Source organism: Erpetoichthys calabaricus, chromosome 11 (genome assembly GCF_900747795.2).
Source record: "Erpetoichthys calabaricus chromosome 11, fErpCal1.3, whole genome shotgun sequence".
In the NCBI taxonomy this organism is placed as follows: domain Eukaryota; kingdom Metazoa; phylum Chordata; class Cladistia; order Polypteriformes; family Polypteridae; genus Erpetoichthys; species Erpetoichthys calabaricus.
The window spans coordinates 82,290,740-82,434,918 of NC_041404.2; the positions used below are offsets into that span (position 1 = coordinate 82,290,740).

At 38.9% G+C, this 144,179-nt stretch overlaps 2 protein-coding genes across 2 annotated transcripts; both read left to right on the forward strand.

Moving 5' to 3' along the window:
* Nucleotides 1-34,454: 34,454 nt before the first annotated feature.
* Nucleotides 34,455-106,341, forward strand: ube2d2 (ubiquitin-conjugating enzyme E2D 2 (UBC4/5 homolog, yeast)). Its single transcript, XM_028791169.2, has 7 exons — nucleotides 34,455-34,786; nucleotides 90,941-91,004; nucleotides 96,657-96,688; nucleotides 97,284-97,361; nucleotides 97,437-97,542; nucleotides 99,181-99,274; nucleotides 105,252-106,341. The coding sequence occupies exons 1-7, from the start codon at nucleotides 34,763-34,765 to the stop codon at nucleotides 105,295-105,297; spliced, it is 444 nt and encodes a 147-aa protein (XP_028647002.1). The 5' UTR covers nucleotides 34,455-34,762; the 3' UTR covers nucleotides 105,298-106,341.
* A 26,683-nt stretch (nucleotides 106,342-133,024) lies between these two features.
* On the forward strand, nucleotides 133,025-143,040 carry LOC114642193 (CDGSH iron-sulfur domain-containing protein 1-like). Its single transcript, XM_028791170.2, has 3 exons — nucleotides 133,025-133,179; nucleotides 142,082-142,281; nucleotides 142,754-143,040. Exons 1-3 carry the CDS (start codon nucleotides 133,143-133,145, stop codon nucleotides 142,841-142,843), a joined length of 327 nt encoding a protein of 108 aa, XP_028647003.1. The 5' UTR covers nucleotides 133,025-133,142; the 3' UTR covers nucleotides 142,844-143,040.
* The last annotated feature ends 1,139 nt before the right edge of the window (nucleotides 143,041-144,179 follow it).

The window sequence follows — 144,179 nt, forward strand, 5'->3', positions numbered from 1 at the left end:
ATAACTGGAAAGCAATCTTACTGTCTTAATTTTCTTTTTTAATGAGATTTCAGGGTTTAGTGATCAATGAGTATAAAGGTCATAAAGGCAGGGAACAGCGTCCTAATAATGGATAGATGCCAATGAGGTCTAAAATGCTTAGGTTGCTTGCACGTCTGCTTCTAAAGTGTGGGAGCCTCAGCAGGTGGTAAGAGGAAACTTGATCTTGGCAATAATATCTGGCATCCAGTGGCATGTGTACTAATAAAATGTTTCTACAAATAAAACAATCATCTTGTGCACACTCCTACGCTTTTCCACTTGTAAGTGAGCAGTGATCACTGGCTCATGACACATTTCTGGCCTTTGGCTAGTCAATTGAAAAATATGCAGTAAATTGCCAAAATAAAATAGCCCATGCTTTATTCCCATTATTTACAGGAAGAACCACAAAATGCTGTCTACCATACACAGACCAAAATGGAAGGGCTAGAAATGACCAAAACTGTTGTGTATGCATACATACAGCAAGGAAAGGATCCATACAGCACTGTGGAAGTGGACATGGAAGGATTAATGCCACAAACTAAACCTGAAACCTTCAAAGGCTACAGAAGGCAAAGCAATCATTTTTACAGTGTTTTCAGTCTACTATTGACTTTAATTAATTTCTGGTTTTAAAAACAACAGCTCTCATTATTTCTTGACTTATTTTTAGGATGCTGGAAAATAACAAGATAAAAGTAAAAATTGCATAAAAGCAATAGCCATCCTGTGTTTCATGTACTGTACATCCGTTGAAGGGTTCCAGCGTCCCTAACAAAAAAACACTACAACTGAAAAAGAATAAAAAAAAAATTTTTAGTGTGTTCTATTTTAAAACTAAAAACAGTATAATGAAAAACCTAAAACTCTGGAAAATTGATAGCAACTTTGACCAGGGTCCATGTCAAAACTAAAAAATAATAAAATATCAAAATAAAAATTAATTGTGTAAAAATGTATTCACATAGAAACAATATAGACATATTAAAAAAATATACAGGTGCTGGTCATAAAATTAGAATATCTTGACAAAGTTGATTTATTTCAGTAATTCCATTCAAAAAGTGAAACTTGTATATTAGATTCATTCATTACACACAGACTGATGTATTTCAAATGTTTATTTCTTTTAATGTTGATGATTATAATTGACAACTAATGAAAGTCCCAAATTCAGTATCTCGGAAATTTAGAATATCAATTAAGACCAATGCAAAAAAAAGGATTTTTAGAAATATTGGCCAACTGAAAGGTATGAACATGAAAAGTATGAGCATGTATAGCACTCAATATTTAGTTGGGGCTCCTTTGGCCTGGATTACTGCAGCAATGTGGCGTGGCATGGAGTCGATCAGTCTGTGGCACTGCTCAAGTGTTATGAGAACCCATGTTGCTCTGATAGTGGCCTTCAGCTCTTCTGAATTGTTGGGTCTGGCGTATTGCATCTTCCTCTTCACAATACCCCATAGATTTTCTATGGGGTTAAGGTCAGGCGAGTTTGCTGGCCAATCAAGAACAGGGATACCATGGTCCTTAAACCAGGTACTGGTAGCTTTGGCACTGCGTGCAGGTGCCAGGTCCTGTTGGAAAATGAAATCTGCATCTCCATAAAGTTTGTCAGCAGCAGGAAGCATGAAGTGCTCTAAAACTTCCTGGTAGACGGCTGCGTTGACCTTGGACCTCAGAAAACACAATGGACCAACACCAGCAGATGACATGGCACCCCAAACCATCACTGACTGTGGTAACTTTACACTGGACCTCACGCAACATGGATTCTGTGCCTCTCCTCTCTTCCTCTGGACTCTGGGACCTTGATTTCCAAAGGAAATGCAAAATTTACTTTCATCAGAAAGCAGCAGTCCAGTCCTTTTTGTCTTTAGCCCAGGCGAGACGCTTCTGATGCTGTCTCTTGTTCAAGAGTGGCTTGACACAAGGAATGTGACAGCTGAAACCCATGTCTTGCATACGTCTGTGCGTGGTGGTTCTTGAAGCACTGACTCCAGCTGCAGTCCACTCTTTGTGAATCTCCCCCACATTTTTGAATGGGTTTTGTTTCACAATCCTCTCCAGGGTGCGGTTATCCCTATTGCTTGTACACTTTTTTTTACCACATCTTGTCCTTCCCTTCGCCTCTGTATTAATGTGCTTGGACACAGAGCTCTGTGAACAGCCAGCCTCTTTAGCAATGACCTTTTGTGTCTTGCCCTCCTTGTGCAAGGTGTCAATGGTTGTCTTTTGGACAACTGTCAAGTCAGCAGTCTTCCCCATGATTGTGTAGCCTACAGAACTAGACTGAGAGACCATTTAAAGGCTTTTGCAGGTGTTTTGAGTTAATTAGCTGATTAGAGTGTGGCACCAGGTGTCTTCAATATTGAACCTTTTCACAATATTCTAATTTTCCGAGATACTGAATTTGGGACTTTCATTAGTTGTCAGTTATAATCATCAACATTAAAAGAAATAAACATTTGAAATACATCAATCTGTGTGTAATGAATGAATCTAATATACAAGTTTCACTTTTTGAATGGAATTACTGAAATAAATCAACTTTGTCATGATATTCTAATTTTATGACCAGCACCTGTATGTATTTTATTCTGTGGTGGGCTGGTGCCCTGCCCGGGGTTTGTTTCCTGCCTTGTGCCCTGTGTTGGCTGGGATTGGCTCCTGCAGACCCCCGTGACCCTGTAGTTAGGATATAGCAGGTTGAATAATGGATGGATGGATGGATGGATGGATGGATGGATTTTATTTCACACAAAGACATTCTTCAAAACATGTGTAATAGCAACTTTTAACAATCCACAACTAATTTCTTTAAACTGCTTTGTTGTATTTTCATATACATTATTTAAGGTCTATTTAAAGTTCTTGTAAAGTATAAAAACATAATCAAATTGTATGCAAATGCAGTGAGTAAATGTTTAGAAACAATTCAAAAAGTGTCATAATGTTTGTCGGGTGTTTCTTTTGACTGTAATCTCCTTATTATCATGTTGGCTGCTGCAATCCATGCCCTCCACCTGCTACCTGTTCTTGGCTGCTTGTTTATTGTTTGGTTGATTTGCAGACAGTGACATAACGTTGGATAAAAGAGTCTACTCCACTTTGTTAGTGATATAAACAGCACAGATCTTGGCTATAGCATTCACCCTATACTCTGTTGTGTCTTTTGTCTCAGAAACTATATTACAATTATTGCATCATGGATTTGGATTGTATACTGGGGGTTTGTCTGCAGTTCCCATTGGGACAATAGTGTCTTACTAGCCACATTATACTGTATATTTTTTAATGAGTATGGTTCCCCAAAGGACCATACACTTTGCTCGCTGAGTGCTTCTGTAATATACCTGCATTATGCATTTAATAATTTCCTCCTCCCTTTCCTCTTAAAGCAAAGGAGTGATTGAAACTTCAGAATCATTTTCTCATGTCTTTGGTAAGCTTGGACCCAGGCACAGATGATTCCCTATGTGCTGATGGACTGTTCAGGCTACCAATTTAAAAAGTATTCTACTTGACCTATATTTATAAGGCTAAACAAAGCAAAGAAAGACAGTTGCAAGCAGCAAACCTCAAATTTACACTTACAGTGCCCTGCATAATGTTTGAGGCAAAGACACATTTTACCTTGATTTACCCCACTGTTCCACAATTTAAAATTACAAATCAAACAATTCAGATGTGATTAAAGTGCACATTTCAGACTTTCATTTAATGGTATTTCCATACATTTCGGTCACATCATGTAGAACTTACAACACTTTTCATACATGGTCCCCCCGTTTCAGGAGCTATAATGTAGGAGACATAGAAATGATATGTATACTAAAGCAGCCATATTGAGTACTTTGTTGTGTAATCGTTGCATGCAATGACTGCTTGAAGTCGTTGATTCATAGACATCACCAAGTGCTGAGGATCTTGTTTGGTGATGCTCTGCCAAGCCTCGAATGTAGCCATCTTCAGTTCCTGCTTGTTTTGAGAGCTGATCCACTTAAGTTTTCTCTTCAGTATATGGAAGGCATGCTCAAAGGGATTTAAATCAGGTGAATGGCTTGGTCATTTAAGAATTTTCTTTTGTTTCTGTGTAGCCTTAGTGGTATGTTTGAAATCATTATCATGTTGTAGGATGAAGCGCCGTCCAATGACTTTGGAGGCATTTAATGGAACTTGAGCAGTTAAGATGTTTCTATACTCCTGTCAGCAATTACATCATCAAAGAAGATAGGTTTGCTAGTGTCTATGGCAGAAACATGCCCAAGCCATAACACCCACGCAACTATGTTTAACAGATGAGGTGTTATGCTTTCGATCTTGGGTAGTTCCTTTATGTCACCACACTGTACTCTTGGTATCACTCTGATACAGGCAGATCTTTGTCTCGTCTGTCCACAAGACATTTGTCCAGAATTTTGCAGACTGTTTTAAGTACTTTTTCGCAAATTGTATTCTGGCGAATCTATTTTTATGGCTTGCTAGTTGCTAGTGGCTTGCGTTTTGCAATGTGGACTCCGTACCTCTGTTCATGAAGTCTTCAGCGTAGTCTCGGACACAAACACGTTTGCCTCCTGAAGACTGTTTCTCATCTGTCATATAGGTGTTTTTGGCTTTTTCTTTACCATAGTGAGGATTCTTCTGTCATCAGCAATGGAGGTCTTCCTTGGCCTACTGGTTCCTTTGCGATTACTGAGCTCACCAGTGCGTTCTTTCTTTTAATAATTTTCCAGTCAGTTGATTAAGGCAATGCTAAGGTTTTACTGATGTTTCAAATGGTTTTATTCTTGTTTTGAGCTCGGTAATGGCTTCTTTGGCTTTCATTGGCATAGCCCTTGTCCTCAAGTTGAACAATGGCAACTACAGATTCTAAAGGGAGTCTGTAGGTAGAAGAAAGCTTAGGTGTCTTATATCTGCACTAATGAAGCAATGAAACACCCCTGAGTAATCACAAACACCTGTGACGCCAATTGTTCCAAACATTATGGTACTCTGAAATGGGGGAATCATGTATAAAAAGCGTTGCCATTTCTACATGGTGTGGCCAAAATGTATTCAAATTCCCTTAAAATAAAGTTTACAATGTGCACATTAATTAAGTCTGAATTGTTTGATTTTAATTTAAACTGTGGAGCAGATTGGTAAATCAAGGAAAAATGTGCCTTTGTCTCAAACATTATGGAGGGCACTGTAGTTACCACTCTCACACACTCAAGCAAAATCTACATTTCACATGACAATAAGCAGAACAGAACAAGCATTAGTACTGCTGCCTCACAACTTTTGAAGACTTGGGTTCAAATCCTGACCTGGTCACTGTCTGTGTATTGTTTGCATGTTCTTCCCAAATCTGAATTTTTTTTCACCTCCTTGTGCTTTCTTCAAAATACCAGAGAAATGCATCTTGGGTTGACTGGTGATTCTATATTGGTCTCTTGTGAGTAAGTGTGGGCTTGCATGTGACTATGCCAGGTAATGGGCTGACATCCCAGTCAAAGTTGGTTCCTGCCTTGCAAAAAATGCTACCATATAAAATACAGTATAAAAGGTAATAACTCAATCATCATAACCTCTGATGTTTATATTAGAAGTGCTGATGATGTGTGCAGTGTAGGCCAAGCGTTGATAGAGGAAAGGTTGTCATTGTTTGTGTGATGTGGAAGCCAAACTGATTTATCACAACACATGTAGGTATGCTTGGTATCTCTGCTCAGTTTTTTAAGAATATGGTACTTCTAGTGTTGGTCTTTTAGATAAGGAACAAAAATGAAATCTTATGTTTAGAACTTCACTTAGAAAATCATACACCCTGCCTTTTGCAGAGTACCAAGGAACATTCTATGACTGGTAGTCCTCCTCATGCAATATAATGAGACGGCACCATGTATTTAAAGGAAGAGTGATGCCTTCTCTTTCCTTTTTTATTTCCTAGTGTTTTCACATTTTTACTATTTATTCATTCATTGTATTTTTCTTTTTTATAGAAGCAGTGTAATAGAAATCTGTATATCTGGAAGCTTCTGGACACAAAGCAGAAACACAAATGTATGGCGTCTTATCAGAGCCGGATTAACCAATAGGCACATGTAGCATATGCTACGGGCCCCGCAATTTCGGGGGCCCCCAAATGGTGGACCCAATATTTAATGAAAAAGTGTAGCATTGAAAAACTGGTCTTTAAAAATATTATCTTTACGTTTTTAAACTGTAAATTTCTTACACAACAAAACTTTAGGGGCCCAACACATAAAATTCACATAAATATTATAAGATTCTTATTATAATCAAGAGTAAAATAATTATTTAGTCCGGTTTGAACTGTTCAGAATCTAAACTTCAGATGATGCAGACCAAAAGGGCCCCCAAATTTGACATGTGCTATGGGCCCCCAAAGTTCTTAATCCGGCCCTGCGTCTTATCATTGTCCCACTAAGAAGCCAAAGACACGGATTAATGTATGTGGGGATAGAAACTGGATTCCATAACTACTTGAATGTGAGGACAGCTTAATAAAGTACACTGATATACCCATGCAATAAACAGTACTGTTGCATGAGAAGCATATCCTGGCCCTGTGGAGGGAATTTTAAATTTTGTTGTTCCAAGGCTGACTACTCTTCAAATGGAAGTACCATTAATTTATATCCAAGACATTTTCAGGATAGTGTAATTAATTCCTTGTATGGTAGGATCTTTAAGAAATGTGGAGTAAAAATAACTGGTAAAAAAAAAAATTATTTTATTTGATAAAAATAATCTGAGAACAGACTAGGTTAGTAAACTGAGTGAACAGACAGAACCAAAATCATTGGCATTTTTAGCAGTCGCATGCATTGAAATTACTGGTGGGGCTACGCAGACCTGGGAGAGACACTGTCACCAGAGGCAGAGCCATCCTGAGAAGCCATACACAGGCTGTGTGTGTGTAAACATGTGAGTGAGTGAGTGAATGAGTGAGTGAGATAGAAATGATCAAGCACTTAAAGAGCAAAATGTAAGACAACAACTCCTCTCCTTAAATACATTGACCTGGGTATGTGACTACTGGCAGACTTGAGAAGGATCATGGCTTGTGTTAGTTGCTTTGGGTGGTGGCCAAGAAAGAAGATGGCCTTCAGTAATCCTTACATGAGGCTGCGCAGAAGAGACAATGTTTATCATAAGCTTCCAGCACCAGTGATGTTAAAATGTCAACCAAAAATAATGTAACAAAATCACTCAAAATAAAGATCATTTAACAAATTCACATACAGTACAACCATCAAAGGACATTATCAAATGATATCTCAAAATCAAAAATCAAATACTCACAATGGAAACCAAAAATACAAATGAGTATTCAAAATTTTCAATTTCTGTTCAAAGTGCAAAGTTGTATTGTAGATAAGTAATTAACATAATTCATAATAATAATGAAGACTAATCTGAAATAGTGACATGTACAAGTTTGTCATTGCTTAAATTGCATAACAGAAAAATCAACTAATGGGTCACTTAAAAGACCACTAGAAAAATAGTATAGAAAAATTATGGCTGCACCTGAACACACATGAGCAAAGACGTGGCTAAAAAACTGCAAAGTCAAAGGCTCTGCCTAAGCAGAGCAAAATCAGGCTAGTGGCACCAGACACAAAGAAAATTCAATATACTTTACAACAGAGCATTTTTCTAAATAAGATATTGCATCAAGCATATAAGAAGAACTTAGCAAAGTTTTAATATGATGATTAAGTTGAGTTTGCTATTAACACTTTAACATTATGTTAAGTTATTGAGTTTACTTTCTTAATTACTAGGGGGCTTCACCCCCTGCTCGCTTCGCTCGTCAACCCCCGTGTTTTATTTTCTGCATACACACTTTTAAGATTTTTTTTTTTTTGAATTGTTGCTATTTCATTAGTTTCAGTTTTATTTCAGAACTTATGTAAAAAGAATATTTGGAATCTTTCGAGTCCCAGTATGCTGAATCTTTTAAATGAGGTCAGTGAGACATGTGTTTAATGACTTTGTACCATAATTCAGGATAGGTTTCTCTGTTTGGAATTTCAGCACAGACAAAGCGATCTACATCATCAGCAGTTAATAATTTTTTTTGCAAAGTAACCAATAAATGCATGTGAGGTAAACCACGTTTTTGAAATCCTCTGACTTAAACTTCAAAGCCTTACAATATTTACATACTTCTCACATATCACCTGTGTCCATATATTCGATCTCTATTCACCTTTTAGTTATTTCTCAGAGTAATAATTTCTCTTTTTTTGACACTGTCGTTTTTTTCTGCTTTCATATTCTGTTTCTTGCTCTGCATGTGTTTCACGCCTGTTTTCTTTGAGTCTTTTGAATTCCAGTTTTCATTATCTCTAACCTGCTCTGCATGTGTTTGGCCCCCTTTTATAACCACTTTATGACATTTTACTTTGTTTTATACTGTCTTTTATTTCTGACCTTGCTTTGTCCTGGTTTTTTTCAATGACACCTGGTCCGCAGTGATTATTTTCCCTTTTTCGAGTAATAATTTCCATTTGTTTGGGCTACTGCGATATTTACTTTCTTTTTTTTATACTTTCTAATTTTCCTACTTTCATATTCTTTAACTTTCTCCACATTTGTATCACGCATAGATTTTTTTTTAACCCTTTCGAATTCCACTGCTTTCATAATCTGCTCTGCATGTGTATAGCGCCAGTGTTTCTGAACGTGTTTATGAAGTTGCGAAGGCGAAAAGACTGTTTTCTACTCTTTGCCTTTTATTTCTGACCTCGATTTGTCCTGCTATTTTTTCAATTACACCTGGTTCTGATGATTAATTACCTTCTGTTTGTGCTACTGCAATATACTGTCTTATTTTGTTTTTATACTGTAGCAACTGACATAATAAAGTGTCTCAAAAGTTCTACTTGAACAATCAGTAACTCCAAACACAACTTTCTAGCACCCTCTCCGACCCCTCCTCCCCCGGGTCTCGCCCCCCCTTACCACATCAATCAATACCCCGCTATCAGTGCCGGATTAACCAATAGGCACATGTAGCATATGCTACGGGCCCCGCAAATTCTGGGGCCCCCAAATGGTGGACCCAATATTTAATGAAAAAGTGTAGCATTGAAAAACTGGTCTTTAAAAATATTATCTTTACGTTTTTAAACTGTAAATTTCTTACACAACAAAACTTTAGGGGCCCAACACATAAAATTCACATAAATATTATAAGATTCTTATTATAATCGAGAGTAAAATAATTATTTAGTCCGGTTTGAACTGTTCAGAATCTAAACTTCAGATGATGCAGACCAAAAGGGCCCCCAAATTTGAAATGTGCTACGGGCCCCCAAAGCTCTTAATCCGGCCCTGCCCGCTATCAGTTTTCCATGCTGTACTCCGCCCTCCACTTAAAACAAAGAGGGCTTCAACTTGACTGGGATGCTACAGTACTTTCGAATTTTACTGCTTTCATATTCTGTACCTTTCTCTGCATGTGTATTGCACCATCGTTTGTTTGAGCCTTTCGAATTCCATTGCTTTCATAATCTCTTATCTCCCTTTTTTTCTCTCCAACGCTTTTGGGTCTCTTTTCTCCGTGCTGCTCTTTCTTCTTAGCTTTTAGTTGTTGACATTTCATCTAGAACGTATTGTCCTTATACGCTTTACATGTGCTGAGAGCACAGGATCTGTGTGTGCTACGTGCCTTTACATGACCTGAGTGTTTTGCTGGCCGTGCTCTTATTTGATAAGAAGGGTGTGCCTCACAAGAATCTTATGTTCCACGACCCCGCGTGACGACCCTGGGGCAATCTCTTGGCCCCAAGTCTCATGTTTACAGTCCCCGCGAGACGCTCCGTGGCCAGTCTTTTTTGTCTCGCGGGTCTTTTAAATGTCTTCCGAGGACTTCCGAGAAGATCACGTATTGTTGCCCTGCTTTTTATTTCCAGGATTTTTTTTTTGTAATAGAGAGATTTATTGCACAACAATGCCTTCTGCAAGGAGGTGGGGAATAGTATCCTCATTGCTCTTAACACTGACACATTTCTGGCCAAAACATAAAAACCAAAAGAACAAATTGAAAATTTAGCCAAAAGAACCAAAGATCCTTACTAAATTGTTATTTTTGCTCCTAACTAAAACCTAATTGTAAACATTGTACAGATCAAGCACATCCAAGCAAGGATACCAGAAACTATGTGTGCTATTTTATATAGGTGGGATGAACTGATGCAAGATATTATGTTACTGTAAATGGCACAGCAACCATAAACAATATGGCTATAGCCTTGCAAAGATCTAGAAAAAGGTGTCAACCAAACCAATAAGAAACATTTTGGTGATGCCAGAAAAACACTAAAATATTTGAGTAATGAGAATAAAAAAAAACCAAAGGAATTCAAAATGGACAAACTGCAACCCATATATATGTGGGCTCTATACTTGTACATCTGGTTTATCTGGGTGAAATCCATAAAAATGAATAGATGAAGTGCATCAAAAGCAGGTACCCAGGAATGGTTATTATATTGTCTATAATAATTTAAAAAACAAAAATGTACTTTATTTGTTTAATAGAAGTTGATGGTTTCCAATCTTAATCCAGAGAAAGATATTTTATAGCAAAGGAAAAAGACTAAATGTGCCTATAATTTATTTTTAGATAAATAAGAAAGATCTTCACAAATATGTTTTACAAGTTTTTATAAGATTAGAAATTAATATATTATTGATGTATACAAAAACTAAATCATCCCTGAATATCCTGAATATATCATTGACAAAGGATTAGAATCCTTTCTGAAGTATTGGCCAATCCATAGGGCATTACTGTGTGTGTATAATGCACATTGGAGTGTTAAGAGTTTTTCCACTAATCTTCTTCACAAATCTTCATTAAATTGTAAGTTCTTCATAGATTTAATGCAGTAAATACAGTGGATCTTGTAATTTGGATTAAATCAATGAACTGAATAATTGTTATTAATTGTTATTTTGTTGAACTCCAATTTTTTTACAGAAAAACCCACCACCTATTGGACAGGTGGATAAATCCTTTTGCAACATTCTCTCTTATGTAATCATCCATAGTTTAAATTTCCCATTTGCGTAAAGATGAAATTTCAGAACTGCTGTGAGATCAAGCATGCAAGGCCAGGTAATTTGCAAAAATGCTCACACACTTGGGGGGTTTACCATCAAACCCCAGCTAGTAATAAGGTTCTTGCAAAAATGCTCTGAACAAAAGCAAGCTCTGTGGTGTGCCAAAGGCAAAAAGAATTGCCTGAAACAATAAAGATAATCCAAGATAAACAAATCCAAAGAATAGCCAAAATGCAGAAGACTGGTGTCTAAAATCCAGTAATTTGACAATATGCACAGAAAAGTCACACACCAAGAAACTCACCACTTCCGAGCATATTTGAATGAACTTCGAGAAACTGTGGGTTGCTCCCGCCTTTATAGGGGTGAAGGCAGTCCCTTACGGTGATGACAGGTGCCCTGGATTCTTGGGAAAACACCCATAAAACACAATGCACATTACACAACCATAAGGAATAAAGCAAAAATAAACAAAAGTAACATTTACACAAATCAAAGAATCAACAATGAAAGAAAACAGGCATAAAACAAGAATATGAACCCCAGCCATGGGAGGAACCCTGGATGTAATGCCACAAGAACAAACTCAAATTTACTTATAGTTGAGGACTAGATGGAGTACTTAAAAAGAACTGTGCAACACATTTAATTTTCTTGGCTAAAATAATTTTGAAAAGGATAATTACTTAATCCAATCCATCGTGGCAGGGTCACAGGAGACTAGGCCGACCCAGCAGAATTTACTGTAAGGCAGAAAAGAACTCTTGCCGAAAAATGTGTTTTCTCCATATTAATATATACCATAAGCAGAGTTTAACACAAGAGTATAAGATAATTTAAAAGATATTTGGTACATTGCTATATCCCATAAATACTTAACATTTTTCCTTACAAAAAGTATGTCATTCCCACTCTACATCATAAAGCAACTTGAGAGGGTCATCATTCTCCATTGTATCAGCATGAAGCATGCTAGCCTGTGTACCTGCATATGGGGACCCTTAGGCTGAATAAGACTTAGCGCCAGTCAGTACCTCTTTAAAAGGATAGATAGATAGATAGATAGATAGATAGATAGATAGATAGATAGATAGATAGATAGATAGATAGATAGATAGATAGATAGATAGATAGATAGATAGATAGATAGATAGATAGATAGATAGATAGATAGATAGATAGATAGATAGAATGTTGAGCTGGTTTACAGAGACCAACGAAGAAACAACAAACATAAATAAACTGATAAGTCTCCCAATGCACTTTTCCTTAAGCAAATGTTCAGGTTATGCAGGGTGACAGAATCTGCTCACCCATTTATTTAAAGGATGATCAACTGACTGTCACATTCAGAGCATATCCAATTTGCAAAAGTGTCAAGTCAACACTTACTGAGCCTATTCTTCCAAATATGTCTGGGAATAGTGAACTCATTTACTGTATTTAAAAATAATAGTTATAACAGAGTTTGAAAGTTTTGAGCTCTGGTAATTTGACAGTGTTCACCAATTATAATTTCACACATCCAACAATCGAAACCTGCCTTCATCCAATACAAGCTCTCGGTATTATGCTTCTTGGATTTGTTTACATCCTATGATTGCAAGGCCTTTTTCCCCCTAATTTCTTGTGACTCCAGCCTCAATCTCCTGGTAGTAATTCTTTACTACTGATTTCAAAATTAGGTCCAACACTGGCCTAGACAACAGCTTGAGTTTTCTTGTAGCAGAATCCAATCTCCCTTTCTTCTTCTTCTTTTGGCTGCTCCCGTTAGGGGTTGCCACAGCAGATCATTTTCTTCCATATCTTTCTGTCCTCTGCATCTTGTTCTGTTACACCCATCACCTGAGTGTCCTTTCTCAGCACATCCATAAACTTTCTCTTAGGCCTTCTTCTTTTTCTCTTGCCTGGCAGCTCTATCCTTAGCATGCTTCTCCCAATATACATAGCCTCTCTCCTCTGCACATGTCCAAACCAACACAATCTCGCCTCTCTGACTTTGTCTCCCAACCGTTCAACCTGAGCTGACTCTCTAATGTACTCATTTCTAATCCTGTCCATCCTCGTCACACCAAATGGAAATCTTAGCATCTATAACTCTGCAACCTTCTCCACCGTCTCCAACCCATATAACATAGCTGGTCTCACTACCGCCCTGTAGACCTTCCCTTTCACTCTTGCTGATATCCGTCTTGTCACAAATCACTCCTGACACTCTTCTCCACCCATTCCACCCTGCCTGCACTCTCTTTTTCACCTCTCTTCCACAATCCCCATTACTCTGTACTGTTGATCCCAAGTATTTAAACTCATCCACCTTCGCCAACTCTACTCCTTGCATCCTCACCATTCCACTGACCTCCCTCTCATTTACACACATGTATTTTGTCTTGTTCCTACTGAGCTTAATTCCTCTCCTCTCTAGAGCATATCTCCACCTCTCCAGGGTCTCTTCAACCTGCTCCCTACTATTGCTACACATCACAATGTCATCAGCAAACATCATAGTCCACAGGGACTCCTGTCTAATCTCGTCTGTCAACCTGTCCATCACCATTGCAAATAAAAAAGGGCTCAGAGCCGATCCCTGATGTAATCCCACCTCAACCTTGAATGCATCCGTTACTCCTACCGCAAACCTCACCACAGTCACACTTCCCTCGTACATATCCTGTACACCTCTTACATACTTCTCTGCCACTCTCGACTTCCTCATACAATACCACAACTCCTCTTGAGGCACCCTGTCATATGCTTTCGCCAGATCCACAAAGACACAATGCAACTCCTGGCCTTCTCTAAACTTCTCCATCAACACCCTCAGAGCAAACATCACATCTGTGGTGCTCTTTCTTGGCATGAAACCATACTGCTGCTCACTAATCATCACCTCACTTCTTAACCTAGCTTCCACTACTCTTTCCCATAACTTCATGCTGTGGGTCATCAATTTTATCCCCCTGTAGTTACTACAGTCCTACACATCCCCCTTATTCTTAAATATCGGCACCAGTACACTTCATCTCCACTCCTCAGGCATCCTCTCACTTTCCAAGATTCCATTAAACAATCTGGTTAAAAATTCCATTGTCATCTATCCTAAACACCTCCATGCTTCCACAGGTACAGTATGTCATCTGGACCAACGGCTTTTTCATTCTTCATCCTCTTCATAGCTGTCCTTACTTCCTCCCTGCTAATCCGTTGCACTTCCTGAATCACTATCTCCACATCATCCAACCTCTTCTCTCTTTTATTCTCTTCATTCATCAGCCTCTCAAAGTACACTTTCCATCTGCTCAACACACTCTCCTCATTTGTAAGTATGTTTCCATCTTTATCCTTTATTACCCTAACCTGCTACACATCTTTCCCAGCTCGGTCCCTCTGTCTAGCCAATTGGTACAGGTCCTTTTTTCCCTCCTTAGTGTCCAACCTCTCATACAACTCATCATATGCTTTTTCTTTAGCCTCCGCCACCTCTCTCTTCACCTTGCGCCTTATCTCCTTGTACTCTCTTTTACTTTCTGCATCTCTCTGACTATCCCACTTCTTCTTTGCCATCCTCTTCCTCTGTATCCTATCCTGTACTTCCCCATTCCAGCACCAGGTTTCCTTTTCCTCCTTCCTCTGTCCAGATGTCACGCCAAGCACCCTTCTTGCTGTCACCCTTACTACATCTGCTGTAGTTTCCCAACTGTCTGGTAATTCTTCACTACCACCCAGTGTCTGTCTCACCTTCTCCCTAAACTCAACTTTGCAGTCTTCCTTTTTCAACTTTCACCATTTGATCTTTTGCTCTGCCCTCACTCTTTTCCTCTTTTTGATCTCCAACATCATCCTACAGACCACCATCTTATGATGCATAACTACACTTTCCACCTGCCACTACTTTGCAGTCTTCAATCTCTTTCAGATTGACTCTTCTGCATAGGATGTAATCTACCTGTGTGCATCTTCCTCCACTTTTGTATGTAATCCTATGTTCCTCCCTCTTCTTAAAATACGTATTCACCACAGCTATGTCCATCCTTTTGGCAAAATCCACTATCCTCTGACCTTCTTCATTCCTCTCCTTGACACCATACCTACCCATCACCTCCTTGTCTCCTCTGTTCTCTTCACCAACATGTCCATTGAAATCCGCTCCAATCACCACTTTCGGTCCCTTGGGTACACTGTCCATCACTTCATCCAACTCACTCCAAAAATCTCCTTTCTCATTCATTGCACACCCCACTTGCGGTGCATATGCACTAACAACATTCATCATCACACCTCCAATTTCCAGCTTCATAATCAGTACTCTGACACTCTTTTCACCTCCAAAACACTCTTGACATACTGTTCCTTCAGAATAACACTTACTCCATTTCTCCTCCTATCCACACCATGATAGAACAATTTGAATCCACCTCCGATCCACCTGGCCTTACTCCCCTTCCATTTAATCTCTTGCACGCACAATATATCAACCTTCCTTCTCTCCATCATATCGGCTAACTCTCTCCCCTTACCAGTCATACTACCAACATTCAAAGTTCCTACCCTCAGTTCCACTCTCTTTACCTTCCTCCTCTCCTTTTGCCTCTGGACACGTCTCCCCCCTCTTCTTCTCCTTCTTCTTCTTGTTTGGTCAACAGTAGCCCAATTTCTACCAGCACCCTGTTGCCTAACAGTACTGGTGGCGGTCGTTGTTAACTCGGGGCTCAACCGATCGAAACCGGCAAAACCGGCAAAATTTTACACCGGATGCCCTTCCTGATATAACTCTCCCCATTTATCCAGGCTTGGGACCAGCATGAAGAAACACACTGGTTTGTGCATCCCCTGTGGCTGGGTTAGCAGAACCCAATTTACCCTGAACTTCTAAATTTTGAGTAGTGGTTAAATGACATGCCCCCACCAAAGGCAGCTTCACATTTTAAAGTGGCCACACTGTCCCACATTCTTCAGTCAGGGTCTAGGTAGCTACATGGAAAAATACTGGGCTCCTTCCAGTCCTTCATGACGTAACACTTATAAGACTTACAGACCTTCTGAGCATAACTTATAGCTAGAAGTTCAGGTAACCTATCTCTCCCTTCATTGCCTTTCCCTCTACCTCTTTCTGTCTCAGCAGTAGAATAAGGTACCGCCAACTTGGAAATATTTTTTGCCATTATCACAGTTTTATTATTTATTGTATAAGGAGTAGAGTACAAACTTTTACTGATTAATCATTTCCGGCCCAACCCTTAATGACATCACTTTTCTGGCCAGCTATGATGACATCACTTCCAGTCCACCCTTGATGACGTCACTTCTTGTCAGCCATGATGACATTGCTTTCTTTCTACCCTCAACTTCATTCCTGCCACCATTATTTAAATAGCACCAATTGTCTTGACCAGATTGTCGAACGTTTTTTCAATTTTTGACTCTTTATCAGTTTTTTTTTTTACTACTCTGCCCACCGAACATTATACGGGGAAGCTTCCCCAACTCTTTTTCTGGGTTTTGGCCTGTTTATTATGTCACAGGCTATATAGTCTATTTGGAGTATAACTAAAATGTAGCTACGAAAAAGCCAAATTAAAATAATGTTTTTTTAGCAGTTTTTTAAAATGTTCTACAGTATTAGCCTGTATCGGTATCTATCTGTTGTTTACTCCAGATTTTTAGTGCATAACAGCAAAAGGCTGCATCACAACTTCCTTTAAGCTTGGCTCTTGGAATTATAGGCAGACCACCATTAGAAGATCTAAGGTAACAACTTGGAGTGTAGGGGGAGAGGCATTACAAAATATAGGAAGGGGCAAGATTAGTTAAGTTAATACACCATTAGTAGTATTTTAATTCTAAACAACATGGGTAACCAATGTAATAATGCAAACACAGGTAAGATCTGCTCAGATTTCCTTTTTCTAGTTAAGCTTCTTGCATTCTGCACTAATTGCAACCGATCAATGCATTTCTTAGGTAGTCCTGTTAGGAGTGCATTACAGTAATCCAGTTGACTAAAAACAAAAGTGAGAATTAATTTTTCAGCAACTTTTGCTGTATTCCTTAAGTGAAAAAATGCAGTCCTTGTAATATGGACTTAAAATATGCAATTTAAAGTTTAGGTCAGAGTCAATGATTACCTCTAAATTCCTTTTCCTTGACTGTTAAACCTAAGGGATCAATTTAATTTTTTAATACCATCACTATTTCCATATTTGCCAATCACTAAGATTTCTGCTTTTTGATTATTTACTTAAGAAAGTTATACTACTTATCCAATCGGAAATACAGCTAAGACTTTGGACCAGAGAGCTAAGAGCATCAGGATTATCAGGAGCTTTAGTTAAATACAGCTGTGTGCCATCTGCATAGCTGTGGTAGCTCACCCTGTGCTTTGAGACAATCTGATCTAATGGAAGCATGCAGATTGAAAAAAGCAGCGGACCCAGAATACCTTTCCTTTTGATACACCATATACAATATCACAGATCTCTGAAGTACAATCATTACAGTTAAAAAAAGAATTTTCTGCCTGTTAAATAAGACTGAAACACATTTAAGACACTACCAGAGAAGCCCACCCATTGTCTAAGGTGATTTATAAGAATATTGTAGTTTATGGTGTCAAATGCTGCAGTTAAGTCTAGGAGAACAAGAACAGATATATGGCCTCTGTCTGCATTAACCTGCAAATCATTTACTTTAACCAGTGTAGTTTCTGCACTATGATTTGTTCTAAAACTTGACTGAAACTTTTCAAGAATAGAGTGTTTATTCACGTAATCATGTAGTTGCTTAAAAGCTGCCTTTTCTAGAATTTTAGTTAACAAAGACAGGTTAGAAATTGAGCTAAAGTTGTCAAAGACAGAGGAGTCGAGATTATTGTTCTTGAGCAGGGGTTTAACATCTGCAGTCTTTAGACAGTCAGGGAAGACCCCTGTATCTAATGATGATTTCACTATGTCAAGTACACCATCAATTAGCACATCAGAGACTTCTTTGAGAAAGCCTGTTGATGTTCGGTCAAAGACACAGGTGGAAGGTTTCAGTTTAAAAATTTTTCTACGTAGTTTGAGCAGATCTATTCCAGCGAAATAATTTAACTTCGTTAAATGGGCATGCTAGGGTGCAATAGGATTAACTTTGGGGTTATATACTATATTATTTCTAATATCCATTTTGTGTTTGAAAAAATATAGCAAAAGCCTCACAAGTTTCCCTAGTAGTTTTTAGGAGGCATTCTATTGAATGAGCTGGGTTTAGAAGATGATCAATAGTTGAGGATAAAACTCTTGGATCAGTTATTTGTGCCTTCAAAATTTCATAGTGGACTATTAATTTAGTTTTTCTCCAATTAAATTTATCTCTCCGGCATGTTCTCTTTAAATCAGACAATCTTTTGGTCTTCCAAGGTATGATAGTGCTAGAGGATTTCTTAATAGTATTTTCAGGGGTCACTGTGCCAGCTGCAGCCCTTACCAGAGCATTCCAATTTTCCACCATATGATACTGGTTACACTGCCAGCTTTATTAAGGTAAGCACTGCAATTGGAGTGATTGTTTAGAATATTAGGAAACAATGAAGATGCAGATGTATAAAAATAATGTTTTTAACAATACGCTTCTCATTAGTTGTAGTTATCCATATTTCTACATCCAATAATATGCAGAAATGGTCCAGTATACCAATATCCACGCATCCTATCAACTTTTAATTCTTTTGAAATGAAGCAGAATAAACTCAGTATATTAACAAACATCCAATAGTCTAAACTGTATTAGGAAGAGGATATAAAAGGATAATGAGAAATGTAATAAAAGGAGATTACTGATATCCAACAAGTTAATTAATTCATAACACATAATAAACAATGATGTATGTGTTAATGCATTTGCATTCAGCGTACACATCTTAACAATGCTTAAAATATCTCCCCATTGATTTGAAGTGGAGTACTTATGTAAAACTGCATCTGGTAGACAGGCCATGATAGAGCTTGCATACAGTAAATACATTTCTCCAGTTCAGGAAGGATGAAAAAAAGGCATCTACTTCCCACAATGCTACATTCTCTTAAAGGTACAAACTAGCAAAACAGAAGGGGAAAAGAACATGCACTTTGCTCCCATTCTTTATGTCCTAAAATGCTCAGCTGATATGGAAATTCACTGATCTCATACCAAAATAAAAATCACCCCATTCCAATTACTGGTAAATAAACTTGTGTATCACTAGAAAAAAATACTAAAAACCTGTAAATATGTTCAGTTATGAGTTTTTAATGTAACAAAATAATGGTGGTGAAAGTACTATCATTCCGCAAATTACTCTGGAGAAGAGTATTTAGAAGTGCTAGAAGGGCTCCATTATACCTACAGCAAAACACCTTTGTACTTCCTCACTGTGACTTTGACTGCTCTATTAATCGCTTGCCAAGTGTGACGTTTTCTTTCTTTTTAGTAATTCTGGTGTGTACTGTATTTGAGAGCAGTTGTTGTTGCTTGTTATAATATATATTTATCTATTTATTATTCTTCTACAAAAAGTGAAATTTTCTTCTTGGGACAAATGAAGTTCGGTCTATCGAACACCTTGATAAAGAAATTGTTTATTGTTTATAGCACCTTTCACAGTAAGCAGTCTTGAAACGCACAGAAACATCAACTCCAAATTACACATAAGAATATACAAAATGAAATTTTAGAGGAAAGCATTTATCCCGTATGGACTTATATCAAAAGGATGTATTAGTTGTACAATATGCAAATTAAGTTTTTCTCTTCTGGCCTGACGTGCTTGTATGGAATGTTATTTGATTTTAATAAAATTAATAAAATGTTAAAAAAAAAGAAACATGAGTCTCTAATTTTCCTTTTAATTTTTAAATGTGGATATAACCTTTGCTTACTGCACCTTATCTTTTGCTTAGGCATGCTAACTTTTTTCATATCATTAGTTGATAACTGAAAATTAAAAAACAATGACTGCTGCTATTTGTTATGATGTTGATTGTCAGGCAGAATGGTCTAAAAGCAACTAAGGACATGTTTCAAGGTGGACACTGTTAAGTAAAAAATCTGAACATAAGTAAGTAATCACTGCTGAAACAGACTTATTAAATATCAACTATATCTCTAAAATGATTGTGAACAGAGAATACAGTAGGTGTTGGGACTGCTACCTCCTTCTTTCTTTGTTTCCTTTTTGTATATCTAATAGTTACTTTATTCTTAAACTTGATGTACATGTTGACCTCTCAGAATTTGCTTGACTGTCATTCTAATTTTAATATTTGTGTTGATGTAGAATCTCAAAAGACATTCTATGAGAAAATCATGAAGATAACCATGATGACCATCTGACTATTTTTTTCCCTTTCCCAGGAGTTTTCCCTATTTTCCACAGACTTCTATCTTCACTGTATCTTCTTAGCTTCTTTGCTTTGTGGCTTTCATTAGGACAGGTTGCCTTCTCCTCTGTGCTCTCACATGTTTCTTAATCTACCAAGTTTGTAGCAATAGATGTCATCAGCATTTGAATCTAATATTCCTCTACATATTTGGAACAACTCAACAGTTTTGAAAATATTTGTCATTATTAAAGTAGTACCTCAAACTTTCTCATCTTCTTAATGAACACTTTTGTAAGTAATATAAAATGTTCCCAGTTGTATCTAGAAATGATAATTTAGGCTTCGACAATATTAAAAGCTGATTTTTGGCCCAATATTCATATGACCCCTTTCAAGTGCTGGATTAGCATTGTAAAAACAAATACTGTATTAAATGACAAAAGTGGCAGAATCTCACGATTGTTTTTCTTGAAAACAACATGGATGCTCTGTTTTACAATATGCATGCACTCTCAAGCTGCAGATCAATAACTGAGAAGATTCTTACCTGGAGAAAAAAATATTTTTTTTCTGTAAGCTTTCAGGCTTTTTGTTCATGTTTGCATCAACCTCTTTAGAACCTAGTTCAAACCATGAGAACAGGCACTGTATTTTTTTAAAACGTCTAAAAATGCTTCACTTAAGAACAGTTTTCTGGTACAAATTAATGTATACCATGACTGTAGAAAAAAAATCCCCTTAACTTAAAAAATAAAGAACTTATCCTTTTACATTTTAATTTAGCAGATTTAGATTTTGGAATAACTGTAATTTAAAGGGCTACAACTCTAGTTTTGCTGAAACAGCCAAAATAAGTGTTACTTTTGACACGGTATAAACATTTACTTATCTAATTTTGCAGTCCCTAAAATCTGCTAATTCAATTCTTTCAAGCAGAATTGACTATTATGTTTATTGTCAGGCTGTTCAAATTGCTTACTACTTTGTAATTGATTTGAATATAACCAGAACCAACAAGTACAACGAAATAAATCCATTTCTTAAATCAATAGATTGGCTTCCAATTAACTTTAAAACTGAACTAAAATCCATCTTTTGTCATTATTGTATGTGGGAGAGCATAAAGGAACTGCTTTTGAGGGCCATGCACAGGAAGGAGATCACACAGCAGCTAATATGTCTGTCATTTCCCCCTCCAACTAGGAAGCTGATAACCCAGACTATTGCTCAGCCTGCAACTCATCTCTTCCGCTTCCCAGAGAATAAAACCATTTGACTAGAAAACATCCCTACATTACAAAATCTTTTGCAATAAACAGAGATTTCACCATTGAAAGCCTACTTGTTTTTATGTTTCAGTGCCTATTTGTCCTCACTGTATAAAGCTGTAAAGAGTCACCTTACAGAACTTAATAACAGAGCAAATGCTGTGATCAAAGATGAAAGCCTACTTAAAATGTCCAGACAAAGTAAAACTGAAGTAAGCTCACACATTAACCATTGAGCAACACAATCTCTGAAATGATCATTGTACAAATTTTGGTGCGACCCCATTAGTCTCATTATTTAAGAGACTCAGTATTTTAGTATAGGAAGCTCTCATTAGAGCTACAACTGAAGCAACTCATACAGTTTTCTAAAAATTGTGGAAATTATTTTAATTGGCAGTTATTATACTTTTCCCTTTCCCTTTGGTATGTTCAGTGTCCTGCAGTTGCACTTGATGTACTTTGACCTGGATGTTTAATTACCTATGATGGATTCATTTTCAGGCCTTCCTCATATTTTGGTAGAATTGTCATTGTTTGACTGAGTTGTGATGTTTGGCATCCACAGTTGATTTGGGTGGCCAGCACACCTATGAGAATCTTGATCTGGGACTAGACTTTTTAAAACTTTAAGCAATTTATTAGTATTTGGATTTTTGGGGAAGTACACAATCTCTGGAAAATAGATGATTTTTTTCATACCCAACTGCTACTAACAAAAACATGCCTATAAATATTTCAAAACATTTCAATGTTAGAAAAAATAGGACTTGACTTTCATTTCTCAACAAACTTCCTCAAACAAAGAGCTGTTGAGATACAGGAAAGATACGAGGAAGGACATACAAGAGCAGAATAATGGTATTTGGTTTGACAGTGAAAACATAAACATAGGTGATTTTTTGTCTACTCCTGATGTTTTGGCATTTAGTTCAGAAAAAAGTGTCAAGGGCTGATAACTTGGTAAATTCAAAGACTTCATTCAGACATTAAACTATTATGATAGAGAAAGAAAAAGCAGTACATCATTTCTTCGTTTTAATCACCATATTTAGATGCTCTGTGTAAAAGGAATCCAATAAATGATACTGTTGCTGCAAATACCCATGTTTGTCCATGGTCATTTCAGTAACTAGAAAAGATAAGCAAGTTCTTGTACTAATATATATTAATACACAAACAGAGTCGCTTGTTGCATGCAAATGCTCATTTAGACAAGCCAGATTCATTTTGGAACAAAGTGCTTTGGACTGATGAGACAAAAATTGAGTTATTTGGTCATAACAAAACGTGCTTTGCATGGCGGAAGAAGACACCGCATTCCAAGAAAAACACCTGCTACCTACTGTAAAATTTGGTGGAGGTTCCATCATGTTGTGGGGCAGTGTGGCTAGTTCAGGGACTGGGGCCCTTGTTAAAGTCGAGGGTCGGATGAATTCAACCCAATATCAACAAATTCCTCAGGAGAATGTTCAAGAATCAGTCACAAAGTTGAAGTTATGCAGGGGTTGGATATTCCAACAAGACAATGACCCATTTTTGTCCATGGTCATTTCAGTAACTAGAAAGGATGAGCAAGTTCTTGTACTTTTATCTATACATATTAATAAAAGGCAAAGCCCTCACTGACTCACTGACTCACTGACTGACTGACTGACTGACTGACTGATTCACTCATCACTAATTCTCCAACTTCCCGTGTAGGTAGAAGGCTGAAATTTGGCAGGCTCATTCCTTACAGCTTACTTACAAAAGTTAGGCAGGTTTCATTTCGAAATTCTACGCGTAATGGTCATAACTGGAACATATTTTTTGTCCATATACTCTAATGGAGGAGGCGGAGTCACGTATCGCGTCATCACGCCTCCTACGTAATCACGTGAACTAAAAACAAGGAAGAGATTTGCAGCACGAGTCAAACGCGGGAACGAAGGTAAATGACGTTAATTTTTGACTGTCCTTTAATACTGTGTAAGCATACATATTAACACATGTGCAATTAAACGTGTGCATTTACGGGGTGATTTCTCAGGCTTAAAAGCTCGCCTTTTATCAAATGCGGGAACAAAGGTAACTGACGTTGTTCACTGTCTTTTAATACTGTGTAACCATACATATTAACACATGTGCAATTAAACGTGTGCATTTACGGGGTGATTTCTCAGGCTTAAAAGCTCGCCTTTTACTAAAAAGGTAAATGCAAAACTATTTTCAATCATTCTATGATCTGCTTCTCACAACTGAAGGCACCGTGGCTGATGTTACGTCACTTGCTGTCCAACCATAAGCGTTACCTGGTAGGTAGCCGGACACTCACTTCACTCCCTTACGGGAATCGAACCTCTGAGGTTTTCTTTTGTTCTTAATTAAAATTTAAAAGCAATACTTCACCGCTGCTAAGCCCCTCTAGCGCTGACGTCCCAGGTTCGATTACCGTAAGCAAGTGCAGTAAGTGTGTAATTACATTCACGGCATTCGTAGTCTGATTCACAATCTGATTGTATGGGTGGTTACCTACCAGGTAACGCTTATACTTGGCCACCAAGTCAGGTCGAAGTGATCACTCCAGTAAAGGCAGCTTCACAAAAAAACAGATCCTTAACAAGCTGTTATTAGTATATTTTCCCTCAATTTAAAAACGTTTTATTTTCTTCTTAATAAAAATTTAAAAGCGGTACTTCGCCGGTGCGAAGCGCGTGGATTTGACCGACTGACACATACAGACATATTCATGAGTGCAGGTACTTCGGAAAGAAAGCACCGTGTAAACCTAAAGTTTAAATTAAGTTCATAGACCTACAAAAGGTTGCCATTCATTTGAGGCAAGATTGCTTTTCTTCTGTACAACTATGCGTTGCATTCTCAAGAGTGTGCTTGCACGGCTTCGGATATATGTATATATATATATATGTATGTCTATATATAAATATGTAAGCTTATAAGTACTGCCTTACTTCTCTTTAAGAAAGGAAGATGTAATGATACTTGATTTAAACGATTCCATGTCTTCCTGGGTTTGCGTAGCTTATTGTCAATATCTTTACACCTTTTTTTAAGACTTATTGACTGAAACGGGCTTTCACGAAAAAAGTTAGGGCTTTGCTACAGGATACACCCTCCACAAGTTAAGCAAGTAAAAATAAAATATATATTTCTGTTTTATTTAAACCTTTTAAGTTCGTATGCATAGCCCCATTTGGCTGTTTAATTTTTTTTTTCTTTCTTCAGTGATATTTAATCTCCTTAAAGAAAAAGAACATATCCATTTTACTTTTTTTGTATCTGCTTAGTAATATTTTAGTGTAAAAGGATAACCAGTATTTAAACCTTTTATGTTACTTTATACATTTATTTTACACAATGTTGAAAAATTAATAAGAAAGCTACATATTTTGGCAGCTGCTGCTTTCATTTTCAATAAAATGAAAAAAGCTCTCCAAGACAAAACGTCAATGAAGAAGAAACAGTTTGCACTATCTAAAAAGGAGAAACCCTCATTTATAAAACTTTCCTGCAGATGACTTAGCTTATTGTCAATATCTTTACACGTTTTTTTAAGACTTATTGACTGAAACGGGCTTTCACAAAAAAAGTTAGGGCTTTGCTACAGGATACACCCTCCACAAGTTAAGCAAGTAAAAATAAAATATATATTTCTGTTTTATTTAAACCTTTTAAGTTCGTATGCATAGCCCCATTTGGCTGTTTAATTTTTTTTTTCTTTCTTCAGTAATATTTAATCTCCTTAAAGAAAAAGAACATATCCATTTTACTTTTTTTGTATCTCTTTAGTAATATTTTAGTGTAAAAGAATAACCAGTATTTAAACCTTTTATGTTACTTTATACATTTATTTTTCACAATGTTGAAAAATTAATAAGAAAGCTACATATTTTGGCAGCTGCTGCTTTCATTTTCAATGAAATGAAAAAAGCTCTCCAAGAGAAAACGTCAATGAAGAAGAAACAGTTTGCACTATCTAAAAATCAGAAACCCTCATTTATAAAAGTTTGCTGCAGATGACTTAACTGAAAATAAATGAATAGTTCCTATGTGTATAATACATATTTATCTATTTTACTTATGCCTTTATTCCACCAACTTACAACATCTGAGGTACAATTTGTTACATTTACTTTTGTTTTTTGCAGCACAGGCAGGTGAAGTGACTTCCTCAGGGTCACACAGTGGTGTCAGTACCAGGATTTGAACTGACAAGCTCCGGGTTTACTGAAATATTACTGAACAAAGAAAAAAAACGAAAACGGGCAAATAGGGCTATGCATACAGATGTCCATCCGTCCATTATCCAACCTGCTATATCCTAAATACAGGAGCCAATAAGTACATATGTATATATACAGTATATATATATATATATATATATATATATATATATATATATATATATATATATATATGTATATATATATATATATATATATATGTGAATGTATGTATGTATATATGTATGTCTATATACTGTATATATATATGTAGATATGTAAATTTGTATATGTATATATATGTTTATGTGGATGTGTATATGTGTATATACGTATATATATGTAGATATGTGTATATGTAGATATGTATATATATATGTATATGTATATATATATGTTTATGTGTGTGTGTGTGTGTATATTATATATATAAAAGACAGCAACACTCATAACAATGACAACACAATTACATTGACAATCATGTTACGTTATTTTTAAAATGTTTCCTTTTTTTTTTTTCATAACCTCTTTAACACACTACTTCTCCGCTGTGAAGCGCGGGTATTTTACTAGTATATATATATAAGACAGCAACACTCATAACAATAACAACACAATTACATTGACAATCATGTTACGTTATTTTTAAAATGTTTCCTTTTCTTTTTCATAACCTCTTTAACACACTACTTCTCCGCAGCGAAGTGCTGGTATTTTGCTAGTATATATATATTGTGGCAAGTGACTGGGGGTGGCACCCAGCTGGGAAGCCCTGGAGGACTGGAGCAGGGCTTACGTCTCCTCCAGACCATGAGGGGGCGACCGCCCTGGTGGCTTTGGGGACCACGGGAACAGAGCTTAGAAGCTCAACCCTATAGGGACTCATGGTCACTGCCAGGGGGCGCCCCAATGCCTGTGGAGCCCTGGCCCTCAGTACTTCTGCCACACCCGAAAGTGCAGGGGAGAAGAAGACCAGGGACACCTGGAGTGCTTCCGGGTGCACAGCCGGTACTTCTGCCACACCAGGAATGGCTGGCGGAAGCTAATCGGGTGGCACCTGGGGCACATCCAGGAGAGCTTAAAAGGGGCCGCCTCCCTCCATTCGATGGCTGGAGTCAGGAGAGGAGAAAGACAGAGCTCAGAGGAGAGGAGTGGAGGCTGACCTGAGGAAAAGGCATTGAGGAAAGAGGCCAGGACTTTGGGTTGAAGTGGGTTGTACAGTTAGGTGCATAAATATTTGGACAGAGACGACTTTTTTCTAATTTTGGTTCTGTACATTACCACAATGAATTTTAAATGAAACAACTCAAATGCAGTTGAAGTGCAGACTTTCAGCTTTAATTCAGTGGGGTGAACAAGATGATTGCATAAAAATGTGAGGCAATTAAAACATTTTTTTAACACAATTTCTTCATTTCAGGGGCTCAAAAGTAATTGGACAATTGACTCAAAGGCTATTTCATGGGCAGGTGTGGGCAAGTCCGTCGTTATGTCATTATCAATTAAGCAGATAAAAGGCCTGGAGTTGATTTGAGGTGTGGTGCTTGCATGTGGAAGATTTTGCTGTGAACAGACAACATGCGGTCAAAGGAGCTCTTCATGCAGGTGAAAGAAGCTATCCTTAAGCTGCGAAAACAGAAAAAACCCATCCGAGAAATTGCTACAATATTACGAGTGGCAAAATCTACAGTTTAGTACATCCTGAGAAAAAAAGCAAGCACTCAGCAACGCAAAAAGACCTGGACATCCACGAAAGACAACAGAGGTGGATGATCGCAGAATCATTTCCATGGTGAAGAGAAACCCCTTCACAACAGCCAACCAAGTGAACAACACTCTCCAGGGGGTAGGCGTATCGATATCCAAGTCTTCCATAAAGAGAAGACTGCATGAAAGTAAATACAGAGGGTGTACTGCAAGGTGCAAGCTACTCATAAGCCTCAAGAATAGAAAGGCTAGATTGGACTTTGCTAAAGAACATCTAAAAAAGCCAGCACAGTTCTGGAAAAACATTCTTTGGACAGATGAAACCAAGATCAACCTCTACCAGAATGATGGCAAGAAAAAAATGTGGAGAAGGCATGGAACAGCTCATTATACAAAGCATACCACATCATCTGTAAAACACGGTAGAGGCAGTGTGATGGGCGTGCATGGCTGCCAGTGGCACTGGGACACTAGTGTTTATTGATGATGGGACACAGGACAGAAGCAGCCAAATGAATTCTGAGGTGTTCAGAGACATACTGTCTGCTCAAATCCAGCTAAATGCAGTCAAATTGATTGGGCGGCGTTTCATGATACAGATGGACAATGACCCAAAACATATAACCAAAGCAACCCAGGAGTTTATTAAAGAAAAGAAGTGGAAAATTCTTGAATGGCCAAGTCTGTCACCTGATCTTAACCCAATTGAGCATGCATTTCACTTGTTGAAGACTAAACTTCAGAGAGAAAGGCCCACAAACAAACAACAACTGAAAGCCGCTGCAGTAAAGGCCTGGCAGAGCATTAAAAAGGAGGACACCCAGCATCTGGTGATGTCCATGAGTTGAAGACTTCAGGCTGTCATTGTCAACAAAGGGTTTTCAACCAAGTATTAGAAATGAACATTTTATTTCCAGTTATTTAATTTGCCCAATTACTTTTGAGCCCCTGAAATGAAGAGATTGTGTTAAAAAAATGCTTTAGTTGCCTCACATTTTTATGCAACCGTTTTGTTCACCCTACTGAATTAAAGCTGAAAGTCTGCACTTCAACTCCATCTGAGTTGTTTCATTTAAAATTCATTGTGGTAATGTACAGAACCAAAATTAGAAAAAAAAGTTGTCTCTGTCCAAATCTTTATGGACCTAACTGTATGTGTCATCTTTGTATATAGTAGTTGTAAATAAACGTGTGTGGTGCTTTAAACAATATCTACCTGTCTGTGTCTGGGCTGTTCTCCACAATATATATATATATATATATATATATATATATATATATATATATATATATATATATATATATATATATATATATATATCAGTGTTTCCCAACCTCAGTCCTGTGGCCCCCTGTCACTGCAGGTCTTTGTTCCAACCAGCTTCTGTTTTTTAATTGGACTCCTGGGCTAATTAAGTGATGTGTTATTTCCCACATTCTGTGTTTTGGGAACAATATAGAAATAAGAAAACTAAGTTTGGTAAAATATATATATATATATATATATATATATTGTATATATATTTAAATGTACCAAGCAGTTATATGGGAATAATGTATTTTTTTTCTTTTTAGCAATATTTTCATCTTGATTTTCATTCTACTTTTCTAGGTGTACTAATTGTTTATTTAATCCATTATTTACTAATTAGTGGGTCTGATGCTAAAGTAGTTGCAGCCTTTGGTTATTCAGTGTTGTTTGTCTGGGTGTCTGCTCTGCTTGTTTTTAATTGTTATTAATAAGATACAACGAAGGGGAAAAACTGCACAGAGAAAGGGCAAAATATAATGAAATCAATAAAAGAGAGTTAAGCATTTAAATCTATAGCAAAAGCAGAAATATTTCTAAATGTCTTATAAATGTAAACATCATGTTGCTGTGCTTTTCTGAAATTAGAATAAAAGAAAAATAATAACAGCTAATTAAATGAGATCAGTGCTATCAGGTGTTGTCACTTATTAGGAATCTGGTTGGAACAAAAACCTGCAGTCAAGGGGGGCCACAGGACCAAGGTTGGGTAACACTGATATATATATATATATATATATATATATATATATATATATATGTACTGTATATATATATATATATATATATATATATATATATTGTGATATGGACACTATACAGCGCCCAACCCGACACAGACTCACACTGAGGCACGTGTAAAATAAAAAGACTTTTATTTTTCTTCAGCTGGAGGGCACGTCTTCCCCGTAATCCCTCCAGCCACAACACAGTCCCAAAAGCACTTTAATGCAACACAAAACACTTTTCTGGCGGCGGCGGCTCGTTAAGCCGTGCAACTCCTCCGGGTGGTGGCCACGGAGCCCAACAAGTCTGAGTCCTGAAATCACACAACTGTGACCCTGATGTAACCCAAGAGGGCTGCCACCACATGTTCCGGGGGACGTAAAGTACATCCCATGGCTTGTCCCCCGGATCCAGTGTTGAAGGGGCATCCCGGGCCGGGCATGGGACCCGGCTGCCCGTCACAATATATATATATATATATATATATATATATATATATAAATATATATAAATAAATACATAATTCGCCTGCATCCTCACTCACTCACTCACGTCTGACCGAAGCTGAATGCGCAGTCGCCTTCTGCGCACGTCCGAAGCCGAATGCGCAGTCGCCTTCTGCGCACGTCCGAAGCTGAATGCACAGTTGCCTTCTGCGCAGCTGCCCGAAAAACCTTACGAGACCAACATCCAACCCCAACATCGCAGCAGGCGGCAGATTTACGGCCGCAAAAATTAATGCCCGAAAAACCTTACGAGACCGACATCCAACCCCAACATCGCGGCAGGCGGCGGATTTACAGCTGCAAAAATTCAAAGAGAAAGGCGACTTCGATTAAAGCTCTAGAGGCCTGAAAGGCGATTTTGACTACAGCTCGAGGCCTAATTACGCATTCTCATTCAATTACACATTCATTCAATACACCTATATCAGGTTTGTGGTGCTTATACTTATTACTATTCCATATTGTACTAGAACATTCATCATTCAATATTATACTATAGGCCTGGAAAATTCATCAGCTAACAGTACAAGCCTGTACAGTAATGAGTAAAGTGGACTACAATCATTACAAAACAACTTCTTCGTTACTTATCATTTGTTCTTCATACACTGCTGACACAAACTCGTGCCCGTTTCATCTTACGTTGTCGAAACGGGCTCTTTGTCTAGTATATATATATATATATATATATATATATATATATATATATATATATATATATATATATATATATATATACAGTGGTGTGAAAAACTATTTGCCCCCTTCCTGATTTCTTATTCTTTTGCATGTTTGTCACACAAAATGTTTCTGATCGTCAAACACATTTAACCATTAGTCAAATATAACACAAGTAAACACAAAATGCAGTTTGTAAATGGTGGTTTTTATTATTTAGGGAGAAAAAAAAATCCAAACCTACATGGCCCTGTGTGAAAAAGTAATTGCCCCCTGAACCTAATAACTGGTTGGGCCACCCTTAGCAGCAATAACTGCAATCAAGCGTTTGCGATAACTTGCAATGAGTCTTTTACAGCGCTCTGGAGGAAGTTTGGCCCACTCATCTTTGCAAAATTGTTGTAATTCAGCTTTATTTGAGGGTTTTCTAGCATGAACCGCCTTTTTAAGGTCATGCCATAGCATCTCAATTGGATTCAGGTCAGGACTTTGACTAGGCCACTCCAAAGTCTTCATTTTGTTTTTCTTCAGCCATTCAGAGGTGGATTTGCTGGTGTGTTTTGGGTCATTGTCCTGTTGCAGCACCCAAGATCGCTTCAGCTTGAGTTGACGAACAGATGGCCGGACATTCTCCTTCAGGATTTTTTGGTAGACAGTAGAATTCATGGTTCCATCTATCACAGCAAGCCTTCCAGGTCCTGAAGCAGCAAAACAACCCCAGACCATCACACTACCAGCACCATATTTTACTGTTGGTATGATGTTCTTTTTCTGAAATGCTGTGTTCCTTTTACGCCAGATGTAATGGGACATTTGCCTTCCAAAAAGTTCAACTTTTGACTCATCAGTCCACAAGGTATTTTCCCAAAAGTCTTGGCAATCATTGAGATGTTTCTTAGCAAAATTGAGACGAGCCCTAATGTTCTTTTTGCTTAACGGTGGTTTGCGTCTTGGAAATCTGCCATGCAGGCCATTTTTGCCCAGTCTCTTTCTTATGGTGGAGTCGTGAACACTGACCTTAATTGAGGCAAGTGAGGCCTGCAGTTCTTTAGACGTTGTCCTGGGGTCTTTTGTGACCTCTCGGATGAGTCGTCTCTGCGCTCTTGGGGTAATTTTGGTCGGCCGGCCACTCCTGGGAAGGTTCACCACTGTTCCATGTTTTTGCCATTTGTGGATAATGGCTCTCACTGTGGTTCGCTGGAGTCCCAAAGCTTTAGAAATGGCTTTATAACCTTTACCAGACTGATAGATCTCAATTACTTCTGTTCTCATTTGTTCCTGAATTTCTTTGGATCTTGGCATGATGTCTAGCTTTTGAGGTGCTTTTGGTCTACTTCTCTGTGTCAGGCAGCTCCTATTTAAGTGATTTCTTGATTGAAACAGGTGTGGCAGTAATCAGGCCTGGGGGTGGCTAGGGAAATTGAACTCAGGTGTGATACACCACAGTTAGGTTATTTTTTAACAAGGGGGGCAATTACTTTTTCACACAGGGCCATGTAGGTTTGGATTTTTTTTCTCCCTAAATAATAAACACCATCATTTAAAAACTGCATTTTGTGTTTACTTGTGTTATATTTGACTAATGGTTAAATGTGTTTGATGATCAGAAACATTTTGTGTGACAAACATGCAAAAGAATAAGAAATCAGGAAGGGGGCAAATAGTTTTTCACACCACTGTATATATATATATATATATATATATATATATATATATATATATATATATATATATATATATATATTGTGGGGAACAGCCCGGACACAGACAGGCAGACATGATGGTATTACCACACACATGTTTATTATCCACAATATTTACAATAATAGTGAGCACGACCCAGTGCCTGAGCACCAATCACCCCTTAAGTCCTGGCCACACGCACAATGCCTTTTAGTCTTTGGTCCGCCTCCACTCCTCTCCTCCAAGCTTCGTCCTCTTCCACCCGACTCTCACCCCTGACTAGAGGGAGGCGGCCCCCTTTATAGTCACCCGGATGTGCTCCAGGTGGTTCCCGGCAATCTTCCCCTGACACGCCCCTGTGTGGCGGAAGTGCCGGCTGCCTGTCCGGAAGCACTCCGTGTGCCGCTTTTCTTCTTCCCCCCAGCACTTCCCGGCGTGGCGGAAGTACTGAGGTCCAACACTCCCAAGGCATTGGGGCGCCCCCTGGCGGTGACCACGGGCCCCTACAGGGTAGAGCTTCCAAGCTCTGTACCCGTGGCCCCCAATACAACCAGGGAGGACGCCCCCTCATGTCCTGGAGGAGGCACAAGCCCTCCTCCACTCCTCCTGGGCGTCCCGGCTGGGCATGGACGCCCGCCGGGCACCACAATATATATATATATATATATATATATATATATATATATATATATATATATATATATGAGGGACGTTCAAAAATTTTCTGCACTTTTTTTTAACTCTATTCAAAATTTCAAAAACAAATTACATCACTTTTCTACATAGTCACCTCCGTTTGCAATGTAATTTTCCCTGTGTCATACCAACTTTTTAATGCTCAATTACTAAATATTATCCACAGGACTACAGTTCCCATTATGCTTTGTAGGTATCCGTGTGAGAAACTTGGTCTGGGTGTACTGCCATCTAGCCTATCTGGGAAGCCACTGCACTGAACACTGTGTCTCCCCTGTTCCTTAATTACATTGGCCTTCTGGCCAGGTAATGAATCATGCCCTGTCCCAGTCGGGATTCCAGCCCATACCTGTCATCCCTTACAGTATTTATAGGCCTTGGTTAGGTTTCCAGCCAAGCCATTATCTCTTTGGAGTCGTCTCCTTGTTAGTGTGAGCTTTCCCCAGGTTCTGCAGTTTTCTTCTACAAGAGATGTGTATGTTAAATTAATTGCCAATTCTAAATTGACTCACTTGAATTAGTGTAGATGTACTAGTGGCTATTCCGATGAATTAAAATGATATTTAGGTAAAGTAAATTTTGTATTTATTTGTTTTTAAACTTTGGAGATTTTAGAAGCCCAAATTATTTATTTCTTACCGCTTTAGTACACGATATTTACTTGTAGATTTGCACATCACTCTTATACAACTGTCATAGGCCGTCTTAACGTATGGACACAATGGATAACTGGTTGGGGGACCCAGGAGCTTACGGGCCCACAATGTTTCTGATGCCTATGTATGTTTCTTTTTTGATATCAAAACAGGGGCCCGAGCACACTTCTTTGCCTGGCGACCTATGTTGCTGTTAAGATGGCTCTAAAGAATTTCATATTCTCATAAGATTGTAGGTTTCCATCCGGTATCTCAGGTAGTCTTCTGACTGTTATAATTTTTTTAATTTTTTTATTGTGTTTGTTTTGTACTACCAGTGTATGCAGTAATCTTATAAAGCAAGAGTACTAACTTGAAAAGGAAAAACGGGGAAACATGGTCTGTCATCTTAGCTTAATTAGTATCCTTTTAACTCTACATGCTATAAACACAGCAATGCTGAATGATGAAATAACAGACTGCAGGCGCCATATCGGCTCCGCCTACACGACCATGTGGCCCTTCTTTCAGAGCCGAAATGGCGGCGCTTGGTAGGCTGTTTGCTCTATTAGTCTGAGCTCTGCACAGAGGCTGGCGGAAGGGTGCGAAGCAGCGTTGTTTGGGTAATGCGGTAGCTGCTTCCTACAGGAGGAAGGACTTTATTCTCAAATTTAGCCGACAACAAATAAAACCACACTTCTGTGGATAGTGACCTAAGTTTATGTACCATTTCTGTCTGCTCCATTGTCAGTCCGTTTAATATATTGCGGGCCACTTTTTTTTATACTCGAAGGAGAGCCTGCAGTGGAGGAAGTAAGCGCCATTTTAAGCGAATAAAATACACGTTTTCAGTGACAGCCACACAAGCAACAACAATGGCCTTGAAAAGAATTCACAAGGTAAGAAGACAACTCAAAGGATTTTACAATCACGCTTAAAAATCGGAGATTACTGTGATACTTAATTGGAGACGACCTTCAAGTTATTGCTGATTTTATTTTCCTGTAACGAAGAAACCTTTTGTCATACAAGCTTTAGATTTTGACTTTGAGTGGGTTCAGTGGTTTATTATGCTATCTTTTAGTATCCTTTGATAGGAATTTCCTTAACTAACTTAAATATGTGGGTTTAGTATCATCTGTTTAAGAGTCAAGGCAGATGAGGTCTGAAAAGCAAGAAGGGGTTACTTCTTTGTGGTGTCTGCTTCTGTGTGAATTTGAAGCGTATTTGAAGGGAAAAAGGTTTATGTATTACCGTCAAAAAGGCAGAAAGAGCAGAAATCAGTCACTAAAATACCTGAGTAGTTCTAAGCCAATGGGTGCTGCATCGTCATGATTAGAACTTCTCATGAAAAAAGTTGGGCCTTGTTCAAGTGCCGAGATCTTACATTTTTTAGCCCATCTTTGGCGATTGTAATAACTAAGCATGAGCGTCACAGTGCGAAAATTAATCGCTTGCCTAATATTATATAAATAATTTCAAATATGTTGTCATTCACTTCCGTAAACGAACACGTGTGTGGAAAGAGGATGTGGCCAGAGAACAGAAAAGCACGACTTTGAAATCGGGTAACTACCAAGGCCTTCTCTGGTGTATATAAATTATTTTTTACTAGAAATCTGTAAGCATTTCACTAGGCAGAAGCCTGTAATCTAAAATCGAAACTGAAAATGACTGTGTAAGATAACGCCTCTTAAAATTATGCCTTCACTTTGCCTTACTAAACTTTGACAGAGACGCACAAAGCCAACAATAACCGCACCGAGGTTGATGTACAAAATGTTTTTTATCACGTATTATATCAATAATAATAATAATATTCGAACATCGTAACTGCAGGAGAGTCTACTCCAGTTTATACTAGGCTTTTTATTTTGACATTGTAGGACACACACATATATATTAGCTGTAATTCTATCTATACAGTCATACGAAAAAGTTTGGGAACCCCTCTAAGCCTGCATAATTTACTCAACTTTCAACAAAAAAGATAAGTGGTATGTGTTTCATTTCCTAGGAACATCTGGGTACTGGGGTGTTTTCCAAACAAAGATTTTTAGTGAAGCAGTATTGTATGAAATTAAATCAAATGTGAAAAACTGGCTGTGCAAAAATGTTGGCCCCCTTGTAATTTTGCTGATTTGAATCATGTAACTGCACAATACTGATTACTTGCGACACCAAATTGGTTGGATTAGCCCATTAAGCCTTGAACTTCATAGACAGGTGTGTCCAATCATGAAAAAAGGTATTTAAGGTGGTCAATTGCAAGTTGTGCTTCCCTTTGACTCTCCTCTGAAGAGTAACAGCATGGGATCCTCAAAGCAACTCTCAAAAGATCTGAAAACAAAGATTGTTCAGTATCATGGTTTAGGGGAAGGCTACAAAAAGCTATCTCAGAAGTTTAAACTGTCACTTTCAACTGTAAGGAATGGAATCAGGAAATGGAAGGTCACAAGCACAGTTGCTGTTAAATCCAGTCCTGGCAGGCCAAGAAAAATACAGGAGTGGTATATACGCAGGATTGTGAGAATGGAGGTGATCTTTGGGTTGTCTGTAACCAAAGACCTGCAAGAACATCTTGCTGCAGATGGTGTTTCTGTACATCGTTCTACAATTCAGTGCAATTTGCACAAAGAACATTTGTATGGCAGTTTGATGAGAAAGAAGCCCTTTCTGCACTCACGCCACAAACAGTTGCTTGTTGTATGCAAATCCTCATTTAGACAAGCCAGATTCATTTTGGAACAAAGTGCTTTGGACTGATGAGACAAAAATTGAGTTGTTTGGTCATAACAAAAAGTACTTTGCATGGCGGAAGAAGACACCGCATTCCAATAAAAACACCTGCTACCTACTGTCAAATTTGGTGGAGGTTCCATCATTTTGTGAGGCTATTTCAGGGACTGGGGCCCTTGTTAAAGTCGAGAGTCGGATGAATTCAACCCAATAGCAACAAATTCCTCAGGATAATGTTCAAGCATCAGTCACAAAGTTGAAGTTATGCAGGGTTTGGATATTCCAACAGGACAATGACCCAAAACACAGTTCGAAATCTGCATGAGGGAGAAGTATAATGTTCTGGAATGACTGTCACAGTCCCCTGACTTGAATATCATCGAAAATCTATGGGATGATTTGAAGCAGGCTGTCCATGCTCGGCAGCCATCAAATTTAAGTGAACTGGAGAGATTTTGTATGGAAGAATGGTCAAAAATACCTCCATCCAGAATCCAGACACTCATCAAAGGCTATAGGAGGCGTCTAGAGGCTGTTATATTTGCAAAAGGAGGCTCAACTAAGTATTGATGTAATATCTCTGTTGGGGTGCCCAAATGTATGCACCTATCTAATTTTGTTATGATGCATATAGCATATTTTCTGTTAATCCAATAAACTTAATGTCACTGCTGAAATACTACTGTTTCCATGAGGCATGTCATATATTAGAAGGAAGTTGCAACTTTGAAAGCTTAGCCAATGATAAACAAAAATCCAAAGAATTAAGATAGATACTTTATTAATCCCAAGGGGAAATTCACATACTCCAGCAGCAGCATACTGATACAAAAAACAATATTAAATTAAAGATTGATAATAATGCAGGTAAAAAACAGACAATAACTTTGTATAATGTTAACGTTTACCCCCCCCCCCCCCCCCCCGGGTGGAATTGAAGAGTCGCATATTTTGGGGGAGGAACAATCTTCAGTCTGTCAGTGGAGCAGGACAGTGACAGCAGATGGGTTCCCAAACTTTTTCATATAACTGTATATGTATGTATATGTGTGTGTCTATGCGTGAATAATTTACTTTTACAGTAGTTAAAACACTATGTTAAAGTGGTAGTGTAGAAATGATGATGTGCCCCCAATTGTGAATGAAACACTGTTTGGCAACACCACTGCTACTTGATCAATAAGCACAAAGTAGTTTAATGTATTGATGTGTATTGTAATATGTTTAGTAGAGGTGTTCTTTTATAATGCCTTCCTAGACTTTTGTAATTTCTTACACATTTAAATGATGGTACAGTGTGTGTGTGTGTGTGTGTGTGTGTATATATATATATATATATATATATATATATATATATATATAATTTACTCAACGCAATTTTAAATCCAGGTATAGTAATCCTGAGGTGTCACACACCTGGATTGCTCAGCATTAACTGATCATGAGCCAATATAGAGTTTTTTGTAGCATGAAATACATGTCTTTGGGATGTGGGAAGAACAGGAAAAAAAAAACTCCAAATGAATACTTGCAAACTCCCAGCAGTAACTGGCAATGTTGCTAATTGCTAAGTTATTATGCTGCCCATATCCACTTGTTTTTAAAGGAATACTCCACTCAAAAATTGCATTTTTTTCATTACTTACCCAATGTGTTCTGTGGTGATTACTGAAAACCATTTTTAATCTGATATTTTCTTGGAGAATGACAATAAAATGTATGATACAAACCAGTGGTTATCAATGCTGTACAAACAGGACTGTGGAGAAGTAGCTGAAAGAAATTATCAATGTTTTCACGAAACCTGCTTTCCTTTAGCACTCGATAGGGTTGAGTTCTGATTCAGTCTAAAAGCTGAAGAAGTTTTAAGCACGAAGAGTCGGTGAATGAGGAATACATGGTGTCCTTCATTGATTTTTCTTTCCAGGCATCATCATCCGAAGCCCCAATCAACATTTCTGGCAAAAATCATCATGAAAGTCCGTTAGAGCATACCTAAGACCATTGAAAGTGCATTACTTGTCTTGCAATGATGGTAAAGTCAGCACATTATAGAAGACATTAACTGCTTGGTGGCAGGTCAGAAGTAGTAGATATGCATTAAGGGTTTAATCTTTAGAATTAGCATTGGATGCAAGTGCTCAATTATTGATCTTTCAATAATTTTAACTTTGGTCATAATGTTGGCTTAAGGAAATTTGCCAACCTGTTAGTGGTGTTCAGGCCTGTGTCAATATTCTGTTGTCCTTGAGCAATCTTCCAGGGCCAGTTCAGACACCCTCGTGTTGTGTTGTGGAGTCAATATCTTTGTGTTCTGTAGGAAAATCAACTGGAAAGGAAATTAATCAAAAATTACCATCTACCTTCCTTTTTAATCTACAGCCACACCATAGTCTGATCTGCTTCCGGACTGTCAAAGGAAGGAGAAATCTCATGGAATAGTAATTTACAGTTGTTTGCTAAAATAGTGACACATTAATCTTTGATCTTTTGCACATTTTTCTAGAAAAGATGATTTGGGTATTTTTGAGAGTTAGAGTAAGAGCAGTGTTTTTAAATGTCTTTATTACTGTTACATCGGCTGAATATCACAATTAAGTCAAGATTGTCAACTTTGCAGCCTTTGTTCAGCATGTGTAACTCGAAAAAGGGTTAAGTAAAAGATGAGTGAATAATGCTAATTAACTGACAAAAGTAAAAAAGCAAATAAAGCACTTAAACAGTACCAAAGTGGAATGTTTTTTGATTTGATGTATAGATCATTTTTTGCTTTTGGGAGCTTCATTATGGAACTGCTATGTTACTCTTTTGGGTATGTCTCAGGAATCTCTCATACCAATGTGTTTTAGTAAATGGCAAATTTCCCTGGGTCATTTTTCTTTTTGTAGGGACTCAGAAAATTATGTCCTACCTCTAATACCGCTCCCCACCTTGTATTTGTTGTGTTACAGTAATTATTTTATTAGTGCTATTAAGCACTTAGTGATCTACCATAAAGACAATCTGGAATTGTTCTAGTTAATATAGTAAGGATAGTGTAATTTCCATCGTACAGTGGAGCTAGTAATTTAATTATAGTTTCTGTTGTCAGAGTACTCCATACCAGGCATTACTTAAAGCATTAATACAGTTTGCTACAACAGAAGTAGATTTTGGTAGCGAAAAAAACTTGTACTTGAATTGCTTGTTGCTCAGGTGTGTATTTTGGCGCTAATGAAATTTATTTTTATACTGTGACTATTCAATTTTGGATTGGAACAAAGGCTCTCACCCATTTTTTTGCTTATGTAAATAAACATGGATTACCCAATAATACCACCCACAAACACTTGTCAGGTGACAGTTTTTTATTTGTGTCAGGGTTTATCGATATGGCAAAAAAACATTTTATTTTATGATTTGTTTAAGTATTTCATTACAGAAATCACTTTCAGTTATTCTTGAGGGGGAAAACAGATAAAATGAGAAGGCTGTCCACATTTTGCAAACTGAAAACACAACTGTATTCTAGAAATTCAAAAAACATTTTTATTGGCAATGAGAAGTTGCAAAATAAAAAAAATAAAAAATTTGTGAAAGTGTATACTTTTTGTAATTTGTTTTTACATTTCCCCTCCTCCTTCTTCTTCTTCTTCTTCTTCTTCTCTGTGGCTTCCATGGGGCCTTTCCCATCGCTTATATGGATCTTTCCTTAAACACAGCAGTTTTCTTTAGAACTTTTTTTTCTTTTTTTGCAGCCTTCACTGCCCATCCCTATGTGTTCTTTGTACCTTACTTCAAGCAGGGCACACCAGACAGCTTCTTCCTTCTATTGTAACTATAGGCAGGGCCCTACCATTTTGTGACCGTATCAAGGGTTTTCTGTGGGGCCTCGGATAGCACAATGCAGTCGTGTATTGTGATATTTGTTTCATTCAAATACTCCACCTTTGAGGTAGAGCTAAAAATATGCAATAAAGCTTTTGTAGATATCCAAAGAAGGCAATAGCATCTCTTGAGCTACTGGCTGCATTAGCTACCACTAAACTTAGGTTGTGGGCAGCACATGGCACAAAGAAAGTTCAGGGATTTTTTTTGTAGCAGTCTGGCCTGCACATCTTTTTTTCTCCTCTTCATGTTTGTTCCAGTGACAAATGATTACTCTTTGCAGTCTTCGAAAAGAATATTTAGTTCCTTAAGTCTATCCAAAGCAAGAGGAGACAAAAAAGTCTTTTGTTCTCTCTGTTGCTGGAGAGAATAACCTAAAATGCTTTTTTATTATTAGGAACTTCCTCCAGTGTGACAGTTCTTCTTATTAAAGTTGCTTGATCCTCCTGGCTAACATCAGGTGTGCAATTCAAAATAATGCAGTAATATTTGGACTGCTTGATGTCTCTCTCCCCGTATGCTCAATTACCTTCACTTTTTGTATCATTGAGCTCATTTTAAATTGTATTGCCAAGGTAGCTTATGTTGGTGCTGGCAACACTCTCTATGTTCTATATGCTCTTTCATAAATGCCTTTCTTACTTGAAGCAAACCGTGAAGATCGGACTCATTGAACAGTAAATATGAAAAGGCAGCAGCTAGGGGAAATGCAACAGACTTAACATATGGAGTTTTTTTGTGTTTTTTTTTTTTTTTTTTAAACAAGAGAACAAGTGTTGCCACTTCTAGCCCTGTTTTGTCATGTCACACTTGACAAGTCGTACTTTGTAGATATTTCCAATGGATTTAGTTCAATAATTTTCAGATCAGTTATCTTTCATGCAAAGTGAGATGCAGCTTTACTTATTGAGTATTCCATGATGTAGAGAAATCCCTTATATGAGTTACCTAGTATAATAATTTAATAGTTAGCTACTGCATATAGGACTGTTGTACCAGATTAATATCTAATTTTGTAGTTTATATTTTATAGCAAGGTCTTATCTCAGATAGGCAAACACATGTTGCTAGCTGTAAGTCGGGTATCACAGTGAAAAGTTGGCACTAACCTGCTGGCCCCTAATGATCAGATCAGCTACCTATAAAATGTCACTTTATAAGAGTGATCCAATCAAACACCTTCCACCTGAGTATACCCACTTTTATTGGTCTGCTTGCCTGTGGCACCATACTGCCAAAATGCAAGCAGGTGGTGCACGGAAAAAATGGGGATGAAAACTTTGAATGTGCACCGCCAAACCTGGAAGCTTGGGGCCTTGGACAGTAGCCTAGGTTGCGTAAGCCATCAGCTGGCTAGGACTTCAGGTCTCTGGATTTACTTTGTCCAAATCTGCTCAGGTAGACCTTCAACTAGGGCTGGGCGATATGGCTCAAAATTCAAATTGTGATATTTTTGGACCAAAAGTCAATATACAATATGCAACGTTATTTTTTTCCTATCTAGTATTACTTAAAAAAGAAGCCACACATTTATATTGCTCTTTAGTTATTTACATGTAGTTGCAAACTTACAACTTTACATCATAGGCATAAACCAAAATATACTCATTAATGCAAGAAACACATCTAAACATTTACGCAAGAAAGCTAGTTGGAGTAGGAGTAGATGCATTACCTACTTTACTAGGTTTGCCTAAAAAAAAATTAAAATAATAATGTTTCAATATGCTCTTTTTAAGCTATGTTTTGTAAACAAATAAAGCGTGGCAAGAACATGCATTCAGGTAACACAATTTCACAAATTTTGTGCAAGAAAGACAAGTCTGTCAACTGCTTCTGGCTTTAAAGATGCCCTGTGGCAGTTCACTATGTTGCCACCTGTGCTAAATGCCCTTTCTGAGGGCGAACTAGTGGCCTGTATGCAGAGATATTTTTTTGCAAGGCGACTGAGAGTTGGAAAGATTGGTTCGTGCTCTTTCCACCATGCAAGTGGGTTTGTCTGTGTCAATTTCAGCTGCTTGTAGGTAGGTTGAAAGTTCAGCTTCAATTTTATCTCTGTCAGACAATGTCGTTAAAGATGTTGGCCTCTTAAAGAAGCTACCAAGGCTTCGCTTCTCCTTTTTGGCTGGTGGTGGTGATGATGCTTTAGCTGCTTCTGAAAGTTCCCAGGCTAAGTCAGGCTGGGCACTGGTTTCATCATGTTGAAGGGTCTCCACTTCAGACACAACTCTGTGTTTGACCTCTTCATACTTTTCCTCAGGAATGTATGATCTTTTGAAACGTGGATCCAAAAAAGAAGCAATGTCTAGTAGTTGCTGGGTGGCAGGGTCATCAAATTTCTCTCTCAGATAATCAAGAATTTTGGTCTTAATTGACATAGTGAGCTCTGTGTCTTCTGGCTGGTGAGCCAAGATGCTGGTTTGAAAAAGGTGTAGCACTGGCTTAACATAGGAGACTGTAACATAGGACTGAGCTGAGAGTGCATCTGTAAATTCCAGGAGGGGTCGAATAGCTTTATCAGTTGACTCTAGTACATCTATGTCCTGCCATGTAAGTTCCAGATGTCTGGTTTTCTTGTCAGATGAGAGAACTTGGGTGATGGCCCTCTCTTGTTCCAACACTCTCTGTATCATTGCTTCCCTTGACCCCCATCTTGTAGGGGATTCTGTTATGAGCTGATGGGAAGGCAGATTGAGTTCTTTCTGTGTTACGGTCAAATCCCTTCTTTTTTTCCAGCTGAAGGAAAAACATGCAACAATTCTTTTTCATACACCAATTGCCCGTTCAATGCGGGGATCTCTCATGCTTCTGTCTAAAACCAAACACAAATTACAGTCTTATTATTTGTTGTTATTAATTTCTCATACACATTATTTAAGTTTATTTACTATTTCTTAGCGTATTTATTATTTAACATATTTCTCATACGTGCGCACACACACACACTTTACATTTAGTATTACAAATTTCTTATATTTATTACGCGTTATTATTTATTTTCAAACATTTCTCATACACGCACGCACTAGTGATGGGCACTTCGGCTCTTTTTAGTGAGCCAGATCATTTTGCCCAGCTCACTAAGAATTGGCTCTTTCGGCTCCCAAACGCCTCTTCATTTTCCCACTCCAGCCTTTTATAATTCAGCCAAATTTAGCAGTGTTCTGACCCATGATTAGATGTTTGCACTTAGTGTTTCGCCACAAACACTACACAGACATCTGTTCCAAAAAACGGGAATTGGCTCCCACCGTTCACTAAAAAGAGCTGGCTCAAAGAACCGTTTTGTTCGTGATTGACACATTACTAGCACGCACGCACACACCATACCAATCGCCAGATTCAGCTGGTGACCAAAGCACTGCAGTCTCTTCCATTTGTTCAGATCAACGGCTTTAATCACATTTGCAGCGTTATCCGTGGCGAATGCACACTTGTCACGCGTCATCTAAGTTCCACGATTTAAGCGCATCTTTGAGCCCCAGCGCAATCGTTTCTCCGGTATGGTCATCTGGTGCAAATCCTGTCTGAAGACAAACACTTCTTATCTCCCAGTTTTCAATAAGATGAACAGTTAGGCTCATGTATGGTTGCATGGTACGATTAGTCCACAGATCGGATGTGGTGAAGTGGCAAATGTTCTGAAGCTGATTCAGAATTTTCTCCTTTACCTCGTTGTATAATTTGGGCAGCGCTTCTTCGGCAAAGTATTTCCGACTGGGAATTACATATTTGGGATCAATCGTTCTCAGTAGTTTATGAAATCCATGTTTTTCGACAGTGGCAACAGGGACTATATCTTTTGCAACGTGGTATGTTACTGCAGCTGTTATTTCCTTCCATTTGGGGCTTGTTTTTTCATACGGTATGCAACGAGAGAACGTTGCCACCAGCGTGATTTGTTTTGCGGCAGGGATGTGTTTCGTTGCGTTTTGAGCAGAGTTCTCGCGAAGTTTAATACATTCTTCGTACTTCGTAATGTGTTTTGTTTTCAAATGATTGAAGAGGTTCGAGGTGTTGCCGCTCTTCGTTCCTACTTCTCTCTTACAAAGTTTACATATAACAGTCTTTTGTTCTGTATCATTTTGTCTAAAGCCAAACCATTTCCAAACAATAGAGGTCACATTTGTACCTTTTTTTGGCACTAAATCGTCGCTGATAGCCGTACTCGTTTCTGCCTCCGTCTCAGCCATTGTTGTTACTGTTTAAGATAAGCAGGAGGCGGGGTTTAATCGCAATGACTGCATTTAGGATGTGCTCCAATTAGCAGAAATAACGCACTACACACTTGTAGTGTTTAATAAAACATTACATAACATATCGCGATAGGTTTGTTTTCAAACGATGCATTAAAAAATATTGTTCATATTGTGCCACTCGATATATCGCACAGGCCTACCTTCAACCGCATGTTTTAGAAAGCATTCTCTGTCCATCCAGTACCATTGCCACTGTTGTAAGGTAAGAAGGCATTCTCTTCCCCCAGCTCCAGACAAGGCACACTCTGCTCCTGAAATTATCACGGTGTATTACGGGATATATAACAGGGAGTGTGCCTTGTTGTAGTCCATACTGAAGCATGGAAAAGAACATCCCTTCATTGTTAATGAATGTCTAAAGTGTCATGTCAGTTTTTTATGGGATAGTTTCTAGCAACTAAAAACCTTGTTCAGTGGGAAAGGTTTAGTTTGCCACAATGTTATCTCTACTCTGAACTCTTTTTATTCTTTAGGAAGTGTGTATGCATTTGATGGTAATCCATAATGCTGTGGGATATCTACTTAGATACTTTATTAATCCCAAGGGGAAATTCACATACTCCAGCAGCAGCATACTGATAAAAAAACATTAAAGAGTGATAAAAATGCAGGTATAACAGACAATAACTTTGTATAATGTTAATGTTTAGCCCCCAAGTGGAATTGAAGAGTCGCATAGTGTGGGGGAGGAATGATCTCCTCAGTCTGTCAGTGGAGCAGGACAGTGACAGCAGTCTGTCGCTGAAGCTGCTTCTCTGTCTGGAGATGATACTGTTTAGTGGATGCAGTGGAGTCTCCATGATTGACAGGAGCCTGCTCAGTGCCCGTCACTCTGCCACGGATGTCAAACTGTCCAGCTCCATGCCTACAATAGAGCCTGCCTTCCTCACCAGTTTGTCCAGGCGTGAGGCGTCTCTCTTCTTTATGCTGCCTCCCTGGCACACCACCGCATAGAAGAGGGCGCTCGCCACAACCGTCTGATAGAACATCTGCAGCATCTTATTGCAGATGTTGGATGCCAGCCTTCTAAGGAAGTATAGTCGGCTCTGTCCTCTCTTGCACAGAGGTATTGGCAGTCCAATCCAATTTATCAACCAGCTGCACTCCCAGGTATTTATAGGTCTGCAGCCTTTGCACACAGTCACCTCTGATGATCACGGGGTCCATGAGGGGCCTGGTCCTCCTAAAATCTACCACCAGCTCCTTGGTTTTGCTGGTGTTCAGTTGTAGGTGGTTTGAGTCGCACCATTTAACAAAGTCCTTGATTAGGTTCCTATACTCCTCCTCCTGCCCACTCCTGATGCGGCCCACGATAGCAGTGTCGTCAACGAACTTTTGCACATGGCAGGACTCCAAGTTGTATTGGAAGTCCGATGTAGGCTGAACAGGACTGGAGAAAATACAGTCCCCTGCGGCGCTCCTGTGCTGCTGACCACAATGTCAGACCTGCAGATCCTGAGACGCACATACTGAGGTCTGTTTGTAAGATAGTCCACGATCCATGCCACTAGGTATGAATCTACTCCCATCTGTCGGCTTGTCCCTAAGGAGCAGAGGTTGGATGGTGTTGAAAGCGCTAGAGAAGTTCAGAAACATAATTCTTACTGCACCACTGCCTCTGTCCAAGTGGGAGAGGGATCGGTGTAGCATGTAGATGATGGCATCCTCCGCTCCCACCTTCTCCTGGTATGCGAACTGCAGAGGGTCGAGGGCATGGTGGACCTGTGGCCTCAGGTGGTGAAGCAGCAGCCGCTCCATGGTCGTCTTCACCTGTGACTTCAGGGTGACAGGCCTGAAGTCATTCAACTCACTATGATGTGATACGTTTGGGACTGGGGTGATGCAAGATGTTTTCCAAAGCCTCTGGACTATCCCGTGTTCCAGGCTCAGGTTGAAGATACGCTGTAGAGCAGTGCTCTGCAACCTTTTCTCACCTACGACACACCAAAGTTCTTCCTAGAATTTCCGCGGCACGTCAAAACCTATAATATTTAGCTGTTGCGTAGCTGGGGTTGGGGGGGTGGGTTTGGGCGGTCCGCTCCGAGCGCCAGCTATTTAGGGGCGTCCAAACTACTGCAGTTTCCTTTTTTTTGTTCCTTGAGGAGGCGCAAAAAAAAATTTCTTTCAGCTTTGGGGCGTCAAATTTTTCACCGCCCCGGGCAACATGATCTCCAGCTACCCCACTGATATATAGATATTAATTTAATACACAAATTCTACAATAAATTTTCATTTTTTATTATAAGTATACATTTATTATAAGTACACATACATAAAAACTATACTATATTTTCTTTTATGCAATCTTAATAATTATTATAACATAATGACTGATTAATGTGATACCTGCGCTTGTTTCAATGAACACAAAAGTTTTATATTCGGCTCAATATTTGTCAGCGCAACCCGAAGTTCTTGGTCAAGATCTTTTAAGCATGACCGCTTATCATTTTTAATTAACACAAGAGTTGTTTGTCTTTTTTTGGCGTAATTGGGATGGTTTGAATTTAGATGGCGATTTAGTTTACTGTGTGCCATTGCCCCGTTTGATAGCTGATCGCCGCAAATGATGCATTGTGGCTTTGGAGCCGTTTCGTCACCACACCACGAGAATCCATATCGAATGTAGTCTTCGTTGTACTTCCTTTTCACAATCTTCTTTGTTTTTTTTGCAACACTTGTGCTGGGTTCTTCATCATCTGTACGTGAAGACGAATCTTTTCCATGTAAATATTTATCCATATTTAAAGGGGTATAAAACTAAATATGAATCACACGAAGAACGTTAACCATACACAATTCAGCAACACAACTAATAGTAATGAATGATAACTACTGTCGCAAGACGAGTGAATGCGACGTAGCACGACTAATACGTCGGCTTGAATTGAATCTAGGTGAGGGCACGGAGCGCTCTGGCTATCAAAGCATACTACGGAGTTGTCTGGCGACTACGTAGGGCCTACGTCGTAGGCGACAGGCGATGGGATTTATTATTTCAGAGAAATGACACATAAAATTATTAAACCTTTAAAAGGCCATTTACGCGAATATTTCATTGCACGTATTCTCGTTATTGTGTTTCTAAGGAGGACCGTTGAAATATTATTTAGTTAGAAAATTGTCTTATTTGACCGCGTCACACCTGTATCGGCTCAAGGCACACCAGTGTGCCGTGGCACACCGGTTGCGGAGCACTGCTGTAGAGGACACACAGGCTTTCAGCAGTCATGGCGATACTCCATCTGGACCCACTGCTTTGCTGGCACGAAGTCTCCTTAGCTCTCTGCTTACCTGGGCTGCTATAATTGTGGGTAGGGGGAAAGCAGAACCAGTTTATGATCTGCTTTCCCAAGCGCAGGAAGCGGGGTGGCGCTGTATACGTCTTTAATGTTTGCATACAGTAGGTCAATAGTCCTATTTCCCCGGGTGTTACAATCCACATACTGGGAGAAGGCAGGTAATGTTTTGTCCAGCGTCACATGGTTAAAGTCTCCAGAGATTAGCACAGCGCCTCGGGTGCTGCGTTTGTAGTTTAGCAACAGCAGAGTGGATGATGTCACCCACTATCTCCACGTCCTCTCGAGGAGGGATGTAAACAATAACAATGACGTGTCCAAACTCTCTGGGCAAGTAATAGGGACGCAGACTGACGGCCAACAGTTCGATGTCCCTGCAAAGGGGGATGACGTTTACATGTCCAGAGTTGCACCACCTTGTATTCACATAGAGAGCGAGTCCTCCTCCTCTCCTCTTCCCGCAGTTATTTGTGTCTGTCTGCTCTAAATGTGCTAAACCCAGGTAGCTCCACGTTAGCATCTAGGATGTTAGTTGTTAGCCACGTTTCACAAAAACACAACAAACTGCTTTCTCTGTAGGTCCTGACATTTTTCACTAGCGCAGCCAGTTCGTCGATCTTATTTGGTAGTGAGTTCACATTTCCCAGGATCACAGAAGGCAAGGAAGGCTTGTATCGCCACTTCCTCGCTAGCCGCTTAGCCTTTAGCTTAGCGCTGGCTCTGCTGTCACGACACGACCTTCTTACCTTGTCGGGTAAATAGGGTACCACACCGGCACTGGCCTTTGTTCTCAGCACTTGAAGTTGACAACCTGAATAGACAAGTCTCGATGTGTAAAAATCCATGTCCATGTAGTAAAAAGTAGTTAAAAAAAAAAAAAAAAAAAAACTACTTGTATGTAGTGCTGTATCGGTAGTGAAATTTTGATTTTGATATCAGAATCGGCTTTCTGATATCATTACCAGTATTAAAACGGTTCTAAAGCAAATAACGGGTAACTCCAAACATCCTCTCGTCTTACCCCAACCTTCCTGTTGTGCTGCACGATTGCTTGCCTTTACGAAGTTGTGTTTGTTGGGGGGTGGGGGGGGGGGGCGTTTGTAGGGGGAAGCTGGTATTTACTTCTGGTACAGAAAAACGCACAGTGCTGGTGCCATACTGTTTTAAAATTTGTGGTTTTCGGTACTTTTCCAGTACCATTATAAATGCTTGACCCTACTTGTGACTTGTCCTGAATCATGCAGAGGGGAAACTGTTACAGCCCTGTTATTCTTTTCAGTTTCTAGACTATAGTGTGAAGGCAAATTGAGCTATAAAAGATAACATTGTATTCCATTTAAAAAAGTTAGAAACACAACATTTCAGATGTTGATTTAGTTTCTCTGTCGCCAGTGTCTTTCTTGATAAAAGTTGATAGCTAAAATGTTCACTTTTAACTCTAAATATTTTCAGTACGGTGGAACCTCGGGTCACAAACGTCTCGGACCATGTACAAATCGGGTAACGACCAAAAAGTTCGCCAAACTTTTGCATCTATTCACGACCACACACTCGGGTGACGAACAAGCCAGTTTCCCTTCCGGTTCGTACTCGCCGATTGATTTCTGCACATGTTCAGTCTCTCCCTGTGCATTCCCTGTGCAGCGAGCGAGAGAGAGAGCTAGAGAGCCCAAGCAGAAGAAATAAACATTACAGAAGTAAGTAAATGTTTAGTTTACTATTACACTGTGCATTCTATGGTATAATAAACTATTTTTGTGTTTAAAAATCTTTTTTTTATTTAAAAAAAAAAAAATATATATATATATATATATATATATATATATATATATATATACATATACAGTAATCCCTTCTCCATCTCGGGGGTTGCGTTCCAGACCGACCCGCGAAATAAGAAAATCCGCGAAGTAGAAACCATATGTTTATATGGCTATTTTTATATTGTCATGCTTGGATCACAGATTTGCGCAGAAACACAGGAGGTTGTAGAGAGACAGGAACGTTATTCAAACACTGCAAACAAACATTTGTCTCTTTTTCAAAAGTTTAAACTGTGCTCCATGACAAGACAGAGATGACAGTTCCATCTCACAATTAAAAGAATGCAAACATATCTTCCTCTTCAAAGGAGTGTGCGTCAGGAGCTGAGCATGTCAGAAACAGAGAGGAAAGCAAACAAATCAATAGGGCTGTTTGGCTTTTAAGTATGCGAAGCACCGCCGGTACAAAGCTGTTGAAGGCGGTAGCTCACACCCCCTCCGTCAGGAGCAGGGAGAGAGAGAGACAGAGAAAAACAAAGTCAAAAATCAATACGTGCCCTTTGAGCTTTTAAGTATGTGAAGCACCGTGCAGCATGTCGCTTCACGAAGCAGCTGCACACAGAAGGTAGCAACGTGAAGATAATCTTTCAGCATTTTTAGACGAGCGTCCGTATCGTCTAGGTGTGCGAACAGCCCCCCTGCTCACACCCCCTACGTCAGGATCACAGATAGTCAGTGCAAGAGAGAGAAAGAAAAGTAAGTTGGGTAGCTTCTCAGCCATCTGCCAATAGTGTCCCTTGTATGAAATCAACTGGGCAAACCAACTAAGGAAGCATGTACCAGAAATTAAAAGACCCATTGTCCTCAGAAATCCGCGAACCAGCAAAAAATCTGCGATATATATTTAAATATGCTTACATATAAAATCCGCGATAGAGTGAAGCCGCGAAAGGCGAAGCGCGATATAGCGAGGGATCACTGTGTGTGTGTGTATATATATATATATATATATATATATATATATATTTATATACAGCTTGTACGGTCTGGAACGGATTAATTGTATTTACATACAATCCTATGGGGGAAATTACTTCAGGTCACGACCAAATCGGGTTGCGACCAGAGGTTTGGAACAAATTACGGTCGTGACCCGAGGTTCCATTGTATTAAACTAAATTTACATTTTTTTCCTTCTCTGATTTATACTGTCATAGCCATTCATTGTTAGTGAGCTCCTACACAGTCTGTGGTGCTACTTGACGGTGTTGAATGCACCTATACATAACATCCCAGATGTTCCCAGTTGGATTCAGGTCTGAGGAATTTGCATGCCGGTCAATGGCATCAATACCTTCATCATTCAGAAACTGCCTACAAACTCTGACTACATTAGCAAGGGCATTTACCTGCACCAGCAGGAACCCAGGGTCCACTTCACTGGACAATGTTGGACAATCGCTCTGGGGATTTCATCCTGGTACTTAACAGCAGTGAGGGTTCCATTGCCTACCATGTGGAGGTCTGTGTGACCCTCAAAAGCTATACCTCCCCAGAATATCACTGACCCATCATCAAACCGGTCATACAGGATGTTGTTGCAAGCTGCACAACATTCACCATGGCTGCACAGTGATGGGCTGTGAGCACAGGTCCCACTAGAGGATATTGGGCCCTCATGCTACCCTCATGGGGGCAGTTTCTGACAGCTTGGTCAGAAACATGGATACCAGTTACCAGCTGAAGGTCATTTTGTAAGGCTCTGGCAGTGCACCTCCTGTTCCTCCTTGCACAAGGGAGCCAGATACTGGTCATTTTGCTGTGTTGATGCCCTTTTACAGCCCTGTCCAGCTCGCCTCATGTATTTGCCCATCTCCTAGTATTTCTTCCAGGCTCTTAAGACTGTGCTGGGTGGCGCAGCAAACCTTCTTGTGACAGCACGCATGGAAAGGCCATCCTGGAGGAGCTGACTACCTGTGCAACCTGAATTGTCTGCAGGTACTGCTTCATGCTACCAGTAGCGACAAGGACACTAACAAAGTGCAAAACTAGAGAAGAACTAATCAGGAAGGATAAGGAGAGAGCAATTAACTGTGTCCATCACCTGCAAAACCATTTCCTTTATGTAGGTTGTCTTGTTATTGTCTCTCCAGTGCACCTGTTGTCCCTTTCATTTGCACCACAGCAGGTGTAATTAATTCACAATCACTTAATATACTTCTTAACTGGAAAGACTGATATTCCTGAAGCTTAACTGACTTGGTGTTAGACTGTTATGAATAAGTGTTCCCTTATTTATTTATTTTTTGTTTGTGTGTGTTTTTTTGCGGGGAATTTTCTTTGAACTCCAAATTCCCATTGTCATATATTGACTTCATTCTAATAATGATTGTTCTTCCAGCAGTTACATGACAGTTTAATATGGATAGCAGAGATATGAATATGTGCTTATTATGTGATGACAGTTTCTCCAAGGCAGAGAGCATTTTCCGCCACAGACACCAAGAAGAGAAAGAAAATGGATAAGACTTGGTAATTGCAAAACAAAAATAATTAGTTAATTTTGAAGGGAATTCACGAGAACAATTAAACCTTAACGTCATCTCCTATCAGAGCATGCTATGCTAAAATGGGTCCTCAGCTTTTTACGGTCTAAGAACATTTTGGTTCTCTAATTTTCATGGGTATGTTGTTTCAGTGTTTAATAGCTAAAAGCTCTTGAAAATTGCAATATATACCCAGAGGATAGACACAGTTTAAGTTCAGTAGAACAGAGACTGGCCTAATCCATTCACGCCTTGGGGCGTAAGGAGGAGGACATGAAATTGACTCTATAAACTTAATTTCAAGCCAGGCAAATTGTTTAATAACTGGGGTTATTGGTTGAACTTTTTAGTTCTAGTTATGAGTTTTGATACTATGTTTTAAATTGGCTGTAAACATACCAAGTGAACAGTCTGAACAGCCTGACTACACAGCATTACAATAATCAGTTACACTTCAGACAAATGAAAGGACAAATACAATTACATTAAGGGTCAATATAAGATAGGACTTATTGGTCATTTTTTATATTTTTGCCTTCAAGTCTGAAGTAGTGATTGGAAATGATCTGTGTGAAGTTAAAATGTGACCCTTATGTTTGCATGTATTTATTCCAATGACTCATTCATAATTCGTATTTTAATTTCAATTATATTTGGTAGGGATACTCTAATTAGAATTTTTTTTTTGGGTTGATGCCAATCATCTTACGCTCAGCTCTTACGTAACCAACAGTGTAGAGGCCTTATGTTCTATATTAAAGTGTTTCCCTTGGTTTTAAAATACTAATTATGCATTTAAATTATATAACACCTTTCCCAAGTTCAAAATGCAAGTGCTTCACAAATATTCAAAAGGAATAAAAGCACAGAAGTAACGCTGAATACAAACTAATATTAAACATCAAGCAGCAACAATAAATATGTGAAAGACGGAGTTCTAAATTGGATTAAGAAACAAGAAAAAGTACAACAATGCAAAATGCTAGAAGACCATGTATAAATTTGCCTAAGCTAATATTTAGGAATATCGATGTGGATTTTAAATCGCCCACAACAAAGACTGTCTGTGAAAAGAGAACATTAAAAGACTCATTGTATTTTGTTGGATGATAAACGATGAAACTCACTGAACATTCAGTGGCTATTCTTTTAATGATCATTTCAGATCTAACAATTACGATCACACCGCTGCCCTGACTCAGACTGTGAGTAAACATATCCAGATGGAGTCATGTGATTTAGAGGTGCAAATTCATTATTTTTTGGCATTTTCTTACAAGTGTAACATACAGAGATTGTGGTCCATAATGAATTTAATCAGTACTAGTGTTTTCCCATTTTTATAATTATACTGTAGGCCACAGATGTTACCTGCACTTTTTTTTTATTATTAATTGCATTGAAATCTATAGGTTTATTATTAACCCTTAAACTGCTACATACTTGGGGGTTAAGGCACCCCTGGATGCCAAATACTTTTTTAGTGCACTTTAAGTAAATGTGACAATTCACTAAGAAAAAGTGAAATTTTAATGGAACACATTTTTTTTTTTTCATGCAAAGAGCATCACAATTACTGCAACACTGATCATTTTACACACTGCCAATAAACTATAGAAAACTTCTCGAACAATGTGTACAAGGTGCAACTGACGCCATTGATGAAATTCAGTAAATCACCAAGCCAACTGCGCTTGAACTGACTGCATGCAAGCATACAGAGGCCGAATCCCAGGGACCGTGATGCTGCAGGGAGCGGCAGTGGTCATGAGCTGGCTGCTCAACAAATGTACACCACTGACTGATCAGCTCCGGCGTGCTGGCAAATTGCACTGGGAACCAACTATAGCTGGTTGCGGAGTTCAATGAATGTACGTCACCAAATATACTCGGCTCCACCATGCTGCCAAATCACACTGGGAACCAACTTTAGCCAGTTGCGGAGTTCAATGAATGTTTTGTCGCCGAATTTACTCAGCTCTGGTGTGCAAATTGCACTGGGAATCGACTATAGCCGGTTCCGGCAGTTTAAGGGTTAAGTCATCATAAAAATACTAAAATAAAATCCCCTTTAAATAATACTTTATAAACAAATAAAACTTATACTCAAAACATTCATACATAATATGTATGCCTTAAAATATGTCAATTACAAGCCATGATAAAATATTCATAAGCTGTTTATTAAGAAGCCCTATTTGTCTCTTAACCTAACAAGCCTGTTTACAAAGCAGTGAGGGCAAATTCTTCTATATCTGTTTGTTTTTTTTCTTGTTCTTTTAATTCAAAATGTAAATGTCTAAACACAGGCTCACACACCATCCACACTCTCCCAAGGAGTGTTCATGTTAAAGGACAAAATGAAAAGCTCTAAACTCATTAATGCAGCTTCTCTTTGAATTTCAGATGATGATGCACATCTGTCTGTTGGTCCCTTCTCTTTTACACAGAGTTCAACTAGACAGCATATACATATGTCTGATGTATCAGCCATCTTACCAATTACTGATCAAGTCAAGTGGAATGAAAACTAGCTGATATAAATCGGTGGCAGATCGATTGGAGCATCATAAATTTTGATGATTGCAGTTTAAGTATTTGGGTTTACTTGCAAGGTGCCCATATATATAATATAAATATATATATATATATATATATATATATATAAATTCACTAAGCCGCTGACAAGTAGACACCCATGGAAAGCACGCAAGACAGCCACGCCCACCAACTCTAAGACCATTGGATACGACGACAACTTGCAGAGCCATGCCCACCAACTCGGACGCGACGCCTCGGAAAACATGCCGTCATTTATGTTCGTCTGTGCTACAGTCCACATGCACCTCTGAGCCATGTTGACTTTTCGGTTACGACGCACGACCGCGTGCACCATCGCGAACTGTTTTACACGCTACATACAGCAATTCGCATCCGCGACAAACGTGCGTCTTCTTAGATGGTCCTGCGGGAACACGGAAAATGTTTCCCTGGCCAGCGTCCACCCTCGCTCTCTAGGCATTCACACTGTCTGCTCATGTGCCCAGACACAACAACTCACCGACCACCCCGTAAGTTGCTTTCGTCTGTGCTAGGAGTCCACATGCACCTCTGAGCGTTGACTTTTCATTATTCTTTTCGGTTACGACACCCGACCGCGTCCACCATCGAAAACCATGGGAAAGGAACAACGAAGCCCCGCCCAGAAACTCTACCCCTCCTCCCAAGTGATAGGGAACGCACCTAAGATCACTGCCCGCCAACTCGAACAGCTCATCAAACACATACTCACTCGCTTTGGTCTGTGCTGCTGTCCAAATCCAGCTGTGAGCCACGTTGACTATTCATTTGCCCTCCATGGCTACCGCTTCAAATGTATTTCATGGAAACAATACTACTTTCAATGTGTTAGAAATTCCTGCATCAGGTAACTGTTTGTTTCTATCAGTCGGGTTTTTCTGAAAAAATGTCATTGACGAAACTGTTGCTCTCAAACTTCGCAACATGGATGTTGGCTTTGTTTGCCAACATTGGGATAACTTCGGCATTTACTTCCAAGAACGTTCTCATGCCTCTCCTCGAGTTTACAATCCAGCCCAACGTCTCTCCATATCCTGGCTCTTTAGCGGTCCTTTGGATCATGGGCATTACGAGGTTCTCATGCCTCTCAGATACACACATGATAACCTTCTGGTGACATCTTTTGATGCTGTCGGTATGTGCACACAGGGTGCACACCCACTTGCTCGCCACACTAATGTGACGTCACCTGCCCATTCTCCTCTTCCTGAAAAACATTTAAAGACACATTCCCCTCAACACACTCATTCCACACAGGACTTTCAATGCACCTTTTGTTCCAAAAGCTTCCGAGTGCAGAGATATCTGAACGCACATTTAAAAAAACACAACACTAACCGAATGATGCAATGTGAACATTGCCAGCAATGCTTCAAAACAACTCGCGCTCTTAACACTTATGAACTCATTCTACTCTCACCTTCAATTGCACATTTTGTAATGAGGACTTCACAGGTGAGATGGATCTCCACAACCATATGCAGATCCATTCAACACAAACATTTGTATGCAAACTTTGCGACAAACACTTTCACGCACGCAGATACCTTACTGACCATCTCAAAACACCTTCCCTGATGAATTCTTTTCATGTGTCAACACTGCTCCAAAACCTTCACGCGCCAGAAATCTCTCAAAGCACATTTAAACACACACTCCACTGAACAAACGCATTCCAAACAGATCTTTCAATGCACGATTTGCTCAAAAACGTTCCGAGTGCAGAAATATCTCAACATGCATTTAAAAACACACTCCACTGAACAAATTATGCAATGTGAACATTGCCGGCAATGCTTCAAAACAACTCATTCCAATTCCCTTCAGTGTCAACACACAAACATCGCATTCAGTTTTCTGCAGCTTTTCAAGAAGATACCGCCATTCATGTCCAAGAACATAACATTGGCCTACCTACCGCACTATGTGCTTCTTGCAATGCTCTTCATTGGCCAGCAGAGGTCAACAAATCCGGACATTACACTAAGTGATGTCATGCCGGCAAGGTGTCTTTGCCACTGCTATCCAAACCCCCTCTTTTTTTTAGAAGACCTCTTGACTGGCAAGAACCCGCTGTCCCGAAATTACTGTGATCATATCAGGGAATACAACTCTGCTTTAGCTTTCGCGTCAATGGGCGCACACATCGCTCAACCATCTGGACAAGGACCATATGCTTTCAGAATCCACGGTCAAATTTATCACCAGGTCTCTCCTTTATATACCAATCCTGACACGTCACCACAATACGGTCAGCTATATATCTTAGATTCTGCTGAGGCTACCAGTCAACATTTGCAAAAGGAATGTAATAGCGCTTGCAGTGACATTTTGTTGCTTCAACTAGACAACATGATACGACAGGTTAATCCCTTCACAAAGTCTTACATGCAAATGCATGACATTATCACTCACGGTAACCCTGTTACTGCTGTACGAATGATGTTCATGGAAAATCCAAGTCTGGTTATGAGAAGGTATAATGCCCCGTCCTGTCAAACTGATGTTGCTGCTATCTTTGTAGGTGAAGATGGGGAACCTCCTGCACAACGTGACATTTGCATATATCCAAGGGGAGATGCTTGCAAGCGTATCTCTGTTCTTAATATGAACTGTGACCCCATGGTTTATCCACTGCTATTCCCTTACGGAGATCCAGGCTGGCACATACAATTGACCCATGTTGAGGAAAAGCGAACCGCGAAAAGAATGCGAGTCACACAGGTCAAATTTTATGCTTTCAGCCTTGCCATGAGATCTTCATTTACTGCACACGCGCTACACTAAATGGATAACGTGATCAACGTGTGTCTACCCGGCGCAGTGAGGCATGGGTAAGCCATTGAACCACATTCGTGCTGGAAACCGGGGTTTGCAATTGTTCCCCACGAACGAGGAATTCCCAGTAAGTGCGGGTCATATGCTCACACTGATTACGTCCCTGCCCTTTGTACACCCACCCCCCACCAAAGCTACTACGATGGTCGGGTGACTTGGTGGATTATACATAGAAAAGCAGTCAGAACCGCAAAGAACAATGAAAAGTCTACGTGACTCACAGGTGCATGTGGACTGTGCAAAGACAAAAACAACTTGGGTGACGAGTTGGGGGTGGGCACATGAGCAGGCAGTGCATACTGAGCGAGAAATCAGCAGACTAGCATGACGGAGGGGGCGGAATGGGCGTCCTTCCCCTCTCCTCCCGTTCCGCCCTCCGTGCCCGAGCGCCATCCACCCCCATCCCTTGCTCTGGGAGCAGAAGGCACGACGGTGGTCCTCCAGTTTTCAGTCACAGACAATTGTATGTTGGTTCGTACTGTGCATTGTTACAATGTTACTTTTCTTGGTGGTTTATTAAATTACGGATTTTTCAAATGTTAATTTTTTTCCCTGTGCTTAAAAATCATTAAAAAAGCGGCCTGATTATGGCTAGTTATATTTAAAATGAATGTGAATTTGCACAGAAGTTGTTTATAACTAGCATTAAAATGGTCCATACCTGGTTAAGCGTTGTATATTACAAAATTCCTACATAAGATCCACCAATCATTACATTATGATTAAGTACTGAACGTTGTATTTGTCCATTTTTTGAAACTCCTGGGGGAAACGTATTTTTTATTGTCTCCTGTGAAAGGGAACAGCCCGGACACAGACAGGCAGACACGTGGCAGTCCATCACCACACGTTTATTTACACTATTATAATACAAGTCTCTATGTGCACCACACCAACAAACCCCCACCGTCTCTCAAAGTCCCGGCTCCTTCATTAGCCGTCTCTCTTCTCCTCACACACACTCAGGGCCTCTCCTTGCCGCCTCCACTGACCTCGTCCACCTCCTCACCCGACTCCAGCCTTGATTGTCGGGAGGCGGACCCTTTTATAGGCAGCTGATTGAAGGCCGCACCCGGCCACCTGCCACAGTACACCCCCGCTAGCTGAGACCTCCTGGACCAGCGAACCATTCCGGGAGGACGGGAACCCCTTGGTGGCAAGCCGACACACTGTAGCCTAGGGCCCGATCCTGTCAATACAAAAGAAAAACAAGGGCGGAGGCGTAGCCCTGACGCAGCCCCTCAGCTCGTCCTCAGCAGGGCTAACGCTCTCGGCCCCGATCGGCGCCCCGATGCTTCCTTTCTAGGCTTCCCAGCCCGAGCAGTCCGTGCTCCCCGCCACGGAATCACCAGTGGGATAACGCTCTGTTTCCACCTCTCTAGCTGCGGGATTCTCCTCTGCCTCTGCAGAGGACGGCCCTTTGCGGAACGCGCACACCCAGCAGCGCGTCCTCGCTTATCGGAGGAACTGGCTTCCCCAAGCCGCTTCCTCCGTTTACTTTGTGACGCCACAGCGGTTCGGATCTGCCCATTGTAAGAGGGCAGACCCAGCCTCGCTGGCGTCCGGAGCTTAACGGGGTCGGTCTCCCTTACCTTCCCCGCTGTGCCTCTCCGTCCAGGAGCTCCTGCAGCGCGCTGATCCTCTTCTGCCTGCGGCTCTCGATCCGACGCCACTGCCACCTCTCCCGAGTCCAGCGTCTCCGCCCAGAGGGCACATCGCTCGGCCAGCGGCGACAGCACAAGGCGCAGCTGTTTTTGCAGCTCCTGCAATATCACCGCCAAAGAGAGAGAAGCAGCCGGCAGTGGGCTTACCTTGCGAGTAGTTCCACTCACTGACCGCTCTCTGTGAGCGCTTCCCTGCGGCCCACTCGGGTTTCTGTGAAGCACGGGACGGACATTCCCTGCTCTCGCCTCCGACCACTCACTGGCGAGAGAACAGGACACGCTGTCCAATCCCGTGCCTGTAACGAGGAGGGACTTCCTGGCGGCCATCTCACTCTCCTCTCTCTCAGGAGAGCGTCTCTCCGGGCAGCTCCGCTGCTGCTGCGGCTTCCCCAGCTGCAGCAGCTCGTTCCCGGCAGCGCCTCTTGTTGTTGCCACGTCCGTGAGCCGCCCCTGAAATACAAAGTCCGATACCGGACCGCTAACGGTCCGCGACACTGTATTCCCCTGCGGGGTTCGGTGCACGCCGCCCCTGCGGCACGTGGGTGAGCTCGCCTGCTGTGCCGGGCCTTCCACAGACAATTTCTTGAATGCAGGTCCGCACCTTGTGCCAGGTGCAGCATCCTGCCGACTGCGCCACTGTGAAAGGGAACAGCCCGGACACAGACAGGCAGACACGTTGCAGTCCATCACCACACGCTTATTTACACTATTATAATACAAGTCTCTATGTGCACCACACCAACAAACCCCCACCGTCTCTCAAAGTCCCGGCTCCTTCATTAGCCATCTCTCTTCTCACACACACTCAGGGCCTCTCCTTGCCGCCTCCTCTGACCTCGTCCACCTCCTCACCCGACTCCAGCCTTGATTGTCGGGAGGCGGACCCTTTTATAGGCAGCTAATTGAAGGCCGCACCCGGCCACCTGCCACACTCCCTTCAATTTATGTGAAAGTGATTGACATATTTGTTGTTGTTCACACCAGCTATATTTTTCTAGTAATATTAATGTTTCTAGTGGTTCATCTGTCTGCTGTTTGATGAATTACAAGAGATATTGCAGAGGAACCACATCAACTGCACCAATTTTTGCATTTTACTTATTTCATTGTAATGCATTTTGAATTAGAAATGTTTTACGCATATGATAGAATACATAGCCTACAGAAAAAAGGACAAATGGCATTATTTTGGTTGAGCCAAGGTTGTTTGTAGTGTTAGGCAGACGTTAGTGTTCTGGAACTCAATCTATAGAACTAAAAGTGTTATTTAAAAAATACAGGAGAAGTTGTTAATATTGTTGTACTCTCTGTATGTAGTGAACCAAAATTTTCACCACAAGCCAAACCTGACAATGTATGAAAGTTTAAGTAACCTTCTCATGAAAAAGGCATATTCAAGTTCTCTTTGCTAGTATCATTTAGGAACTTAGTCATAGCCCATGTTTAATATATTTGAATGAACATATTTCTAGTATGAAATTTGTGAACAAATAATTACATTTATACAAACCGCTTTGAATGCCATCATGAAAAACATAGTAAATGCTGTAAACTGGCCTAGAGTGGATGAATATAGCAGTCTGTGTGTTTGCGATTTTGCTTATGGAGTTTTTTTTTCCTTTTCTTTTCCTCTTAGTAATAAGGTGTAGTGATATGCATGTATTTAGGACTTAAGAGGTTGTTTTTTTGATCTGTCTGCTTTTGGTGAAGTTTGTGTAATTTTCAGTTCTAATCCTTTAAGATACAGTGCATCTGGAAAGTATTCACAACGCATCACTTTTTCCACATTTTATGTTACAGCCTTATTCCAAAATGGATTAAATTCATTTTTTCCTCAGAATTCTACACACATCACCCCATAATGACAACGTGGAAAAAGTTTACTTGAGGTTTTTGCAAGTTTATTAAAAATGTAAAAAGTGAGAAATCACATGTACATAAGTATTCACAGCCTTTGCTCAATACTTTGTCGATGCACCTTTGGCAGCAATTGCAGCCTCAAGTCTTTTTGAATATGATGCCACAAGCTTGGCACACCTGTCCTTGGCCAGTTTTGCCCATTCCTCTTTGCAGCACCTCTCAAGCTCTGTCTGGTTGGATGGGAAGCGTCGGTGCACAACCATTTTAAGATCTCTCCAGAGATGTTCAATCGGATTCAAGTCTGGGCTCTGGCTGGGCCACTCAAGGACATTCAGAGTTGTCCTGAAGCCACTCCTTTGATATCTTGGCTGTGTGCTTAGGGTCGTTGTCCTGCTGAAAGATGAACCGTCGCCCCAGTCTGAGAAGAGCACTCTGGAGCAGGTTTTCATCCAGGATGTCCCTGTACATTGCTACAGTCATCTTTCCCTTTATCCTGACTAGTCTCCCAGTTCCTGCTGCTGAAAAACATCCCCACAACATGATGCTGCCACCACCATGCTTCACTGTAGGGATGGTATTGGCCTGGTGATGAGCGGTGCCTGGTTTCCTCCAAACGTGATGCCTGGCATTCACACCAGAGAGTTCAGTCTTTGTCTCCTCAGACCAGAGAATTTTCTTTCTCATGGTCTGAGAGTCCTTCAGGTGCCTTTTGGCAAACTCCAGGCGGGCTGCCATGTGCCTTTTACTAAGGAATGGCTTCCGTCTGGCCATTCTTCCATACAGGCCTGATTGGTGGATTGCTGCAGAGATGGTTGTCCTTCTGGAAGGTTCTCCTCTCTCCACAGAGGACCTCTGGAGCTTTGACAGAGTGACCATTGGGTTCTTGGTCACCTCCCTGACTAAGGCCCTTCTCCCCCAATCGCTCAGTTTAGATAGCCGGCCAGCTCTAGGAAGAGTCCTGGTGGTTTCAAACTTCTTCCACTTACGGATGATAGAGGCCACTATGCTCATTGGGACCTTCAAAGCAGCAGAAATTTTTCTGTAACCTTCCCCAGATTTGTGCCTAGAGACAATTCTGTCTCGGAGGTCTACAGACAATTCCTTTGACTTCATGCCTGGTTTGTGCTCTGACATGAACTGTCAGCTGTGGGACCTTATATAGACAGGTGTGTGCCTTTCCAAATCATGTCCAATCAACTGAATTTACCACAGATGGACTCCAATGAAGCTGCAGAAACGTCTCAAGGATGATCAGGGGAAACAGGATGCACCTGAGCTCAATTTTGAGCTTCATGGCAACAAAGGCTGTGAATACTTATGTACATGTGCTTTCTCAATTTTTTTATTTTTAATAAATTTGCAAAAATCTCAAGTAAACTTGTTTCATGTTGTCATTATGGGGTGTTGTGTGTAGAATTCTGAGGTAAAAAAATGAATTTAGTCCATTTTGGAATAAGGCTATAACATAACAAAAAGTGAAAAAAGTGATGCACTGTGAATACTTTCCGGATGCACTGTATCTATTGATATCAGTAGTTTTTAATTAAGGCAAATTTGTAATTTAATTTCATTGCAGAGGTTCAAGTTGGTGAACATGGCATTCTGTTTTGAGGCTGTTCTGTTTAACTACATGCTTGCAGTACCTGAGAATTTGGCATTGCAATTTTTTTTTCATTTTTGTTGAAATACAGACTAGTTTGGAAAATTTAGATTAATTGTATGATAAATGTTAACATTTCTTTTTGGTTAATAAATGGCTATTCTGTAATTAAACACATCTTCATTTATGCTCAGTCTTAGAAAATATATTGACTTATTTTACAAAATTTCTTCGTTCTTTCCTAGGAGCATTTGTATTGTTACACCATCCAGCCATAGCCTAGATAATTAATGAAGTACTTGTTACCAGTGCCTCTCTGTAAGCACTTATGAAATGACTTTTGGCAGTGTTTCCACTGCCAGTAATGATTAACTATTAAAAGTTCTTAACTTTTGCTATTTACTTTATTCAGGTTTACATGGTTGTTTTAGCTTTTTTGGTGTATTCATATTTCTATATAATCCATTTTTGCTTCTGGCTTGATTATAAATACTGTAAATAATTAACATCTATCTTCTTCATCTGATCTCATCATCTCAGACCACATTTCCTGGTGAGTGTTGCAGCGGCAGCAGGCTAGGCCAGGCTCGTCAGCCTGTACTTCCTTGTCCCCAGCTACAAATTCCAGTGCTTCTTGGGGAATTCCCAGGTGTCCCCTTCTCCCCAGCCACAGATTCCAGTGCTTCTTGGGGAATTTCCGAGGCGTTCCTAATTCAGCCAAGAGAGAGAGTCCCTCCAGTGTGTCTTGGGTCTGCCACAGGTTCTCATGAGCCTGTATCAACTCCAGGGGAACTGTCTGTGGGGGGGCATCTTTATGACATGGCCAGATCACCCCACCTAACTCCTCTCGATCCACAAAAACAGTGACTCTGTTTTGAGGTTCTCCCAAATTGCTGTGCTTCTCACCTTATTGTGCAGTGTCACAGCAAACCTGCAAATAAACATTTTTGCCCATAGTTCATTATCATAGGTGAGGGCAGGGATATATATAAATTGTTAAACTGAGAGTTTTATCTTTAAAACTAGTTCCTGCTTCACCACTACAGACCGTTGATCCAGTTTGCTTGTCGATCTCATGTTCCCTTTTTTTCATGACTTGTGAAGAAGGTCCCAAGATACTTGTCCCCCACTAAGGGCATTTCTCCCCTCCCATCACTGAGAGTAATCCATTCTTTTCTTAGAGATAACCATGACCTCTGACTTAGAGGTAATAATAGTCATCCCTGCTGCTTCACACTCCACAGTGAATTACTTATGTGCGTGGCAAAGGTCAAAAATGAGACAAAGAGGACATCATCATCTGCACAAAGCAATGGTGCTACCTGTTGCCTGCCCAGCTGGAAACCCCAAAATCCTCAGCTGCTTCTTGATATCCTGTCTATGAAAACCAGAACCGACAGGGGTGACAAGACATAACCTTAACAGTCTGATACCCACAGTGAACAAATTTGACTTAATGGCAAGTATTCTGGCACAGTTCTCGCTATGTTCATATAGGGCGGTGTTTCTTAAAATATGGTGTCATGACCCATATTGGGTCACAGACGTGTTTGTGAATATTTGCCACATAATTGTTTAGTAAAACTAGCCAACTTTTGCCAAGAGCAAATTCTGTGCAGAGTGATACACTGCCCTCTCTTTAGTGTGTGTGTGTGTGTGTGTGTGTGTGTGTATATATATATATATATATATATATATATATATATATATTATATATATATATATATATATAATATAAATTCACTGAGCTGAAAGGGCAAGCAAGACAACCATGGGATATGCACGACAGAGCCACGCCCACCAACTCCCAAGAATTCACTAAGCCCATGGCAAGCAAGACGCACGCAAGACAGAGCCAAAGAAAGAAAGTCGGAGGTTCGAAGACGATCACATACCGTCGTAGTACCAACCATAAACAATGATGACTGGCGATCCGGCGCCGTTATTCCCATGACCCGCCGGGCAGCCGACCAGGTAACCAAAGTCTTTGGGTTCCGGGGGGAGTATGGTTGCAAAGCTGAAACTTAAAGGAATTGACGGAAGGGTACCACCAGGTGTGGAGCCTTTTGCCTCATTTGACTCAACACAGGAAACCTCACCCGGCCCGGACACGGAGAGGATTGACAGCTTATTCTTCCATACAAAATCTCCCCAGTTAAATTTGATGGCTGCCGAGCATGGACAGCCTGCTTCAAATCATCCCATAGATTTTCGATGATATTCAAGGGGACTGTGACGGCCATTCCAGAACATTGTACTTCTTCCTCTGCATGAATGCCTTTGTAGATTTCGAACTGTGTTTTGGGTCATTGTCTTGTTGAAATATCCAATCCCTGCGTAATGTCAACTTTGTGACTGATACTTGAACATTATCCTAAAGTAGTAGTTAGGCAGTATGTAGCAGGTGTTTTTCTTGGAATGTAGTGCTCTTCTTCCGCCACGCAAAGCACTTTTTGTTATGACCAGATAACTCAATTTTTGTCTCATCAGTTTAAAGCACTTTGTTCCAAAATGAATCTGGCTTGTCTGAATGAGGATTTGCATACAACAAGCGATTCTGTTTGTGGTGTGAGTGCAGAAAGGGCTTCTTACTCATCAACCTGCCATATAGATGTTCTTTGTGCAAATTGTGCTGAATTGTAGAACGATGTGCAGATACACCATCTGCCACAAGATGTTCTTGCAGGTCTTTGGAGGCGATCTTTGGGTTGTCTGTAACCATTCTCACAATCCTGCACATATGCTGCTCCTGTATTTTTCTTGGCCTGCCAGACCTGGGTTTAACAGCAACTGTGCTTGTGGTCTTCCATTTCCTGATTCCATTCCTTACAGTTGAAACTGACCGTTTAAACTTCTGAGATAGCTTTTTGTAGCCTTCCCCTAAACCGTGATACTGAACAATCTTTGTTTTCAGATGTTTTGAGAGTTGCTTTGAGGATCCCATGCTTTCACTCTTCAGAGGAGAGTCAAAGGGAAGCACAACTTGCAATTGACCACCTTAAATACCTTTTCTCATGATTGGACACACCTGTCTATGAAGTTCAAGGCTTAACGAGCTAATCCAACCAATTTGGTGTTGCAAGTAATCAGTATTGAGCAGTTACATGCATTTGAATCAGCAAAATTACGAGGGTACCCACATTTTTGCACAGCCAGTTTTTCACATTTGATTTAATTTCATACAACTAAATACTGGTTCATTAAAAATCTTTGTTTGGAAAACACCCCAGTACTCAGTGAAAGACATACCACTGTTATCTTTTTTGTTAAAGTAAATTATTATGCAGGCTGAGAAGGGTTCCCAAACTTTTTCATAGGACTAATATATATAATATATTTGTATATAATTTATATAATATGAGTGGCACTGTGGTAGCCTTGCAGCACTCAGATTTGGTGCTAACCCTCATCCCTGCTGCTTCACACTCTGTTCCAAACTGTCCCAATGCATACTGGAGTTCCCAACCCGATGGAGCCTCCAGGACCACGTCATCTGCAAAAAGCAGTGAAGTGATTCTAAGGCCTCCAAATTCGGGCCCCCTCCTCAGCTTCTCCTTAGGACAGGAGGCGAAGCACAGCAATAGTGGAGTCTCACACCCACTGGAATCAGTGCTCATGTTTTACTGTGATTATTTAGGGACTAAATAGCCCTTGTTAGGGCCCCAGAACCCCTTACACTCCCAGCATTCCCCATATAATCCCAAGGAACAGAGTCCTTTAACTTCTCTAAGTCCACAAAACACTTGTAGACTGATTGGTTATACTCCCATGCCCACCTCCAGGATCCTCACGTGGGTAAAGAACTGGTCCATCATTTACTTTTCATAGATGGAATCTACATTGCTCCTTCTGGATCTTCTAGTGTGTCCATGAGATTCAGGATGCTTCTCATAGTTTTTCTTCTACCGCCAGACAACATTCTCAGTCTGATTCAGTACTTCTCCAGCCTTGCTGATAACAGCTTGGGTGAATCCCTGCCTTCCCTTTCTGAGTCGCCTGACAGTTTGCCCGAACCTGTTCAAGCCCAATCAGTAGTCTCTTTCTATGGTCTCTCTGAACTCCTCCTACACCTGAGTTACTGCTCCCCTAACAGCCAAGGCTCTTTTGGCCTGTCGGTACCCCTCTGCTGCTTTGGGAGTCTCCTGTACTAACAATGCACAGAAGGCCTCCTTTTTTTAGCCTGATGGCATCCCTTGCCTCTGCTGTCAACAACAACATTTATGTCTATAGCACATTTTTATACAAATGATGTAGCTCAAAGTGCTTTACAAGATGAAGAAAGAAAAAAGTTAAAAATAAAATTAGGCAATACTAATTAACAAAGAATAAAGTAAGGTCCGATGGCCAGGGAGGACAGAAAAAACAAACAAAAAAAAAAAGAAAAACTCCAGAGGGCTGGAGAAAAACCAAAATCTGCAGGGGTTCCAAGGCCATGAGACCGCCCAGCCCCCACTAGGCATTCTACCTAACATAAATGATCTAAATCAGTCCTCATGGTTTTCAGGCTTCACATGGAAGAATTAGACGATGATGCTCATGTGGACCTCTGGCCTTCAATCCATTAATGTAGGGACTGCAAGGTGCTCTGATCAGACAGTGGGGGAGCAGACAGCCACCACAGGACACCGGAAAGAGAATAGCAGACAAAGTAGGGGTTAGTACTGATTTTGGAGCCATGAAAAAAAATTATAAATAAATGCATATACAGAATATCGGGGTTACACTAAAATTAAGCTATGAGAAAGCCGCTATTGATTCATTGGATTGCCATCTCTAGAGGCACCTATGGCCTTCAGGCTGCAGCTCTTTGCAGCTGCTTCCACAATGGAGGCCACAGTCTTCCCCAGGATGTGAGAAAAGCTATTTCGGGGGTTGGAGTTTAAAGTCTTCTGGACAGGGACCTCCCCCAGATGTTCCCAGCTATCCTCATTACTCACTTGGGCTTTCCATATTCTCATGCCACCCCTCCAAGAATTTTTTTTTTTCTGTTGGCTGACTAAAGCTTACACTAAACATATTACACTCGATCATTTTCCTCTATAAATAAATGACCAAGTATAATATTTTTGTCTCATTTGTTTAACTGGTTTCTCTTTATCTACTTTTAGGACTTGAGTGAAAATCTTGATGATGTTTTAGGTCATATTTATGGAGAAATATAGAAAATTCTAAAGGGTTTACAAACTTTCAAGCACAGCTATATATCTCAGGAATCTGTTCCATTTTTTGAATGATAATTGTTCTATTAAATATGATTTTTGCTTTTTTATTTTAGTAATGTTCTTGTGAGAGATGTTTGAAAATAAGCAAAAACATGTACAGTGTTTTATATTTGGCTCTATTTTATGGCTCTGCTGTCTTCATGATATTAGTCCTCTTCTTGGGTCCCAGGATAGTAACTTTTGTTTTTATTTGGCTCCTCAGAGTAAAAACTTTAAGAATTCCTAATCGGGAAGAAATAAGTGCCTCTCTTGTGCATTACCCCATAATCTTGCATTATTGCCCACAATGCATACTGAGTGATATTTTTTTTCCCAAAATTTACATATGTACACTGTTATCATATTCCCAGACATCTTCCAGCAACTGTACCATTGTTCCTTCTGTATCTTACAGTCAGCTATCAGAAGGAGTATCCCCTCTAGCACCATAGCATAGGTCTTGCCTAGAAATCTGAGGCTTGTATATAGCTGGAACACAACTTTATCTTTAGTAAGTGATTATTAAACAACATTGCAACAATTTTGATACGTACAAACTATTCAGCCCAATCCAATCAACCTAATTTGTTTTAAAATAATAGTTCTGAAGGTCCCTTAAGTTGAACTCTCCACTACAGTATTTTAGACACATTCTTTATGTACTGTACATTCAGAAGGAAATGTTGAGATATTCATTCTTATATATTAAATAATAAGGCATATATGCCATTAATATATGAAGGTTTAAATTAGTCCTCTATCGCTTATAGTTAATTTGCCATCCGTTTGTATATTATTCAAATTAAGTAGACACAAAGAAGAGGTACAGGCATGAATCCCAAATAAATTTCACTTTATAAGTGGTACAAATTAACCAGTTAGAGAAGGTTCCCTCTCTTAACAGTGCTTAATGATTTTTATCCCTACTAAGTCAGGAAAAAGGTCTGAATTTAATTTTTGTGTGGCTTCTTGTAATGACAAAATTGGTGACAGGGTGATCAACATACACTGCCTGGCCAAAAAAAAAAGTGGCCACCAAAAAAAAAGGTCACACACTCTAATATTTCGTTGGGCCGCCTTTAGCTTTGATTACGGCACGCATTCGCTGTGGCATTGTTTCGATAAGCTTCTGCAATGTCACAAGATTTAGTTCCATCCAGTGTTGCATTAATTTTTCACCAAGATCTTGCATTGATGATTGTAGCGTCTGACCGCTGCGCAAAGCCTTCTCCAGCACATCCCAAAGATTCTCAACTCTGGAACAGGGTAAATCTGGACTCTTCAGACCACATGACCTTCTTCCATTGCTCTAGAGTCCAATCTTTATGCTCCCTAGCAAATTGAAGCCTTTTTTCCGGTTTGCCTCACTGATTAGTGGTTTTCTTATGGCTACACAGCTGTTCAGTCCCAATCCCTTGACTTCCCTTCGCATTGTGCGTGTGGAAATGCTCTTACTTTCACTATTAAACATAGACCTGAGTTCTACTGTTGTTTTTCTTCAATTTGATTTCACCAAACGTTTAAGTGATCGCCGATCATGATCATTCAGGATTTTTTTCCGGCCACATTTCTTCCTCGTAGACGATGGGTCCCCACTATCCTTCCAGTTTTTAATAATGCGTTGGACAGTTCTTAACCCAATTTTAGTACTTTCTGCAATCTCCTTAGATGTTTTCTCTGCTTGATGCATGCCAATGATTTGACCCTTCTCAAACAGACTAACATCTTTTCCACGACCACGAGATGTGTCTTTCGACATGGTTTTTTAAGAAATGAGAAGCAACTCATTGCACCAGTTGGGGTTAAATAACTTGTTGCCAGCTGAAAGATAATCGCCCATGCAGTAATTATCCAATAGGAGGCCCGTACCTATTTGCTTAGTTAAATCTAGGTGGCGACTTTTTTTTTTTTTGGCCAGGCAGTGTATTTTCAGCATAGTTTTATTAAGAGATAAGAGTGTGTTTTTTTTCTTTCTATTTCTTCACAGTCATGGAATATATTTATTTGCCACATAAAATTAAATTTTAAAGTGAAGAGCTTTTTTATAAATTTAAAAAAAAAAAAACAACTTGTCAATTCTTGCAACTTACAATGTAATAAGGGTTCATGGGTCCATAGCTGAATGCAAAAGCCTTAATACCAAATACATCCACTTTAAAGCCTCAAAGGTTTCAATTTAAGGAAACATGCCTTCTGCTTTTATAAGGCATCCTTGTGATAATGAAAGGAAACTAGAATAATTATTTTATCACAGATTCTTGGAACTATTTTTCTTGAAGTAAGAAAGTTTTCTGTTCAAATGTCTCCCCACAGCTTCTGTTGTGGGTGGAGTTATGACAACTCATCAAGCCTTCACCTCAATCATCGCTCCAAGATGTATTCTTCTTACAATCTCACGTTTGCTACTGTGATTCTCTTGATGCAGTGTTTATGTTCTGCTGTGGCTTTTAACTATGGATGGTTCGATCAGGCTTTTTAAGGCCGATTTCCAATTACTGATTTCATGTTACTAGATGGGCGGCATGGTGGCGTACTGGGTAGCGCTGCTGCCTCGCAGTTGGGAGACCTGGGGACCCGGGTTCGCTTCCCGGGCCCTCCCTGCGTGGAGTTTGCATGTTCTCCCCGTGTCTGCGTGGGTTTCCTCCGGGCGCTCCGGTTTCCTCCCACAGTCCAAAGACATGCTGGTTAGGTGGATTGGCGATTCTAAATTGGCCCTAGTGTGTGCTTGGTGTGTGGGTGTGTTTGTGTGTGTCCTGCGGTGGGTTGGCACCCTGCCCGGGATTGGTTCCTGCCTTGTGCCCTGTGTTGGCTGGGATTGGCTCCAGCAGACCCCCGTGACCCTGTGTTTGGATTCAGCGGGTTGGAAAATGGATGGATGGATGTTACTAGATTGGCTGATACCAATTCTAAATTATTATTTATTTTTTTTAGCCCTTTGAAAAAACTTTTTTACTCTTATGTTCCTGCATAACAAGACCTATGCAAGCCTATTAAACAGTATTTTTATAATTAAACTATAGACCCACTGGTGTTGTTTTTATTAACAAAATAAAATTCTGAAGACTTATTGTTCAGTAACCATAAAATTACTAAAATAAATAAAACTTACTTAAATTACAAAATTTAATAAGATGTTTACAAAAATAAGTATCCATAATATATATGACATATAGGGAAATAAAATGTTCCTTGTAATTACAAACTGTCATATTGTTTCATTTTTTTCTGTAATGTGCCTATGTGAAACAGCTTAATTTAAGAAAAAGTAGTTTTGACCATTTCTCTAACATACATATATATATATATATATATATATATAAACTCTGACACAATCGATTAATTGATCTTGTCAATTGAACACAGGTTTATGAGTAAGCTAAAAAGTGTAAGCTGCTGTATTTAAAACAAGCTCTCTGTCCAAACGAAAACTGTGTCTTTTAATTAAAGGACAAAAATAAAAGTTGTAGCTGTCTAATATTAAAAGGTCTGAATTAATTAAAGAAGCTTTCCTTACTCTTTTTGTCTAATTGCACAAGACAACTTGCTCACATACTAGTAACTGGAACAGTCTAGTTTTACGCCTAAGATGTTTACCATCCACGGCATCTTGGCACTAGGGGGTTCTCATGCAGTGCAAACACAAATATCGGCAAAGCTTATTTGCAACCTTTGTTGATTTTCGTAAAGTGTTCAACTCAGTTTATCGAGCTGCTCTGTGGGACATCCTGAGACTTTGTGGGATCCCCAAACGTAACCAAGTTGCTGGATATAATGGCCGACTTGTACGCTGGTATTGTGAGTTTAGTGAAGTGTAGAGGCAGAACCTTTTCCGTTTTTCCTAACTGATTCAGGGGTGTGTTCTTGCTCCTACTCTGTTCAGTACTTGCATGGACTGGATGTTGGGCAGGGTTGTGAGGTTCAGCGGCCGTGGGGCATCTGAAGAAAGATTCACTGATCTTGACTTCACAAACATCACATCATCAACAAAGTCAACAGCGGCTGTGACCAGGGTCTTGAGAGACTGAATGAGGAGTCTGAGTGTCTTGGGTCATGAGTGTCCTGAATAAAAACCAAGATCCAGGCCCACAGCCATCAGCAGTGTGTCTGTCAACTTTGTAGAGGTTTACTTACCTTGGCAGCAATATCTCTGTCTCTGTTGACTCTTCCTATGAAGTCAGTAGACAGATTGGAAGAGCATGGGGGGGGGGGGGAAGGGGTTAGGTGGCATGTGGAAAGGTATGTGTGGTGCTCATCACAGGAGTGATGTGAGGTTATTTTTTTTTTTTATAGTGTGTGTAAGTAAACGAGCAGCAGAATTCTGAACATGCTGTAATCTATTGATATATTTAGTCGGGAGGCCATAAAACAATGCATTGCAATAGTCCAAATGGGTAGTGATGAAAGCATGAATGAGTATTTCAGTATCTTTCACACTGAGAAAAGAATGCAGATGAGCAATGTTACGGAGATGAAAAAAAGCTGTCTGTACTATTGAGCTAATGTGTGGTTGAAAAGTAAGAAGCTGATGAAAGACGACACACAAATTACGGACTGCTGCTGAGGGTTCAACAAGGATCCCATCGACATCAATTTTTAGCCCACGAAGGGTAGAGAGGACAGATTTGGTACCAACTAAGATTTGTTTTATCAGGATTGAGTTGTAAAAAAATTTCTGTCATCCAATGATTGATTTCCTGAATGTAGTCAGTCAGTGCAACAGGTGAAGATGTTGCAGTTGCATTGACACTTACATAATGTTGTGTGTCATCGGCATAGCAGTCAAAGCTGAAACCATACTGATGAATGATCTCACCTAATGGGAGCGTATAGATGTTAAAGAGGATTGGACCTAGAACTGACCCATGAGGGATACTTTGTGTGAGTGAAGTAGTAGCAGATTTGTATTCCCTAATGAAGACATAGTACTGGCAATCACTGAGGTATGATGTGAACCAAGAAAGAACAGCATCAGAGATACCAATAGCTGAAAGTCGGGACAGTAAAATGTTATGGTTAACTGTATCAAATGCTGCGCTTAAGTCAAGGAGAACTAGAATAGTGGCCATCCCAGAATCTGTGGTTATAAGCAAGTCATTGGTTACCTTAAGTAAAGCAGTTTCAGTGCTATATAGAGCTCTGAATCCAGATTGAAAAGGCTCAAGCAGGTTATGCAAGTTTAAATAATCATTGAGTTGAGCAGCAACAACCTTTTCTAAGATCTTAGCCATAAATGGAAGATTAAAAATTGGGCGATAAAATTTTAGCTGTAATGGATCTGAGCCAGGTTTTTTTAAAATGGGGGTTTACAGCAGCAGTTTTTAAATCACTTGGACCAACACAGGTGTGGAAACTACAGTTGATAAAGTGAGAAATAGGAGCAGAAAGTTTGTCAGTGCAAGCCTTAATAAGTAAAGTAGGGGCAGGATCTAGGTGGCAGGTAGGTTGATTTAATTTAGATATTACTTCAGCAATATAAGTTGCTGTAGTGGGGTTAAATTTAGATAATTAAACTGTAGATTTAGAAGGGGTTAAATTTAGATAAACTGTAGATTTAGAAGTATAATCTGTTGACAGAGATGAGGTTAGTAGAGAAACCTTGATATATGGTCATAATTTTTGACTGAAAATAATCCAAGAATAGATTACAGTGCTCAACAGAGACATAAGGATTTTTAACAGCAGGTTGATAAAGTCTATTAACTGTATTAAAAAGAGATCTACAGCGACAAGTACCAAAGTCAATAAGGGTGGAATAGTACTTTGAACATGCAGCCGATAAGGCGCATCTGTATTCCTTCAGGTGTTCGGTGTAATCCAGGGTGTGAACAGCCAGACCAGTCTTCTTCCAGAGCCTTTCCAAGCGGCGACCAGTTTGTTTCATGGTACGCAATTCTGCTGTAAACCATGGAGATGTCCAAGTAGTAGGAACAATCAAGGATTTAATAGGTGCTTAATGATCCAAAATTTGTGACAATGTGGAATTATCAAGACACTATATAAAAGCAGTCGGGATTGTCCTTCTGTCCCGTGAGTGCAAAGCGTAGCAGTATTCCGCTTATCACAGACTTACTACTTGTGGCTTGCGGTACGAAGCGACGCGATGTGAGCAGAGTTCTGGTGCTCCCATCGTTCCCTTGCTTTTGTGCGCGTTCTTGGAGATTAGGTAGGCTATTTTTGGATTTGTATACAAAGAAATATTGTCCTGCCTTACTTTTTCTAACTTGGTCACTTCATTAGCAGTCATTCATTGACTTTTGTGACACGACGAAAGGCAAAGCCCTCACTGACTCACTCATCACTAATTCTCCAACTTCCCGTGTTAGGTAGAAGGCTGAAATTTTGCAGGCTCATTCCTTACAGCTTACTTACAAAAGTAACTCAAACCGATTATAACAGCAGCAATCCAAGCTGTGAGAAAACAGTAAAAAGGAGGCGTGTCAGACGTCGTGGTAAATTTTCTGATGCAGCTAGGCGGAAACAACTTCGTGACGCTGCCGCCAAATACTCTCAGAAAAATCCACAAGTTAATAGACACGCCGTCGCTAAATACTAGCAGGCAAATCCACAAGTTAATAGAGACGCTGCCGCTAAATATTTGCACGCAAATCCACAAGTTAATAGAGCTTCTGTTTCTAGGTACGATTCCAATAATAAAAAGCGGCTCATACAAAAACAGGTTTGGCTCAAAAAACCCAATTGTGGATTTGCGTACAGCCACCAAAACTTTGTAATGGCACGAGACTTCAGGTCACGTGTCTGCAAAAGAACCTAATTGAGGCAACTATTTTTACTGGCAGTGGCTCAGGGGAGAGCTTTTTATTCCTCGCATCCCCGTTATACCCTCTGATCTCCCATTTCAATTCAATCGCCTCCAATTTCCAGTAAGGCTCTGCTTTGCAATGACCATTAAGTCTCAGGGACAAACCCTACAAAAGGTTGGCATTGATTTGAGGCAGGTTTGCTTTTCACATGGCCAACTGTACGTTGCATGCTCAAGAGTAAGCTCAGTGCACAGCTTGGTCATATTACAACCGGAGGGCCGAACTGACAACGTGGTATACAAAGAGATCCTTAACAAATAATTGTGTATTTTCCCTCAGTTTAAAAATGTTTACTTTTCTTCTTAACAATTTTAAGGCAGTATTTTGCCGCTGCGAAGCACGGGTATTTTGCTAGTATAAAGATAAAATCTGGATAGGATAAGACAACCTAGAAACATCATGGAGACAGGAGGCACCTACAGACATAGAGAAGGATAACTGATCAATGTTCTTGATATTACAATAGGTTATTTTAGATTTTAGACTTATTTTAGGGAGGGGATACGTGAAACTAAATTCAATCGCCTGGTAATCTGAGATACCAACAATGGTACCAGCTGTACAGACATTCTGCAGACCAGTGGAACATACGAGATTCAGAATATGGCCATTAGCATGGGTTGAAAAGCCAACATGCTGCACAAAACTGAAACAATCCAGTACTGAACGTATCTCACAAGCAGATGGACAGTCAGAATCCACATGAACATTAAGGTCACCAAGTAAAATAACAGCAATAGACATGTTACAGACAAGAGTGAGTACAGTGATCCCTCCTCGATCGCAGGGTTGCGTTCCAGAACCCCCCGCGAAAGGTGAAAATCTGCGAAATAGAAACCATATGTTTATATGGTCATTTTTATATTGTCACGCTTGGGTCACAGATTTGCACAGAAACACAGGAGGTTGTAGAGAGACAGGAACTTTATTCAAACACTGCAAACAAACATTTGTCTCTTTTTCAAAAGTTTAAACGTGCTCCATGACAAGACAGAGATGACAGTTCCGTCTCACAATTAAAAGAATGCAAACATATCTTCCTCTTCAAAGGAGTGCGTGTCAAGAGCAGAGAATGTTGGAGAGAGAGAGAGAAAAGCAAACAATCAAAAAATCAATACATGCTGTTCAAGCTTTTAAGTATGCGAAGCACCGTGTGGGAAACCTGTCCCTTGACAAAGCAGCTGCAAGTAAGCCCAGCAAGGAAGGGAGCAATGTGAAGGTAGTCTTTCAGCATTTTTTAGATGAACGTCCGTATCCTCTAGGGATGCGAACAGCCCCCCTGCTCACACCCCCTCCGTCAGGAGCAGAGAATGTCAGAGCGAGAGAGAAAAGCAAACAATCAAAAATCAGTAGGTGCTGTTTGAGCTTTTAAGTATGCGAAGCACTGTGCGGGAAGCATATCGTGCAACAAAGCAACCACAAGGAAGCCCAGCAAGGAAGGGAGCAAAATGAAGGTAGTCTTTCAGCGTTTTTTGAGGAGCGGCCGTATCCTCTAGGGGTGCAAACAGCCCCCATGCTCACAATATATTTGAGGAGTTTTATTTAATACGTAATACGTGCTTTGATTGGGTAGCTTCTCAGCCATCTGCCAATAGCGTTCCTTGTATGATATCAACTGGGCAAACCAACTGTAAAAGCATTTAACAGAAATTAAAAGACCCATTGTCCACTGAAACCCACGAACCAGCGAAAAATCCGCGATATATATTTAAATATGCTTACATTTAAAATCCGCGATAGAGTGAAGCTGCGAAAGTCGAAGCGCGATATAGCGAGGGATTACTGTATTTCATACAGTTGAGAAAAAATCCATTGTAGCTTAGGAGGCCTGTAGATTAATATAATGTGCAGCGAAGCCTTTCCAGTGATTTTTAAAAATAAGGTATTGAAAAGACGTAATTTTATGAAAATCAACAGTGGTTGCTTTAAGACAATCACGCTGATCCACCGCCAATCCATCACCTCGGCCTTTCAGATGGGGTTTAGACAAGTAACTATAACCAGCGGGGGTAAGCAGATTTAGTTGTAAGTAATCACCTGGATTTTGCCACATTTCTACAAGGAACAGCATGTCCAGTTTTTTTTAGAAGTTGATAAGTCGTTAAGGAAAGTAGTTTTATTAGTTAACGATCTGCAGTTCAGGAGCGCACAGTGGAGAGTTACGTCAGATTGTAAACCTTGGTTACTCCAGTCCGGCATTTGTGGCAGGTGTTTTGGCCAATTTGTCTGCCTACTCCATCGTCCTTCAGATAGTCTTTTTGAGAAAACCGGTCTAACAGAACAAATCTTAATCCTAGACAACTAAGAAAGTAAAGACTTACTCACCAACCATGCTGGCTTAGGGAGAGTACAGGGGAGAGGGCTTGTGGAGTATAGGCAGCGAACGGAATAAAACTTTACAAAAGCTCCAGTATGAATCCAGTGAGAATCCGTCCATAAAACATAAAGAGCACGAGCAAGACAGAGGACGTAGTAATAGCAACAAAGCAAAATAGAGCAAAAAGACGCCGGTGAGAAGTGGCAGACAGATCGCGCACAGCGTACTCTCATCCGGAACCGGAAGATGTCTGTCCCTGAACTGTTCGCAGACATAGTATTTCACTTTATATAGTTATATAAGGGTTATAAAATGAGTTTTAAGGAATTTATCCTAAGTGTATGTAAAGTTCTGACATCAACTGTACATTATTGTACTCTAAATGAACAAATATGATTACATTTTTTAACTTGTAAAGGGGTAAAATATTTAATTAAAGAACGTTTTCCTGTCTTGAAAGACAGCAGGATTTCACAACTTTATTATATTTAATCCTGCTAGATATGAAAGTAAAAGGTGCCTTCCTGCAATCACATGCTGAAATCCAAGCTCTGAAAACTAAATTAGACATTCCATGTAGCCGATTAGTATTCTGATGGTATTTACTACAACTGAGTGGTTTGTTCCTCACCCACAAATAAAAAAAAAAAAAAAGTTTTTGACAAGTCAAAACCCAAATTGAATTCCTGTTCAAATGGGATGAATTTTTAGATGGATGAGTATGAAAGGATGTCTTCAAACACCACACACTTAAAGTATTTTTGTGCTTTGAAATGGATTTCTCTAGTCTGAAATAAACATCTAATATTTACAAGAAACAATTGCATAAAGCTGAGGTAGTGAAGAGTCAGTTTTGAATTTCACACCACTTTAATATCCATTATATATAAAAAAAATATTTATTTTAAAAAAGTGATACTTTTTTAAAGTTTATTTTTAAAAAGTAAGAAATAACAGCACCACTTTACTTGATCCTAGTGCATCTGTGTTATACAGCATCATTCTTTGTTTTCAGCCTTTGATTGACTCTCTGATGTACACATGGTGTGACCTTTAACTTTTGGTGTGCCAGTAAAGTCTCAAAGCACATTGTTGGTCTTTCATATTAATATTCTTTTTTTTTTTTTTTAATTATATAAAGGAAAAGTGTTCAATTACTTAAAAGTTTGAAATGTCACAGTTGATTGGACATGCAAATACAGTGGGGCAAAAAAGTATTTAGTCAGCCACCAATTGTGCAAGTTCTCCCACTTAAAAAGATGAGAGAGGCCTGTAATTTTCATCATAGGTATACCTCAACTATGAGAGACACAATGAGAAAAAAAAATCCAGAAAAAATCACATTGTCTGATTTTTGAAGAATTTATTTGCAAATTATGGTGGAAAAAAAAGTATTTGGTCAATAACAAAAGTTCATCTCAATACTTTGTTATATACCCTTTGTTGGCAATGACAGAGGTCAAACGTTTTCTGTAAGTCTTCACAAGGTTTTCACACAATGTTGCTGGTATTTTGGCCCATTCCTCCATGCAGATCTCCTCTAGAGCAGTGATGTTTTGGGGCTGTCGCTGGGCAACACGGACTTTCAACTCCCTCCAAAGATTTTCTATGGGGTTGAGATCTGGAGACTGGCTAGACCACTCCAGGACCTTGAAATGCTTCTTATGAAGCCACTCCTTCATTACCCGGGCGGTGTGTTTGGGATCATTGTCATGCTGAAAGACCCAGCCACGTTTCATCTTCAATGCCCTTGCTGATGGAAGGAGGTTTTCACTCAAAATCTGACGATACATGGCCCCATTCATTCTTTCCTTTACACGGATCTGACCATATGACATTCTCCCAATCCTCTTCTGGATCATCCAAATGCTCTCTAGCAAACTTCAGACGGGCCTGCACATGTACTGGCTTAAGCAGGGGGACATGTCTGGCACTGTAGGATTTGAGTCCCTGGCGGCATAGTGTGTTACTGATGGTAGCCTTTGTTACTTTGGTCCCAGCTCTCTGCAGGTCATTCACTAGGTCACCCCATGTGGCTCTGGGATTTTTGCTCACCGTTCTTGTGATCATTTTGACCCCACAGGGTGAGATCTTGCGTGGAGCCTAGATCGAGGGAGATTATCAGTGGTCTTGTATGTCTTCCATTTTCTAATAATTGCTCCCACAGTTGATTTCTTCAGACCAAGCTGCTTACCTATTGCAGATTCAGTCTTCCCAGCCTGGTGCAGGTCTACAATTTTGTTTCTGGTGTCCTTTGACAGCTCTTTGGTCTTGGCTTGTTTGAGGTTGTGGACAGGTGTCTTTTATATTGATAACGAGTTCAAACAGGTGCCATTAATACAGGTAACGAGTGGAGGACAGAGGAGCCTCTTACAGAAGAAGTTACAGGTCTGTGAGAGCCAGAAATCTTGCTTGTTTGTAGGTGACCAAATACTTATTTTCCACCATAATTTGCAAATAAATTCTTTAAAATCAGACAATGTGATTTTTCTGGATTTTTTTTCTCATTTTCTCTCATAGTTGAGGTATACCTATGATGAAAATTACAGGCCTCTCTCATCTTTTTAAGTGGGAGAACTTGCACAATTGGTGGCTGACTAAATACTTTTTTGCCCCACTGTACATCATAGCTTCATTTGAATTGAAATGTTTGACTAAGTCTACATGTAAATGGCTACACTGATATCACTGCTTGTTTTTTCTTCCATTACTTGAGAAGGAGCATGAAATTTCTTGGTTATTTTGTCATGATTCAAAAGCTTCTGGAAAATTGTATACATTATTGGGAAACGGAAGGTTCTATATAGTATTTTACTGTAATCTCTCAAATAAATCTCTCTATGTAATACTTTAAAACCAGAACAGAAACCAGGAACCAGCTACATATGAGCTACCCACCCGTGTCTGCTAATGTGTATGCTCATGCAAATACCAAATTTCACTTATACAGGGCCAGCCAGAAGTAACCACTTACAAAAACTTGTCAATAATAAAAGATTTTAGATTTTTTTCTTTTCTGTTGCACTTTTTAGTTTGAATACACATATCAATAGTACTTCCAGTATACTGCAATAGGAAAGTTGCCTGAACAAATCTGAGTTTAAAGTATATTTGAATAATGTATTGTTTTAAATTTTAATTGAAAGTTTAAAATCTATCCACTAAGCTTCCACCTGCTTCAGATATCACCATCCGATATAGTTAGCTGATATAACTAGATTGTGCCACTTAAACCTGAGAATACTGGATCTATACATACAGTGCATCACTTTTTTCACATTTTGTTATGTTACAGCCTTATTCCAAAATGGATTAAATTCATTTTTTTCCTCAGAATTCTACACACAACACCCCATAATGACAACGTGAAAAAAGTTGACTTGAGGTTTTTGCAGATTTATTAAAAATAAAAAAATTGAGAAAGCACATGTACATAAGTATTCACAGCCTTTGCCATGAAGCTCAAAATTGAGCTCAGATGCATCCTGTTTCCCCTGATCATCCTTGAGATGTTTCTGCAGCTTCATTGGAGTCCACCTGTGGTAAATTCAGTTGATTGGACATGATTTGGAAAGGCACACACCTGCCTATATAAGGTCCCACAGTTGACAGTTCATATCAGAACACAAACCAAGCATGAAGTCAAAGGAATTGTCTGTAGACCTCCGAGACAGGATTTGAGCTGTATTGTGTTTGAATTTGGTCTAAAGTGTTCAGCGGTTTGTACAGTCCCAAGCAGCACATTATTCCTAACTTCACTCCGCAGTAGTGCCACTCACAATATGGCGGTGACGCCTGCGCCTTTTGTGCTATCTTTGTGGACCTGTGGGGCCTCCGTAGCCTCTCATGTTTGACTCTGGGGTGCAGCGCAGAATCCTCTTTTCTGTGTGGTTGTGTCATTAGTGGTAGCTATGGGCGCGTTGTTGCTTCATTTCTCATTCACGTTAGTTGAGCTCTTTCGTTCTTGGGCCGTGACCCCTTCGTTCGTGGTGGATACGACTTCGCTTGCAGTTTATGGAAGGCGCGCCTGCGCAGTACGTCTCATGGTCCCATCACCGTGTCCCTGCGTCCATATCCGGTGTATTCTCGGTTAGTAATATGGATAATTGCTGTTTATTCCAAAGTAAATTTTACAAATCAGTATTTCAAACATTTAACACTAGCCAGACACTAAAATGGTTTACCTTATGATGCTTCTTTGAAATAAAACCATATTTCTAACAATAATACTTTAACTGTTTTTCAGCCTCACTCTGCGCTGTCCATGCAACGCGGCCGCAGAGAGCTTAAACAACTCTGCACATCCACATAAAAACGACAAGGGGTGAGGTTTCTGGAAGGCTTTTACTGGACGAACTTCGTTGTAAACTGAATTATATACAAAATAAACATAGGTATACAGTAATCCCTCCTCCATCGCGGGGGTTGCGTTCCAGAGCCACCCGCGAAATAAGAAAATCCGCGAAGTAGAAACCATATGTTTATATGGTTATTTTTATATTGTCATGCTTGGGTCACAGATTTGCGCAGAAACACAGGAGGTTGTAGAGAGACAGGAACGTTATTCAAACACTGCAAACAAACATTTGTCTCTTTTTCAAAAGTTTAAACTGTGCTCCATGACAAGACAGAGATGACAGTTCTGTCTCACAATTAAAAGAATGCAAACATATCTTCCTCTTCAAAGGAGTGTGTCAGGAGCAGATCATGTCACAGAGATAGAGAAAAACAAACAAATCAATGTTTGGCTTTTAAGTATGTGAAGCACCACGGCACAAAGCTGTTGAAGGCGGCAGCTCACACCCCCTCCGTCAGGAGCAGACAAAGAGAGAGAGATAGAGAGACAGAGTTTGTTTTTCAAGCAAAAATCAATATGTGCCCTTCGAGCTTTTAAGTATGCGAAGCACCGAGCAGCATGTCGGAAGCAGCTGCACAAAAGATAGCAACGTGAAGATAATCTTTCAGCATTTTTAGATGAGCGTCCGTATCGTCTAGGTGTGCGAACAGCCCCCCTGCTCAATCCCCCTACGTCAGGATCACAGAAAGTCAGCACAAGAGAGAGAGAAAAGTAGGCTGGGTAGCTTCTCAGCCATCTGCCAATAGCGTCCCTTGTATGAAATCAACTGGGCAAACCAACTGAGGAAGCATGTACCAGAAATTAAAAGACCCATTGTCCGCAGAAACCCGCGAAGCAGCGAAAAATCCGCGATATATATTTAAATATGCTTACATATAAAATCCGCGATGGAGTGAAGCCGCGAAAGGCGAAGCGCGATATAGCGAGGGATTACTGTATACAGGTGTACAACTAAAGACAATAAAGAATGATTTACAAAGCAATACATAGCAGACAGTATACATTAAACAATAAAGCTTTAAAAGACACTTACAAGGCGAGTGATTTCCACGGTTGGATCAAGACAAAGACAAGCGCATAGACAGAGGTTCAAATTGCTGTGTACCACAACTAACCATACCCAGGGGTTTATATACCCTAAAGATACGCTTCGGACGTGACCAAAACAAGAGATAAAGGGGTGCCTATGTGAGACACGTGGGGTGTATTGTATTCAAATGTTTATTATGGGACCTACGTGCTTTACGTGAGTTTCATAGACTTTTATAGCACCACTGTGAGTGTGGAACGTGACTGACTGGTGTGTTAATAAATGACAAGATGGAGGAGCACAGCTCAACAAATAATAGCTAACAGCTAACATGTGGGGCAGAACATCTATGATGAGTTAACAGCTGCCTAACCTCTGATTCAACAAAACTGCTAAAAAAAAAAAAAAAAAAGTGCTTTAAATCCAAATGGCTAAATTGTGATGAAAGCCGGGAAAGAAAATACATCACATCTGTATAAGTAAAACAACAAACCATCCTGCTTCAGTGGCTGTGCGTAGTGTCTTCCTGCGTCCACAAGAGGGCTTTATTTCCGATGAACAAAGGCAACCAGAAGCACAAAGAGAGAAGAACAAAAGGGCTAGCATATCAGGCGAACAGTTTCTAAATGCACAATAATAATACCGGGAGGAGGCCCCGGGGAAGACCCAGGACACGCTGGAGGGACTATGTCTCCCGGCTGGCCTGGGAATGCCTTGGGATTCCCCCGGAAGAGCTAGAAGAAGTGGCCGGGGAGAGGGAAGTCTCTGCATCTCTGCTCAAGCTGCTGCCCCCGCGACCCGACTTCGGATAAGCTTCGGATTAGGATGGATGGATAATAATAAATAAATCTTTACATTTTATACATGATCAAAACAAACTTGTATTGTTGCCTTTTCAATAAGCATTTCGCTATGCTAGTATGCATAAAATGGGAGGTGATTGAGATGCAAGATATTGCAGATATTATGATGGATGATGCAGTTTAGTTAGCCAGTTCTGATATAAGCTTATTTTTGCCAACGCAAGTACTAGCAAACTTCACACTGTCTATATTAGATGCATTGAAAGCAAAATTATAAGGATAGCTAAGACATTGCTTCACAATTACTATACAGTGATCCCTCCTCCATCGCGGGGGTCACGTTCCAGAACCCCCTGCGAAAGGTGAAAATCCGTGAAGTAAAAAAACATACATTTATATGGTTATTTTTATATTGTCACGCTTGGGTCACAGATTTGCACAGAAACACAGGAGGTTGTAGAGAGACAGGAACTTTATTCAAACACTGCAAACAAACATTTGTCTCTTTTTCAAAAGTTTAAACGTGCTCCGTGACAAGACAGAGATGACAGTTCCGTCTCACAATTAAAAGAATACAAGCATATCTTCCTCTTCAAAGGAGTGCGCATCAGGAGCAGAGAATGTCAGTGAGAGAGAGAAAAGCAAACAATCAAAAATCAATAGGTGCTGTTTGGGTTTTTAAGTATGCGAAGCACCGTGCGGGAAGCATATTGCGCAACAAAGCAACCACAAGTAAGCCCAGCAAGGAAGGGAGCAATGTGAAGGTAGTCTTTCAGTGTTTTTTGAGGAGCGTCCGTATCCTCTAGGGGTGCGAACAGCCCACCTGCTCACAATATATTTGAGGAGTTTTATTTAATACATACAGTGGTGTGAAAAACTATTTGCCCCCTTCCTGATTTCTTATTCTTTTGCATGTTTGTCACACAAAATGTTTCTGATCATCAAACACATTTAACCATTAGTCAAATATAACACAAGTAAACACAAAATGCAGTTTTTAAATGATGGTTTTTATTATTTAGGGAGAAAAAAAATCCAAACCTACATGGCCCTGTGTGAAAAAGTAATTGCCCCCTAGTTAAAAAATCACCTAACTGTGGTGTATCACACCTGATTTCCGTAGCCACCCCCAGGCCTGATTACTGCCACACCTGTTTCAATCAAGAAATCACTTAAATAGGAGCTGCCTGACACAGAGAAGTAGACCAAAAGCACCTCAAAAGCTAGACATCATGCCAAGACCCAAAGAAATTCAGGAACAAATGAGAACAGAAGTAATTGAGATCTATCAGTCTGGTAAAGGTTATAAAGCCATTTCTAAAGCTTTGGGACTCCAGCGAACCACAGAGAGAGCCATTATCCACAAATGGCAAAAACATGGAACAGTGGTGAACCTTCCCAGGAGTGGCCGGCCGACCAAAATTACCCCAAGAGCGCAGAGACGACTCATCCGAGAGGTCACAAAAGACCCCAGGACAATGTCTAAAGAACTGCAGGCCTCACTTGCCTCAATTAAGGTCAGTGTTCACGACTCCACCATAAGAAAGAGACTGGGCAAAAACGGCCTGCATGGCAGATTTCCAAGACGCAAACCACTGTTAAGCAAAAAGAACATTAGGGCTCATCTCAATTTTGCTAAGAAACATCTTAATGATTGCCAAGACTTTTGGGAAAATACCTTGTGGACTGATGAGACAAAAGTTGAACTTTTTGGAAGGCAAATGTCCCGTTACATCTGGCGTAAAAGGAACACAGCATTTCAGAAAAAGAACATCATACCAACAGTAAAATATGGTGGTGGTAGTGTGATGGTCTGGGGTTGTTTTGCTGCTTCAGGACCTGGAAGGCTTGCTGTGATAGATGGAACCATGAATTCTACTGTCTACCAAAAAATCCTGAAGTAGAATGTCCGGCCATCTGTTCGTCAACTCAAGCTGAAGCGATCTTGGGTGCTGCAACAGGACAATGACCCAAAACACACCAGCAAATCCACCTCTGAATGGCTGAAGAAAAACAAAATGAAGACTTTGGAGTGGCCTAGTCAAAGTCCTGACCTGAATCCAATTGAGATGCTATGGCATGACCTTAAAAAGGCGGTTCATGCTAGAAAACCCTCAAATAAAGCTGAATTACAACAATTTTGCAAAGATGAGTGGGCCAAAATTCCTCCAGAGCGCTGTAAAAGACTCATTGCAAGTTATCGCAAACGCTTGATTGCAGTTATTGCTGCTAAGGGTGGCCCAACCAGTTATTAGGTTCAGGGGGCAATTACTTTTTCACACAGGGCCATGTAGGTTTGGATTTTTTTTTCTCCCTAAATAATAAAAACCACCATTTACAAACTGCATTTTGTGTTTACTTGTGTTATATTTGACTAATGGTTAAATGTGTTTGATGATCAGAAACATTTTGTGTGACAAACATGCAAAAGAATAAGAAATCAGGAAGGGGGCAAATAGTTTTTCACACCACTGTAATACGTGCTCTGATTGGGTAGCTTCTCAGCCATCTGCCAGTAGCGTCCCTTGTATGAAATTAACTGGGCAAACCAACTGAGGAAGCATGTACCAGAAATTAAAAGACCCATTGTCCACTGAAATCCATGAACCAGCAAAAAATCTGCGATATATATTTAAATATACTTACATATAAAATCCGCGATAGAGTGAAGCCGCGAAAGTCGAAACGCGATATAGCGAGGGATTACTGTAAACAGAACAGGAAGGAAGGCAACATTTTTCATTAATTATTGCATGTACTCAAACGTTTTGCTACAGAACCTTTTAAATGAGATTACTTCTGAATAATCTAAATGTCTAATGACTCATGTGGCACAGGTATTATGTTTTTATTTTTGGTGGTTTTAATTAAGCAGTATTTGTTTTTTCAGTTATTGGAAAGAAAATGTCAATGTATACATTTAACATGGGTGCATGTGTAAGTAAGAAATGAACGAAGATAATTTGATTCTTTCTAAAACTAATGCTGAATGTCCAGAAGTCCATAAAGTTTTCATTTATAGTACATAGGATCAAATGCCACCATTCTCATTTTTCAGTGTAGGAAATCTGGCATCATCTTTTTCTTTAAGAATAGCCGTCATATTATTTGTTGGATATTAACCTATACAAATATGTTGGTTTTGCGTACCAAGTATTTGCACATGTTGTATCCATTACCAAAAAATATTCAAACACTTGTGCAGCTATGTAGCAGAACTTAGTCAAAGCATACACTAAATAATTACTTTTGCAGTAATTTTCACATTTATTGAAATGTTGTGATCAGTGATATGTTAGCTAGAAGCAGGAGGCTATTACACTTTCATAGCAGAAAATTCTGATGTGGAGGTCTGCTCAGGATTAGAAAGACTTGCTCACAGCAGTGCCCCACAGGTTGGCGTACTGTGTATTGTTTCCTGTGAGTTTATTTATTTCTTTCAACAAGCGCCCAGCCCCCAAGTACTTTCTTCAGTTGTAGGGGCACAAGTGAAGGCTGTTATGTCATAGCATAACAACTCAAAGGAGAGTGACCTGTATAAAAAGAAGAGATTTAAAATGTAACTGTATTTTAATGAAAGTGATTAAAACCATGAAAGTGGAAAATATGTTGAGCATTATGGTCTCTAATGTCATTAACTTCATTAGTGTTACTTTTTTTTCCTGAAAAAACAAGTAATAAGCATTGCATTTTTTTGCTTGAAAAATTACGTATTTATTAAATCTGATCTTCTGTAAAACCTGCAAAGCACTAAAAGTACAAAGTCAGAAGTGTAGAAAGTTTAATGATACAAATAATAATGATGAATATTAATGATAAAAAAAATGGTAAAACCGTATATACTGTCAAAATTGTGTTTGTGTGGTATATCTTGAAGCACAGTGAAATACATAATCCAATGTCACAGTCGGGACAATAGTAGCGTGATTCCTTGCAGATTTTCTTTCCAGACTGATCAGCTTTTAAACAGCACACTGCACATGTGTGATTGACTCAGGCCTGTTCTTACGCAACACACGCCTGTATCGTTTCCTGAGCAATGCTTGGCACGAACGCTGTTGGCACTTTTACAGCCCAAGTAATCGTTGGGTCTAACGCTTATGCAAGACGTGTCTACAGGTGCATCTCAATAAATTAGAAAGTCATTGCAAACTTTTTCAGTAATTCAATTCAAAAAGTGAAACTCGTATATTATATAGATTCATTGCACACCGTGATATATTTCAAGTGTTTATTTATTTTCATTTTGCTGATTATGGCCTACAGGTAATGAAAACTGAAAATTCAGTATCACAGAAAAGTTTAATATTACAGAAGACCAATAAAGATTTTTAATACAGAAATGTTGGCCTACTGAAAAGTACATCCATGTACACACCCAATACTTGGTCGGGACTCCTTTTGCATGAATTACTGCATCAATGTGTGTGGCATGGAGGCAATTGGCCTGTGGCAGTGCTGAAGTGTTATAGAAGCCCAGGATGCTTTGATAGCGGCCTTCAGCACATCTGCATTGTTGGGTTTGGTGTCTCTCATCTTCCTCTTGACAATACCCCATAGATTCTCTATGGGGTTTAGGTCAGGTGAGTTTGCTGGCCAATCAAGCACAGTGATACCATGGTCGTTAAACCAGGTATTGGTACTTTTGGCAGTGTGGGAAGGTGCCAAGTCCTGCTGGAAAATGAAATCAGCATCTCCATAAAGCTTGTCAGCAGAGGGAAGCATGAAGTGCTCTAAAATGTAAGGTAGATGGCTGCGCGGACTTTGGACTTGATAAAACACAGTGGACCAACACCAGCAGATGACATGGCTCCTCAAATCATCACCGACTGTGGAAACTTCACACTGGACCTCAAACAACTTGGATTCTGTACCTCTCCACTCTTCCTCCAGACTCTGGGTCCTTAATTTCCAAATGAAGTGCAAAATTTACTCTTATCTGAAAAGAGGACTTTGGACCACTGAGCAACAGCCCAGTCCATTTTCTCCTTAGCCCAGGTAAGATGCTTCTGACGTAGTCAAGCCACTCCTGATCCTGAGGCCAAAAATGCGAAAGTTGTAGCCCATGTCCCGGAAATATGTCTGTGTGTAGTGGCTCTTGAAGCACTGAGTCCATCCACTCCTTGCGAATCTCCCCCAAATTCTTGAATGGGCTGTGCTTCATAATCCTCTCAAAGATAGGGTTATCCCTGTTGCTTGTGCATATTTTTTCCTTCCACTCAACTTTCCATTAATATGCTTGGATACAGCACTCTGTGAATAGTCAGCTTCTTTAGCAATGCGTCAGTAGCCTTCTCCATGACTGTGTGCCCTACTGAACCAGACTGAAAGACCATTTAAAGTCTCAGGACACCTTTGCAGGTGTTTTGGGTTAATTAGCTGATGTGACACCATGAGTCTACAATATTGAACTTTTTTACAATATTATAATTTTCTGAGATACTGAATTTTGGGTTTTCATTGGCTATAATCGGCAAAATGAAAAGAAATAAAAGCTTGAAATATATCACTCTGTGTGTAATGAATGTATATAATACGAGTTTCACTTTTTGAATTGATTTACTGAAATAACTTTTCAGTAAATAACTTGGAATTGCACTGAGAGGTGACTGTCATGGTCCACTGTATTAAATGATCTTCATAGTCTGCCCAAATTTATCTTAACATGTGCGCATTACATAATTTATGTACTGAAATTTTCTCTTCAGTAATGCTAAAAATACAAATTTCAAACATTATAATTGGTACCCAAACTAGTAAATAGCATGATAACATTGTATATTTTCATTTGCACAAACTGTTTTTTGACAATGTACTTTTCAAATCTGTTTTGTCAGAAAATCACTTTGTCATGTTCATATTATTTCGTGCTTTGAAATATATACTTATTTGTGTATATGGAGAAGACAGCTGGTTAATAAGGGTCATGAAGAGTAATGTTTAAGATATAAGACATTCATTCAAATTTCAAATACCACAAACACCTGAAGTTTTGATTTTACAAATCACTATCTCATCTTTCTTGGTTTGCTTCAACTTTAAGGATATTTTTGTGAAATTAAACTTGCCTCTTAAAGATTAAAATACTAGAGTTCTGTTTTCAAGCTAGCCTCACATAAATGAACAGACGTTGCTGTTGCTTATGCCTGTGTACTAATCCAGAATTAGCCAAAGTATTGGACAAACAAGTACAATAATTACTCCTAACTCCCATACTATGCAAATACTGTATTTGTAGTATGTGGTTTTGATGCACTGGTTTCATTTTACTTGTTTTGTTAATTGGTATTACTTTGACTTCCAAAACCCAGCGAAAGATGTTTTCAAATGCTGAACTTCTAAACCAAGTCATTTTTCACCATAGTAGACAGATGTCTCAATATACAGTAGGTGAGTGTGGTGCCCCATCCAAGGCTGGATCCTATCTTGTGCCAGGTGCACTCAGGAAAGGCCCCTGTTTCCAGTGACACTGAACTCTAAATGCTGGTTAAAAAAATGGATGTTTGGATGAACTGTAGCCATCTTCATAACAATAGGAGGATGGAGAATTTTATTTTTATTATAAACATGGGCTATGTATGGCACTTAATTAAAGAGCTAATCATCTCTCCATTTTATCTTACTCAAATGTATGACACTACAAGCTAAAATGATTGCAACTGACAGTTGAATTGTCATCATTGCATTTTGTAAATATGCATTAATTGTGTATTTTTTTAAATTTCTCGACTAATTCCATAATGGGATGAAAGAAACATTAATGAAAGGCTTTTTTATCTTGAAACTGTAGTGGCATATTTTTTCCACTCTACTTTTTAAGTAACAGGTGCAGTATTGGTTTATTATATGCTGTATTTTCAAATAAAGCAAGTTATAAAATAGATCAATTTTTATTATTAGTTTTATTAAGGTTTGTCTCTATAGATGTCAAATTATTCAATAAGTTTAACATGTGGTTATCCTTTTTGAGACTAAATATTGATTTAAAATGCAATGCTTACATTCGATTATATTACTTTTTTTATAAAGTACTTTGTGGTATGTAAGGATGTATGTAAATCTAATAAAACTCAAGTTTTGTTTTTTCCTGTCCTACTGGCCATTTGAACTTATCACTGGACTCATCTTTAGAGATGTACATGTGATATTGTATATAAGGATGCTAACCTTCTACTAATATCTGTTTTATAAGATTGTGCAGATTTATTTTCTGTTGTTCATTTTCTTACCTAATCTTTTTTTTTTCTTTTATTATAACTTACCCTTTGACATCTTGTAAAGCACTTCATTTTTTTGTAAATTTTTCATATAAATGTTGCAAATTGAATTGCAGTGTGTTTTTATTAAATTCATAATGTCTTAGCCTGCTTTAAAGGATTATATGCTCAGGAGGAATTTAACCAGTTAAATTTACTTATAAAGAATATTGAAAAATATTACTGAATATTTTAAAATAAATTTAAGTGTACAGTACTTTTTAACAAATTCGTTTTTTGTGCTTTTGTGAAGGAGCTAAATGACTTAGCACGTGATCCACCAGCTCAGTGTTCTGCAGGACCTGTTGGAGATGATAGTAAGTAGAGTTTTCCTGTTTTGATAATTAGTGCACTAGTTGATCTTGAAGATGACTGTTGGCATTCCATCATTTACATAAAGTCAGTTTGATTATTAATTAAGCAGTATGTGTATTTCTGATTTGGTATTGTTCAAAAATTTTGTCAAAGCAATCAAACATAGCTATTGTAGATACAGCAATGTACTAGAATTTCTTGTAATAGTGACTCTAAACTTTATTAATATTTAATATTAAAAGATTAATATATTAAGCTTAAAAGTTGCTACTTCGGTAATGAAACCTCTTTTGTGCCTCTTTACACGGCCTATTTTATGTCATTGCATAATCTGAATTAATGATATGTTTTTTAAAAAAAATAAACAAAAAAAAAACTACATATTCCATTGCATTGTTTGAATTGTTAGTGTTGTCATACAAAATAGCAAGGATTTGTATGAATAAATACAAACAATTGGAAGATTTCAGAGTGACAGAAATAATAGTAGTAGCGAGGGTTATATTATGGTATTAGGTTTTTTTGTTTTGTTTTTTTTAACATGCTCATTTAAAAAAAAATAGCTTAGGTTTCTTTCTATATGTGGGAAGTGTACCACAAGAAAAGAAAAAAAAGGTGCTTGTGTGATCCCTAATTGTGCTGTAGTGCCTAGGCGTAAATGGTAAGTTGGAACTTAGAGCAACGTTTATGTTCTATGAAATTATACAATAATAAACATGAAGTACTATACATCCCAAGGAATAGACCATTTAAAGAAACTTCTGTCATCTGTCAGGAGAGCCAAAGTGTCTAAAGCTATGCTTGATTGCATGTACATTTCATGTAATGGTATATCATCTCTGTCCATCATGGCAAGCCTGCAAGCCTTTGGTTGTTCACATGTAATTTTTCACATACAATCATAACATATCAAATGTTGATTTACATGGCAGCTTCTCTAAAAAAATATACTTAGTCATTGTGCACCTACTTCAATATTGGTAGTGTTACTGTTTGTGATTCATGCAGGCGGAGTGGTGGCTCTGAGGCTAGAGATCTGCACTGGCAATCGGAAGGTTGCCGGTTCGAATCCCGTAAAATGCCAATAGGGACTCTGCTCTGTTGGGCCCTTAAGCAAGGCCCTTAACCTGCAATTGCTGAGCGCTTTGAGTAGTGAGAAAAGCGCTATATAAATGCAAAAAATTATTTAAAAAATTATTATTATCAAGAAGCTGGCTAAGAATGTAAGAAATTAGTTTAACAGTTAAGCTATCTCAATGTCTCATCCAGGTACATTCGATCCAGAGCATTCTCAGGTTTAACTTTCAAGACTTCAAGCATTCATGCAATTTTATTAGCAACTTCATTTTCACTTTCATGTTGCCAACTGTGCACATTTGCAGCCTTCAAGGGTATGCACAGGAGAGAAAAAAATGAAGTGTGATGCATATAAGTTTGGGGAGCAGCTAGTATGTTTACTAGGCACTTCACCTGTTTTGTTCACCATACCATTGTAAAGGAAAGAGCTTCCCATGCATTTGTTATATATTTTCATTATTTTGTATAAAATGCTGTGCTTTTCCCTGTCTGCTGCAGTAGTGAAAGCAGTAGTATACAAGTTATCTTGCACCAGTTAGCTATTCCTTTAAATGGCACCAGGCTACAGTAGAATTCCCAAATAAGGCCACCATTCCATAGAAGAGGGTTACGTCTCATTGGAGAGAAATCTTTCCATTTTACCTGCACTCCCAAAAACATCCTAAAAGATGTGCAGGTTGTTTTAATTAATTAATCTAAAGTTGTATGATATACTGGAATTTCATCCAGGGATTCTTGCTGTGTTCTGTCCAGTAATTCTGGTGAGCCAGATCTGGATACATACCGTGAAAATGAATGTTGCTTTTTACTAATTGACTATGAAATAAAGGACATTAAGTAAGTAAGAGGAGTATGGTTTACACTGTATAGGTTTCAGTTTCCAAAAAAGTAGCCTTTGTGCAGTTTTTGGTCAGCATTTGTGGCACTGGTGTTATTTAGTTATGTTTTAAAATACCTATTGGGGGGGAAAAAAGTGAGCATTGAAACAGCTTTACTCAATGTGTACTCATTTGTTTGGTACAGAGCAGCACAGGATCATACAATAACATTTCAAAAAAGAAGGGGTGTTAAAATAGTAAAAAATTGAGAAAAAATGAGGAGTTGCCATCACACAATTATGTAAAACCTTTGTCTGATTCAGATCAGTTTGATATGAAGAACTAGATTTTCATTGCTGTAAAATTAAATTTACCTGGGATAAATGTCAAGTAACTCCTATGACATGAATTAGCCTTTGATTAACAAGACAATCATGGCTTTATTGCTTAAGCTAATGGCACATTACGTGGCCTCTTGTCAGAGGGCGTGTCATATCTTGAATACTTCTTGAATCTTATTGCCTTGAGGATGTCATATGAATATGATAACAAGGAATGACAAATTACACGACTCATTTTCATATTTCTAGACTGTCATGAGCTTGCCTCTTGCTGAGATCTAATTACTGTGGTGTCTGAATACTCCAGTGCTTTTAAACACACTTTCCATATATGACAAGTTCAACCATTCTTTGTGCATTCTAAAACCTCTGCATTCCTAATTCTTCATGGCTGCATTTTATGCATTCTACTTATAGGTTAATGTTCATTAGTTGTCAGCTGTTTTGCACACAGAACTACACACACACCCTTTGACTTAAGACCTTATCAGACCTGTTTTATTTAGTTGGGATCAGTCACAGATTGGCCTGACAGTCACTGAGGATGCCAAACTACATGACTTGCCCATGACTCGCTAACATTATGTAAATAAAGTTTACAACTGGAAAAAATTGTGAACCGTCAACAGAGCCTTTAGTAAAAGGTTATTTTAATTTCCTGCTTTTTATTGAATATTTTGACACCAAAAGAGCCTTCTTAGATCATCCAAAAGCGATTATCACCAAATGCCATAATGCAGAAGTGTACAGGACAGTTTTTCAGAGGCACTCGCCATTCATTTTTCCAATTTTAAGACACTGGCTGCTTGGAAGAGAAAAATTGATCAAAGTCATTTTTAAAGCTGGTTGTAAACTGTTGAAAAACACCCCATAAAACATACAGATCTAAGTTATAATTGACGTGGAACAATAAGGGGTGATGATTTCAGCCTCTACCATACACTTCACACTAAACCAAGAAAGGCTTTATGGGTGAAATTCAAAGATTGATGCCACTGTTGAAGGACTAATGTAAAAAGGCAAGATTTATTTTTGCTAGAACCTATTTGGAGAAAACAAATTCTCTTTAGGTGTGTAACTTTAGACAGTCTAATAAAATATTCTGATCAAAGGTTGGCAATATTCCAATAATTTCTCAAGATATTGAATATGATGTACCTAAACTGCAAGGGGATCCATGCTGACCACAACTATATAAAAAGTATTGGTGTTGGGGCGAGGTTAGTAATGGGCTTAAGATTTAGAATAGTGGGTGTCATAGTATATAGCAAAAAACCTGTGTTTTCAAAATGTGCATGCAGCCCACAATAGGAAAAAAAAAAAGATTTTTTTATTCACCCTTATTAGACTGTAACCTTTTTGCTTTTGTATTGTTGATGCATATAAACTATCCAACTGACAATACTTTCAGGGTAAGCCTATTTGTAATACGTGAACATAGCCAAGTTAGATGGAAGTCCGATACATTCATTAATGGAACAACACAGTGACACCCAAAGCAGTGAAGGTGTTTTGAAATTTTCAGTTTTAAGTTCAGTTGTCAAGAATATCTGACTGTGTCTGCTTTACACTTGAAATATTTGGTGTTATGAAGCCCTCTCAGTGTGAGCACAGGAGATGCTTTCTGCTTCCTCCTATCTTCTCGTAGTCACAATGTTGTGCAGTCATTTCGATGAAAGAATGTATGTTTAACATTCAAAAGTTTGGAATCTCTAATTTTTTATGTGACCAATGCATTTCTAATATTAATAGCTATTACTATTGACAATAATTATTTGTAATGTTGTTATTCAAGTATAACTGCAGTGCCCCATTTTCAGCAGTTCTTACTCCAGTGTCCTAATGGTAAACTCCATTAGTTCATTCTTGATCACAGTGAAATCTCATTGTTGGCTTGACCTACACACTTTAAGTTAAAATACTTAATAGGGTCAATTCCTATCTGATACACTCAGGCTCAGGGTCTTGATCTGACAGGACTGATGCATGCTGTGAAGTGGGTTACATTTGTGTGTATGTGTGGATTTGTTTAGTCATTTCACTGTGTATATATCTTTTTTTGTTATTAAACTTTAGAATTTTTCCGCAAATCTATATTTATTTAGTTGTTCATTGTTCTTGAAGTCTGTTGCTCTGAGGATGCACGGTTTGTTTTGTTTACCTCTTTTGTCCTGTTGTCTGATATGGTTTATACTGTACATATTTTCCAGTCCATTCATAAACCCACATAAAAAGTGGATTATAAAGTTGTGTGCATTGATGCAGAATCATTCAATACAGGGAATCGCAGTGCATCTGAGAATTAGCTTTCCCCACACCTAGTACAGAAGACTAAACAGATGAGTTAACATTGCACAATAGTAGCAGACCAGTTTAGGTAAAAGATTTTTTTCAACTGTAAAGCAACAAAATGTTTTTAAAAGGTACATAACAATATAGCACATGATGAATATATGTAGATATTGCTATAATTTACATGTTTTTAAATTTTGGGGGTGTTTGAGCTCCAGGGAACCCTCGGAGCCTGCACTCATGCATATGTGTATGTTTGTTTGTGTTCATTTCTTTCTCCATTATGAAGCGTACTGTATACTTGGGTAGGGCAAACAATTAGTCAACTATATTCACTCACTCTTATAAATTTTGTTGTTTTTTGTGTGTGTGTACATAAATTAATATTGTAACTCAGTAGGCCTGAATTCATAACTAAATGAAGCAGACTGCAGAAATCCTAGTTAAATCAAAATTTTTTATGTCAGTCATCATTGGCACGTCTCAGAATTATATGGGGATAAGTACTACACCATAATTGACCAAAAACGATAGGTCTGGAGTCTGTAACAAGGCAAACACAATCCACCTTGTTTGGATAAGAGAGGACAACTTTTTCAGAAGTTTATTGTTGTACATAGGTCTCCAGATACAGAGTGGATATCTTAGAAGCTTCTTGTACTGATATTTACTATCATCCAAGATCCCTACACACCATTAAAAAATGCATAATTTTCTGGTAAAAAATGTAATTGTAAGCAGACAGACACCTTGCTAAAATCAAGTTTTCTGGACATTTTGAACATCACAGAATTAGAATCCGAACATAACTTGATAATGAATATTTGACCTCATCACCAAACTCATTTATATGGAAGTAAAACTAGCCTTTTCTTTCCCCAGTGACTGCAGAATCCAGGGAGATGTCAGTGCTACCAAATTTTAAGCAGGGTGTATATTTAATATATAAAAAGTTGTTGCTGCTTTAAACAAGTCCATTTGTAAAATACAATTTCCTAAGGAAGATTTTTCTAATACGTTTGATATTTTCACATATACTGTTTTTTTGACTCTGACATCTTAATGGTTCTATTTTTTCCCAGAAATGCATATTCTTACTGTGTTTTTTTTTTAATTTAATTTGTAGTGTTCCACTGGCAAGCCACAATAATGGGACCAGTAAGTGAGAGTTTTATTAGTTTTACGTAATTCATACGATTGAGTGTGTGTGTTCTTTTTTTCTCCTTAAGAGTAAGGATTAAGAATTTTATTTACTTAATCCCTGATCGAATTTCAAAAATCTCGACTCATTTCTGAAATCCAACATGTTAATATTTAATGTTCTAAAAAATAAACATTTAATGCAGCTTTATATTACACTCATTCTTAAGTTTTTGTGTGGTAGTAAATTGTCCTTTCATAATGAGTAAGTTTTGTTACCCCACATTATGTGAGCAAAGCTTTTATGAAGTAGATATCTGCAACATTCATGCAATTGCCAAATTTTAGTTCTGTTGTGAAAATTTTGTTCCATGTTGGGGGGAAGGAAATCTTTTAAGTTCTGAGTATTAAAACATCTTAAAATTTAGCCCTTTGGAATACCCACTGTCACAGTTACCTTTTGACATTACACAAGTGTGTGTTGCTGTTATGAAAAATGTAATAAATCAATTTTTAATGATGAATTGAATAGCCAGAAAAAGACTCTATGATTACCCGACACATACGTATGGTTTGTGTGCCAATCTTTTTTTTTGTTTTTCCTCCTTTACAGAATGACAGTCCTTACCAGGGCGGTGTTTTTTTCTTGACAATTCATTTTCCAACAGATTATCCTTTCAAGCCACCAAAGGTGAGGTTTATAGGTAGCTTGTGCTCTTTTATATTCATCTTCCTACATCTCAAGCAGTTTTCTCTCTCGTCATAGGTTGCATTCACAACAAGAATCTACCATCCAAATATCAACAGCAATGGCAGCATTTGTCTCGATATTCTGCGATCGCAATGGTCACCTGCATTAACCATCTCAAAAGGTAAAGCATGTAACATTGTTTAGAGGTAAATGCCTTCACATAACAGCAAACATCTAATTTCTTGTACATCCTGATTTGGTAATGGAGACAGAATACATTAATTACCAATTAGGTGTTGTCCATAGAAGAATTTTTGTTGTGGTTGAGGTAAGAGTATTCTTCTGTAATTGTTCAGGTTTTTTCCTCTCTCATGGTTTATTTTTGTTTTGCAATATTTCATTTTTTTAAAATTTATGTAACCTATCAGCCCCTCCCTAAAGGTATTGAATTTGTAGTTCATAGCAGTACAAGTGTTGCAACACAGAAATTTAGTTTTAATTCCTAATTTAATTATTTATAAGTTAATGTAGTTGTGTCCATTGTCTATAAATAGCACATCACACAGCACTGCTTTGCTGGTGCCCCACACACTAAGATATCTGGGCTCAAGCTTAGACAGTAAAAAGCGAATTCTTGGACTTTCCTAAGGTTGTGGTTGAACATGGCCTTCATCCTTTTAAATTGCTTCCTTGGTTCCTTAAATTAGAATAAAGTGACACGCAGCCACATAGAGAGTGTATTAAATAAAGTGATATACGCAATTGATAACTGTACAAAGTGAAGGATTACGATGATGCCACAATCAGTCTTAAAAGAAGTCGATTTTGCCATTATAATCTGGGATGAGAAACCCTAACTTGGTGCTTGTCCCAGTATCGATAGAACAGTTGTCTCCTACCATTACATTAATCAGTCAATTCAATGGAAAACTTGTAGATTCTTCAGTAATGTTACCACTGTAGATGCTAAGCTGTACCATACTTGGTCTTTAATGTCCAACAAAAACTAAGAGAAATATAAATCGCTGGGCTTTGACCAGCCAGCTGTCACGCAAAAGACTCCTTACTCTTTTGTTTGACTTTTGTTTTATCCCCTCCTCCTTTTTCCCTCAGTTTCTCTTATATTGTCTGCCCTTTCAAGCAGAATTCCTGCCTCCCTTGTGGTTACATTGATGAAGAAAGAGTCCTCAGGTACAGTGCAGCAGTGACTACACAGTTTAAAGCACAGGGAGGATAAAACACAATAGCTGTGGCATCACTGCATTCCATACCATAGCTAAATTTGAGAAGGTTGCCTTCTTTATAAGTTTTTATGTTTATCCTTACATCTGAGTCTCAGTATACACAAAAGTATGAAGGAGGATATTTGGTTCTGTTTACATTTATTACGTGTATATCTGATTTTTATCTTTTGCATTCTCTGTAAAGCTTCTGTGTTCAATTTTCCTTCCCCTTGTCATGTATAAAAGTAATTTTAAGAATGTTTGATTATATTGGTGTGCATGGAAGGATCTTACAATATGATCAAATTTACTGTATATTTTTGATTAACTTTTCTGATATTATTACTTATAAAACTTTTAAAGTTACAAAAATACAGATGCATTTTAATAAGGAAAAAAAATTCTGATTATTTTTAGCTGATGTATTTAAGACGGATTTAAGATGGAGGTGGCTTGCTAAACCCGCCACTGACTCACTGTGAGATGCACCTAGAACTGTCTAAATATAGAATATTAAGTACATAAATAGTTGTTTATAATTTGTATATTGCTTTGAACAAAAGCACTACAAAGTCTTAATTTCCTTTTTCTTGCAGTTCTTTTGTCAATTTGTTCACTGTTGTGTGATCCAAATCCAGATGACCCATTAGTTCCTGAAATAGCACGCATCTACAAAACAGACAGAGAAAAGTAAGTAAACTATTTTTAGATGAATTAATAAAGTTGTTTAGAAATGGGTAACTGAAAGTAATTGGGAAAGAAATATTTGATATTGTGGGTTAACCTTTAACAAAACTTGTTTATACCTTTTATGTTTAATGAGGTGAGGTTAGGTATGTTCTGCTTTAATTTGAAAACTAACTTTTGCCCAAAAAAGATTAAAAAAAGAAAGTTGCTTCTTTACAACTGAGATAGTGAACAGGCTAATTACTGTCATTTTGTGTTAATTTAAGCACAATCATTAAGCCTAATTGAAAGTTTTTATGTGCTGTAAAGATTGTTTCATATCTCTTTCTTTCATTGAACTGCAGCTAAGTCACAGGATGTCTCTTAATATAGCACTTTTTAAACTGTTGGTTTTAACAGCTTAAAATCAGTTAGGGGTATTTGATTTCATTTATCAATGTCTATCTAATAACAAAATGGGTGTGTCGATGCCCACCTCCCTTTTACAATTACCAGACATTACAGAAAAGCCAAAATTGACAACATTGACCCTTGTTGATGGTTAAATATTGTTACAGTGCTAAGGTACATGGTAAATATTTTCTGTTTGGAAATTTTTTTTTTTTGTTTACTGTACTGTATTCCATAATTATCAGTTCAATTCAGTTTATTTTTGTATAGCGCTCTTCACTGAGCGAAGCCTCTGTGATCTGAACGCTTTCACTTCGTAAAACAATGTCGTAGTATCTTTTGTATGAGGGATGTTACCATAATGAAAAATGTTAAGTTATGATATAATTTGTTCATATAAATGGTAATTGATAGAATTATTGATTTATTCTTCATATTCATTGTTATACAAAATATGTTTTAGATTTAAAAATAGCATAAAATCAGGACTCAAACCATGATGTCACTGACTTGAAGTCAGATATGCTATCTGTGCTATTCTGCCACCACTGATATTGAACTTTCCCATTATCAAATGCCAAACATTGTGCCTGTTTGTTTACTTTCTTGCATATGAAGTATAGAGAAAGTATTGGAATCCTCCAAAAATTCTGTTTCGAGATTTTGATGAATCTCAACGCTTTAGACCTCCCCGAGTCCAAAAATACCATTTTGGGAATTATGTCTGTGTGTCTGTCTTTGTGTGTATATGTAAACACGATAACTTGAGTACGCTTTCAGTTAGGTCTACCAAATTTTGCATACCAGTACAGTGGAACCTCGGTTCACGAACGTCTCAGTACACGTACAACTCGGTTTATGACCAAAAAGTTCGGCAAACTTTTGCCTCGGTTCACGACCACACACTCGGTATACGAACAAGCCAGTTTCCCTTTTGGTTTGTGCGCGCCGATGATTTCCGCACATGTTGCATTGTTCTCCGTGCGTGCGTGCTTTCGCTGTGAAGTCTTTGTGCTCTATTTCATTTCCCTTCCGGTTCGTACGCGCCGATTACTGTATTTAAGAACGTGTTCAGCCTCTCCCTGTTCATTGTTCACAGTTAGACGTGCATGCTTTACCTGTGAACTCTTTGTGCTCTACAGTATTTCGTGTGCTTTTGCAGTTAACCATGGCTTCTAAGCAAGTGAAGAGTGGTGAGAATTATTGAGACTTAATTATGAGAAGTGTTGCAATGTTACTTTACTCTTTTTTTTCAAATGTTCATTTTTCCCTGTGCTTAAAACTCATTTAAAAAGAGTGTTTACAGTGATCGGGTTGTAATGCTATTAGCTTGAACTCCTGTAATGTTACTTTCTTGGTTGGCTTTTAAATAAAGTTCGGATTTGTTCAAATGTCCCCCCCGAAATGCTTAACTCATTTAAAAAGTGTTTATACAGCAATCGGATTGTAAAGCTATAGCGCGAACTGCTGCAATGTTAGAGATGGGCTCAGAGCCTGCGTGTGCAGCTGAGCAGGGAGCTTGGGTGTTTGTCTCAGTGTTATTCAATGTTTTTACATTAGTTTAGTATTACACTGTGCATTCTATGGTGTAATTAACTATATTTGTGCTTAAAAATCTTAAAAAAAAATATATTTACATACAGTTCGTACGGTCTGGAACGGATTAATTGTATTTACATACAATCCTATGGGGGAAATTGCTTCGGTTCACGACCAAATCGGTTTACGAATTATGGTCGTGAACCGAGGTTCCACTGTATTAGGTACAAAATGTAGAATTCTATTAACTATTGGGCTATTTCTTGTTAACTGGAAGTGGTACTTCACCTTTTATTTATGTAGCTGCAGAGTCCGATTTATTCAACATTTGTAATAATTGTTCAATATATTATTTATTTGATTTGTTGATGATGGTTATTTAATGTACATAATATAAAAATGTAATCATTGTCTTGCGATTTAATCCTCAAATATCCTTCCCCATATCTCAGTATACGAGAAAGTCTAGGGGAGACCACTCACAGTTTTTTTGTTTTTAAACAATTAACTTTTTGTTGAGGTTGGATTTTTGTAGGCCTCTGGGTCCTGAGATGGCCATATAGTCGGTATATTTTTGGTTGATCTTTGGAAAAGATTAACAGAAAGATTTGAGATTTAATGTTGATCAGGGTTCAGAAGTTAAAATGCAGGAAGAGCTATTAAATACAGTGATAAGTTTATATATCTTGTATCATTTGTAGCCTAAGTTGGAGAATTAGATGCAGAAGTAATCCACAAGAGTGCAGTGTGGATGGAATTATTGGAAGAATGTATCAGAAGTATTGTGTGATTGAAGAATTAAGGCAAAGGTTAAAGGTACAGTTTTTAAGATGGTGGTAAGACCAGCAGTGATGTATGGAGCTGAGACATAGGTAGTGAAGGGAGCACAGGAGATGGAGTTGGATGTGGCAGAATTGAGAGTGTTGAAATGGATTTGTGGAGTTACAAAAATAGACAGAATAAGAAATGAGATAATCACAAGTGCAACAAAAGTGGGAGAGATTCTTACAAAAGTATAGGAAAGTAGGTTGTAGTAGTAGGACATGTAATTAGGAGTGACAAATATATTGGCAAAAGAGTGATAGAAAAAGAAGTAATAGAACCGAAGGTGAGGTTGGCCAAAGCAAAGGTGAAAGGATAAAAAGATTTGAACCAAAGGGTTTGACTGTGGATGGGGTGCAGTTCAGAGCTTTATAGAGAATGTTGATCAGGCACATCAACTCCACATAAAAGTAGGAAAAGATGAAGAAAAGTCAGTTAGGGAAATGCAGCTTTTTTTATTTACAGTGGATATATTGTCTAAAATAAATATTTTTGTGATCTATTTTTATTGCTTCTTGCTTAGATTGTCTATATATTAGACTACCTTAACATTATTTTTTTAAAAATGACATTGTTTTATATATTTAATAAAATGTGTAATGTAAAGTTAAAGGTCCACTCATGCAATTATCAGTATGATTGTGTTGTTAGTGAACAGACATGAAGTATCCTTATGACCTCGGGGTAAAAACTGAATCTTTGAAACTACTGGTTCACATTCTAATGCTTTTGTATAGTCTTTCAGAGAGGAGGAAAAATATTGCGGAGCATACACTGGTACAGCTTGTTACTGCACGCACCACATGACGAAACAGCTCGGAATCCCATTTGGCAAATCCCCCAGACAGACGCACAGTCCAATCCCACCCTCTGGAAATGACCATCTATCTGCTGCGGATAGGTGTTAAGTGGGTGTCCCCTTGGCCTGGGATAGCCACACGTGTCCTCAACAAAAAGGATCTTGCTAGCCAGATCACTCTCAGGGAATCGCGCCACAGGAAAGAGAAGTGAGACTAAGTTTGGTTCAGGGTTTTATTAAAGCAGCCATAGAAAAACCACACGTTATTGGGTCTGTAAAACAAAAGAAAATCAGTTTTGCTCATTTTTTTTCTTTATTATGAATAATGTTCATATACATGTACATGATATGACCTCCTTGACTCCAGAAGCATCTGGATGCGATTTGGCATGGAATCCACCAATTCTAAACAGACTTGGAAGATTTTGGGGGTCTCTGTACCAAACCTGAATTAAGGCCTGTATCATCTTCTCCATGGTTGTACAGTCAATTCCACAAAGTCATTCCTTACAAATAGACCACCAGTATTCAGTGGGGGCCAGATCAGGATAGTTTCCAGGCCATTCCAGTATGTCTGTTTGATTGTCATTGAAAGATTTGGGACCATATATACACACATACACCCTCCACATGTGAAAGTTGTGTAACACTAACCTTGTGAGTGAAATTCACATTACTCTTGGTAGTGCTTTGTGATCCTCAGCTGAGCAGGTGCTGTACCAGTATATCATGTAGCCACAAAGTCAGGCTGAATTACATTGTGTATCTTTAGAAACTCTTGCGTATAGATGGACATCAGGCTTTCCTTTAACATCTAAAGAAGTAAAAATGTTGGTGAGCCACCTTGACAATAGCCAACATGTATTTTGAGCACATTAGGTCATCAGTGTTGGTGACCCTCTTCATGTCATCCATGCTAAAAAACATGTAAGTATAGTGTGCCTTTTTTCTTGAAGTCTGCGCTGCTCCTTATAAATTGTTGTCCTGGGATCACTGTGTTTGAATGCAAAACTCTTTGCTGTATGCAACCCTCAGCAAATTTAATAATAGAGTTGAAACCTCGCGTAGCCACAGGTGAACCATGAATATTATGGGACACTGCACTCTATCCTTAGCGGTGCTTGTGTTGTGGATTAGTATGGAAGAAGTAATGTTACCAATCTGTACATACTGGGTCTACCCATGAGTAAGTTTAAAACCAAGTTGCAGAATTTGACAATGTTAAAAGTTTTTATTTATAGACTAGCGATGATTACCCAGATATGGTAGGATGGTATGAAATGCCATGGATATGGTATCATATATAGATCTATTGTGGTCATAAGTAAACTGTTTAATGTGTCCCAGCATTGTGTGTGTTTTTTGTATTTTTTTTGTGTGCAGTGAGTGTGGTTGCCTCTTGCTGATAATCATAGACAGTCTGTTCTTATTTTCTTTGTCAAAAGAATAATTGAGCTCTTAACTTGAAACACTTGGACATAATACTTTTTTGGTCAAACCTGCCAGCTTATCTGCAACATCACATTTTATTTCCTTTTTCCTAATTTTTGTGAGCATTGAGGCTATTTATTTACTACAACATACCAAAAAAACATGACAATTAGTTGGGCAGTTGAGTGGATTTGGTTGTACTAATTTGTTTTTAAGAGTGGCAACATTTTGATTATTGTCTAATTAAAATTGATAAATCAGAGGAGGAAGTACTATTTCAAATTTTGACAAGTCCTTTGAACTTGTTCCATGCCATATCCATAGCTCTAAGGTTATACATGTTGTGTATGCTTCCTTTTCCTGAATTGTTCTCGATTACATCTTGTGTGGATATAAGTAATGTCAGGTCAGGTATTAGATTTGTTTATCCAAAATATATAACATTCTTAAACTATTTTATATATACAACAAAGGAGACTGGGAAATATTTTTTCATTTTAATGATCATGTAAAAAAATTAATTCTGCCATTAACCTTTTATAACATAGATGTTTTACCTTGATATGTTCATTGAGTTGCTTATGAATATTGTACTGTGTTTGTTCCTCAATTTTCTTTAATGCCAGCCGTTAATATTGACCTCACATTAATTGAAATAACCCAGAAACATATGCTGATCAGATAGTGGAATGCTTCCCCATCCAATTAACAGTGTTAAAACATGTTTGAAGAGAATGTAGCAAAAATTCACTTTTAGTACAAGATGAGCTAATTTTATTGTCCTCTATAGTGTATATTTTATAGTAATTTTAAGTAAAATCCACATTGTTCTTTTTTTTCCCCCCTCTTCATTTCTCTATGGAAAATGAAAAGAGTGTGAGTATATGTAAAGTGAATTTGTCTTTAATTAAAAATTGAGTCATCATAAATGTTTACAGAGGCATCCAGTTTATGATCCAGTTTGATTAAGATTTCCTTTTCTTTCTGTTTCTTTTTAAGGTACAACAGAATAGCTCGGGAATGGACACAGAAGTATGCAATGTAGATTTGGAGACATGAATGGATCTTGACAGCAATGGCTAGGGGAACTTTGAAAGAAGAAAAATCTCTTTTTCAGTTTCCATTTGACTGCTTTCTATGAGCCCACGCCTCCTCTTACCCTGTGCACATGTTTACCTGACCCAGCAGTGCTGCGTTGTGTTGTAAATATTTGGAACAGCAAACTTAGAAATACTGTGCTCCCTGTATATTGCTATTTTGAAAGTGACCTCTGACACAGAAGAGAGCTGAGAACCAAGTCAGTCATGACAGTTGTGAATTCTAAAAGCATTCCTTGCTACTTTAAATTTGGGTAATGTGATTGAATTTTTCAGGTGGAATTATTTGCTGTTTGTTTTTTTGTTTTTTTGTTTTTTTCCCTCCCTGTGCTTCCAGGCAATATTTTCATTCGTAAATAGTGGGGAGGGAAATGTATTTTTGTAAAAAATGTCAGGAATCCTTTTAAAATCATAACAGGTTATGAATATAAAGATGAATTTGCAGCTTATTTGTACCAAGAGAAATCCCAACATGATATTTGTTTTGAAGCAAATGTCACAAGAAAGAAACACACCCATTTACAAAGAAACTTTAGAATATTGCCCCATTCTTACACATGAGCTATTAGTTAAATTGTGATTCCTAAATAGATCCCCTGATGAATTTGAATTTAATTTTATTGGTGACTAATAGCTCAAATATACGTTTATCGGCTCAGTTTGTTTTTGGATATAGTGAAAATAAAGTCCTTTGAAAGAACTTGTGAATAAACACATGAAAGCTCATTGAGCTTGTTATGTTTAAATATGATTAAACTCTGTAATAAACTGATAACTAAAGTCCGTATGTTTGAAAAGAGTGATTTTAATCTTGCATAGATGTACAATATGCAGGAAAAATAGGTTTGTGTATGATATGGTGTGAACTGATTGATATAAATGTTTAACAATCATATGTTCAAAAATGCAAAATGTGTAAAGGGATTTTTCTGTAGGATGTATGAAAATTTAATTCAATTTTAAAATATAATAAAAAATGGCTATTAAGTGAATGTTGCAAATAATTACGAAATACATGACATAAGGTGAATGCACAGAAATTATTACTAATTGCTAATTTTTGTCTGTGGATGTAGTTATAGTCTGTGCATGTCTCATAGGGTTTTTGGTACAAAATGTTTGGCATGCTGTACAATAGTACAGATGGCTTTTTCCAAACACATTCCTTCCTTCCAAAGCAAACTTTTTTTTTTAATAGATTCTTCTCAGTTTCATTAATTGCTGCCAGTAAGTTTAAGGTTTACTGTGTATACGACATACACTGATTGTTTGATTTGCTAAGTAGAGTTGCATCATATAGATTTGGCTATGTTTCAGTCTTGTGCTAAAGTCATTGAAATATGTTTTCCCTCGCATCAAGCAACACTCAATATGACCAGAATAACAAACTGAAAATGGGATTTTACAAATATTTGCCTTATTTGTTTTCTTTTATATAAACTGAAATCACATTGACACAAGTACAGACTTTGAGGATTTACTATACTTGAAATGTGGCTCAGGTGTATCCCATTCTTTTGCTTATCATTGAGATGTTTCTACACCTTTTCTTGGAGTATGGCTGTGATAATTCAATTGATTGTACATGTTTGTGGAAGGCACACACCTGTCTATTCAAGGTCCCATGGTCTGTAAAGTGTATTGGAGCAAAAACCAAGCCATGGGGTCAAAGGAATTGCATGCAGAGCTTAGAGACAGTATTGTATTGAGACACAGATCTGGGGAATGCTGCTAAAACCCTGCTAAAATGACCAATGATGGAGAGGTGACCAAGAACCCAATGGTCACTCTAGCTAATCTCCAGAAAACAAAGGGACAACCATCACTGCAATACTCCACCAACCTGGGGCCTCATTTATAAATCGTTGTGTGGATTCAAACATGATAAATATGCAAATGCAAAAAAATAAACAAAATGCATATGCCAAAATTCAAGTCAGATTTATAAAACTTGGTGTTTGCACGTTTCTACGCAACTTGTGTTATTGATGGAATGTAACAATTTGTTGTTGAAAAAAGCAGCTTCATTCCCTATAGATGCCTTTACTGCAGTGAGAGAACTAAAGTGATCAGATTACATGTATTAAGATGTACCGCCTCCACAGATAGCTAATGGCATTCAGCACAGCAAGCATGATGGAGTGAAGCTTGACTGAGATGTTCCTGACCTGTCAGCCAGCTCACTGAGAAATGACAACAGGCAGCTGATATAAGCTGATGAAAAAACAAAAAAGTTACTTAGTGTAAATTTGCAGCATTGGCCATCTTAAAAGGGAACTGAAATAGTTTGAACACCATTTTCAGCACTTTTGTGGTTTAATGTTTGTCACGTTGACACACATTAATATAACTGTTCAGTGATATGAATTATATATTCATATCGCTGAGCCAGTATTGTAATATATTTTATTATGATTATAATATGAGTTGTCATTTAACTGGTGTGGCTGTATTTTCCTGCTTGATTAAAGGTGTCATTTCCCAATTTTTTCAAATTGTGGAATACACATTGGTCAGAGTTGCTGTAAATATATGCATGTTTCCCAATCAAGTTTTCTTTTATATTTCCTGATGTTTACGTGGGAAGTTGTATACACACATCTCAAATTTTTTTTTTTTTTTTTGTATGAATGCAAGTTTTATTAATGGGGGCCCCTGGTCTTTATGACAGAGTGGCCGGCCAGAAGCCTTCCCTCAGTAAAGAACACGTGGAAACCTGCTTGAAGTTTGCAAAAAGACACCTAAAAGAGTTGGATTGTAAGAAATGAGATTATCTGGTCTGAACTAAATGAGCTTCATGTCCTAGGAACACCAGGCACTGCTCATCACCTATATAACACCATTCCACTGGTGAGGTGTGGTGGTGGGAGCATCATGCAGTGGTGTGGTTTTTTTTTAGCAGCAGGGACTGAGAGACTGAACAGTGTCAAGAGAAAACGGAACTAAGCAAATGCAGGGAATATCTTTAATGACAAACCACCAGCCCAGAAATGGCCTTGGGACAATTCTGGGATGACCTTCAGTGTGACTCAGCCAGGGTTTGGACATGTGCCCAATCAATTTTCCTGGAGAGACCCAAAACTACATGTCCACCAATGGTCTCCATCCAGCCTTACAGAACTTGAGAGCATCTGCAGAGAAGAATGGCAGAAAATCCCCAAATCCAGTTGTGTGAAGCTTGTCACGTCTTACCCAGGTTGATTCCATGGACTACTCTCTGCCGAAGGTGTTACAGCTAAGTACTGAGGAAAGGGTTTGATTTTACTTGTCTCAGTGTGATACTTTTAGTTTATTTTTAAATAAATTTACAAAAACTCATGATTTCATTTTGTTATTCTGGGGGATTGAGTGATCCTTAATGTGGGGAAAAAATGGATTTAAATGAGCACAACGCTCTAACATAGCAAAATGTGAAAGAAGTGAAGATGTGAATACTTTCTGAACCTACTGTGTGAGAACTTAAATTTAGTGATCTCCTTAATACACTTTTATGTTGCAAAGAACATATGTTAAACATCAACCTCTTTTATAGCAGTATATAGAGGACCAGATCAGCTACCAAAAAGTCTGTCATCATTCTGTGTAGCATGACAAAGCACAAAAGCATCACATCAAGTTGAAATGTGCTGCAGTACCAAAACTGCTGTGTTCCGAAAAGCCCCATGAGCGATGTCTGTCTGCTCAACAGAAACACTGCAATTCTAGTCCCAGATTGCTGCACACACTGGAGTCTGTTGTATAATTAAGTTTAAATCATAGATGATTGCGTATTCCAAAGTCAGTGTTGATGAATGGCTAGCCATGAATTGGCTCACTTGTAGTGAGTTGTAGCTTACTTGTTTTTCAGCCAATTCTTGTCATTGAATAAAAACCTTAGGGAAAAAAAGCAGAATTGGTTGCCCTTTTACTTCAAGTGACTGACAGTATATGAAGTGCAATGCCAAGTTTTAAAAGTAGAGATGTGTTGTACTGTTTTGTGCAGTCCCCATATCGCCAGATGTCTGAGAATTTAAGGTGTACTGAATATCTCCAGGGGTGCTGTACAATGGACCCTGTACTCTGAGCCCCAACGGTGAGGCAAAAGGTCAATTTCCCCTCAGGGATTAAAAAAGTACCATATATCAAATCAAACGATCATATTGAATTAGTCTTTAGAAGAAAATGGTTTCCCTTCAATCATCATCTTGGTTGTAGTCTGTGTTTTACCAAACATGAACCCATATACAAACACTGAAAAAGTCCCGAAAACATCACCCCACCATACCCAGCAGCTAATATAAATAGACATGCATATACGTTTTTCTCAAGAAGACATGGAACATTTACTGTTGTAAAGATGAACACATGCTGCTCAGTTTTATGTTCGGAATGAAACCAGGGTTTTCATCCCCCCCAAAAATTACCATGTGCTAACTTTATTATTCATCCATAATTGATGTAAGAATGCAAATGTACTTTTTACAATATCTCATCTAAGGTACATCACATACAAATGTTAAAAACTTATTTTCACTCTGCTCTCTACACGTGATAATGAGGACCCTATAAACTTGAATAATTAGCACATAGCAAGCATTTATTATTTTAGACTTAAGTTCTCTTGCCCCACCTGCTGGTGGTGAGGTTTGTTGTTTATTGGACAAGGAGTATGGTGGTTGTAACCTGTTTCTTCAGTTATCAGTTTAAGATAATGTGGTTTCCCAAGGTATTTTTATGACTATTTTGAAATTAACATTGAAAAAAGTTTGTGTTTAACACAGTATGTTTTATCAAATTAATTTTTCCTACTGCCTGCTTTAGCATACTTGAATTTTTTTATATATATTTGGTACATTTTCTCTGTATTGCATTTTTTCATGTAGCAGGTACAAAACAAATGACCCATTCATTTTACTTTTACAAAAGCAACAGACAAGATTTTTGTTCAATCTGCAATCAGTTGCACAGTGTTTGAAAGCTTTAGTTTCCGCAGCATTACACAAGGTAAGTTAATCTATGTATTGCAAGGTTAAAATAGTAAAACAAAGACCCCAGAAGTCGCACGCTTGACTGCTGTAATTTGATGTTATGGTAGTTTATATTAACAGTATTATGTTACTGTGCTTTAACAGTTTTTTTTTCTGATGACTATTCAGAATACCCCATGAATCATCCAGATTCCATTTATCAGGTTTTTTTTTTTTATTTAGCCAAATGATGCTCTCACCAGACAGTGTTCTGCAAGCCAAGATCCGCTGAAGCTCCAGAACATCCCCCATACTGTACTTACAGTTACACATAGTTCTTTTCAGGTCGTAAAAAGAGGTTTAGTCTATTGTCACATCAAGACACTGCCTAGCAGACTTGGACACTTGCATAACATACTTAGAAGCTACCTTGTGACATAACTTACAATGCAAATGACAGCACACAGAGCTGTCATTATGATTTTTACCATCTAGATAGATAGGTAGATAGATACTTTATTAATTCCTAAGGGGAAATTCACATACTCCAGCAGCAGCATACTGATAAAAACAATATTAAATTAAAGAGTGATAAAAATGCAGGTATAACAGTCAATAACATTGTATAATGTTAATGCTTACCTCCCCCCGGGTGGAATTGAAGAGTCGCATAGTGTGGGGGAGGAACAATCTCCTCAGTCTGTCAGTGGAACAGGACAGTGACAGCAGTCTGTCGCTGAAGCTGCTCCTCTGTCTGGAGATGACACTGTTCAGTGGATGCAGTGGATCTACAGCAGGGGAGTCAAATTCACTTTTTAAAAGATGATTCATATGCCCAAATGGGCCAGAATATAACAACAAACACCTAGCACCACATTTACTTTAAACCCAGACACTTAGTTACCTCAGTGCTTGTCACAGCTGTATATTTTGCCTCATTCATTCTTTGAAACTGCCTTTCCTCTTTATCAGCTTTTCCTTTCTTGGACATTGAAGCAGGTTAGGAACGCTGCCAGCAGTGTACAGGAACAACATCTGCACTGAATGAAAAAATGACATCAACACGTAAAGGCAAGTGAGAGTGGCGGCCCAAACACAGGTGAGAACATTTAGCTAAAGCAAAGTACATCCATTTACACCTGCATTAATGTGTGTCAGAATTGGATGGCAATTGACCACATTAAATAAGAAAATGTATGCATGGCATAACATTCAGGTGCATTTAGAGACTTTGTTTGCTGGTTTGAAAGTTGATACATTTTCTAGTCGCTTTATAAAAGAGTTAAAGCAATGTTTTTTATTGTATATTTTTGTAATAGTCATATTCAAAGGAAGATGATCATCTTGCCGGAGAGACAAGGCGTTCCATGCGCCTACCCGTATGGGCCGCCATGGCAGTGACATTCATGTCTCTGGTGACTCTTCCTATGAAGTCAGTAGATGGATTGGGTCGCTGGAAAGGGGTGTGTGGCACTCCCGATATCTATGCAAAAGGACGAAGGTCCAAGTCTTTAGAGTCCTGGTGCTTCCTGTCTTGCTACTTGGTTGTGAAACATGGATGTTATCCAGTGACCTGAGACAAAGACAAGACTCCTTTGGTACTGTGTCTCTCTGGAAAGTCCATGGGTACCATTGGTTTGACTTTGTGTCGAATGAGCGGTTACTCTTGGAGTCCTGAATGAGGCACATTACCTGCATTGTGAAGGAGTGTCAGTTACTGCACTACGGTCATGTGGCGCTTTTCCCCAAGGGTGATCCAGTTCGTAAAATCTTCATTGTTGGGGACCCGAGTGGCTGGACAAGGCCAAGGGTTCGCAGATGTAACACCTGGCTGTGACAGATAAAGGGTCACTTTTGGAGGGTGGGACTGGACCGCATGTGGATTCTGGGGGGATCCCAAGTTGTTTCGCCGTGTAGTAGGTGCAGCAACACACTGTACCAGTGCATGCTCCCCAACTTGACTTGATATTCAAAAATAACTAAGAATATAATAACATGCATTAGTGGTGTACATGATGTTATTTAATACCATTTTACAATATCATGTGGCTAATATTGATTTCATAAATAACAGATTCCCATTTGATGAAAAGAGATATGCGCTGCTCTTAGTTGCTGAGTTCGGGGGTGTGTGGCTATGGTGAGTTAAAATCCATGCTGAAGTCTCAAGCTAAAATTGAACATGATAGATAGCAGATTGTTGTGGTGGTCTGCCAATAAATCAGAGTCGGAGAGCAGTTGAATCATTGTAATCTTTATTTAGATAATGCAGCCATGAGTGTACTGGACATGTTGAGTACACTTTCAGTCACTGCAAAAACCGTAAAGTTTCATCGAGCTATCTTTTTTATACATTTGTACATAATCTGCTTCCATTTCTTATTTTTATAATCGTGAATATTATTCCACCTGCTTTGATTTCAAGGAGCAGAAAAAGTGACTGAGGTTCACACAAGGTACTGTGCAGATGTAGAGGTGGGCCTGGGATCAGTTGGAGAGTGAAGTCTGAATGTTAGCGTACAATATGACTTACCCCTGCATTTTGGTACAATAAGGGATGATACTTACCTTGTACATTAATAAATGAACAATACCAAATTACCATGTTGAATAAATAAAACATCATTACTAGTGAATTAAATAAATAAATACACTGTATATCTAACATCATACTTTTCTTATAAGGTAATTGGACATTCATCCCTGCCAACATCTGACCTTGCTTGAGGTGTACTTGTTTCAGTGGGTGTTTTGCTGGCAGGATCATTATTGAAAGATTAATATATATATATATATATATATATATATATATATATATATATATATATATATATAATATAAATCGATTAGCCACATCAGTAAAACTGAAAGATTAAAAAAATATATATTTATTTATAAATCGATTAGCCACATCATTAAAACCGCTGACAGGTGGAGTGAAGAGCATTAATTATCACATTATAATGGTACCTATCAAGGTGTTGCAGCAAGTGAACAGTCAGTTCTTGAAGATGATGTGTTGGAAGCAGGAAACAAACTTAAGGATGTGATCAACTTTTACAAGAGCCAAATTGTGATTGCGAGACAACTGGGTCAAAGCATCTTTAAAATGACAGGTCTTGTGGAGTATTCTTGATATGTAGTGGCTAGTGCCTACAAAAAAACAGTTTAATGAAGGACATTCGATAAACCAGCAACAGGTTCATGGGTGCCCGAGGCTCATTGATGCACATGGGGAATGACGGCTCGCTCATCTGGTCCAATCCCACAGAAGAACTGTAGCATAAATTGCTGAAAAAGGTGTAGGAACACACAGTGCATTGCAGCTGCATATGGGGCTGCGTAGTTGCACACTGGTCAGTGAGTGACCATGCTGACTCCTGTCCACTGCAAAAAGTGCCTACAATGGGAGCGTGAGCATCAGAACTGGACCATGGAGCAATGCAAAAAAATGTCATGGTCTGGTGAATCTGTTTTTCTTTTAGATTATGTGGATGGTTGGGTGCATGTGCGTCATTAAACTGAGGAAGAGATGACAGCAGGATGCACTATGGGAGAAAGGCAAGTTGGTGGAGGCAGTGTGATGCTTTGGGCAATGTCTTGCTGGGAAACTGTGGGTCCTGGCATTCATGTTGATATTTCTTTGACATATACCACCGAGTTAAAGATTGTTGCAAACCATGTGCATGCCTTTAAGGCAATGGTGTTTCCCCGATGGCAGTGGCCTCTTTCAGCATGATAATGCAACCTGCCAAACTGCAGAAATGGCTCAGAAATGATTTGAGGAACATGCCAAAGAATTCAAGGTGTTACCTTGGCCTCCAAATTCCCCAGATCTGTTTGATGTGCTGGAAAAACAAGTCCTGTGTATGCAGGACTTGAGGAATCTGCAGTTAATGCCTTGGTGCCAGTTATTACAGCCTCAACGTGTCAGATCAGTTTTGGTGGCACTATCTACATAATATTAGGCGGGTGGCTTTAATGTTAAAGGTTAAGTAGACACAGTAAATTAATTTGTAATTGAAGGTGCACAGGATTTTTCTGTCTTCTAAGATAGACAGATTCACATATTCACCAATGCTTTTTAATGGAAAATTCTGAAATTTCAAAAATGTGTATAGTGCGGTGAAAGAGATAGCTCAGCGAAAACTGAACTTTCATGATGAATTTCAACAAAATCACTCCACTGTGAGCCTAGTTTCTTTATGCAGGCAGGCAGACAGACATACATATGGCGATAGCAGTTGGTGCTTTTTGCATTATATGTGAACACACCGAAAACAAAGTGTAAATGCACAGGTGATAGAGACTCATCTAGGACATGGGTGTCCAGCTTTGGTCCTGGTGGGCCGCAGTGGCTGCAGGTTTTCATTCTAACCTTTTTCCTAATCAGCGAGCCATTTTCACTGCTAATTAACTCTTCCCTTCATTTTAATAGCCCTGTTTTTAAGGAATCACTCCTCTGATTTGATTTGTTTCTTCATTAAATGATAGTCAAACAGAAATGAGATGTTAAACAAGCCAGCAGATGACCAGCTAAATTGGAACATCAAACTCCAGCCAATTTCACTCCAACCAGTTTCTTAATGAGAAGCCAATTCTTGTTGTTAATTAAAGCCGTTATTGAATATCATGACTTGTTGCTGCTCTCATTCTGACACAACAGACTGTTGTGTTTTGGTGACTTGAGCAGACCAACATGACCGAGACCTTCACCTTTCTGCATTTTCAGGTTAGCTGGTCATGTGGGCAGCTTGTTTTGTGTCTCATTATTGCTTGGCTGCTCATTGAGGAAAAAGAAACAACTAAGGGATCTGAGTCGTGTCAATTAAAACTAAGGCAAAACAAGTTAATCAGTAGCAAAAATGGCTCACTAATTAAGAAGATGGTTAGGATGAGAACCTGCAGCCACTGTGGCCTACAAGGACCGGAGTTGGACACCCCTGAACTAGGACAAATTTGAAGTTAGCCAAATAACAGATAGTAGTACCATTTAAAATGAGTGGAAGTCAATCTTCATTTTTATCCAAATACAATAATCAGGTCAGCAGAAAATACAAAAGAGTCATATAGCGTGGTGACAACAGTCAGTAAGCCACAGAGGAGCGTACAGCCCTGTGACCTAAGCAGTTTTAAAAAAAGAATGAAGTGGCTGTGATGGTGTCTTGGAATTAACCTACCATCTCTTTTATAAGACTTTCACATCTAAAGTTCTTTACGTGAATGTGGCTTTTCATCTTCTCTTCACTCTTCTTTTGGGCTCATTATGAGCAGCTAGTTTCCATTGCAACTCCAGGTTAGCAGGTGCAGTGTGCTGTCCTGTGCAGATAAAGCAAGTAGACACTTAAAGATGTATTTTAAAGCCAGGTATAAATATAACCCAGCTAAATTATACACTGATAGAATTGATATATGAAACACATGTTAAATGGGGTTTTTGAGAAAACTAATGGTCACCGTGAGCTGTACATAACATGTTTTTTTTTTTTTTTTTTAATATTTTTATTTTATTAATTTTCATTGTAATCATTCCATACAAACAGATCAATTTATAACCCAACAAATTTGAAGACTAATCAAACCCCACCCCTGAGAAGGAGAGCTTAGCTAAAGGAAAATTGCTTTAGGCTTTTTAATAAGGCAACATTAAACAAAATAAAGGCAGAAGTAAATATCTATGTAAATAAGAGATGGAGAAGGGAGTTAAATGCAATAATAGTTATTTCTCTTATTCTAAAATAATATTGATTAAATCCTGCCATGTTTTGAAAAAATGTTGTATAGATCCTCTAACTGAAAATTTGATTTTTTCCAATTTCAAATAATATAAAACATCGGTTTCCCACTGACTTATAAGAGGAGAATTAGGATTCTTCCAATTTAACAAAATAAGTCTGCGTGCTAAAAGTGTAGTGAGTGCAATCACCGTTTGCTTGTCCTTCTCCAATTCAAGTCCATCTGGAAGAACACCGAACACAGCTGTTAGGAGGGATTGTGATACCAAGGCTCTCTGAGAGGCACTTAAAAATTTTTGTCCAAAATGATGTTAGTTTGGTGCAGGCCCAAAACATGTGACCCAGTGAGGCAGGAGCTTGGTTGCAGCGCTCGCAGGTTGGATCCTGGCCTGGAAACATTTTGGACAGTTTTAAGCGAGACAGATGAGCTCGGTATATAATTTTTAGTTGAATAATTCTATGCTTTGCGCATATAGAACTCGAGTGAATTCTCTGCTTTGCTACCTTCCACTCCTTTTCTGATATATTGATTAAGAGATCTTCTTCCCAATGTCCTCTTGGATCTTTGAAAGGTAGGGACTCTTAATAAGATTTTATATATTGCGGAAATAGTGTTTGTTTCCTCGGAATTGAGCAGTATTTTTTCCAGCATTGTGGAGGGTGCAAGGTGGGGGAAATCGGGCAGTTTCTGTTTAACAAAATTTCTAATTTGAAGATAGTAAAAGAAATGTGTAGCTGGGAGGTTAAATTTTGAACGTAATTGTTCAAAAGATGTAAATATGTTGTCTATATAAAGATCTCTGAGCATTTTAATCCCAAAACTTTTCCAGGTATTAAAAACTGGATATACTTGCGAAGGTTGAAAGAGGTGGTTCTCTTGCAGAGGTGCCACTGATAAAAGATTTTCCATCTTAAAATGCTTCCTAATTTGGTTCCATATTCTGAGTGAGTAAAGCACAATTGGGTTATTAGTATAATTGCGATAACTTTCATTTATTGGAGAGCAGAGCAGGGAGTATAAAGAAATACTACAGGATTTTACTTCTATTGCGGACCAAGCCTGTGTATGTGCATTTATTTGTGTCCAGGTTTTTATGGCTTGTATGTTTGCTGCCCAATAATAAAACTGAAAATTAGGTAAAGCCATGCCACCTTCTGCCTGAGGTCTTTGTAGGGTCGCTCTTCGGATACGTGGGTGTTTTGAGTTCCAAATGAATGAGGTTATTATTGAATCTAACTGTTTAAAAAACGATTTGTTGATATATATTGAAATGTTTTGAAATAAAAAGAGAAGTTTAGGAAGGATATTCATCTTAACAATGTTAATTCTTCCGGCTAGAGTGAGATGAAGGGTTGACCATCTATGCAAGTCTTGCTTAATTTTTTCCATACAGACGCCAAAATTTTGTTGATAAAGAGCTTTATGTTTACTTGTGATATTTACCCCTAGGTATTTAAACTGATCTGCTATGGTAAAAGGTAGGGTGTCTAATCTAATATTATATGCTTGTGAATTCACTGGAAAGAGTATACTTTTATTCAGATTAATTCTAAGACCAGATATCGTTTGAAATTCTGTTAGTGCTGTTAAAACAGCGGGGACAGTGTTTTCTGGGTCTGATATATATAAGACCATATCATCTGCATATAGAGAAATTTTCTGTTCCAGTCCTTCTCTGACAATCCCCTTTATCTGATAAGAATTTCGGCAGTGAACCGCCAGTGGTTCAATAGCGATTGCAAACAACAGTGGTGACAAAGGACATGTACATAACATGTTTTGAAGGCTGATAAAGTGGGATACATTATAATGGTCGGATACATTATAATGGTCCGAGTGCTGATCTCAGCCCTTGAGCCTTGAGTTTGATGCCCTGTTCTACCGGTATTTTCATCTTTTAAACAAGGTTAGTATATATATCAATTTTTTGTCTTATTTGTTCTTCTGCCTTTTATCCTCTTTTGTCCAATGTAGTTTTCTTGTAATACTACATTCTGAATCTTGCTTAAACCAACACCAGATCAGATGGTCAGAGCCAGAAGTATTAGGTGTATCACTATATCAGGGTCCACCCACTCTGTGCCAATTTAGAGTTGCTATTGAACCTAAGGTGCATGTTTTGGTGAAGTGAAGATAAAACCCATGTAGAGAGTTCTGAATGTTTTCCTCTGGTTTATGCATTGTTCTGAAATGCCACATAAAATTGGATCCAGAATTAATAGAACATGAAGAAACAGTTATGTAATGTAAAAGATTACGTGCCAAATAAAAACCATGCACAGCAAATAAATGCTCTGTTTAGTTAACCAGGTTTGCATTTTAAACAAAGCATCCAAAGGTAGCATTAATAGCTTAATTAATTGCATTTTGTCTTTTTAATTTAATGTTTTGATTATGATTTTTGATAATGATTTGATTGCATTGTTTAAAATTATCTCTATCACAAATTCTTATGAAATGATTCATATTATTGTATACTGTAATTGAAACAATTTATTATGTTTACTGATTAGTGACGATGCCTGGATAAGTTTCAGCCTCCGCAACCTTGAACTGAGAGTTAGTGTAACCATATTCCAAATCAAAGGAGGTAAACATGAAACAAAGGAGTACAATTAACGTCCAGGGATAAATAAATAACAGAATTTAGTTAAGTAAATGTGGACCTTTAGGGAATGTCCCTGTGTGTTTGTGCCTCAAGACTGAATTGGCATTTGTCAACGGTAATGCTGGAAGGCTGAAAAGGCAGGTTTTACAAGATGCATTACATTTAATTCATGATTGCGTAGTTAAGTACTTTTCAATGACCTCAGTGCTTTACAAGTGTCTAGACTTGTTTTAAAGATATTTGGAAAACAGATAGAGGGTCAGTATCAGCATTTGTATTTTAAGCTCTAGATTGTAAATGTGTTACCGACCTCAGGCCTAGGGGAACCTGGGCCAGGTACAAGTCACTGTTGCTACAGGGTGTAGCCACAGCAATATGGTGTAAAGCAGGGGTAGGTTAACGTCGGTCCTGGAGTGCCACAGTATGTGCAGGTTTTTGTTCCAACCCAGTTCCTTAACGAGAACTCAATTATTGCTGATGAAGCACATATTGCTTAAGTGACATTTTAATGCTTCATTTTAGTGGTCTCGCTTGTTAAGGTTCTCCAACCTTAATTGCTTATTTCAATCTTAAACTGCTGCATTCAGTGTTTTAATTGCTCCTTATTAGCAATAAGATGTAAAACAGGGGTAGGCAATGTCGGTCCTGGTGAGCCGCAGTGGCTACAGGTTTTCATTCAACCCAATTGCTTAATTAGAAACCAATCATTGCCAATCTCAGACCTTATTTAATTTTATGGCTTGTTAGTCTGTGCAATGTAAGGCTTTTATATCGTAGATTTTTTTCCTTTCCAAGGATATCATCCAAATGATTTGAAGCCTAAAACAGATCATTTTCAGTCTGTCACATTTTTCTATTAAGTGTTTTATTAAATCAAACAGTACATGATGAACACACACAGATGTAATTGGAAAAAAGCTAGCTGGAGAACTGCTGGCTGCTTTGTCTTTTACATCTTATTGCTAATAAGCAGCAATTAAAACACTGAATGCAGCAGTTTCAGATTGAAATAAGCAATTAAGGTTGGAGAACCTTAACAAGCGAGACCACTAAAATGAAGCATTAAAATGTCACTTAAGCAATATGTGCTTCATCAGCAATAATTGAGTTCTCGTTAAGGAACTGGGTTGGAACAAAAACCTGCACATACTGTGGCACTCCAGGACCGACGTTGCCTACCCCTGGTGTAAAGCATGAAAGAAACAGACAGCAGTCCCGAGTCTCAGACCATATTTCTCTGTTCTCTTCTTTTTTCATTCTCCTTTTCCCAGAAATATATATATGCTTCAATTTCTGCATAGATCAACATGGTAATCAGTGAAAACAATGGTGCAAGCCAATTTCCTCTGCATAACAATTTACTTTGAGTACTTGATTAGAAACCAATGTCCCCAGAACTCGTTAATTTTCCAAAGAAGCAGAAAAGTTCTGTATCCCCACATTGTGTGTAGATGAGATACTAAATCAAAGCAGTCTGACTATTCAAAGCAGGTGACTCTTTAGCAAGACAGGTGAATATTTATGTCCTGTAGATAGCCATCAGCAATAACCTGTAGCAGAATTTTCCAGAAATTCTGCCTTTTCTTTAAAACACTGGTTTACAGCCCATTACACTAAGCAACACACCGAAATGTTATTTTCTTTAGAATACTGAATTCTAGCCCATTACATATGCTCATCTAACAAAAAGTGAGTCACCCCTGGTTAAATATTATCTAATAGCACATACCTCCTGTGTTAAGAATGAAGAGCAGATGCAATTCCTTGTGGCTTGAACATCACAAGTTTGGAGATGTAGGCAACATCAATTTTTATCCTTTCTTCCAGCACCAAATCCCACAGTTGGTCAGATGGTTCCACCAGCATTTCACTCATTGCTCCAAATAGTCCAGCAGCTCTTCTAAGTGGATTTTGTAGTTCAGTTGAGATGCGAGAATGCTTCAGAATGTTCTTCATGTCAGTCTCACAGTTCAAGCTCTGTGCTTGTAATAATTATCATCTTGGAAGACTAGGATGGCTGCGCTGGAAATTCTGTACCCTGGAAATAAAACACAAAAGGTAACCCAGTTTGTTACAACACTGAGGTTTGTAAGTAATCAACAAAAGCTGAGACACCTGTACAAATTGTTTGCTGTCACCATGTGTGACACACAATGTCAGTCCCAATCTGTGAGCAGAGTCTTTCATTCACAGTTCTGGCAACAGTTAGTGGTTGACTGCAATGTACATCACTGCTGAAAGACCCATTGGACTCACCCGCAAAGTCGACAACTTCCTGTACAATATTCCCTTTGGCACAGCCAAACACAATAACCCCTTTCTGCCAATTATTCACGTATGTGGTGCAACCTATTTTTCCTGGACAGAACCAAACACACTCAGCACACCACTCCTTCTTGTCACTCTAAGAACACCGTAGCACATGAAACAACTACTTATAGGATGGCATTCAAACTGTGATGCCCTCGGTTACTGTTTGAAGAATTTGTCACCTCTTACATGGGCTGTGACTAATTCTTTGTCTTGCTAGCTTATAAAGCATTGGTGTCAAGCAACTTCTGGAAATTTTTTCCAGTCAGTTTACCTTATTTACCCATCTGTTTGATTATGGATGTGCATTTTATTATGGATCGATGTCCATTCAGGGTTGGTTCCTGCCTAGTGTCTAAAGCTGTTAGGACAGTCAATAGAATGGGTGATTCTAATGATCATCTTCATTGAGTGAGCTAAACTATTGGCGAAGTTGCTCTTTTACTGAAAGTTGGCAGATTTTTGCAGTGCCTAATATTTCTTTTATGTCAAACAACTTTACATCCATATACCAAAAAAATGGGTTTTATTAGGGTGTCTACAGGCCCAGAACTACAGACAAAGTGAAATGCCAGCATACCTAATAAGGTGTAATAAAATATCAAACCAACACATGGAATTCACATTTTAAGACCATTTGAAGAGTATGAGAAAGGACAACTAGAAAACTGCACGTACCTTGTTTTTTTGTTTGGAAAATAAGGAGTTCATGTTCAAGGTAATGAAAATCTATTGTGACAGCTTTAGTGAATTATATAGTGTCCACATATAGAATAATTTCATGAGAGGGTTGAGCATTTTGTGATTGTGTTATGGCTGCTTGTAGATAATCCTAAATAAGTAATAAAGAGATGGTGAGGGAGTGGCAACAAGTCAGATCTAGAAAACCAGGCTGGCCACAAAGGGTGCAAACATTGTGGAAACAAATCAGTACCAAAAATAAGGATGCCCGCAATTCAGAAAATAACCATTTTTTAAGATCTACCCAGCTAAACACAAGGTAGCACAAACTGAAATTTGGTTCAGTAAAAAGAACAATGCAGTGTCACAGATAAACATGACCTCTGACATAGAGGTGGAAAAATGGGTTCAAAGAAGGCAATGAAGTTCAAACTGAATTTGGGCGGTTGAGTTAAAGTCATTCCTTTTAAACTGGATTAAATAGTTTCAACAGAGCTGTCACATCTCCTCCTCTTGGGTTGTAGTGGTATGCTGCTGGTTGTTAAAGCTGTGTCCATATGAAAATGCAATTTTAAAGATATAAATGCCTATTCCACCAATGCTAAAGCAGTGCTTCATGACTTAACTCCTAAAATTGCAGTAGCATTCCACATCAGTGTCATGGAGGTCAGATTAGCATGCTGAGACATCAAGAACAGGGTGGCACTCTGCTAAAGTAATTTTAAATGAATGTTTGGATGCTAACGTTACTCCATGTATCTTTTAGAGTCATCTTAGCTGAAGAAGGGTTCAAGTATAAATGTATGAGATGAAGTTACATCAGATTGCTTATTTTGTTTTATGAAAGAAAACATGCCATTCCTAGAAGAGTTAAATGCAACAAGCCACTGAGGTCAGTTACTATGGACATTTTTTCTTCAAATGGTTCTAGGCCTCGTAAAGTAAATGTCATAATTTTCACCATCATAGAGTAAAATGCTATGTTGCAGTAGAGGCTCAGCACTATTTATTTGGAATGCTCTGCATAAGAACTGGTTGCAAGAGTAGTAGTACTACTCAGTTTTTCCTACTTTTAAAATCTTTTTTTTAGTTTACTTTTTATTTAGTTTTTAATTCTATTTTTAGTTTTTACTTCATTCTAGTGTTTCACCATTTTCTAGTTTAAGTTTTTATTTAGTTTTTCATCAGTTAACTTGGGTGACGCAGTGGTAGCACTAATGCCTCACAGTAAAGAGGCTGAGGTTCACGTCCTGGGTCCTCCCTAAGTGGAGTTTCTATGTTCTGCCCATGTCTGTGGGTTTCCTTTGGGTGCTCCGGTTTCTTCCCACTGTCCAGAGACATGCAGGTAAGATGAATTGGTGATGCTAATTGGCCTTAGTGTGTGTTTAGTGTGTGTGCGATTGCCCTGCAATAGTCTGGCACCTTGTCCAGGATTTATTCCTGCCATGTGCCCTTGTCTAGCTGCGATAGGCTCCAGCCCCCAGCTACCCTGGTCTGGATTAAGTGGTTTAAATAATGATGTGACAATTAACTTTTAGTTTTTGTTACATTTTATTATTCTGTTTTGTTCCCCAAAAATATTTCCATAAAAATGTCCACACGGACACAGTTTTGCAAGTCTAAAAACACAGCTTTATTTATAGTTGTCAGATTGTATATAATTCATGTTGTACCTATCTCATTAATCCATACAATTTTACTGTCTGCAACAAAATCCCATTTTTTTCCTCATAAGGTCACAGTTCAAGGCTCACAATATAAACAAAAATGCAAGAACTAAATAACAAGTGTAACCTTATAACCTGCAATAAGTTTAAGCAAATGCTTATTAATTTCAAAAACACTTTTTGTGATTCCCATTGTGAGCAGTATGGTCACTACACACATTCAGGTCCATAAGTATTTGGACAGTGGCACAATTTTCATAATTTTGACTCTGTATACCATTACAGTGGATTTGAAACAAAGCAATCAAGATGTGACTGAAGTGTAGACTTTCAGCTTTAATTCAAGGGGTTTACCAAAAATATTATATGAGCTGTTTCAAAAAGACAGACATTTTTATACATGGTCCCCCTATTTTCAGGGGCTAAAAAGTATTGGACAAGCAAACAAAATCATAAATATAATGTTAATTTGCAATATTCCTTGTGTAGTGTATTTCTACAAGCATATTCACATCAAATAAATTTCATCTGTTTTGGCAGCAGCTCAGATTTTTCACTTAATAAGCAACATGCAAAACCTGGGGGAGCTCCCCATGAGCCTAAACTTCGTGGATGAAATTTAACAGCACATGTAGGTCAGGTCAGGTTGGGGAGCATGCACTGGCACAGTGTGTTGCCGCACCCACCCCAAGACAAAACTGTTTGGGATCCTGGTTGGCAACCCCCCAGGCAGACACGCAGTCCAGTCCCACCCCCTGGAAATGACCGTCTATCTGCCGTAGCCAGGTGTTGCGTGGGCATCACCTTGGCCTGGTCCAGCTGCCCAGGTCCTCAACAATGCCAGTCAGATCACTCTCTGGGAATCACACCACATGGCCCTAGTGCCGTAACTGATACTCCCTCACAATGCAGGTAATGTGCCTCATTCGAGACTCCGTGAGCAACTGCTCATTTGATACAAAATCAAACCAGCGGTACCCAAGGATTCTCTGAAGAGACACAGTACTGAAGGAGTCCAGTCTTCATCTTTGGTCACTGGATAGCGTCCATGTCTTGTAACCATATAGCAAAATAGGAAGCACTAGGACTCTAAAGACTTGGACCTTCGTTCTTTTACAAAGATATTGGGAGTGCCACACACCCCTTACCAGCATCCTCATGACCACCCATGCTCTCCCAATCCATCTACTGACTTGATAGGAAGAGTCACCAGAGACATGAATGTCGCTGACGAGGTAAGTACACCTCGACAAGGTCGACACTCTCTTTGCCCAAGAGGTCATTAAAGGCCTGGATCTTTTTACCCAGGACACTTGCAAGCCCACACACTCAAGACTCCTTGCTCAGTCTCTCGAGAGCCCCAATCAGAGCCTCCATTAACTCAGCAAAGTCAAGATCAGTGAATCTTCACTAACAGATGCCCCACAGCCGCTGGACCCCATAACCCTGCCCAACACCCAGTCCATGGAAGCATTAAACAGAGTAGGAGCAACAAACTCCAGAATCAACTGGGAAAAATGCAGAGGTTCTGTTTCTACTCTGCACAGGACTCTCAGTACCAGCATACAGGTCAGCCATGATACTCAGCAAGTTTGGGGGGTTCTCCCGAAGTCTCAGGATGTCCCACAGGGCAGCTCGATCAACTGAGTCCAATGCTTTACAAAAATTGACAACGGCTGCAAAGAAACTTTGCCAATATAGGAATAAATAGAATTTGACAATTGAGAGTGCTTAATGCCACACTTTCAATATCCAGCTAGAAAACAAGACCTGTAGTCCATGACAGAGAAGAGTTTATTGTGGCAACAAACTTTCACAGGGTGTACACCAGTAATTCAGGTAGGGACCCAAAGAAAATTTTTAAAAATTGACACATCATAGATATTGTTGCACATTAATGTTAGCCACCTGGTAACAGCTGTGACATTACATTTTGACATAGAAAGCTGTCTGAGGACAATTTTGACTCACTTACTTACTACCCTCGAACACTAACTCATGTTTGATAAATAATTTAATCTAGACAGGCCATGAAAAGTTGGACTGCATCATCTTTGTAGACTACTGCAGGTGAATTTTTAACTGAGCAGAGTCCCCAAATGCATCAAAACAGTTGGCAGTTTTTGCCAGTGATTAATTGTACATACTGCTATAGGAGTCCACATTATTAAATGTGGATGTGTTTGTGTGAGGTTTAAATATTGAATATTGAATCTTCTAAACACCTCTCCTGTGTCTTCTTTGGACTAATGCAGGGGTGGGCAAAGTCATTCCTGGAGGGCCGCAGTGGCCGCGGGTTTTTGTTCCAACCCAGTTGCTTAATTAGAAAACAATCCTTGCCAATAATTACATTTCATGGCTTGTTAATGCTTTAACTCTGCTATGTCAAGTCATTCTCATATCCTAGATTCTTTTTCCAATCTAAGGATATCATCCAAATACTTTGAAGTGTAAAACCGATGGGTAATTCTCAGTCCTTCACTTGTTTCTCTTCTCTTTCCTTCCAAGTATTTAATTAAACCAAATAGTGCACAATAAATACACACAGGTGTAAAGGGTAACAAGCAAAATGGATAACTGCTGGTTTCTTTTGTCATTTGGATCTTATTGCCAATAAGGAGTAATTAAAAACCGAGAATGCAGCTGTTTAAGACTTAAATATGCAATAAGGGTTCAAAATCTTAATGAGGGAGATAACTAAAATGAAGCAGAAGGGTTTCTAGAGCAATAAGTGCTTCTTATTAAGCAATTGGGTTGGAACAAAAACCTGCAGCCTCTGCGGCCCTCTAAGAATGACTTTGCCCACCCCTGGACTAATGTACAGTTTCTAGATAATAAAAAAGATTAACCCATCAAAAAGATATGACAGAGTATTGTTTCTTCTGCTTCACTGAGACATAACCAACTCCAGGCACATGAGATTCCTAGGATTCGCCTGATGTATTCTAGATCAATTGCATGTTTCACACAGATTCACTCAATAAGAGAAAAGTAGATGTACTGTATATTTTTTCCGAAAAACAATTGGGTATTTATAAGTTAAAACCATGTGACACTGCGGTCTCAGGTGACAGTATACTGTACTTACTTTTATCTACCAAGGGAATTTTTACCAGTCATACTGAGAAAGATTTATATTCTAACTTAGACAGCCACCAAGGAGAATTTGAATGGATTATGCAACTACTGTATTATCAACAATTAAAAAACTGTTTATCCCAACATGTTCTTTATTGCTCCCAGAGACACCATGAAACCAAATTCACACATTGCCCAGAATATCTTAGCACAGTGTCATCTATTCCAACAAGATTGTTAACATTTCTCACCATTGCTACACCAATATCAAGGATGTTTACCATGTGATGTATCATACATTTTTTGTCCAATCAGACTATATGCTGTGTTCCCTGTTCTTGTTTACAAATAAGCTGAAACAGGAGATGCTAGTGATCAGAACAATTTAAGGTTGCATTCTGAAAACAAATTTGTGATTTAAGAACTGTTGTAGGTTTGTGGATGGGACAGTGTTCAAAGTCTCCTCACCTAGCCTCAATGTGTACACAAATGTTGTTACAGATATTATCTAAAAATGCACACATACTTTAAATATACTGTACACTTAGAGTAATTTTATTTAATGCACGATTTGCATTCATTGATGAACATCTGACCCAGACAACTGAAATCTGGCAATATGGATCTATGACACACTTGTGATCAGGGTGCCCAGTCAGATGCTGATGATTCTGTACTCTTTGTTGCAGTGGCTGGTGTGAAGGCAATAGTCATCTCACTAATCCTCAGGTGTGGACCGTGTCTCTGGCTGTGTCATCAAAGCCTGTGCAGGCTAGCCAGCTGCTGTCTTCATGGACATCTTTGACATTTCTGCAGTCCCCTGTTTTTCCTAACATAAAGAAAACCACAATCATTTCTGTGCCTATGACTACCACGTAGTTGTACTCAATTATAATAACCTGCTTTAAGAGGTTGGTGATTTCATACATTAACTCCAGCATCACTATTTGTTTATACCCTGTCCAGTTCACTTATCAGCTTAAAATTCAACTGAGGAAGAAATTAGCATTGTTCTGCATTTTTTTTTTAAACAATATAAAATAATAACGTACAGTATTAATTTTCATAGACTATACTTCATCAATGTTATTCTTCCAAGTGAGTCACTAACTTCAGTTATTTGGGACTTGGAATGAATCTCTGTATTTTAAAATTTCTGACAAGAATACCCCAGTCTATGAAATTTGGCAGCAAAATTAGTTGTAACAATAACCTCATTTTCATCATTGGAAAAACTTAGGATCTCATTGCCAAATTCCAGAAACCGGAATCAATGGGAGCATTATAAAAACAGTCAGCAGTGTCAAATTTTTGGGCACACTTATCAATAACAATCTAACTTTCAGTAACCAAGAAGGCCTGCGAGTGCCTCAAGTAATTTGAGTATTTTGCTTTTATAATAAATATAGGTTTACTTAGCATTTCTATCAACTCTGGTAAGGCAGTATTTAAATACGTTGAGCATGATTGAAACAGCACATGCTTGGAATACAGAAAAACTATCAAGAACATTTACAAAGGTAATATAATCAGGCAATGAAATAACCTGAATCTTTTTTTTTCCTTGCTTGCCCTCTGACTACCAGTCTGAGAGTTTAAAACATTGCACCTTCAGATTTAAAAATAGCATTTTTCTCTTAAGGGATGAGGCTTTTGAATGACCCTGTTCTGTGGTAAACAATACACTGTAACTTTGCAAGTGTATATACTGTATATATATATATATATATATATATATATATAAATACTGTACATAGTATGAAAGTAGACGCAGTATAGCGCCCAACCCGGCACAAACTACACCAGAGGCACATGTAAAATGACTTAAGACTTTTATTTTCTTCACCTGTGGGGCACGTCTTCCCCATGAACCCCACAGGCAATACACAGTCCCAGAAGCACTTTATCAAACCACAAATACACTCCTGTTTGGCACCACCACTCCTCCCTGGCAACCTCGTCCTCTTCCTCCCGATTCTGGCCCCGAGTGGTGGTTACCGGCCCTTTTTATAGCCCATCAGGAAGTGCTCCAGGTGCTTGATCACCTGCTTCTGATTGCAATTCTGGGCAGGGCTGTAGAGTTGTCCAGGCCGGCTCAGGGACCCATGCAGCACCCCCTGGCAGCCACCCCAGATCCCAACAGGGCTGTGGAGAACTCCATCTCCCATGGAGCCCTGTGGGAAATTGAGGCACCATCCTCAGCCAGGGAGGCTGCCACCAAGCGTCCCAGGGGAGGTATTGAGCAGTCCATGATTGCTCCCCCGGAACATGTGTAGAAGGGGCATCCCGGCCAGGCATGGGACCCGGCCACCCACCACAATACACATTTCTCCAAAAAATAACGGAACACTTAAATCATACATTGTATCTTGATAAATGAAATATTCAACTGGAAAATTTTTACTGAGTAATACTGTGTAATATGTTGAGAACATAATTATGTAACAGTGGTCAATGGAAACCAAAATCAGCAATCCACTGATGGCTGGATTCAACATCACACCGAAAATAAAAGTCAAAAATGGAAATTACATGCTGATCCAACTTGAGAAAATTTCATCACAGCAACTCATAATGTGACTCTGTAGTATGTATGGCCCCCACATACCTGTATGAACTCCTGACAACGTCTGGGTGTGCTCCTAATGAGACAGCAGATGGTGTCCTGAGGGATCTTCTCCAAGACCTGGATCAGGGCATCAGTTTATGATCCTGGAAGTGTCTGTGGTGCTAATTGGTGGCGTTGGATACACCAATACATAAGGTCCCAGAGGTTCTTAATGTGATTCAGGTCTAAGGAACGTGCAGGCTAGTCAATGGCATCAATGTCTTTGTCATCCAGGAACTGCCTACACATGAGGCCAGGCATTGTCCTGTACCAGGAGGAATCCAGGGCTCACTAAACCAGTGTAATTTCTGACACTGGCTCTGAAGATTTCATCCCGGTACTTAAACAGCTGTCAGGGTACTGTTGCCTAGCATGTGGAGGTGCTAGGAACTTCTTCCAATTTGCAAAAACCTCAAGTAAACTTTTTTCACATTGTCATTATGGGGTGTTGTGTGTAGAATTCTGAGGGAAAAAATGAATTTAATCCATTTTGGAATAAGGCTGTAACATAACAAAATGTGGAAAAAGTGATGCGCTGTGAATACTTTCCGGATGCACTGTACTTCCTAACTGAACTGATTGATATCCCTAAGGCTTAATTTACTTCGTGTTAGACTATGATGATTAAGTATTCCCTTAATTTCTGAGCAGTATATATACACTGAATATGTTTAATACTATTATTATTTAATGACTATGTGGTTTTTAGTTTTTGTGAGTGAGCTAGTATTCCATTGAACATTTGCACATATTCCAATATGCAGTGCTTAAATTAAAATAAATATATGCAGCTGCAAGCACTGAAAAATGCCAGAGCACACCCCTCAGGCTTTAAAGCATTCAGCTAGTTAACAGTTTCACATCCCCAGCACAAATGACATGAGACCTTATGTAAGGAAGCATATCCAAAAAGTGGAAATAATGGTTCTGTTGTGACCACTTTTTTGGTAGATGGTGTTCAAAGTCATTTTAAAAAGTGTAAAAAAAAAAAAGGAATTAGATAATGGCAGAAAAGTGTAACACAATCTCAGTTAAATTTCTCATTGGCGTCTGCACCATAAGAATCATCAAAGCTGTGTACAAAAACCAAATCACCAGTAATTTCTAACAGTAGCATGTTTTTCTTGATTCATCTCACACTAATAATTGATGGCACTTCTTTTACCTTTGATTTACACTTGGAAGAATGTTGCTGGGGGCTGCCTTATAGGTGGAGTGTGATAATAAGGCACATCATATGCTCTCCATGTCAACAGCAATAGCCCGCACAAACAACATGGTCACAGCAATTAAAGACGAATACAAACGTATTAACAATTATTTAAAAATGAACAGTAAATATAGTAAACACCTTCAAAAATGTCTGATAACTGTCCAAAAATTATACTAATTGATTGCAAATGTCTAATGTTATGTGATGGAAGAAAAATGGTTTTCATTTTTGAATTCGGTGCCCAAAAAAATCACACAATGCAGAGCACGGTTACTTGCAACTTTCTTACTTTTGCTAATATGTAGTAACATAACAATTAACTTTTTTTTCTAATTGTACACATCATTACTTTTAGAGCAAGTGTAAAATCACAACAGAAATGGTGACATGTGACACATATTTAACACATGACAGATGACAAATTTGCTCCAATACCTTGATTATGATTAAGTGTATTCTACACTGAATGACATTAGAGAATGACACTAAGAAAAAATCAAATCAAAACAAAACCAAGCAAGTTGATTAAAGGTGATACAGTAAATTTATTACGTTAAGCTGGAATATGAGTATGGCATCGTTTTACAGGATGTTTATAAATGGTAATGATGTAGCGAATTTACTGAATAAAAAACTAGCTGATAGTATTTTTTAAGAAACTAGTACTGTTGATGGTTTCAGCTGCAGTTAAAGACTTACTTATAAGCAGTAGTGATGTGTCGTTCGCGAACGAGCCGGCTCTAAGAGCCGATGCTTTGAAGCGAACGAGAGGAGCAGATGCCCGTCGAGCAGAGCCGAAGCTTCAGTCGCTCCTGCTCAGCTCTGCTGTAAATCCGTTCGGCAGGGGCGGGACTTTACTTATATGGGCACACAGAACATTGGCTCATAATGCCGGCTCATCACGAACAACACATCGGACTAGGATCGTACCATTATGTGAAAGAAGGAAGGGGGGCAGACGCTCAGAAGACAGTGAGTGTTGGTACAGGCCAGGTACACAGAGCGACTGCGACAGACGAGGAGCCAGATTTAAATGAAAGCGCATCGTGAAGAAAAAAAGAAGAGTGAGGAAATGAGTGAAAGCCGAAAATGAAGCAGCATCTGGCTGCATTTCAGTGATATTGGAGACTGCAAAGCTAAGTGCAGAATTTGTAATATGAAAATATCCGTTAGAGCAGGGTCAACAACAAACCTGGACAGACATATAAGAACCACCCACCCATCCGTGCAACTGGAAGAGAGCGTGCCCTCTCTTCTGCCATCCACTGAGCCTGGAAAAGAGCCAAGTACTTCTGCTGCAGCATCCACTGTCTTACCGAATACTGCAGGTATAACACTGTCTTCAGTTCAAACCAAAATAAGCACATTTATTCTAAAACAAATGACGCCAAACAAACATATAAGTGTCGATGAGGAGCTGGCCAAAATGATAGTTGGCGACTTTCAACCGTTTTCCATTGTGGAGGACAGAGGATTTACAACTTTTGTACAGGCCTTAAACCCCATGTATGTTCTCCCTAGCAGAAAAACTTTGTCCCAAACAATTATTCCATAACTATTGTGAAAGGGTACAGCCCGGACACAGACAGGCAGAGACGTTCCAGTTCATCACCGCACGTTTATTAACACTACTCACTATTTACAGTTACTAAGTGCACTGCCACCAAACACCCCCCACAGTCTCTCAACAATCCTGGCTTCTTTCCAAGCCGTCTCTTCACTGCACACACAGGGCCTCTCTTCGCCCGCCTCCTTCTCCAACCTCGTCCTCCTCCTCACCCGACTGCGGCCTTGATTGTCGGGAGGCGGACCCTTTTATAGGCAGCTGATTGAGGGCCGCACCCGGCCACCTGCCACACTATATATCTGAGGATGGAGTACAACACTGCGCTTTCAGAAACCACTGCTCTGGAAAAAATGGTAGCATTTAATGACAAAAGAGCTGTGGATGAGGCATTTCAAAGAATAAGTGCAGCAGCAAGATGCAACCCCAGCAGTCTGTCTGCTCCTCCATCAGAGGGCCAAGAGGAAGAAATTGGAGCAGGGCCGTGTTCACAGGAACCACAAGCTTCTGCTGTGTGGAGGCTCTTTGACGAAAGAGCAACAGGAGACACTGCAAGGAGAAATCCCACAGCTGATGCTGTGCTGGAGTTGAGGTCCTATCTTGAGGAGCCCCTCATCCAAAGATCTGAAGACCCACTGAGCTGGTGGGAGGCCAAGGCTGCAGTCTACCCACGCCTGGTTAAGGTAATGGTAGGAAGACTTTGCATTGTCGCTACATCGGTCCCCTCAGAAAGAGTCTTCTCAAAAACAGGACAAATAATCACCGAGTGGAGAAATCGCATCAGCCCATTTAAGCTGAGACATCTGGCATTTCTGAATGCCAACCTGGCCTAAAAACTTTTATTCAAAGAGTCATAGTGTTGTGGTGTTGTTGTTGAGTTTGGCCTTTATTTAATTTGTTTGCTGTGTTTTTGTGTTAAGTTGTCAATTTTAAAGCTTTTATTAAAATGTTAAACAATAGTAACTGTGTATTTATTGTAATGAAAAAATGCATAAAAATACGTAATGTTTGAAAACAATGAATAAGAAATTGCTTAGGCTATACACAAACCATTCATAACTGCTTAATTAGGCTAAAATATAAGCATCCAAGTGATACTAAACGAAGAGCCATTAGGGAGCTGTAAGAGCCGGCTCTTTAAAGGGAGCCGAACCAAAAGAGCCGGAGTTCCCATCACTAATAAGCAGAGTCCAGTAGTAGGCAGCAACATAATCAGGCGTACTACGTGCGTGCCACACCAAAAGAGGTGAGAACTGACTCGCCTTAGCCCCATCGCGCATGTGCAGCGCGTCATCGTGCATGACGTCACGACACAGTGCCACCAGCTTGCCAACACAAGACATAACGCGCTTGACCTTGAAATCTGCAGCTCTTAATTAAAAATGTCTTCGTCGTGTTCAGGATGCCCTTCTGTCAAAGGTAGTTCTCTGAACGGGGTTTTCACTTATGAAGCGAGGCAAAGGTGGGCGCCGGGGGCATATACGATAAGCTGTGGTGGAAGGGATTCTTTTGCTATCTGGATGAAAGAAGGCATGTTAGTTATTTGTGTACAAAATCTGGCGGAATGAAGTGACCAGTGTGCTTGACGTTGACGCTTTGGCTGATATGGCCAGTACACGTTTTCTTCTTTTGTTTGTGCAGTTGCGTTAATTTTTCTAAAGAAATCGACATTAAAGGCCAAAAGCAATCGAGCAGCACAAGTTTGTTTTAAACGCTTCCAGTTTGTGTTCTTTGGCCTCCACCTAGTGGTCGATGCATAGTTGTTTCATTTGGATTTCTCATTCTGCAACTAATTATTTATCCTAATTTCAAAGCTAAAACTGTTAATAGCCATTTACAAGCCTGATTACTACTCTTTAAAAATGGTACCGCCTTGTTCCATACTGACGTCAGGAGTAGAACTAAACATGTATTTAGAAATATTTGATACAGCTCTTTCCAAATGTTTTGTGCCATAGCTAGCTCAAGACAGGATGAGAGGTAAAATAATTTGTAAAAGTTAACAAAATGATATATCTTTTTACAAGAATATCTTTCTCTGGGTTAATTTATATTTTACTATCTCTCTCCAAGTGCCATGTCCTACGGATACGTTGGTGATTATAGTCTTACACCTGTCTCTCTGTTCCTTCAAGTACTAAGAATCTCATTGCAGTTAATGTTTTACCCAAACCATCTCGCAGCATTTCGACTGATTGTGTTACTCTTCCTTCCAACAGCTATTTTTCTGGTGATTTTTCCTAGCAAATACAACATTTTCAGTGCCTTCAGTCACTGATGGTGTGTCCTAAATATCTTATCTGTTCTTTATCTCACTTAGTAATTTACTTTTCATCTTTGCTGTTTTTAGTACACCTTCATTACTTTATTAACACAGGGGATTTTTAGAACTCTGCTATAAAGCTCTCTAGTCTACATTCCTTTGTTTTGTTCACAGTCCATGTTTCACAATTGTACATTAAGATAGACCAAATGTAACAAGTTAGAATGTTATAATCCTTGTATTCTTTGTTATGTGTTAGTTCATAAATTTGTGTGCCTCTGAAACTTCACTTCAGATCTTAATTTTACTTCTTTTTTTATGACCCTTTAAAGTATCTTTTTTTATAACATGACTCATCAAACTTATTGTTCAGTGATTTTTCACATTCTTAAGCCCCAGGTATTTTCAGTAAGGTAGTAAATACCGATTTTGCTAAGTCATTAGGGAGTTTTCCAGTGTCATAAATGTTGCTCAATATTTTTGTTAAGTGGGCTAAACCAGTTTTATCAGCTGCCTCATTTCTACTGCTATCATATCTGGGGGTGTTGCCTTCCCTTTGTTTATGCTCTTGACAAGACGCTCCACTTCTGATTTTAATATAGCTGGACCTGTTATTTCCTCTGTGAGTGCTGACTTTTCTCATCTGTTCTCCAAAACAGTTCCTCTATATATTATAACAATCTATTACTAGTTTTCCCTCTTTTGTTTTTATGTTTGAGCACTCTGTCCTGTAAGATTTTTCTTATCAATTCCTTAATGTTTTAGTACATTGATCTTGAATTTATGTATACATGAGCATTAATTTCAACACATTTCTCGTTCAACCAGTTATCTCTTGCCTTTCTGTAAGCTATTTGAATTTGCTATTTAACCGATCATATTCAGTGTTGTGTTTACCCTTAATCAATGCCTTTACTCCATCTTATCTAATATCTCTTTAGTAGTCAATTTCTGTTTTGCTTTCCTTTCTTTCTTTGGTGAAATTTCTTCAGCAAGGGTAGTAAAAAAGATTTAAAAAGTTACACCAGTATGTTTCAATGTATTTGACCGATTGTAATTCATTAAATTTGTTTTCAAATTTAACTGCATAATCAGCTGCCAAGTCTTTATTTGTTCCTAACAATTCTATTTGCAGCTTCTGTTGATATTTGCTTTTCTTAGATTTTTTTTTTCCCTCATTTTTATTACCACAAGAATATGGTCAGAATTAGTCTGCACCAGGAAATGCTTTTGTTATGTTAGTTTTGTTGGAATACTAGCTCACTCACAAATGTTTGTTACAGCATTCCTAAGTCTTTCTCCAATAATAATTTACTCTATCTTCAGGACTCTTCCACATCTGTAGTTTTCAATGACTTTGTTTAAATCAGGTGTTTAAAATCAGCTTTTTATTTGTACTTCACCATTGTACTAATTTTTCACCTCTATCTCATAATCCATGTGGTTCTATTGTGTTATCTATTCTTACATTGTCTACTTTTACATTAAAATCACCTATAACAATGACAATATTAGCCTGGGACAACAAAGTACCCAGTTACAATGTTGGGCCGTGAGGAGGCATTGCAACAGTCTTGCTGTTAGCAGAGGCTATGTACATGCAGGTAGGACTTACGCACTCAGGCTTAGTATGAAAAGATAGCCATCTGGTGGCTCAAGTACTAGTTAAACTAAACTAAAGCCTTCTGTGATCCTGGGAAATGTGAACTCACTACCAAATAAGATCGACAAACTGGCAGCGCTGGTGAAAAATGTCAGAACCTACAGAGAATGCAGTTTGTTGTGCTTTTGCGAAATGTGGCTAACTACCACCATTCCAGATGCTAACTTGGAGCTACCCGGGTTTAGCACAGTTAGAGCAGACAGAGACGCAAGTACCTGCGGGAAGCACAAAGGAGGAGGACTCGCTCTCTACATGTCCAGAGTTACACCACTTTGTATTGACATAAACGTCAAAATCTCCACTTGCTGCAGGAACATCGAACTGTTGGCCATAAGTTTGCGTCCCTATTGCTTGCCCAGAGAGTTTGGACATGTCATTGTTGTTATTGTTTACATCCCTCCTCGGGCGGACTTGGAGATAGCGAGTGACATCATCCATTCTGCTGTTGCTAAGTTACAAACGCAGCACTCTGAGGCGCTTGTGCTAATCGCTGGGGATTTTAACCATGTGACGCTGGACAAAACTGCCTTCTCCCAGTATGTGGATTGTAACACCTGGGGAAATAAGACTATTGACTTACTGTATGCAAACGTTAAAAATGCATACAGCGCCACCCCGCTGCCTGCGCTTGGGAAAGCAGATCATAACCTGGTTCTGCTTCAGCCTCACTACAAACCAAGAGTGAGGGAGCTATCTGCAACCACACGCTCATTCAGGAAGTGGTCCCCTGAAGCAGAGCAGGTTCTGAGGGACTGCTTTGGAACTACGGACTGGGATATCCTGCAGGGATCACATAGTAAGAACATTGAGAAGGTTGTTGACTGCAATACAGTAATCCCTCGCTATATCGCGCTTCGCCTTTCGCGGCTTCACTCCATCGCGGATTTTATATATAAGCATATTTAAATATATATCGCGGATTTTTCACTGCTTCGCGGGTTTCTGCGAACAATGGGTCTTTTAATTTCTGGTACATGCTTCCTCAGTTGGTTTGCCCAGTTGATTTCATACAAGGGACGCTATTGGCAGATGGCTGAGAAGCTACCCAGCTTACATTTCTCTTGCGCTGACTTTCTCTGATCCTGACGTAGGGGGATTGAGCAGGGGGGCTGTTCGCACACCTAGACGATACGGACGCTAGTCTAAAAATGCTGAAAGATTATCTTCACGTTGCTATCTTTTGTGCAGCTGCTTCCTGAAACGACATGCTGCACGGTGCTTCGCATACTTAAAAGCTCGAAGGGCACGTATTGATTTTTGCTTGCTTGTTTTTCTCTGTCTCTCTCTATCTGTCTCTCTCTTTCTGTGCTCTTGACGGAGGGGGTGTGAGCTGCCGCCTTCAAAAGCTTTGTGCCGCGGTGCTTCGCATACTTAAAAGCCAAACAACCCTATTGATTTTCCTCTGCCTTTATGACAGTCTCTGCTCCTGACTCCTTTGAAGAGGAAGATATGTTTGCATTCTTTTAATTGTGAGACAGAACTGTCATCTCTGTCTTGTCATGGAGCACAGTTTAAACTTTTGAAAAAGAGACAAATGTTTGTTTGCAGTGTTTGAATAACGTTCCTGTCTCTCTACAACCTCCTGTGTTTCTGCGCAAATCTGTGACCCAAGCATGACAATATAAAAATAACCATATAAACATATGGTTTCTACTTCGCGGATTTTCTTATTTCGCGGGTGGCTCTGGAACGCAACCCCCGCGATGGAGGAGGGATTACTGTACTGACTACATCAACTTCTGTATGGACATTGTGGTCCTCACAGGTGGCGCAGTGGTAGTGCTGCTGCTTTGCAGTAAGGAGATTGTGGAAGATTGTGGGTTCGCTTCCCGGTTCCTCCCTGTGTGGATAGCGCTTTGAGTACTGAGAAAAGCGCTATATAAATGTAATGAATTATTATTATTTATTATTAGTTCCAGTAAGAACAGTATGCTGCTATGCTAACAACAAGCCATGGATTACAAGTGACATCAAGGGCCTTTTGAACCAGAAGAAAAGGGCTTTTAAAGGTGGTGATCAGCATGAGCTCAAGCGCGTGCAGAAGGAACTCCGAGTCCAGCTCAGGGCGGCGAAGGAGCAGTACAGGAGAAAGCTGGAGCAGAAGTTGCAGAATAACAGTATGAAGGAAGTGTGGGATGGGATGAAGATCATCACTGGCTGCATCTCGAAGCAGGGTGCCACCATCGAGAGAGACGTGAAGAGAGCAAACCAAATGAACAACATCTTTAACAGGTTTGACCACCCTAACCCACTCTCGCCTCGGAGTACTACACCCTCCACCCATCCTTCTGCTGATACCAGCATAGGAGAGACATTCCCCACCCACAATTACAGTAGCGCAGGTGAGCAAAGAGCTGAGGAGACTTCGTGCCAGCAAATCAGCGGGTCCAGTTGGAGTATCGCCACGACTGCTGAAGGTCTGTGCGCTGGAGCTGGGGAGTCCTCTACAGCGCATCTTCAACCTGAGCCTGGAACAGGGGAGAGTCCAGAGGCTTTGGAAAACATCTTGTATCACCCCAGTCCCAAAGGTATCACGTCATAGTGAGCTGATCGACTTCCGGCCTGTTGCTCTGACGTCACATGTAATGAAGACCATGGAGCGGCTGCTGCTTCACGACCCGAGGCTCCAGGTACGCCATGCCCTCGACCCTCTGCAGTTCGCATACCAGGAGGAGGTGGGAGCGGAGGATGCCATCATCTATATGCTACATCGATCACTCTCCCACTTGGACAGAGGCAGTGATGCTGTAAGAATTATGTTTCTAGACTTCTAGCGCCTTCAACACCATCCAACCTCTACTCCTTAGGGACAAGCTGACAGAGATGGGAGTAGATTCATACCTAGTGGCATGGATTGTAGTCTATCTTACAAACAGACCTCAGTATTTGCTTCTCGGGAACTACAGGTCTGACATTGTGGTCAGCAACACAGGAGCGCCGCAGGGGACTGTACTTTCTCCGGTCCTGTTCAGCCTATATACATCGGACTTCCAATATAACTCGGAGTCTTGCCACGTGCAAAAGTTCGTAGACGACACTGCTATCGTGGGCTGCATCAGGAGTGGGCAGGAGGAAGAGTATAGGAACCTCATCAAGGTAGGAACCTCATCAAGGACTTTGTTAAATGGTGCGACTCAAACCACCTACACCTGAACACCAGCAAAACCAAGGAACTGGTGGTGGATTTTAGGAGGCCCAGGCCCCTCCTGGACCCCGTGATCATCAGAGGTGACTGTGTGCAGAGGGTACAGACCTCTAAATACCTGGGAGTGCAGCTGGATGATAAATTGGACTGGACTGCCAATACTGATTCTCTGTGCAAGAGAGGACAGAGCCGGCTATACTTCCTTAGAAGACTGGCGTCCTTCAACATCTGCAATAAGATGCTGCAGATGTTCTATCAGACGGTTGTGGCGAGTGCCCTCTTCTATGCAGTGGTGTGCTGGGGAGGCAGCATAAAGAAGAAGGACGCCAGGACAAACTGGTGAGGAAGGCAGGCTCTATTGTAGACATGGAGCTGAACAGTTTGACACCTGTGGCAGAGCGACGGGCTCTCAGCAGGCTCCTAACAATTATGGAGAATCCACTGCATCCACTAAACAGTGTCCTCTCCAGACAGAGGAGCAGCTTCAGCGACAGACTGCTGTCACTTTCCTGCTCCACTGACAGACTGAGGAGATCATTCCTCCCCCGAACTATGTGACTCTTCAGTTCCACCCGGGGGAGTAAACGTTAACATTATTCAAAGTTATTGTCTGTTTTTACCTACATTTTTATTACTCTTTAATATTGTTTTTGTTTTTTTTGTATCAGTATGCTGCTGCTGGATGGAGTATGTGAATTTCCCCTTGGAATTAATAAAGTATCTATCTATCTAAACTAGACTAGAGCACTATACGCATGCCATGACTTATTTTACCATACTGCAGTTAAATAACAAAGAAAAAAATATAAATGTATTTTAATGACAGAAACTCTGTTTTCAACATCAAGACTGAATCAACATTTTAAAATAAACAGTACTGTTTTGATCATGTAAATATTCATCACCATTGCAATGATAAACCAGACATACCAGTGTAAAAGTGCCTCTACCATGAAGCAGTTTTCTGATAGTGCCATTTTATGGTGCTGTTTTTGTGCTCATAAGAATTTCTTATAGAAAATTGTTTTTTGTCCAGCTCCTGCTTACACACCAGTACATGGGGTCAAACTTTTCACAAGATGGGGATCAGTTATATAGATATGCAGAGTGTAGTTTTATGCTATTTTAAGGTTGCTGAACATGAATATGATGTATTTTTGATACTTGCTTCTTTACTTGTGGTCCAAACCCTCCAAGAGTTAGTCTCAGAAGGTTAAAAATGGCAAATTCCAAACATAAGCATATGGGGTATTGTTTTAGACTATTTCAAGATCAGGTATTAGAAATGTGATGCTGTTTGTGATTTTTGATGCTTTATTTTAGGGAGCTAGCCTTCTTTTGACCTCAGAGGGTGAACACAGCAATTTTTTATTATAGTCTTGGATATTTAGACTTCAAACATTTGAACTGAAGCACAAATTTTAATATTTAAAATATCTTACACAACTGTTCTTGTTTATTATGTACTTCTAACTCATGAAATATATCATTACATTTCTTATGAACACACTGAAATAGAATGGCTTACACTAATTCATACTTTTTTTTTTGATATTGTGATTGTGCGTACTTGTGAGGACAAAGAGAACAATGGATTGAACTAAAGAATAACATTCCTTGAGAGGAGTTGTTGGCAGAAAGCACAGAATCATATATTCATGCTCTAACAAAGCAAAACAGAACACCAAATCAACACTGTCGTGACAGTAGTGAAAGATTAGGCCTCTGACTGGTTCAATTAATGAATTCAATTAAAAATGAGAAGAAATAGTTGCATATTTTGCGTTACCAAATTTCTCCTGCCAGCCAGACAAAGCTTGAGTCAGTCTGAAAGAAATAATTGTTAAACAAAAATATGAAATTCAGATGTGCAAGGCTTGTTCAAACTTTAATTTCTACCAGAGGTCATTCAACACAGTATTCCCTCAAGGATATAGTAGTTTTTGCTGTGTACTTAAAACATTAGGTATTCACGCAAAATGTCCAGTTTATGTTTTGAACAACACCATACTATAGTAGTTAATGGTGCTATTGTGTTGTCCCAAAACTGTATGTGTAGAGTCTTCTGTTTTTTCTTGGTTCCCAAAAATGTAGTTAATGATGGGATTACTTGACCAGGGTGAGTTATTGCAAGTGTGTATTCATAGTGAATGATTTTTTAATACACACTGCTGCATGATTAGGTTCCAATACCCATGACCCTGAGATTGGAATAGATGGCTTCAAAGGATAAACAGATTTATTTTTTCACACGTTCATTGTGTTGAACAATGAATTAATGGACAGATATTTTTGGTTTCCTTGTATGTTAATCGGTTTTTACTTTGTTTTCTGTGTGTTTTAAGAAATCGGTGTCTTTGTATACAAACTCTGTATTTAGTAATTTTGTATAATTTATACTTGCATTTTACATGATACATTTTCTCAGTGCTCAGTATCTGCACTCACTGCTGAGTGTTATACAGAAATAAAGTGAACTGAAGTTTCGTAGCCTTCCCATAGTGCTAAATAGGAGAAGGGTTTCTGATGCGGTTTGCCTCTTTTATACCATGGTAAAACAAAGCCTAAAAAATGTTCTGTGAGACTACATTATCCCTAAATAAGCACACTTTTCATTGCATTGATCACTTTTGCATATTCACCCTGTGTATGTGTACATTTCCTCTGGAGGCGTGGGAGGAAAAATAAAATCTCCAAAGACTTGCAGGTTAGGTTGTCTGGTAACTCTGATTTGGCCTCTGAGTGAGAGTGGGTGGGGGTGTGATCATAAGGACTGTGTTCAGGAATGCTTCCTACCGTGCAATCCAGTGTTACTAATATAGACAACATCCCTACCCTATAACCCTGAATTACATTAAAGAGCTATGCGAGTGTATATATTTTTGGAAGTAGTAGTAGTTTTGTCAAAGTGGACTAAATACAGTGAAATTCTTACTTCATTCTCGATCAACATGCATCACATCACCATGCACTGTATGCAAGTCCATTTTGTTTGAAGGTTATCCAGTGATTTTGGCATCTGTGTTTTTAAAAAAAAATATTACTTATTTGAAGAGTACTGGAATAACCTTCTGTAGTTTTCAATTTGTGGCTATAAGGAATTCTTCACTATTTGTGCTGTTTTTGTTTATAAAGGATGTTAATTTGTGTATTCTGTCTTTCTAAATACTCATTGTATGTGTGTTGTATATTTTTGGGAATAATTTGTCAGTCAGCTTGTTTAATTGATGGATTTTTTTTTTTCTTTTAGCCCATCTTTTTGTAGCCGTGCCAGTTGCTGTTGCTGCAATTGGAGGCTATTTGTATTACCACTATGTTTGCAGGAAGCGGTGCAAGAAGAGTCGAATTAACCAAGAAATTGACAAAGACAACCCTAAAGTGTTCCACAGCTTTGACATTGAAGACATTGGCACCAAGAAAGTTTATTGTCGTTGCTGGAGATCGAAGAAGGTACTAGCTATCCTTTTGTGTTGTGCTTTACTTCTGAAGAGTGACAATCCATACAGCTCCAAGCAATAGAATTAAATAAAATGCTTAAGTGCTTGCAGCATAGTTTATCTTAAAAAAAATATATATATATATATATATATATATATATATATATTACTTTCATTGTGGCCAGTTTTTTCATTTTATATTTCAGGGTTTCTAAACTTATAAAACAACATGTATTTGTGTGAGAAATGGGACGTAAATAATAATAAAAAGGTATACATTATCTGTGACCTTGAAAGGGGTGGCATTATTCCTTTGGATATAGTGAATAATTTCAGGCTTTTATTTGTAGAGCCGAGCTTAAAACAGCTAATTAAAATATGAGTAATGTAAGCAGTAAAACATGATTTATTGTACAGATGTTTTTCCTAATTTCCATTAAAAAATCTGATCAATTCTTTTATCTTTTATTTATATTTTTTTTCAGTTTCCTTATTGTGATGGGGCGCACAGCAAGCATAATGAAGAAACCGGAGACAACGTGGGGCCTTTGATAATAAAGGCAAAGGATGCTTAATGTTCCTGTGTACACTAAGTTACAAAATTGAAACTATAAGATGTTCTGATTTTATGGAGTCTGTCTGCAATTCTTGGTTTAATTATTTTCTTATTAAATTTACACAACTGTATGCAAAATGAAATGTATATCTTTGAAGATAAGCTGACATTTCTATGTGATAATAATTGTTCAATAAACCCATCTTGTATACAGAACATCATGTTTGAACTTATTCTTCTACATGTAAATTGACAAACTGGTAACCTTGTTCATCGAACACTTGCTGTAAAAACTCCACATGGTTGATGGTAGGATTAAGTGGAAAAAAAAAAAATAAAACTTGGGTGTTGCAGCAGTTTTTTTGTTTACTCCTTCTTAGACTTAAGGAAGAGTTGGTAACAGGGCAGATTCCATTTTTATAAATCAAGTTCATTCTGATGCATGGCTGACTCAGACATTGTCCATAAAGCCCAGGCTGTGACCCTACCTTCACCCTGAATCACAGAGGATTTGCTGTGCTATGATCAGTTGTATTTCCTCTTTTTCTCCACACTTTAACCCCTCTGTTTAAATAAGGTTTTGTCTTTATTTCTCATCTAACCTGCTAAAGTCTTCTGCAAATAAGGACTTCCAATACTTAGATGCCTGCATTCTCAAGATTGTCTGACCTGACTGTTATTTTAGGCTTGTTCTTCTTAACTCTGATGATCTGCCATCAGTTCCTTTTGTCATCCATATGACCATGTTTTTGGCTATACCTTTACATCATACTTTTAATTTGGTTTTGAAACTCAAGAAATAAAAAGCAGAGTATTAACTTTATTATAGAGTGCCACCATTGGTGCTGGTTTGTGTTGCAACAAGTTCGGCGATCAGCAGCTCCTTTCCTGTCTTTTGGACCTGTTTCTTAATTTTACAATTTATTTCCTGTTTTTTACCTTAACCTGACCGCTTCAGTTTTGTTTTTTCTCTGTCACTTATCAGTGCATACTAGTAATGCTGATGATATCACAAGACTCTTCTGATGAAAGCAGATCACTTTCTGTTTCTCTTTGGTGAGTGGACAGTCTGTGCAAATGACATGTAGCAATCAATGCTTGACATTTACCCGTGATGGCGGTCTTTAAAAACAAAGCAACGATTTTAGCTAAAATAATGCAGTTAATCAAATTGTTTATTTGTAACGGTAATCCGGACACATAGTGTAACTCTAGAGCGCATTGTCCCCTTGCAGACATGTTTCTTTATAGGTTACTTGGTCACATTATTTTCCCAAATCTAGATTTTGAATTCTGTTGCTTTCAATTTATTTAAACTGATGTATTCCACGTCTGACATTGTAACAAAACTGTCA

Coding starts and splice junctions, on each gene's coding strand:
- ube2d2 (XM_028791169.2), top strand. CDS start 34,763: ATGGCCTTGAAAAGAATTCACAAG. Junction 91,005..96,656: donor AGGACCTGTTGGAGATGATA/GTAAGTAGAGTT, acceptor TTTAATTTGTAG/TGTTCCACTGGCAAGCCACA. Junction 99,275..105,251: donor TACAAAACAGACAGAGAAAA/GTAAGTAAACTA, acceptor TTTCTTTTTAAG/GTACAACAGAATAGCTCGGG.
- LOC114642193 (XM_028791170.2), top strand. CDS start 133,143: ATGTCTTCGTCGTGTTCAGGATGCCCTTCTGTCAAAG. Junction 133,180..142,081: donor AGGATGCCCTTCTGTCAAAG/GTAGTTCTCTGA, acceptor TTTTTCTTTTAG/CCCATCTTTTTGTAGCCGTG. Junction 142,282..142,753: donor GTTGCTGGAGATCGAAGAAG/GTACTAGCTATC, acceptor ATTTTTTTTCAG/TTTCCTTATTGTGATGGGGC.